This window comes from Elephas maximus, chromosome 5, assembly GCF_024166365.1.
Source record: "Elephas maximus indicus isolate mEleMax1 chromosome 5, mEleMax1 primary haplotype, whole genome shotgun sequence".
Classification (NCBI taxonomy): Eukaryota; Metazoa; Chordata; class Mammalia; order Proboscidea; family Elephantidae; genus Elephas; species Elephas maximus.
Window position 1 is genome coordinate 54,065,586 of NC_064823.1, and position 144,179 is coordinate 54,209,764.

The 144,179-nt window shown below is 39.5% G+C and overlaps 1 protein-coding gene across 1 annotated transcript; it reads left to right on the forward strand.

Moving 5' to 3' along the window:
• The first annotated feature begins 42,473 nt into the window (after positions 1-42,473).
• On the forward strand, positions 42,474-80,129 carry LOC126076942 (alcohol dehydrogenase E chain-like). The gene is made up of 9 exons (XM_049885660.1): positions 42,474-42,544; positions 46,402-46,503; positions 47,977-48,115; positions 53,384-53,471; positions 53,566-53,785; positions 71,566-71,826; positions 75,112-75,247; positions 76,536-76,674; positions 79,276-80,129. The coding sequence occupies exons 1-9, from the start codon at positions 42,518-42,520 to the stop codon at positions 79,298-79,300; spliced, it is 1,137 nt and encodes a 378-aa protein (XP_049741617.1). The 5' UTR covers positions 42,474-42,517; the 3' UTR covers positions 79,301-80,129.
• Positions 80,130-144,179: the final 64,050 nt, after the last annotated feature.

Genomic DNA, 144,179 nt, shown 5'->3' on the forward strand with positions numbered 1-144,179 from the left:
CATCACAACAGACCCAACGGAAATTAAAAGAATCATATCAGATTATTACAAAAAATTGTACTCTAACAAATTTGCAAACCTAGAAGAAATGGATGAATTCCTGGAAAAACACTACCTACCTAAACTAACACAATCAGAAGTAGAAAAACTAAATAAAAAAAAAAAAATAGACCCATAGCAAAAAAGAGATTGGAACAGTAATCAAAAAACTCTCATCAAAAAAAAAGCCCTGGCGTGGATGGCTTTACTGCAGAGTTCTACCAAACTTTCATACAAGAGTTAACACCAATACTACTAAAGGTATTTCAAAGCATAGAAAATGACGGAATACTACCTAACTCATTCTATGAAGCCACCATTTCCCTGATACCAAAACCAGGTAAAGATATCACAAAAAAAGAAAATTACAGGCCTATATCGCTCATGAACATAGATGCAAAAATCCTCAACAAAATTCTAGCCAATAGAATTCAACAACATATCAAAAAAATAATCCACCATGACCAAGTTGGATTTATACCAGGTATGCAAGGCTGGTTTAATATTAGAAAAACCATTCATGTAATCCACCATATAAATAAAACAAAAGACAAAAACCACATGATCTTATCAATTGATGCAGAAAAGGCATTTGACAAAGTCCAACACCCATTTGTGATAAAAACTCTCAGCAAAATAGGAATTGAAGGAAAATTCCTCAACACAATAAAGGGCATCTATACAAAGCCAACAGCCAACATCACTCTAAATGGAGAGAGCCTGAAAGCGTTTCCCTTGAGAACGGGAACCAGACAAGGATGCCTGTTATCACCACTCTTATTAAACATTGTGCTGGAGGTCCCAGCCAGAGCAATTAGGCTAGACAAAGAAATACAGGGCATCCAGAATGGCAAGGAGGAAGTAAAATTATCTCTATTTGCAGATGGCATGATCTTATACACAGAAAACCCTAAGGAATCCTCCAGAAAACTACTGAAACTAATAAAAGAGTTTGGCAGAGTCTCAGGTTATAAGATAAACATACAAAAATCACTTGGATTCCTCTGCGTCAACAAAGAGAACATCGAAGAGGAAATCACCACATCAATACCATTCACAGTAGCCCCCAAGAAGATAAAATACTTAGGAATAAATCTTACCAAAGATGTAAAAGACCTATACAAAGAAAACTACAAACTACTACTACAAGAAACTAAAAAGGACCTACTTAAGTGGAAAAACATACCTTGCTCATGGATAGGAAGACTTAACATAGTAAAAATGTCTATTCTATCAAAAGCCATCTATACATACAATGCACTTCCAATCCAAATTCCAATGTCATTTTTTAAGGTAATGGAGAAACAAATCACCAACTTCATATGGAAGGGAAAGAAGCCTCGGATAAGTAAAGCATTACTGAAAAAGAAGAAGAAAGTGGGAGGCTTCACTCTACCTGATTTTAGAACCTATTATACAGCCACAGTACTCAAAACAGCTTAGTACTGGTACAACAACAGGCACATAGTCCAATGGAACACAATTGAGAACCCAGATATAAATCCATCCACATATGAGCAGCTGATATTTGACAAAGGCCCAGTGTCAGTTAATTGGGCAAAAGATAGCCTTTTTAACAAATGGTGCTGGCATAACTGGATATCCATTTGCAAAAAAATGAAACAGGACCCATACCTCACACCATGCACAAAAACTAACTCCAAGTGGATCAAAGACCTAAACATAAAGACTAAAACGATAAAGATCATGGAAGAAAAAATAGGGACAACCCTAGGAGCCCTAATACAAGGCATAAACAGAATACAAAACATTACCAAAAATGACGAAGAGAAGTCAGATGACTGGGAGCTCCTAAAAATCAAACACCTATGCTCATCTAAAGACTTCGCCAAAAGAGTAAAAAGACCACCCACAGACTGGGAAAGAATTTTCAGCTATGACATCTCCAACCAGCGCCTGATCTCTAAAATCTATATGATTCTGTCAAAACTCAACCACAAAAAGACAAACGGCCCAGTCAAGAAGTGGGCAAAGGATATGAATACGCACTTCACTAAAGAAGATATTCAGGCAGCTAACAGATACGTGAGAAAATGCTCTCGATCATTAGCCATTAGAGAAATGCAAATTAAAACTACGATGAGATTCCATCTCACTCCAACAAGGCTGGCATTAATCCAAAAAACACAAAATAATAAATGTTGGAGAGGCTGCGGAGAGATTGGAACTCTTATACGCTGCTGGTGGGAATGTAAAATGGTACAACCACTTTGGAAATCTATCTGGCGTTATCTTAAACAGTTAGGAATAGAACTATCATACAACCCAGAAATCCCACTCCTCGGAATATACCCTAGAGAAATAAGAGCCTTCACACAAGCAGATATATGCACTCCCATGTTTATTGCAGCTCTGTTTACAATAGCAAAAACCTGGAAGCAACCAAGGTGTCCATCAACAGATGAATGGATAAATAAGTTGTGGTATATTCACACAATGGAATACTACGCATTGATAAAGAACAGTGACAAATCTGTGAAACATTTCATAACATGGAGGAACCTGGAAGGCATTATGCTGAGCGAAATTAGTCAGAGGCAAAAGGACAAATATTGTATAAGACCACTATTATAAGATCTTGAGAAATAGTAAACCTGAGAAGAACACATACTTTTGTGGTTACGAGGGGAGGAGAGAAGGAGGGTGGGAGAGGGTTTTTTTACTGATTAGTTAGTAGATAAGAACAGCTTTAGGTGAAGGGAAGGACAATACTCAATACATGGAAGGTGAGCTCAACTGGACTGGACCAAAAGCAAAGACGTTTCCAGGATAAACTGAAAGCTTCAAGGTTCAGCGGAGCAAGGGCGGGAGTTTGGGGACCATGGTTTAAGGGGACTTCTAAGTCAATTGGCAAAATAATTCTATTATGAAAGCATTCTGCATCCCACTTTGAAATGTGGCATCTGGGGTCTTAAATGCTAACAAGCGGCCATCTAAGATGCATCAATTGGTCTCAACCCACCTGGATCAAAGGACAATGAAAAACACCAAGGTCACACGATATCTATGAGCCCAAGAGACAGAAAGGGCCTCATGAACCAGAGACTTACATCATCCTGAGACCAGAAGAACTAGTTGGTGCCCGGCCACAATCGATGACTGCCCTGACAGGGAGCACAACGCAGAACCCCTGAGGGAGCAGGCGATCAGTGGGATGCAGACCCCAAATTCTCATAAAAAGACCATACTTAATGGTCTGACTGAGACTAGAGGAATCCCGGCGGTCATGGTCCCCAAACCTTCTGTTGGCCCAGGACAGGAACCATCCCTGAAGACAACTCATCAGACATGGAAGGGACTGGACAGTGGGTAGGAGAGAGATGCTGATGAAGAGTGAGCTGTTTGTATCAGGTGGACACTTGAGACTGTGTTGGCATCTCCTGTCTGGAGCGGGGATGGGAGGATAGAGAGAGTTGGAAGCTGGCAAAATTGTCACGAAAGGAGAGACTGGAAGGGCTGACTCAAGTGGGAGTATGGAGTAAGGTGTATATAAACTTATATGTGACAGTCTGACTTGATTCGTAAATGTTTACTTGAAGCTCAATAAAAGTTAAAAAAAAAAAAGAAGAATGCCACATTAGGATTGGAGGAAAATTCTTTAACAACCTGCTTTATGCAGATGACACAACCTTCCTTGCTGAAAGTGAAGAGGATTTGGAGCACATATAGATGAAGATCAAACACTACAGCCTTCAGCATGAATTAAACCTCAACATAAAGGAAACAAAAACCCTCACAACTGGACCAATGAGCAACATCGTGATAAACTGAGAAAAGACTGAAGTTGTCAAGGATTTCATTTTACTTGGATCAGCAATCAATGCCCATGTATTGCCGGATGGAAACCCCAGGTTCTGCTTGGCATGACTAATCTCAGCCAATAAACGACAGGCCAAGGTGGGAGCTTGGAAAGGCACCTTTATTTGTTGCCGAGGAAAATAATGCCTGGAGCCTTTAATGCCCTCAACGGTCAATTCCTCCCATTCCTTGGTAGTCTTCTAAGGCCTTACCTAGGAATTACCCTGCTACTTACCAAATAACCCAGGCACGTTTCGTGTCTCCAACAGAGTCACTATTGTGTTTGAGTCGGATTGGCTTCCAGGGCTGCTCCAAGGTCTTGAGAGAAACCGTCTGGTGGTGTCAGACGTCGGGGTTGGTCTGTTGTCCGATCTGCCTCTGGAACTGACCATATGCCACTTGGCTGGTGCACCAGAAATGTTGTCAGGTGGAAACCCTGGGTTCTGCTCAGCACAACTGTCTCAGCCAATAAACAAGAGATTGAGGTGAGAGATTGGGAAGGCACCTTTATTTTGTTGCACAAGGAAGGAAATAGCTGGAACTGCTGCCTTCAGGACTGGTCAGTGAGAGTGAGGGGAGAGGTTACTTTTAAGAGGTTTTACAAGTAGGAACTTCATACATATTACATCAACAACATTCTTAATCACACTACACAGGTGCAATGAGGTTTACATATAACTTCATGTATCATATGTTCATAAAATAGTGATTAAACTCCACCCAGAGGCAGGGAAGTTACTATGTATGAGGTATTTAATGAGCTAAAAGGTTATCCTGAATATTAACATTGTAACTAAACCAGTTTCCCCCAATTTCCTCCAGTTTTGGGCAGCAGTTAAGGAGAAGGGAAGGAGGATTTTAATGTGAAGCTATGTGTCATGTCAAGCAAAGGAACCAGGGTATTAACGTAAAGCTACAGGGCATGCCAAGCAAGCTGCTTGAGGCAGTAGAATTTTCTGTAGCCTGGGGTCCTCTGTCTTATTGCTCATTTTCTTTTAAGACATTGGTCATTCAGGACCAGTGTTCATTCTGAACTATAGCCTGGCTAGGAATTGTTTGGCATGTTCTCTGGGAAGAGGCAAATGCTGGACATAGGCTTCAACAGTTGGCCTTTCATCATGGCCACCGATCTACTGTTGAGGTATTATGGGTAGGTAGAATTTACAGTGGCATATTGGACTCTGCCTAAGGTTTTATTTATTTATTTTTTGCACCCCTCTCCTTTTAACCAGCAAGTTGGATGGAGAGGTACAGGGATTATGAGTATCCCTTGCTCTACATACGAAGGGGAGTGAACAAATCCAGCAATTCGTTAGACCGTGCAGTATGGTTTCCAACTGCCTGGTGCAATCTAGTAAGAGCATTGAAATCCCATCCAGCATTTACACATAGGGCAACCCTGGGAATAACCATATTACACTGTTCATGGTTGAGTCCGCTTGCTCAAAGCTTTACAGCAATCTAATCTGTCCACGTGTACAGGTATAGGGCTCAGGATACTAACACCAAGGTTATTAACAGTGTTAACAGTTTTGGGGGAAATCTCACCCACGCAGGAGGTTGTCAGGAAAACAAGTATTTAAGGTCCTCAACTGGTTCACAAGTCCACTTCTCACAGTTTTGATGAGTTCGCCCTTTGGTGTTCAGCAGGGTGGCTTTCTTTACTGGAGTATGGTAGATCCAACTTTGAGCCCGTTGAGTTTGACAGCCACTGGGGTAGCTAAGAGGACTTCAAAGAGGCCAGTCCACTTCTGCTGAAGAGGGTTGGCTTTCCACGCCTTGAGAAGGACCAGATCACCAGGCCAGAATGGGCGGAGGGGCACTTCTGGCTCAGGCAGCTCCTCAGGTAAGTGTATCTGTGGAGAGAAGACAGTCGTCCAAAGAGACTGCAAGTATTTTTAGTAACTTGGACATCTCCAACTTCATGGTGAAAGGAAGACACAATAAAGCAAACTGTATTGGTCATATTGGGGTTCTCTAATAAAGGGTACCCACACAATAGCTCAAATGGTCTCAGTTTTAGTTTGCCTCTAGGTGCAGACTGAACTCTCAAGAGGGCCATAAACAGTGCCTTTGCCCATACCAAGCTGATCTTTTAGCACAGCTTTGATAGTTGTCTCTTCAGAGTCTGGTTAGCCCACTCTACCTTTGGACTGGGGTGTCCAGGCTGTTTGTGAGTTCCAATTAATACCCAGGGCAGTTGCTACGGATTGCACCACCAAGGCCACGAAATGGGGCCCATTGTCACTGCTAATGGAGAAAGAAAGCCTGAACAGAGGGATGATTTCATACAGGAGGTGCTCTACAACCTCGGCGGCCTTTCCAATCCTGCAAGGAAAGGCTTTAACCGAGTTAGGGAGAAGATGTCGATAAATGCCAGCAGATATTAGTAATTTCTGGGAGCATGAGGCATCCCAGTGAAACCCACCTGCCAGTCGTCTCTAGGCATTGCCCCAGTTAGTTGGGCCCCTGGGGGCACTTCAGCAGTGTTCTTTGGAATATTTTTCGCCCAGGTATGGCAGCTCTTTACCACTGCCGAAATAGTGGCATGGGCCTTTGGTCCAATTAAATGTCTCTTAACCCAATCATATAATAATATCAAAAGCCTGTTACTCTCTCCTGGTCTATTCTAAGTAGCCAGTGTCTTTTCCTGCTAAGGCTCAGTGTAAAGACTTGGCAATAAGTCCAAAATTTGGGATCCAGATACAGCAAATACCAACCATTCCCCCAAAAACATAAGAGCTGTTCACTTTTGGTAGGGGCCACCAATCTGCAGAAAGAATATTTTCAGGTGAGGAGGAGTTCTCACTATCCTTGTATTATTTTAAAACCAGATAAATTACCTCCTTTTGGCTGACCTATGCTTTTTCTTCCAAGACTCGATACCCTGCATTTCCTAGAAAGTTCAAAGCCTCTATAGTATTCTGGAGGCATTCGTACTCACTGCAGCTGACAATGAATGAATCATCCACGCACTGGAGGAGTATACCACTGTCAAGTTCCGATGTCTCATTTCCTTAGCTAGGGTGGACTCCAAAAGAGTGGGGCTGCTTTTAAACCCCTGGGAAAAGACTGGCCAGCAAAGTTCTTGCTTTTGTCCATTGTCCAGGTACTCCCACTCGAAGGCAAAGATTTCCTGGCCTTTTTTTTTTTTTTACCCACTCAGATGTAGAAGAACACTTTCTTCAGATCCAGTACAGTGTATCTGGAAAAACTGGGTGACAAGGTCAATAGCAGGGTGTACAGGTTGGAAACTACAGGGTGGACTGTGACTCTGTGACTGTTATTTGGCTAATGGCTTGCAGATTCTGAAAGAACTGGTATTCTCCTTTTCTTCTTCACCAGCAGGACAGGGATGTTGAACTGTGATTGACACAGTCTGAGCAGTCCATGTTTCAGTAATCTGGTGATAATTTTTCCCAGAGCCAGTTGGGCCTCCACCCAGATGAGGTATTACTTAAGTTGGGGAGGGATATATGCCTGATAGGAGCTCTACCACCACTAGGGGAAAATTTTTGTCACATTCTGGCACCTGGTTCACCCATACCCACAGAATCACTGCATCCTTGATGTCTGGCTCTAATGATCCTTGATAGTGTCCTTCCATGCTATAATTGGTGGGTGACTCAGCGATAAGGGCCATCTGTCATTGCCATCCATTCTTTATTGGTACCTGTATCTGCATAATCTCTTTATCAAAAGCAATTTGTGCTTGCAGTTTGCACAGCAAGTCTATTAGCAGCAAGGAAATGGGACCGTCAGGCATGTAGAGAAAAGAATATCTTAATGAATTCCCTTGTATGGAGCAGGCTGGAGGATGGAGGAAGAAAGTATTCTCCCTCTTACCCGAGACTCATGCAACTGAAGGAGTTTGTTTCATCGGGCCTATCTTTCTGGGTTGGGACAGAGTGGATTGGTCCAGTATCCACTATAAACCATACAGGCCTCCCCCACCTTCATTTTAACCAGAGGTTCAGGTGGGGGGACTCACCTCCAGTTCTCCTCAATCTGAGTCTTCCACCAACAGTATCATGGGGCACTGGGCATCCCCAAGCTCTTTCTTTCCTCTGAGTAGGAATTTAGGGCAATCTCTCTTCCAATATCCTCTCTCTTTGCATCAGGAGCACTTGCTTTGGTTTAATAAGGGTTGGGGCCTCTCACCTCCCTCTCTCCTCAGGAGCCCTCCTCTTCTTAAGCTTCCAGAAGACAGGTCATTTCCCTGCATCGCATCAGCCAGGAATGTGGCCTGATTCTTCTGATCAGTGATTTTTCTCTTTTGCAGTTCCCAGTCCTGACTGGAATATACCTGGTAGGCAAGCTCAACAAAGCCGTGAGATCCCCAACATCATAGCTCCCTCAAGTTTCTGGAGTTTTCTCCGTATGTCTTGGGCATCCTGCCAGATGAAAATCATATTCACTAGGTAAGCACTATCAGGACTCTTGGGATCTGTGTCTGAGAAATGCCCAAAATCCTCATAAATTCTTTCCAGAAACTTAGAGGGATCTTTGGTTGGTTCTTGTTTGATCCCATATATTTTGCTAAGGTTTTTATTTTGTTTAGGCACTCCTTTCTTCAACCCTTCTTAAAGACAATCCCTAAGATTAGTAGGTTGTTCCCTTGGCCCTATTCTGATTCCAGCCATGGCCCCCATGAGAAAAGTCTCTGACCTCCCCTGATTTACTGCCTGTACTTTGGGCATCTGTCGGCCTTGGCCCTAGCCTTTTCTAGGACCATGAACCTTACTTCTGGGGTCAAGAGCACATCTAGCAGCACCTGACAAGGTTATGAGTGCAGAAGATGGAAGCAAAAAAAAGTCTTCCAGATACCCAAAGCAATGGTGTTTCCAGTTATAAAGATCACTTGTTGAGAAAGTTGGTGGATTCAGGCCATGCCAATGCCTCCTGCCAGAACTTGTCGAGAGGGAGTTCATGCCCCTGGGCTCAGCTGTACTACAGCTCTCCAGGGAATCAATCACCCTTGTATTACTTTCATTCTCCCTATTCACCAAATTAGGGTGCCCAAAGGCCATTCCCCTCTGCCTATGGGGCAAAAAGCCCACTGTTGGGAGAGAGAAGAACCCAGGAGAGGTGGACACAAAGGTTGAGAGGGCTTAACAGTGGGGGCAGTTACTGGTGAAGAGGCTCCATTGAGTAGAGGCAGGGCATAGAGAGCAGGCAGCTCAGGCACTGAAAAGGGGAGGGCAACACAGGCACCAAAGCAGTGGGACTCAGAAGATCCTCCTCAGGGTCAGGAGGGAGGATTGGCAGTCGTCATTGGTCAATCCCTTTCTGAACTAAGATTTTATATCTCTTTTGTAACTCTTTGTTCTAATACAAAGTCATGAAAACTTCCACATACTTTTCCTCCCGTTTATCCTCGCAAGTTCAGAAAAGATCAAGTTGGAGGAGAGTATTATAATCTAGAGACTTATTTGAAAGCAACTGCTCCCCATCTGGCAATTCATATTGAGGCCATGCTGTGTTACAAAAGAAAACCATCTTTTTCTTTTTCTTTTTCATAGAGTCTGACCTAAATATTCCCAGTTTGTAAGAATGCACTCTAGCAGGCTGCATTCTGGGATCATTTGAATATTCTCCATTTTCTGGAGACACACACACACACACACACACACACACACACACGCTCACATGACTTAATTCAGTGCACCAAACTAATAACAGATACTTAGAGCCTTTTACACCCTTAACATTCGATTCCTCCCACTTCTTGAGACTCTTGTAAGGCCTTACCTAGGAATTACCCCGCTACTTACCAAATAACCAAGGTATGTTTTGTGTCTCCTACAGAGTCACTGTTGTGTCTGAGTAGGATCGGTTTCCAGGGATGCTCCAAGGTTTCCGGGTGAAATTTCCTGGTGGCATCAGGCGTCATGACTGCTCAGTTGTCTCACCCACCTCTGGGACTGAGCAGATGACACCTGGTCCCAGGTTCTGCTCAGCACAACTCGTCTCAGTCAATAAACGAGAGACCGAGATGGGAGATTGCAAAGGTGACTTTATTTCGTTGCACAAGGAAAGAAAGAGTTGGGGCTGCTGTCTTCAAAACTGCTCATCAAGGGCAAGGGAGAAGGTTATTTTTTAAGGCGGTTTACATATAACTTCATGTGTTGCATGTTCAGAAAATGGCAGTTAAACTCCACCCAGAGGAGGGGAAGTTAGTATGTATGAGGTATTTAATGAGTTAAAAGGTTATCCTGCATGTCAACATGTGGCCTAAACCAGTTTCCCCCAATTCCCTCTAGTTTTGGGAAGCAGTTAAGGAGAGGAGAACCAGGATTTTAATGTAAAGCTACGGGGCATCCCAAGCAAACTGCTTGAGGCAGTGGAATTTGCTATAGCCTGGGAGTTTCTGTCTTACATGGAAGCAGCAGTCAAGAAATCGAATGACGCATTGGATTGGGCAAATCTGCTATAAAAGACCTCTTTAAAGTGTTAAAAAGCACAGATGTCACTTTGAGGACTAAGGTGCACCTGACCGAAGTCATGGTGTTTTCAACTGACTTAGGTCACTGTCTTAGTTATCTAGTACTATTATAACAGAAATACCACAAGTGGATGATGGCTTTAAGATACAGAAATTTATTCTTTCACGGTCTAGGAGGCAAAAAGTCCAAATTCAGTGTGCCAGCTCCCAGGGAAACTTTCCCTCTGTCGGTTCTGGGGGAAGGTCCTTGTCATCAATCTTCCCCTGGTCTAAGAGCTTCTCTGCACAGGAACTCCAGGTCCAAAGGATGCGCTCTGCTTGCAGATCCGCTTTCTTGGTGGTAGGCGGTCCCTCTCTTCTCTGCTTGATTCTATCTCAAAAGGGATTGACTCAAAATACAAACTGAGCCTTTAGATTGAGTCCTGCCTCTTTACATAACTGCCTCTAATCTTACCTCATTATCATCATAGAGTTCAGGATTTATAACACATACGAAAATCACATCAGATCAGAAAATGGTGGACAATGACACAATACTGGGAATCATGGCCTAAAGAAGTTGTCACAATTTTGAGGAGACACATTCAATCTAGAACATCACTGAGCAATCCTATGTACCATGTAGTTTCTCTGGAGCACTTCATACTATATACTACATTCTAGGAAAGGCCTGGAAGGAGAAAGGGAGGCAGTGACATTGCAGTATCTGGTTGAGGAAAGTAGAATAATTCTAAAGGACAAAGACAATAGTTTACAGTCACTTTGAGAATGGTCAAATTTCCCGGTTGTTAGCAGAACTCTGTACCCTAAAAGGCACAGAGGAGAAAAATTAAACACTACCCCACCTCCTTTGACCCTGTTATGTCCCAATCTAGACCAAAGGCTGAAGCATGCACTTTGCCTCAAAGAACATACTTCTCAGTACAGATATGAAATCTATTCTGGCTCTGGCCTTCTGATTTTATACTGTGGATGCCAATTTTTTGTACTCATTTTTTGATTTGTTGGGTGAAGGTACAGCTTGCACAGTTAGTATCTTATCTGGTTAGGCAATAACTGTACACAAGAATGCAATAATTTAGAGAACTCAGAAACCCGTGATCAGACCCCCACATTGGTGAGGTATATTGGAAAATGTGCAGAGTTTTAGCGTCAGATCTTTCGCCAGTGTTTGTGACTTGAACAAATTGCATAATCTCAGATGACCTTTGGTTTTGTCATGCGAAAAATGAAGAATTTAGACTAAATGATCCTATCCAACTCCATAATTTTTGTAACAAAACCTCAAGTGCAATGGAAATGTCTTTATTTTTCCTGCAGAATTTTAGAGTCAGAAAGGTCTTAAGAGAAGAGGCCTTCAAATTTTCAGAAGGCAGAACACTTAAAGTTCATGACATTCTTTACGGAATGTAATATAATATTGACATTAAATTTAGAACAACTAATTATACAATTCTCAGTTTACAGAATTAAGACAAAAGGTTAAGTTAAATTTATGGTAGAAAAATTATATTCTTTTGGTTAATTACACTTCCTAACACTTCCTAATATTACGTTCACATCCTATACAATAAACTTACAAATATATTCTTTTCAATTATCTATTTGAGGACCCACGTCTCGCACCATACCAAAAAAAAAAAAAATGGATTAAGGACCTAAATGTGAAAACTAAAACCATAAAATTCTTAGTTGTCAGGCCTAAGTTTTAACAATAGATTACCTGATATAATAACAAAGGTATGAACAGCAAAAGTCAAAATAAATAAATGAGCCCTCATAAAAATTAAATGCTTTTGTTCATCAAAAGACTTTATCCAAATAATGAAAAGACAATCTACTGAAACCATATATCTGGTAAGAGCCTAATAACCAAAATATGTATAAAACCTTGACAACTAAACAACAAAAAGGCAAATAACCCAATCAAAAAAATTGGGCAAAGGACTCGAACAGACATTTCACCAAAGAGGATCTTCCAATGGCCAACAAACACAGAAAAAGATGCTCACATTCTTTAGCCATCAGAAAGGTGCTAATCAAAACCACAATGAGATACAATTTCACTCCCACTAGGATGGCTAGGACTAAAGAAAACTAACAAATGCTTTTAGAAAAGCCTTACAGACTGGCCTTGTGACAAAGTTTTACTGAATGTTTGTTTTATACTCTTCAGAAAATTATTTCCTATGAGATTCCAAGACACACTCTCTTTTCAAACTTCGTTGGTTTAATGTGAAAACACGAGTGTGAAGAAACAAGTAAACTCTGACTCAGCTGCTAGATGTTCTGGTGGCTGCACTTCTTTGCATTCATTGTGTGCTATCCCAATTAATGTTTAATCTCAGATTATATATGTTTCTTTCTATGATTTCTTTTTTCAGTCCAGTGGCATTGAAATGTGTGGTGTCATTCCACCTGGAGCATGGCCACACAGAATGAGAAATGAGTTTTTCTGTTATTTGGGCAACAGTGCAAACATGCTGAACATGCAGAGAAAGCTACAGATGGTTGAATGGTTTTTTTTTTCTTTTTTTTAATTTTGATTTATTGTGTTTTCAGTGAAAGTTTACAAATCAAGTCAGTGTCTCATACAAAAACTTATATATACCTTGCATTTGTTTTATTTTGTACCCCTAGCTGCTCTCCGCCTAATGTGACCACACTTTTCCTCTCCACCCTGTATTCCCTGAGTTCATTTGACCAGCTCCTGTTCTCCTCTGTCTTCTTTTCTCGCCTCCAGAGAGGAGCTGCCCGTAGAGTCTCCTGAGCCAAGAAGCTCACTTCCCACCAGTATCGTTTCAGTCTTATAGTCCAGTCCAATCCCTGTCAGAAGAGTTGGCTTCGGAAATGGTTCCAGTCTTGGGCTAACAGAGGGTCCAAAGCCATGACCTCCAAGATCCCTCTAGTTTTAGTCAGGTCTTTGTATGAGAATTTGAGGTCTGCATCCCACTGTTCTGCTCCATCAGGGATTCTCTGTTGTGTCCCCTGTCAGGGCAGTCATCGGTAGTGGCTGGGCATCATCTAGTTCTTCCAGTCTCAGGCTGATGGAAAAAAAAGGAGTCTCTGGTTTATGTGGCCCTTTCTGTCTCTTGGGCTCATATTTACCTTGTATCTTTGGTGTTCTTCATTTGCCTTTGCTCCAGGTAGGTTGAGATCAATTGATGGGTCTTAGATGGCCACTTGCTAGTGTTTTTTTTTTTTTTAATAACTTTTATTAAGCTTCAAGTGAACGTTTACAAATCCAATCAGTCTGTCACATATAAGTTTACATACATCTCACTCCCTACTCCCACTTGCTCTCCCCTTCTTGAGTCAGCCCTTTCAGTCTCTCCTTTCTTGACAATTTTGCCAGCTTCCCTCTCTCTCTATCCTCCCATCCCCTCTCCAGACAAGAGTTGCCAACACAATCTCAAGTGTCCACCTGATATAATTAGCTCACTCTTCATCAGCGTCTCTCTCCCACCCGCTGACCAGTCCCTTTCATGTCTGATGAGTTGTCTTCGGGGATGGTTCCTGTCCTGTGCCAACAGAAGGTCTGGGGACCATGGCCGCCGGTATTCCTCTAGTCTCAGTCAGACCATTAAGTTTGGTCTTTTTATGAGAATTTGGGGTCTGTATCCCACTGATCTCCTGCTCCCTCAGGGGTCCTCTGCTGTGCTCCCTGTCAGGGCAGTCATCAATTGTGGCCAGGCACCAACTAGTTCTTCTGGTCTCAGGATGATGTAGGTCTCTGGTTCATGTGGCCCTTTCTGTGTCTTGGGCTCTTAGTTGTCGTGTGGCCTTGGTGTTCTTCGTTTTCCTTTGCTCCAGGTGGGTTGAGACCAATTGATGCATCCTAGATGGCCGCTTGTTAGCATTTAAGACCCCAGACGCCACATTTCAAAGTGGGATGCAGAATGATTTCATAACAGAATTATTTTGCCAATTGACTTAGAAGTCCCCGCAAACCATGTTCCCCAGACCCCCGCGCTTGCTCCGCTGACCTTTGAAGCATTCATTATATCCCGGAAACTTCTCTGCTTTTGGTCCAGTCCAATTGAGCTGACCTTCCATGTATTGAGTGTTGTCTTTCCCTTCACCTAAAGCAGTTCTTATCTACTGATTAATCAATAAAAAAACCCTCTCCCACCCTCCCTCCCTCCCCCCCTCGTAACCACAAAAGTATGTGTTCTTCTCAGGTTTCCTATTTCTCAAGATCTTATAATAGTGGTCTTATACAATATTTGTCCTTTTGCCTCTGACTGATTTCGCTCAGCATAATGCCTTCCAGGTTCCTCCATGTTATGAAATGTTTTAGAGATTCGTCACTGTTCTTTATCGATGCGTAGTATTCCCTTGTGTGAATATACCACAATTTATTTACCCATTCATCCATTGATGGACACCTTGGTTGCTTCCAACTTTTTGCTATTGTAAACAGAGCTGCAATAAACATGGGTGTGCATATATCTGTTTGTATGAAGGCTCTTGTATCTCTAGGGTATATTCCGAGGAGTGGGATTTCTGGGTTGTATGGTAGTTCTATTTCTAACTGTTTAAGATAACGCCAGATAGATTTCCAAAGTGGTTGTACCATTTTACATTCCCACCAGCAGTGTATGAGAGTTCCAATCTCTCCGCAGCCTCTCCAACATTTATTATTTTGTGTTTTTTGGATTAATGCCAGCCTTGCTGGTGTGAGATGGAATCTCATCATAGTTTTAATTTGCATTTCTCTAATGGCTAATGATCGAGAGCATTTTCTCATGTATCTGTTGGCTGCCTGAATATCTTCTTTAGTGAAATGTGTGTTCATATCCTTTGCCCACTTCTTGATTGGGTTGTTTGTCTTTTTGTGGTAGAGTTTTGACAGAATCATGTAGATTTTAGAGATCAGGCGCTGGTCGGAGATGTCATAGCTGAAAATTCTTTCCCAATCTGTAGGTGGTCTTTTTACTCTTTTGGAGAAGTCTTTAGATGAACATAGGTGTTTGATTTTTAGGAGCTCCCAGTTATCGGGTTTCTCTTCATCATTTTTGGTAATGTTTTGTATTCTGTTTATGCCTTGTATTAGGGCTCCTATTGTTGTCCCTATTTTTTCTTCCATGATCTTTATCGTTTTAGTCTTTATGTTTAGGTCTTTGATCCACTTGGAGTTAGTTTTTGTGCATGGTGTGAGGTATGGGTCCTGTTTCATTTTTTTGCAAATGGATATCCAGTTATGCCAGCACCATTTGTTAAAAAGGCTATCTTTTCCCCAGTTAATTGACACTGGTCCTTTGTCAAATATCAGCTGCTCATACGTGGATGGATCTATGTCTGGGTTCTCAATTCTGTTCCATTGGTCTATGTGCCTGTTGTTGTACCAGTACCAGGCTGTTTTGACTACTGTGGCTGTATAATAGGTTCTGAAGTCAGGTAAACTGAGGCCTCCCACTTTCTTCTTCTTTTTCAGTAGTGCTTTGCTTATCCGGGGCTTCTTTCCCTTCCATATGAAATTGGCGATTTGTTTCTCTATCCCCTTAAAATATGACATTGGAATTTGGATCGGAAGTGCGTTAAATGTATAGATGGCTTTTGATAGAATAGACATTTTTACTATGTTAAGTCTTCCTATCCATGAGCAAGGTATGTTTTTCCACTTAAGTATGTCCTTTTGAATTTCTTGTAGTAGAGCTTTGTAGTTTTCTTTGTATAGTTCTTTTACATCCTTGGTAAGATTTATTCCTAAGTATCTTATCTTTTTGGGAGCTACTGTGAATGGTATTGATTTGGTTATTTCCTCTTCGGTGTTCTTTTTGTTGATGTAGAGGAATCCAAGTGATTTTTGCATGTTTATTTTATAACCTGAGACTCTGCCAAACTCTTCTATTAGTTTCAGTAGTTTTCTGGAGGATTCCTTAGGGTTTTCTGTGTATATAATCATGTCATCTGCAAATAGTGATAACTTTACTTCTTCCTTGCCAATCCGGATACCTTTTATTTCTTTGTCTAGCCTAATTGCCCTGGCTAGGACTTCTAGCACGATGTTGAATAAGAGCGGTGATAAAGGGCATCCTTGTCTGGTTCCCGTTCTCAAGGGAAATGCTTTCAGGTTCTCTCCATTTAGAGTGATATTGGCTGTTGGCTTTGCATAGATGCCCTTTATTATGTTGAGGAATTTTCCTTCAATTCCTATTTTGGTAAGAGTTTTTATCATGAATGGGTGTTGGACTTGGCCAAATGCCTTTTCTGCATCAATTGATAAGATCATGTGGTTTTTGTCTTTTGTTTTATTTATGTGATGGATTACATTAATGGTTTTTCTGATATTAAACCAGCCTTGCATACCTGGTATAAATCCCACTTGATCAGGGTGTATTATTTTTTTGATGTGTTGTTGGATTCTACTGGCTAGAATTTTGTTGAGGATTTTAGCATCAATGTTCATGAGGGGTATAGGTCTATAATTTTCTTTTTTTGTAATGTCTTTACCTGGTTTTGGTATCAGGGAGATGGTGGCTTCATAGAATGAGTTGGGTAGTATTCCGTCATTTTCTATGCTTTGGAATACCTTCAGAAGTAGTGGTGTTAACTCTTCTCTGAAAGTTTGGTAGAACTCTGCAGTGAAGCCGTCCGGGCCAGGGCTATTTTTTGTTGGGAGTTTTTTGATTACCGTTTCAATCTCTTTTTTTGTTATGGGTCTATTTAATTGTTCTACTTCTGAATGTGTTAGTTTAGGTAGGTAGTGTTTTTCCAGGAATTCATCCATTTCTTCTAGGTTTTCAAATTTGTTAGAGTACAATTTTTCATAATAATCTGAAATGATTCTTTTAATTTCATTTGGTTCTGTTGTGATGTGGTCCTTCTCGTTTCTTATTCAGGTTATTTGTTTCCTTTCCTGTATTTCTTTTGTCAGTCTAGACAATGGTTTATCAATTTTGTTAATTTTTTCAAAGAACCAGCTTTTGGCTTTGTTAATTCTTTCAATTGTTTTTCTGTTCTCTAATTCATTTAGTTCAGCTCTAATTTTTATTATTTGTTTTCTTCTGGTGCCTGATGGATTCTTTTGTTGCTCACTTTCTATTTGTTCAAGTTGTAGGGGACAGTTCTCTGATTTTGGCTCTTTCTTCTTTTTGTATGTGTGCATTTATCGATCTAAATTGGCCTCTGAACACTGCTTTTGCTGTGTCCCAGAGGTTTTGATAGGAAGTATTTTCATTCTCATTGCTTTCTATGAATTTCCTTATTCCCTCCTTGATGTCTTCTATAACCCAGTCTTTTTTCAGAAGGGTATTGTTCATTTTCCAAGTATTTGATTTCTTTTCCCTAGTTTTTCTGTTATTGAGCTCTAGTTTTATTGCCTTGTGGTCTGAGAAGATGCTTTGTAATATTTCGATGATTTGGACTCTGCAAAGGTTTGTTTTATGACCTAATATGTGCTCTATTCTAGAGAATGTTCCATGTGCGCTAGAAAAAAACGTATATTTTGCAGCAGTTGGGTGGAGAGTTCTGTATAAGTCAATGAGGTCAAGTTGGTTGATTGTTGTAATTAGATCTTCCGTGTCTCTGTTGAGCTTCTTACTGGATGTCCTGTCCTTCTCCGAAAGTGGTGTGTTGAAGTCTCCTACTATAATTGTGGAGGTATCTATCTCACTTTTCAGTTGTGTTAAAATTTGATTTATGTATCTTACAGCCCTGTCATTGGGTGCATAAATATTTAATATGGTTATGTCTTCCTGATCAATTGTCCCTTTTATCATTATATAGTGTCCTTCTTTATCCTTTGTGGTGGATTTAAGTCTAAAGTCTATTTTGTCAGAAATTAATATTGCTACTCCTCTTCTTTTTTGCTTATTGTTTGCTTGATATACTTTTTTCCATCCTTTGAGTTTTAGTTTGTTTGTGTCTCTAAGTCTAAGGTGTGTCTCTTGTAGGCAGCATATAGACGGATCGTGTTTCTTTATCCAGTCTGTGACTCTCTGTCTCTTTATTGATGCATTTAGTCCATTTACATTCAGGGTAATTATAGATAAATAAGTTTTTAGTGCTGTCATTTTGATGCCTTTTTATGTGTGTTGTTGACAATTTCATTTTTCCGCGTACTTTTTTGTGCTGAGGCGTTTTTCTTAGTAAATTGTGAGATCCTCATTTTCATAGTGCTTGACTTTATATTAGTTGAGTCGTTACGTTTTTCTTGGCTTTTATCTTGAGTTATAGAGTTGTTATACCTTTTTGTGGTTACCTTATTATTTACCCCTATTTTTCTAAGTAAAAACCTAACTTGTATTGTTCTATATCGCCTTGTATCACTCTCCATATGGCAGTTCAATGCCTCCTGTATTTAGTCCCTCTTTTTGATTATTGTGATCTTTTACCTATTGACTTCCATGATTCCCTGTTATGTGTATTTTTTTTTTTTAATTAATCTTAATTTGTTTGTTTTTGTGATTTCCCTATTTGAGTTGATATCAGGACGTTCTGTTTTGTGACCTTGTGTTGTGCTGATATCTGATATTATTGGTTCTCTGACCAAACAATGTCCTTTAGTATTTCTTGTAGCTTTGGTTTGGTTTTTGCAAATTCTCTAAACTTGTGTTTGTCTGTAAATATCTTAATTTCTCCTTCATATTTCAGAGAGAGTTTTGCTGGATATATGATCCTTGGCTGGCAGTTTTTCTCCTTCAGTGTTCTGTATATGTCGTCCCATTGCCTTCTTGCCTGCATGGTTTCTGCTGAGTAGTCTGAACTTATTCTTATTGATTCTCCCTTGAAGGAAACCTTTCTTTTCTCCCTGGCTGCTTTTAAAATTTTCTCTTTATCTTTGGTTTTGGCGAGTTTGATGATAATATGTCTTGGTGTTTTTCTTTTTGTATCAATCTTAAATGGGGTTCGATGAGCGTCTTGGATAGATATCCTTTCGTCTTTCATGATGTCAGGGAAGTTTTCTGTCAAGAGTTCTTCAGCTATTTTCTCTGTGTTTTCTGTCCCCCCTCCCTGTTCTGGGACTCCAATCATCCGCAGGTTATCCTTCTTGATAGAGTCCCACATAATTCTTAGGGTTTCTTCATTTTTTTAATTCTTTTATCTGATTTTTTTTCAGCTATGTTGGTGTTGATTCCCTGGTCCTCCAGACATCCCAGTCTGCATTCTAATTGCTCGAGTTTGCTCCTCTGACTTCCTATTGCGTTGTCTAATTCTGTAATTTTATTGTTAATCTTTTGGATTTCTACATGTTGTCTCTCTATGGATTCTTGCAACTTATTAATTTTTCCACTATGTTCTTGAATAATCTTTTTGAGTTCTTCAACAGTTTTATCAGTGTGTTCCTTGGCTTTTTCTGCAGTTGTCCTTATTTCATTTGTGATATCTTTAAGCATTCTGTAAATTAGTTTTTTATATTCTGTATCTGATAATTCCAGGATTGTATCTTCATTTGGGAAAGATTTTGATTCTTTTGTTTGGGGGGTTGGAGAAGCTGTCATGGTCTGCTTCTTTAAGTGGTTTGATATGGATTGTTGTCTCCGAGCCATCACTGGGAAACTAGTTTTTCCAGAAAATCCGCTAAAAAAAAAATGCAGTCAGACCCCTATCAGAGTTCTCCCTCTGGCTCAGGCTATTCGGATGTTAATGAAGCCGCCTGGGGAGGGTGGGGGAGGGAACAGAGAGATAGGAGAGTAGCACCTCAGAATATAGCCAGAGTTTCTTGTCTTGCTTGGAATGACTATTGTATCTGAGATTCCCGCAGGCGCGTCGCCTATGTGTGCTGGCTGTGTGGAGATTGCCCCCGGGGGGTCTGGCCCGCTGGAGTCACGGTCAGATCCTCCGCTTCCAGCCCCACGCCCAGCGTCAAGCCTCCCCTACTGGGACGGTGCACTCTCGACTCCAAAATCAGTCGCTGCCTCCCGGGGACTTCTCGTCCCTCCAGCCGTGTGGCCGTGCCACCTCCGTGCACCAGGTGGGCCCCCTCCCGGGGTTAGTTCAGATGGGTAGAGCAGCTCCCCGTGCTTGTGCCGTGACCGAGTGTCCCAGCTGGGACGCTGTTCTCCTTGCTCCAATACCAGTCGCTGCCTCCTGGGGACTTCTCCTACCGGCTGCGTCCCACGCCGCCCCCGCAACCCGGCTGGGCCCCTTCCCGGGGTTCGTTCAGGGGGGTGGAGCAGCTCTCCATGTTTATGCCATACCTGCGTCCAGTCCAAATCCCGGTGGGACGGTTCTCTGGCTGGGACGCTGCTCTTCCTGCTCCAAGACCAGTCTCTGCCTCCCGGGGACTTCTCCTACCGGCTGCGTCCCATGCCGCCCCGCAGAACCGGCTGGTCTCCCTCCCGGGGTTAGTTCAGGGGGGTGGAGCCGCTCTCTGTGCTTGTGCCGTACCTGACTGGTACGCTGGCTCCAGGCTCTGGAAACAATCGCTGCTTCCCCGTATTAGTTCGTTCTCCGTCTCTAAATCTGTGTTTGTTGTTCAGGGTTTGTAGATTGTTATGTATGTGATCGATTCACTTGTTTTTCCGTGTCTTTGTTGTAAAAGGGATCCGAGGTAGCGTCTGCCTAGTCCACCATCTTGGCCCCGCCCCCCGGTTGAATGTTTTTACTAATGTATATGCATGTCTAGGAGGGTCTAGCTCCTAAATATCGGAAGCTTTTCATTTATTTTTCATCGGGAAACCCTGCATTCATGTGTTATTATTAGATGCCTTCAAATCACTTCCAACTCAAAGCAATCCAATGTACAACAAAATGAAACAATGCCTGGTCCTGTACCATTCTCACAATCATTGCTATGCTTGAGCCAATCCTCGCAGCCACTGAGTCCATTCATCTCACTGAAGGTCTTCCTCTCTTTCTTTGACCCTCTACCAAGCATAATGTCCTTCTCCAGGAACTGGTTCCTCCTGATAACATACCCAAAGCATGTGAAATGAAGTTGTATAATCACTACAAATCATGTAGTAAGAATGTGATGAAGCTCAAATAACATGATGTTTCCGAAAGTGACAATGTGTGTCCAGAAGGAAGGTAAGCAAATGTTTCCATTCAACAACGATTCCCTTCAGCTTTGGCAAAAAAAAAAAAAAAGGAATTTTGAAAGACCCTAGAATTTTCTTCCCAGTTCCAAGGCTGGGCTCTCAGATTAGAATTGGCATTATCATCATCCTTCTTCTCAACTGACTGGAAACAACTTTATAATAAGTGACCAGAGAAATGTGGTCTAGGATATTTGCTATTCAATTCTTGACATTCTTAAGATAGGACTACGAAGTAAGATAATGTCATGGATTGAATTGTGTCCCACCAAAACTGTGTGTCAACTTGGCTGGGCCATGATTTCTGATATTGTGTGGTTGTTCACCATTTCATCATTTGGTGTGATTTTCCTATGTGCTGTAAATTCTACCTCTAGAATATTAATGAGGCAGGATTGGGACAGTTATGTTAATAAGGCAGGACTCAGTCTACAAGATTAGGTTGTATCTTAAGGCAATCTCTTTTGAGATATAAAAGAAAGCAGTGAGCAGAGAGACGGGGGACCTCCTATCACCAAAAAAGCAGAGCACATCCTTTGGGCCCAGGATTCCTGTGTGGAGAAGCTCCTAGACCAGGCGAAGATTGGTGACAAGGACCCTTCTCTAGTGCTGCCACAGAAAGAAAGCCATCCCCTGGAGTTGGCACCTGAATTCAGATGTCTAGTCTCCTAGACTGTGAGAGAATATGTTTCTGTTTGTTAAAACCATCGTTTTGTGGTATTTCTGTCACAGAAACACTAGGTAACCAAGAGAGATAAAAAACATAAAAGCCAAGCTCTATGTGGAATGAGAATTTTTTAAGTTCCATTGTTGTTGTTGTTAGGTGCCATGGAGTCGATTCCAATTTATGGTAGCACTGGGTATGTCAGAGTAGAACTGTGCTCCATAGGGTTTTCAAGGCTATGACCTTTCAGAAGCAGATATCCAGGGCTGTCTTCAGAGGTGCCTCTGGATGGGTTTGAATCACCAACCTTTCAGCTAGTAGCAAAGCTCTTCCTTTAGCTTACAATCTTTCTAAGCCTCTAGTGGACTCAGACTTTTCACACAATAATAAGGCCTATATCCCTTCTGCCATGGCAGCCAGGGCTTGCTGCCTGATGAGGAGGTGATGCAGAGAAGGGAAGAAAGACAGTCTCTCTGCTACTAGAGGTTCATGGGAAGGTAAAGGAGAAACAGAAGCAAAAAGGAAAAGTCAGATCTGTAAGTGCCCTGAGGTTTCTTCTCTCCTCTCTAGCCCAAGATCGGGTGCTAGCAAAGAGACGTGATACGGTGGAAAGAAAAAAGCTGTTGGGTCTTCTTTGGGTCTTGACAATAAGCCCAACCCAAGGCCACAATGCCCAACTTGGGGCAGAGCTACATCAAATTTTAATTTGGTTACACAGAGTGGTATGACAGATCCGCCTTGAAGTTTTGCTTTTCAGGGCACCCTTCTGTTATTAGAAGTCAGACATAGAAACTAAATGTTCCTTTACTTCCGTGTTGAAGGGAGGCAAGTGGGGCTCAGCAGTCAGGGGACTTGAGAGCCAGGTGATTGGCTTGTCCATAGGGCCTGGTTTAGTGAGGTAGAAAGGGATCTCCATCCTTGTCTGGGATGGGCCGTCAAAGCAGGGGGCCAGATGGAGGACATGGGGTTTGTTGCACCAGAGAGAGCTAAGAAATGTTGTCGAGAAAAACTTGTACATTGTTTCAAGTTTATAATGGGTTTAAAACAATTGCAATTGGGGAACTACATAGCCCGTTCAAAATGGAACCAAGTAATCCCAGGGCAGGTTCGTTATACAAGTATTCTTACGCGGTAAAAAGAGGAACCTAACCATAAAAAAAAAAAAAAAATAGGGAGAACAATTACAGAAAAATCAATTAATATTGTAATAATCACACTCTAATTGGTTATTGATTGATCTGTGATTACAGAGAGTTTCACAGGATGCTAACATAGTCACAAGATGCTTACATGTAATTTCTTTGTCTATCTTGGAACAAGAAAATATACCTTGCTGGCAACAGCACTCAGACAGCACTCTTCTGGAGTATGTGTATTTTGAGGAGTGTATATGGTCACTTGGTTAATACCCCTCAGGACATATGGTTTCACATCCTGGTTTTGACTACTGAGGAAAAACATGTTTTTTTCTCAAAAAAAAACATAGCTGTTAGTCTAGAATCCAGATTAAAATTAGATATCATGGTCAGCATACTATGCTTCTGTCTCACTGACTGCACTAGAAGTTATCTTTTCCTGACACAGGAATAATCAGGAATGCAATGCTGAGCTCTAACCAACGAAGATAAACCAGGTCATGAGTTCCAACAGGTGAGGATCTCAGCTGCAAGAGCAGCAGGCGATAGGGACATCATCATGAAGACTAGAGGAACAGGAAGCATCATGGGGAGCTGAGGAACCCATCTTCCTCCAGGCCAGGAGATTATATAGTTCTCCTTCCCCCAGATGCCCTGGGGGATAATCATGGGTGGGGAATGGGAGGGAAGGGTAGGGAGACTTTGTGGGGAACTGAGCATTTCTTATTTACCAAAGGATAAAGAATACAGCCAAAGGGATTGTTCAAAAACCTACAATGGTCCAAGTTTAACCCTAAATAAGACCAGAAGTGACTTTTTTCATTTACTCAATAGATGAGTCCTCATGGGATAGATCAGGTATTTTTATAAATAATTTTAAGTATAGCTTGACTGCATATCTGAGATGTTGTTATCAGCTGCTGTTGTGTCACACCTGACTCATGGCGATCCCATGCTTAAAGTGATCAAACTGTTGTGATCCATCGGATTTTCATTGGCTGATATTTGGAAGTAGATCACCAGACTTTCTTCTGAGGTGCCTCTGGGTGTACTCACACTCTAAACTTTCTGAGGCATTAACACGTTAATTTATTTCTTTGTATATTTCTTCCTTAATGATACGTGTGTTTGTTTTGTGCTGATTTTTTAAATTTGATTTTATGTATCTGGAGCTCTGTTTCTTTTTCTTTAGAATGTCTTTCTTCCTTTGTATTATTTTAATTGTTGTTTTGTGCTTCTGGTCTGTGTTTGATTTTTGTGGTATCTGCTGGCCGGCTATGATTTCCTGTCACTAGCGTGTATAATGGAGCCCTGGTGGTGCAGTGGTTAAGAGTTTGACTGCTAACCAAGAGGTTGGCAGTTCGAATCCACCAGCTGCTCCTTGGAAATCCTATGGAGAAGTTCTAGTCTGTCTTATTGGATCTATATGAGTCAGAATCGACTCAACAGCAATGAGTTTTGTTTTTTTTTTCCCAGTGGGTATGATGGATCTCACCCACATGTGAGTCCTTTGTGATGCATGTGAGTCCTTTGTGATGTCTTCTCTTTCCAGATTGAGTGGAAATGGGAGAGCAGGTACTATCCCTGATATGAGGTGACAAGGATTGGGTGGTCAGGATCTCTCCACAGCCCTTGTGGGAGTGTAGAGTCCTTCTGCGTTGATGTTAGCAGTTAGTTCTTTCTCTGATGGTCAGAGCAGGATGTCTTTATATCCGCTGTGAAGAAATGCTACCCAAATGGACAGAGTAGGCCTGCTGCATGTCCATGAATTGACTTCTCAGTAGGTTTTAGGGTACCAAGGAGTTTCCATGCAAGTGCAGAAGGACTTCAGGAACTGTTTCGGTGTGGGATGTGTGATGATGCAGCCAGACAGACATTGGATGAGGGGACTAGGATCACCTGCTCATTGTTTGCAAGAGGTACAGATGGCACCTGTTAGGATGTGACTGGCATTGCTGATATGGTGATTTGTCTGTCCAGCTGGTCACTGGGGTGTGGGTACAAAGAGTGTTCTTGCTGGACACTGGGTTGGCAGCTGTGTGTGTGCACCTCTGGTTGCTGGATGGTTGGGGCTAGGGTGCATGGGTCACTGGTCACTGGGTGGGCGGCATGGGAACTTGCACATCTGGTTTCTGGACAGGTGAGGCAGGCTGTGCAGCTTGGAATCGAGCAGAGTGGGTACAGGGTAATGTACCTCAGGGAGGGGTGGTGGGTGTGGCCAACATTTTCCATAGACTTTTGAGTTGCCTGAGCCTCTGGGAGGGGGTGGTAGGCATGGCTGGGCTTGCGCCCTTCAGTATGGGCCTTCTGCTCCTCAGGGAGGGGTGGTGGGGTTGTGCTATTAAATATAGATTTTGATTTACTCTAATTTAGCTTCTGAGAGTAACTTTCTTTTGATTCTATCAAATCGTTTAAGTTACATTGATCTTGCTCTTTTTAATCCTAGATTGTGTGATTTGTAAAGTTACAAAGGTTATTTATTTTTTTATTTGACACATTGCATCATCAGAATTTTTGGTTAAACATTTTACATGAAATTCTAGCTCTTAAAACTTTGAACTTTTCTTTATTCCAAAAAAGCCTTTGCCAGTTGATTAAATCTGGGCTTTATCTAGGTGTCCATGAGCCCCAGTTCTGGTTCACACATAGGCATAACTGGGGTTATTATATAATTAATCTTCTCCACTGCAATAGTTTTGAACGTGAAAGAGGAGTTACTAATGCAAATGTTTAAGCATTTGCCTGCTAGCTGAAAGGTTGGAGGTTCGAATCCACCAGAGGAACCTTAGAAGACAGGCCTGGAGAGCTGCTTCTGAAGCGTCACAGCCTTGAAAACTCTATGGAGCAATTCTACTCTACACACTTGGGGTCGCCAAAGTTGGAATTGACTCGATGACAACTATCAACAAAAACATGGGACAGCAATAATTGTCCTGAAAACCAAGATGTGTTGTCACTCAGCTGTAACTGTTGATGCTGTGGTGTGGATGTTATGTGAACCTTGAACTTATAAATCATCATGTAAATGTCATTTTTAATGTGTTGAGAGGCTAATTAGCCTGGTAAGCAAAAAGTCAGGCCTTTGTTAACGTGAACATGCTGTTGCTGTTAGGTGCCATCTAGTCGATTCTGACTCATAGCAACACTATATACAGCAAAGCTGCCCAGTCCTGTGCAATCCTCACAATTGTTGTTATGCTTAGGCCTACTGTAGCAGCTGCTGTGTCAATATATCTCATTGAGGGTCTTCCTCTTTTTTGCTGACCCTCTACTTTACCAAGCATGATGCCCTTCTCCAGGGACTGATCCCTCTTGACAACATGTTCAAAGTATGTGAGAAGTAATCTTGCCATCCTTGCTTCTAAGGAGCATTCCAAGACAGATTTTTTCATTCTTTTGGCGGTCCATGGCATATTCAATATTCTTCTCCAACACCACAATTTAAAGGCGTCAGTTCTTCTTTGGTCTTCCTTATTCATCATCCAGCTTTCACGTGCGTAGGAGAAGATTGAAAACACCATGGCTTGGGTCAGGTGCATCTTAATCTTCAAGGTGACATCTTTGCTTTTCAACACTTTAGAGAGGTCTTTTGTGGCAGATTTGCCCAATGCAATGTGTCTTTTGATTTCTTGACTGCTGCTTGCATGGCTGTTGATTGTGGATCCAAGTAAAATGAAGTTCTTTACAACCTCAATCTTTTCCCCAAATATCATGATGTTGTATATTGGTCCAGTTGTGAGGATTTTTGTTTTCTTTATGTTGAGGTGTAATCCATACTGAAGGCTGTGGTCTTTGATCTTCATCAGTAAGTGCTTCAAGTCCTCTTCACTTTCAGCAGGCAAGATTGTGTCATCTGCATAACGAAGGTTCTTCACGAGTCTTCCTCCAATCATGATGCCACCTTCTTCATATAGTCCGGCTTCTCAGACTATTTGCTCAACATACAGATTGAACAGGTATGGTGAAAGAATACAACCCTGACACACAGTATACATTCTTCTCTAATGCACACGCATCATTCTCCAGAATAGACCATATTTTAGGCCACACAGCAAGCCTCAATAAATTCAAAACATCAAAGTGATACAAAGTGTCTTCTCTGATCATAACAATTCAAAACTAGAAATCAATAACAGAAAGAACAAAGAAAAATAATTAAATACATGGAAACTAAAGAACACATTACTTAAAAATTATTGGATAATAGAAGAAATTAAAAACAAAATTTTAAAACTCTTAGAATCAGATGAGAATGGAAATGAAATATACCAAAAAACCTTTCAGATACACCAAAAGCAGTGCTCAGAGAACAATTTATAGCAATAAATGCACACATCAAAAAAGAAGACAGGGCCAAAGTTAATAGCTTAACCCTACAAGTAGAACAAATAGAAAAGGTGCTGCAAAAGAAGTCTATAATCACCAGAAAAAAAGGAAATAATAAAGACCGAGCAGAAATAAATGAAACAGGAAATAGAAAGAATCAACAAGAGTAGATGTTGGTTCTTTAAAAGGATCAATCTAATTGACAAAACAGTGGACAAATTGAGAAAGGAAAAGAATGAGAAGATGCAAATAACCAAAATAAGAAATGGGATAGGTGACATTACATCAGAACCAACTAAGATAAATAGAATCATAACAGAATATTATGAAAAACTGTAGTCCAACAAATTTGAAAACACAGAGGAAATAGACTAATTTCTAGAAATACGCTACCTGCCTTAACTAACACAAATAGAGCTGGAAAATTTGAACAGACCCATAATAAAAGAATAAATTGAAAATGCCGTTAGAAAAAAAAAAGCCCTAGACCAGAAAACTTCACTGGAGAATTCTACTGAACATTCTGAGAAGAATCGATACCAATTTTACTCAAACTGTTTCAGAACATAGAAAAAGAACCCTCTCTAATTCATTCTATAAAGCCAGCATAACCCTGATTACAAAGCCAGGCAAAGACACCAATAAAAAACAAAATTACAGACCAATATCCCTCATTAATAGAGACGCAAAAATTCTTAACAAAATTCTAGCCAACAGCATATCAAAAAAATAATCCATCATGATCAAGTGGGATTCATACCAGGGATGAAAGTTAGTTTATCATTAAGAAAATTAATCAATGTAATTCACAACATAAATAATAAAAAGGAAAAGAATAACATGATTATCTCTATTAACACAGAAAAGTCACTTGATAAAATACAACAACCTCCCCTGACAAAAACTCTCAGAAAAATAGGAACAGAAGGGAAATTCCTCAACATGACTAAGGGCATATATGCAAAACCAACTGCCAACATTATTCTCACAGGAGAAAGATAGAGAGCTTCCTTTGAGAACAGGAACAAAATAATAATCCCTTTATCACCACTCTTATTCAATATTGTACTAGAAATCCTAGCTATAGCAATAAGGCAAGAAAGGGAAATAAAGGGTATTCAAATTGGAGAGGAAGTCAAACTATCCTTATTTGCAGATGACATGATCTTATGCATAGAAAATCACAGACTACACATAAACTTACTGGAATTAATAGAAAGGATTCAGCAAAGTGACAGGGTACAATTTCAACACATGAAAATCAACTGGGTTCCTCTACACTAACAAGGAGTACACTGAAAAGGAAACCAAGAAATCAATACCAGTAACAATTGCCCCCAAAAGGATAAAATAAATAGGAATAAACCTAACCAGGGACTTAAGACATTTATACAAGGAAAACCATAAAACACTACTGCAAGAAACTAACAGGGATCTACATAAATAGAAAAACATCATGCTCATAGATTGGGAGACTGAACATTGTGAAAATGTCAATACTACCAGAGTGATCTATAGATATAATTCACTCTTGATCTAAATCCCAACAACATTCTTTAATGAAATGGAAAAACTAATCACCAAATTTATATTGAAAGGAAGGAGACCCTGAATTGCCAAAGCAATATTGAAGAAGGAGAACAAAGTACGAGGCCTCACATTTTCCATTCTTAAAACTTACTATTCAGCTACAGTAATCAAAACTGGTTCAATGACAGACACATAGACCAAAGGAATAGAATTGAGTCTCCAGAAATAAACCCATCCAACTATGGAAAGCTGATTTTTGACAGAGAGTCAAAGTTCATTCAATAAGGAAGAAACTGTCTCTTTAACAAATGGCCCTGGCAAAATTGGATATACATATGAAGAAAAATGAATCAGGATCCATACTCCACACCATGCACAGAAACTGACTCAAAATGGATCAAAGTCTGAAATGTTAAAGCTAAAACTATAAACTTCCTGAAAGATAACAAACATAAGGTCAAAACCAGGGGTCCTAATTTTTGGCTTAAATACTCTATCAAACAAAGATAAAATTGCTCAAATGACAGAAGATAAATGAAATAACTGGAAGCCCCTAAAAATTAAATACTTATGCTCATCAAAAGACTTTACCGAGAGAGTAAATAGAACCTACAGATTGGGAAAAAAACTTTGGCAATGACATGTCTAATAAGGGTCTAATCTCTAAAATACATAGAAAACTTCAACAACTCAACAACAAAAATACAAACAACCCAATAATAAAAAATAAAATCAAAGAAATGAACACACACTTCACCAAAAGGGGCATTCAGGCGGCCAACAAATATATGAAAAGATGCATGTGAATATTATCCACTAGAGAAATGCAAATCAAAACTACAATGAGATACCATCTCACTCCTGCAAAAAAGGCAATGCTTAAAAAACAAACCCAGGAAACAACAAATGCTGGTAAGGCTCTGGGGAAATTGGAATCCTTATACATTGCTGATGGGATTGTAAAATGGTACAACTACTATGGAAATTGGTATGGCACTTCCTCAAAAAAACTAGAGATAGAAGTACCTTATGATAATGATCCACGCAGTCAAATGCCTTAACATAGTCAAAAAATACAGGTAAACATCTTTCTAGTATTCTCTGCTTTCAGCCAGGATCCAACTGACATCAGCAATGATATCCCGGGTTCCATGTCCTCTTTTAAATCCAGCTTGAAGTTTTGGCAGTTCCCTGTTGATACACTGCTGCAGCAGCTTTTGAATGATCTTCAACAAAGACATACTTGCACGTGATATTAATGATATTGTTTGATAATTTCTGCATTCAGTGGGATCGCCACTCTGGGGAATAGGCATAAGTATGGACTTCTTCCAGTTGGTTAGCCCGTTAGCTGTCTTCCAAATTTCTTGACATGGACAAGTGAGCACTTCCAGTGCTTTCTCCATTTGTTGAATCAACTCAATTGGTATTCCGTCAATTTCCGGAGCCTTGTTTTTTACCAATGCCTTCAGAGCAGCTTGGACTTCTTCCTTCAGTACCATTGGTTCTGAAGGAAGATATTTACCTGTGTTTTATTGACTATGAAAAGGTATTTGACTCTGTGGATCATAACAAATTATGGATAACAGTGCAAAGAATGGGAATTCCAGAACTCTTAATTGTGCTCATGAGGAATCTGTACATGGATCCAAAGGCAGTCATTCAAATAGAACAAGGAGATACTGCATGGTTTAAAGTCAGGAAAGGTGTCCATCAGGGTGGTATCCTTTCACTATACTTATTAAATCTGTATGCTGAGCACATAATTCGAGACGCTGGACTATATGAAGAAGAATGGGACATCAGGATTGGCGAAAGACTAGTTAACAACCTGCGTTATGCAGATGACACAACCTTGCTTCCTGAAAGTGGAGAGGACTTGAAGTGCTTGCTGATGAAGATCAAAGACCACAGCCTTCAGTATGGATTACATCTCAACATAAAGAAAAAAATTCTCACAGCTGGACCAATAGGCAACAACATGATAAACAGAGAAAAGATTGAAGTTGTCAAGGATTTTGTTTTACTTGGATCCACAATCAACACCCGTGGAAGTAAGTCAAGATATCAAGACACATTGCTTCGGGCAAATCTGCTGCAAAAGACCTCTTTAAAGTGTTGAAAAGCAAAGACATCACCTTGAGGACTAAGGTGTGCCTGACCCAAGCCATGGTGTTTTCGGTTGCCTCATATGCATGTCAAAGCTGGACAGTGAACAAGGAAGGCCAAGGAAGACTTGATGCCTTTGAACTGTGGTGTTGGTGAAGAACATTGAATATACCACGGACTGCCAAAAGAACGAACAGGTCTGTCTCGGAAGAAGAACAACCAGAAAGCTCCTTAGAAGCAAGAGTGGAAAGACTACGCCTCACATACTTTGGACATGTTATCAGGGGGAATCAGTCCCTAGAGAAGGATATCATGCTTGGTAGATAGAGCGTCAGTGAAAAACTGGAAAACCCTCAGCCCGATGGATTGACACTGCAACAATGGGCTCAAGCATAGCAACGATTGTAAGGATGGCGCAGTACTGGGCAGTATTTCATTCTGTTGTGCATAGGGTGGCTATGAGTCAGAACCAACTCGAAGGCACCTAACAACAACAACAACAACATGTTTATAGGAGGTATATTTGAGTAAATTCACATGCATGTATATGTGTCTGTAGGCATATGAATATACATGTTTTTGCATGCTGTACATATATATTCACACGTATAAAAAAACACACAGAAAGCACAGTCACAGACGCTTCCTAGACATATTCAAACAACTTGCAGGGTTGGCTTACTGCGTTAAAAGGCTTGGGACCATAGCCTCAGGAGACAACTTAGTCAATTGGTCTACCATAGTTCACAAAGATAATGTTCTACATTCGAGTTTGGTGAGTAGCTTCTGGGGTCCTAAAAGCTTATAAACAGCCATCTAAGATACAAATATTGGTTTCTACTCACATGAAAGAAAATAAAGGCTCAAAGAAGAAACTAGCCCACACAAACCACAGCCTCTTTAAACCTGAGAACAGAAGAACTAGGTGGTGTCCAGCTACCACTACCAGCCATCCTGACCAGGGACACAATAGAAGGTCCCTGATAGAATGAGAGAAAAATAGAGAACAAAACTCAAATTCCTAAAAAAGACCAGACCTACTGGACCAGTAGGGACTAGAAGAACCCCAAAACTATAGTCCTAAGAAAACCTTTGAACTTAGAATTGGAACTATTTCTGCAAGTCACCTTTCAGCCAAATAATAAATTGGCTTATAAAATAAACAATATCACTCGCGAGTAATGTGCTCCCTTAAACAATTAACTATGTGAGACTAAATGGTCAACAGTTATCCCAAAGCAAAGATTAGATGGCAGGGATGGGAAGGGAAGCTAGATCAATGGGAACAGAACAAACATAATGGAAACAAGGAGAATGCTGATGCATTGTGAAAATTGTAACCAGAGGCATGGAACAATGTATATAAAAATTGTTAAACCCAAAAAAATTGTTAAAGGGGAACCTAATATGGTATGTAAACTTTTGCCTAAAGCACAATAAAATATTATTTTTTATGTAAGTAAATAAATAAATATCATCCTATGATACCTTGTCTGAGATCTGAGTAGTAAGTAGAAAGGGCAAGTGAGAGATGTTAGAAAATAACTTCAGGAATAAGTATTTCTCTTGAACTTAAATTCAGTCCTCAGGAAAGTGGAAACTAAAAAAACAGCTGGAGGAAAGTATATGCCTTTATCTACAGAAGTGACTCCAGAGGCATTTGTTTCCAAAAATCTCAAATAAAAATAAATTTAGAAAATAAAAATAAAAAACAGGTTTTGGAAGAGTCATGAGCTGTTTATCTGACACATGTTAACTTTCTCTCCTACAGGGCCAAACCATAAGACCATCAAACAGTAAATGATTTCCAAGTGTGAGGGGACTCTGGGGATTTCTGAGCTCTCTGTACTGTCATGCAGTTTTTATTTATTTTTAGATCACCTTTATTGAGGTCACATATATATTTTAAAAACTCACCAATTTTAAGTGTACAACTCAATGAGTTTTCACTAGTCTATACGCCTATATATACACTATCCAGTCAAGGTATAGAGCATTTCCATCACCCCCAAAAGTTTCCTCATGCCACTGTGCACTCAGTCCACCCTCATATACCCAGATACAGGCATCTCTTGATAGATTTGCTTTCCTCTTCTTTAATTTAATATGAATAGAATCATGCCACTATGCACTGTTTTGTCTCTAGCTTCTTTCCTTGATGTAATGTTTTTGAGATCTATACATATTGTGTGTGTATCAGTAGTTTGCTCCTTTGAATTGCTTTAAGAATAGTTCATTGAATGGATTTACCACAATTTGTGTATTTATTCACCAGAAGATAGAAACGTCAGTTATTGCACTTCTGGTTAATATGAAAAGTCGCTATTAACACTCATGGACAAGTCTTTTTGTGGACATATGTTTTCATTTCTTTTGGGTAAATATCTAGGAGTAGAATTCCTGGTCTTTTGGCAAGTGGGTGTTGACCATTATAAAAGTGGCCACACTGTTTTCCAAAGTAGTTGTACCATTTTACACTTCCTCTAGCAGTGTATACAAATTCCAGGTGCTCCATATCCTCATAACACTTGATATAGTCTTTTTAATTTTAGACAACCTAGTTTTTAGTAGGTGTAGTGTTATTTCGATGTGGTTTAAATTTGCATTTAATTCAAAACTATTGATTTTGAACATCTTTTCATGTGCTTCAATAAAATGTGAGAAATCATATCTACTCAAAGGGTGATTATGAACATTAAATAAAATAGCATATATCAAAGTGCCAGTCTTATTGCTGCAACAATAATTGTACTCAATAAATTGTAGTGCAAATGTTGCTGCAATAAATTTAAAATTTGATTCCGAGTGAAAATCATATTTAATTATTTTAATAACTAAAATAGGAAATTTCAAAACATCAAAAATCCATTTTGCTAACTTTACATTTTAGAGTTGAAATAACCTTCACCTTACTACTAAATGATAATATTCAGAAATATAAAATGTGATGATCAAATTCTGTATTTAAAATTTCTAAAAATAAATATTTGAAATGGAAATTAACAACTCTGGTATCTAACAATAGATAGAATTTGTCATTTTTGTTACATCCTGTTTCTGTTCTAGTCTTTAAAATAGTTTTCTACTTTGATTTGCTTTTCTGTTTATTTTACTTTAACAATATTAGTATTATTTTATTTTTATTTCTCGTGAACCTTCTTGCAGAACAAAATTTGTACCCAAAATACCTTCCTCATCATAACACAATTGTCTCTCTCTCTCATCATTCAGAAAGCTTCTTCCCAATGACTTCCCTACTTCTATAATCTCTTTTTAACACTTCCCTTGCTTATACATAAATTATGACCCTAAATTTATAAGATTTTAAATAAAGAAAAAGAAGCAGGTGATTAATAATTTGAAAAAAAGTTTTCATCATATGACAAAATAAAACCCCACAGGGCACCTCCAATACCCTGCTCCTAGGATACATTTAGAATGTGATTGACAGTGATTCCATTTCACGTTTCTTTTCAGGAGTTCCAAGAATTTAGATAAAATGGATTATTCCAAAAGGGAAAATAGTTTACATCTGTCTTCTAAAACATGTCTCATATATTCAGTTAGTTTATTTATATAGAAATATGTATTACAGTATATCACACTTTGGCAGGTTTGAACAAAAACGATTTCCACAGTGACAGGGTGGAGGTGGAGGAATGTTATGTGGATGAGAGTGTAGGAGTAACAGATACAGGGTGGAAGGACAGAATGTGGTATATGGGTTATAAATGAGAATTCACTGCCTTGGTTTTCTGACTTCTCATGAGAGTTGATGGACTTCAATCATTTCAGTAACACATCCATCCAAGAACTTAAAGTTCTAAGTAACCAGAAAAAAGTACTTTTAGCTTTTTGACTTAGAATAAAGAAATAAAAAAAAAATCTGAAACATGTGTGATTGATGAGGAAATTTCTAATCTACTAGTACTCCTATGAACTGACAAGAAAAAGACAATTCAATAAGAGGGGGGACAGGGATCAAAACATGAAATTTACCTGAGGGAAAATTAAAATTTCTTGTCAATAAACACATCAGTTTCCATAACATGTACTCTGGATGAATGTAGAGGAAATACTCTTACAGAGATGGCAGTAATGTGAATTTGTTTTGGAAAGCCAGTTGTCACTATTTAATAAAATTTCTAAGCATGTATACCTTTCAACTCAGCAACACTACAATGAGGAATTTATCCCATAGAAACAAAAGTGCCAGTTTATAAGGATTCAGACAAAAGGTTAACTCAGCACTGCAAAAAAAAAAAAAATACTGTAACTAGTACAAATGTCTAAGTTATAACACATGCATATTTTGGAAAATAAGGCTTTGGTGATAGAAATGACCCCAGAAACTGTATGACTGAATTTTGCAAGACGAACGGCTCCTTCATTGCAAATACCTTTTTTCAATAACATAAATGATGACTATACACATGGACCTTGCCAGATGGAATACACAGGAATCAAATCAACTGCATCTGTGGGAACAGATGATGGAAAAGCTCAATATCATCAGTCAGAAGAAGGCCAAGGGACGATGTGAAACACACCAGTGATTGTTTATAAGCAAGTACAAGTTGAAGTTCAAGAAAATTAGAACAAGTCCACCAGAGCCAAAGGTCAACCTTGAATATATCCCACTTGAATTTAGAGACCATCTCAAGTATAGATAAGACTCACTGAACACTAATGACCAAAGAACAGATGAGTTGCGGAGTAACATCAAGGACATAATACTTAAAGAAAAAAAAAAACAAAATGGATGGCGGTAGAGATGCTGAAAATTGCTCTTGAACTTAGAGTAGGAAAGGAAAGGAAGAATGAAGAAGTAAAAAAGCTGAACAGAAAATTTCAAAGGATTGCTCAAGAAGACAAAGTAGAGTATTATAATGAAATATGTAAAGACCTGAAGACAAAAAATTTAAGCCTTGAGTTGCAATATTGAAGGATTCTACAGGGAAAATATTATAACGATGCAGGAACCATCAAAAGAAGATGGAAGGAATATACAGAGTCACTGCACCAAAAAGAATTTGTCGATGTTCAACCATTCCAGGAGGTAACATACGACCAGAAACCAATGATGCTGAAAGAAGTTCAAGCCAGAAGCAAAGCATTGGCAAAAAACAAATCTCCAGAAATTGACAGAATACCAATTGAGATGTTTCTACAAAGTGATGCAGGGTTGGAGGTGCTCACATCTGTTTCAAGAAATTTGGAAGACAGCTATGTGGCCAACTGACTGGAAGAGATCCATATTGTGACCATTCCAAAGAAAAATGATCCAACAGAATGTGGAAGTTATTGAACAGTATCGTTACTATCACACAGAAGTAAAATGTTTCTGAAGATTATTCAAAAGTGTTGAAGCAGTACATCGGCAAGGAACTGCTAGAAACTCAAGCCAGATTCAGAAGGGGACCTGGAACTAAGGAAATCGTTGCTGATGTCAGATGGATCATGGCTGAAAGCAGAGAATACCAGAAAGATGTTTACCTGTGTTTTATGACTACACAAAGACACTCAACTGTGTGGATCGTAACAAATTATGAATAACATTTTGAAAAATGGAATTCCAGAACACTTAATGGTGCTCATGAGGAACATGTACTTAGACCAAGAAGCGGTCATTAGAACAGAACAAGGGAATACTGTATGGTTTAAAGTCAGGAAAGGTGTCCATCAGGGTGGTATCCTTTCACCATACATATTCAATCTGTATGCTCAGCAAATAATTCAAGAAGCTGGACTATATGAAGAAGAACCTGGCATCAAGATTGGTGGAAGACTCATTAACAACCTACCATATGCACATGACACAACCTTGCTTGCTGGAAGTGAAGAGGACTTGAAGCACTTACTGATGAAGACCAAACACCACAGCCTTCATTACAGATTACACCTCAACATAAAGAAAACAAAAATCCTCACAACTGGGCCAGTAAGCAACATCATGATAAACAGAGAAAAGACTGAAGTTGTCAAGATTTTCATTTTACTTGGATCCACAACCAATGACCATGAAAGCAGCAGTCAAGAAATCACAGGACAGATTTCATTGGGCAAATGTGCTGCAAAACATCTCTTTAAAGTGTTAAAAAGCAAAATGGCAGTTTTAGAACTCATGTGCGCCTGACTGAAGCCATGGTGTTTTCAATCACCTTATATGCATGTGAAACCTGGGCAATGAATAAGAAAGACTGGAGAAGAATTGATGCCTTTGGATTATGGTGTTGGCAAAGAATATTGAATATACCATGGACTGCCAAAAGAACCAACAAATCTGTCTTGGAAGAAGTACAGCCAGAATGCTCATTAGAAGACCAGGTCGTGAGACTCTGTCTCACATATTTTAGACATGTTATCAGAAGGAACCAGTCCCTGGAGAAGGAAATCATTTTTGGTAAAGTAGGTCAGTGAAAAAGAGGAAGACCTCAGTGAGAAGGATTGACACAGTGACTGCAACAATGGGCTCAAGCATAACAACATAACAGTGATTCCTTCTGTTGTACATAGTAGGGTCACTATGAGTCAGAACTGACTCGGTGGCACCTAACAACAACAACAACAGGCTTTATATCTAATCTCCCCAAATCCAATGTCATAAATCAAGTATTTACTTAACAGTTTACTTTGATAATGAAGCCCAAGTTGAAGAGAGAGCTTAAGTTAACTTCCTTTGCCCCAAGTTAGAAAATATTTTTGTAACTTTTCTCTGACACAAGCATAAAGAGCATTTTTTTTTTTTTTTTTTTTATAGAATACACAGAATATTTGTTCATATATCTCTATGTAAAATGTGTTGGGAAATAATCTCAGAGAAGATATAGGCAAAGGCAGGGGCGTATTCACCAGTAAGCATTGTATGCTTGACTTACATTGAGCGAGGTATGCACGCCCTTGAGTGTATTTACTTGCTAATATGTGGTGAGCAATTCACAGGGGGTTAAAAAATAAATAAATATATATATTTTTTTTCCAACATATCTGTGATGTGATGGAGGACAGGTGAAATTGTGCACTGCAGTTTGGTGGGAAAACACAACTGGGCCAAGGTGTACCTTGCTTTTTAGGTAATCCAGCCCTTGGCAAAACCTTAGAGATGTTCAAGACAGTTTTCTCTGTGAGTGCCAAACTCAAATAATATGAATGTTTAGCAAATGTTTTAGTGAAAAACTGTGGATCAGTATGATGAAAAGTCATGAAAATGGTCATTTCTGAGATGATAGGGAAACACAAAAAATATTATATAATTATTTAAAAATTATATAAAATGGGTTGAATTCCATGATTTCGATAACATAAAATTATGTACCAGGGAAAGATACAATCTAAAAATTGAAAATAGTTGTTTAAGAATAATGATTCTATGGTGATTTTCCACAGGATGGTTTAATTTCATTAATGGTCACATTTTAATAATAGCCAGCACTTACTGAGTGTTATTAAGTGTTTTGCTTATATCAGGAGACCTGGTGGCACAGTGGTTGAGCTCTTAGCTGCTAAAGGAAAAGTCAGCAGTTTGAACCCACTAGTTGGGCCTTATAGATAAAGAAACTGATAAGAGAGATTAAATAAATTGCCTGAGATAATGAGATTCTGAGAGGTTTCCCCAGAGTTCAAATTCCTAACCAAGGAATAATAATGATAGTAATAACAGCTAATAATTATGTAGCATTTTGTATATTGCAAGCGCCGTTCTAAGTGCTTTATATTTACTATATCATTTACTTCCCAAATCAACCCTATAAGGTAGGTGCTATTATTATCCCTTTTTACAGATGGCGAGACCAAGGCCCAGAACCAGGTCCTTCAGTCAGTGTGTGGCAGAATCAGGATTAGAACTCAGACAGACCAGCTCCAAAGTCTGAACTCTTGTTTGTTCACTGTTCTAGTTCTAGGGCTTAGTGGGAATAGCAAAGAAGAAATGAAGAAAGAGAGAGAGATTTAAGGAAAAATTAAAGTACTTGTGATAAATTCAAAGCAATTGCAAATGTTTCAGCTTGAATGAGTCGAAGAAAAATGGTTTCATTGACTAACATGAGAGGTTGATTTGAACATGTTTAATTTTAGATAACCTTGAAGTGTTCTGAGTGGATGTCTGTTGGGTGCTGAGGCACATGGGAATGTTACAGGCAATATGAAATGACTCATTACAAGGATTTGAGATTTCTAAAAAGAGGTGAAATTTTTTAACTGTATATTAAAGAGTTTCTTGAGAGACATTTTAGAACGAAGAGCAGTCTTTAAGAAAACTGGCAGTAGAAAGAGATGAAGAACAATCAAAAATTATGTGGAAAATAGCATAGAGTCATGAAAGAGAAGGGAACTCTGAAGCAGAAAGTCAAGAAAAAAGCAGATGAAGGAAAACACAGAGTTTGGTCACTGGAATTCCTTAATGACCTTTGAGGGATTGATGCACCTTCAGCCAGATGGCTGGGGTAACTGGAAAGGGGAAAAAAAGGAAGCAAATCACTCTCTAAGAAATTTGTCAGTGAGAGGAAGAAAAATAGGAGACAGGAGAGTAGCTGGAAGGAAGAACTCAGTTAAGGGGAAGTTTCTTCCATAACGGTTAGTTATCTGTGCAAGAAAAGAGGCAGAGAGGAAAGATTAGAGAAGTGGAGCCAAAAAGGGAGCTGGAGAATGGAGTGCCTGTGGAAACAGGGTTCCTCAGTGCTGGGAAAAGGCAGGTGGAAGGGTTTAGCTTTGTAAAAGTGAGATGTCCTATCCTATGCCAATTGGAGTCCCTGGGTAGAGCAAACAGTTAAGCACTCATCTACCAGCTGAATGGTTGGTGGTTCAAACCCACCCAGAGGTACCTGGGAAGACAGGCCTGGTGATTGGTTTCTAAAAGGTCACAGTCTTGAAAAGCCTGTGGAACAGTTCTACTCTGCACACATGACTTGATGGCAACTATCAACTGGCATATGGAAGGAGGCAAGGATGGCATAAAAGTAAAAAAAAAAAAAAACACCGAATCTGTTACTGTTGAGTTGATTCTGACTCATAGCAAACTCATGTGTTACAGAGTAGAAGAGCTCCACAGGGTTTTCAAGGCTGTAATCTTTATTGAAGCAGATCTTCAGGCATGTGAGAGCCCTAGGCACTGATAATCTGTGTTGTCCCCTATCCTGTTTAGGAACACATTTGAATGATACATGTGAGTTATATACATATATATATGTATGTATGTATGTATAAAAGCAAAACCAAACCCACTGCCGTCGAGTCAATTCTGACTCATAGCAAACTATAGGACAGAGTAGAACTGCCCCATAGAGTTTCCTGGTGGATTTGAACTGCCGACCTTTTGGTTAGCAGCTGTAGCTCTTAACCACTATGCCACCAGGGTTTCATATATATGTATATAAAAAAAATACGTATATATACACATGTGTGTATATGTATACATATATGTGTGTGTGTGTGTGTGTATGTATATATATATATATTGCTGGCCTTCCTGGCTGGAGTTGCTGGATCAGCAGATGTGGATGTATAGGACCGTTCTCTCAAAATGTATCAGAGACCTGTTATCTATTAACATAATCTTTCTTTGTCCAGTAACCTCTTGTGTTGGATCCAGTTGCACATGATGAATGTAGCAAGAGTTAGACTCAACAGTCTACCCCCACCTTTTGTTTATTAGAAAGAAATAGTATACTCCCAAGAGACCCACCAAGATAAGGAGTTTCAATTACAAGGGAGGGGACCATAGAAGGCAGATATCGACGAAGATGTTGAAGTGGTAAGGTCCTCACAGCTTAAACAGCCTTGTGCGTGGGAGCTCTGGTGATGCTGCCTGAACTTTATTTCTGGCCATCATATTCTCATGCACTGAAGCTGGATCAATTTCATTTACTGCCCTGCCAGTTCCCTTCCACCACAGAACAAGATATAAACCCACTGCCATCGAGTCGATTCTGACTTATAGCGACCCTGAATCTATAATCTCTGAGCTTCTCTTACCTCATCCATAAAATGGGAATAATAATAGTATCTTCCTTTCAGGGTTCTCCTGAGGATTATGTGTGATAATATACGAAAAACTCCTAGTAGAGTTCTAGAAACATGGTTGGTGCTCAGTAAATTGTGGTCATTAGATTCTTGCAAATGCATGCCTCATAAATAAGCCACCAATTTATTAAGAATTCAAATTATTTCTGATAACTTGTCATGCCCCATCACTCTGTAAGAACATTAATCTAATGAGTCTTTCACATTGGCTGGGACAAGCAAGCTTCCTTGACACCACCCAGGCCATCTGAAAAGTGGTCAGTTTCCCTTTCTTTGTGCTGCTCTCCAGAAGTAAGAGTGGTGTCATTCTCTAGAAGTGGTGCCCATTCCATGATGATAAGGCCACAGTGAGAAAAAGGAAGGCCTTTCTCACTTCTCTCTAGGGTAAATACAGTGTAGCACTTTTTTTTTACTAGCGTGGTTCTCTTAAAAAAAAAAAAAAAGTTGCCATAATATGGCACTACCCAGATAGACTGACTTGGGTGCCTGTGTGTCTGTATCCCTTGCAGATTGTGAGCTTCCTTTTATGAACAATAATTGTAGCTAATATTTATTGAGGGTTGTCCTATCTGCCAGGCTCTATAATAAGTGATTTACATGAATTATCTCCTTTATTCATCAAACTGCCCTTTGAAGTAGTAATATTATTCACTTTACTTTGCAAATTAAGGAAACTAAGGCAAAACACAGTTAAATAATATGTTCAGGTTCACACAGCCAATAATGAATAGAGTCGACCTGAGTCTAAAGGCCATGACATAACCACTGCCCCATCCAGCCTGTTGGTATGAGCAGGACCTTCTCTTATTCATCATTGCCACCTCCACTGTATTCAGCACAGTGCCTGGCACAGGGAGGTACTCAGTCAATGGTGATTCGTACTAAGTGGAGCAGAAAGGCCAGGGACAGTGAACACCATTGCGTAACTGATTGGGTATCTGACTTCTCTGCTATGATGAGGAGAATGCTGGGTCAAACACCTTTTTCTGGCTCATAGCTCTCTACCTCATTCGTTCTGCTCTTTTTCTCCTCTTATGTAACTCCAACAAACAGATTGGAAAGCTGGAGCTTAGTGCAGACACTGGAAAACCAGGTATGGCCTGTGTGGGATCAAGGGCAGAAAAACATGAAATCCAGGAAAAGGGAGGGATTAAAATTTATGTGTAGGGAAATACATAACCTAATGAAATCAAGCTGTTGTATGAAATTGGCACATTGCAAACAATATCAGGTTTTGAATACTGGTTCAGTACTCTTTGCTTTCTGATTGGACTTGGTCTAGGAATAAATTGATGGGTGTGTCTTAAATATCCAGATCACATGTGTAGAATTGGGCGTTACTCAGGCAAACAGGGTATCTGCCCACTGTACCCACTTGTGCACTCTAGCAGGGAGAAGTCAGCACGGATTCACTGGTTTCCTGAGCAGCACAGAAGACAGAAACAAAATGAGTACCAGCAGCACAGCCGGAAAAGTAAGCAGTAAAAAAAATTTGGAGATACATTCTCATTTATATAATAAATAAAAGGATAGGGTGTTTAATGAATAATTTCATACCTAAATTAGAAACAATATATACTGATATACAATATTCTATATATGCTACATATACAAGGTATACTGAACTGCAATGGAAATAGGTGATTCCTATTTATCTGTAATAAGAAGGCATAGTATCTGTATCTACTGAAGTCTTTCTTTCCTAAATAATTAAATAAATGCTCAGTTGTTACCAAAACCAAACCAAACTCATTGCTGTCAAGTCAATTCCCACTGATGGCAAACCTATAGGACAGAGTAGAATTGCCCCATAGGGTTTCCAAGGAGCAGCTGGTGGATTCGAACCGCCAGCCTTTTGGTTAGCAGCCGATCTCTCAGCCACTGGGCCACCAGGGCTCCTAAGTAGTTACAGCGATAGTTTATTCAATACTAATCATAAATAGGAAACCCTGGTGGTGTAGTGGTTAAGTGCTACGGCTGCTAACCGAAGCGTCAGCAGTTCAAATGCACCAGGCGCTCCTTGGGAACTCAATGGGGCAGTTCTACTCTGTCCTGTAGGGTTGCTATGAGTCGGAATTGACTTGACAGCTCTGGGTTTGGTTGGAAACCCTGGTGGCGTACTGGTTAAGTGCTACAGCTGCTAACCAAAAGGCTGGTAGTTTGAATCCAGCCAGGTGCTCCTTGGAAACTCTGTGGGGCAGTTCTACTCTGTCCTATAGGGTTGCTATGAGTCAGAATCGACTGGACGGCAATGGGTGGTATGGAATCATAAATATTTTGAAAATATGTTACAAGTGTGTTTAATTAAGAAATTATATTAGGAAACCATAATTTAAAAGTGTTATTCTTTGTAATCATGTTCTTTTTATGAACACAAGGAAGTTCAGTCTAACAATAATTTTATGAAATGGATTTGATTCAGAGGATTTTGAAATATCCTTTGAACCTTACTATAAAATCTTCTTACCAAAGGCATATTAATCTCAGAGGGTTAGAATCATCAAGGTTAAGCAAACCAACATCAACCAACATGCAAGTTCTGACAATAATTCAGGAAATTTCCATAGCACTTCTACAGAACAGTGTCTTCTTCATACAAAAGTCAACACGAATTCTATAGAAAATTACTGCTTGTAAAATTTTAATCACTTCTTAGCACTAGGAAGTGAGATTTTTGGTTCCAAGTCTCCCATAGATTCGTGCTTATTTGCTCAATGTTTTCACAGCTGCAGAGAAATGCAAGTGGTCATTCAATATGATCAATTCATGTTATGAAATTGCAAAAGCCTGTGTGCAATTGGTTCCAGTACATTCTTTGTGTTAGGAGTGTGTAATATAATATCTTCATAGGAAAACTCAATTTAAATATTCTGAGATTTCTACACAGACACTCTGTGACTCCACAGGCTTCATCAATAAGATTCTTTGGTAATCACAAGTGGCCAAAGGTCTGTTTTCTTTTTCCAATGCTCTTTATTTTCCTTCATTACCGATTAGGATTTACGATGGAATGTTACATTCCAAATGAAAGATGAGAAAAAGGAAAAATTGAACGTGCCAAAACTCAGCTTAAAAGATTTAATAGAATTCATAGAGCAAAAGAGTAAACATCATATTAATGAAACTAATAAACGATGAAATAGACGATCAGTCTTTCTTCCTGAAATGCGCCGTCAATAACTTTCAGCTTTGCAAAAACACTTCACATGTGTTTAGCCTTTCTGCATTTTGGTTTCCTCAAATATTAAATGGATATTAGTAATAATACATTTGTCACAAAGTAGTTGTGAGAGTTTAATTAATTCTGTAACGCACTTAGAATAGTGCCTGGTATATAGAAAAAACTCAATAAATACCAGTCACTGTTGTTGTTCTTTGTTATTTACATTTTATTAAGGTATTTAGATACCAAAGGGTAATGAAAATATAATGCTGGATTTATCTTAATTCTGTACACAGCCAACTTTGTGACTCTGGGAAAATTACTCAGTTAATTAAAGCCCCAGTCTTTTCATGTCTAAAATAAGGTCAATAGCCCAATAACACTCCCCTGGTAGCACACTTGTAAGTTGTAAAGATCACCCAGCACAGGCCACAATATGCCTGACGCTTGATACCAGTTGCCATTGAGCCAGCTCCAATTCATCGTGACCTCACGCATATTCAAGTAGAACTGTGGTCTGTGGGATTTTTAGTGGCTGATTTTTTTAGAAATAGATTGCCAGGTCTTTCTTCCTAGGCACCTCTGGGTAGATGCAAACCACTAATCTTTCAATTAGCACTCCACTGTATTAACAATTTTCGCCACCAAGGGACTCCCTGCCACATGATAGTCACGATGGTTAAGGTTGTGTGTCAACTTGGCTAAGCCATGATTCTCAGTGGTTTGGCAGCTATGTAATGATGTAGCTTGGCACTCATGCAATGACATAGTTTGGCAGTATGTAATGATGTACTTATCCTCCTTTTTGTCATATAATGTAATCACCTCCATGATATGATCTGATATATATGATCCGATCAGCCAACCAGTTGTAAGGGGGTATAGACTGCATCCAATATATGTGGATATCCTGGGAAAATTTACTGGCTTTTGCTCACTTTGAATTCCGCTTCTGGTTCTTGGGACCTGACCCACCAACCTGCTGTATTGCCTGCTTATTTTGGGATTCATTGGCTTCCACAGTCTGTGAGCCACCAGTCTGCCCTCTTTCCTGCCGATCTTGGGTCCATAAGGCCCTGTAGCTAAGTGAGTGAGGAGAAGCGTCCAGCCTGATGCCTGACCCATGGAATTTGCAGCAAAGAAGACAGATTTTAAAGTACATTCTCAAGCACTGAAAATATGCACGTAACTTTTAATAACATCTGTGGATAAGCTGTCCCACCTAGAAATCCAAACACCCTGTTCTCCTGTTTTTTGTAATTATGTATTTTTTATGTGTATATATATATATATATATATATATATATATTCTTGGAGCCCTAGTGGCACAATGGCCAAGAGCTTGGCTGCTAACCAAAAGGCCAGCAGTTCCAATCCACTAGCTGCTCCTCGGAAACCCTGTAGGGCACTTCCACTCTGTCCTATAGGGTCTCTGTGAGTAAGAATCAACTCGATGGCAATGGGTTTCATTTTAGTCTTTATATATATTCATATGTGTGTGTTTTTACTTTTCACTCTCGAGCCTTAAACCCTGTACTTTTTGGCTCAAATCTAAACTGGAAGGAGTTCCTACACATAAATTGGACAATACAAAAGAAGGCTGCAAATGTGTAAGGCAAACAAGAAGCACATAAAAGTGTGGGAAGAGAAACTCAAATAAAGAAGAGAAGAAGCAAACAGAGAAAAAAAAGAATCTGTCCTAGACGGGGGGGGCAGGTGGGTACCTCTTATCTTAAAGTCAGATTGTTCTGGCTTGAACAAAGAGTTGAGCAAGAGGGCAATAGATTTTATGTGAACAAACATGCCTTTTTCTATCAACGAAATAATGGTAACTTAAAACTTCATGTACAAGCCAGCATTTGTGGGTAAACAACCAATTTCAGGGCAGCATTAGGAAATATCAGGAATAAACATCCTTAGAGAAAAAAAAGTAGTGAAAGAATGGCCTAAAAGAATATATTCAAATTTATCTCATTATATTATCATGGTTCATTCTGTTTTACATATTTTTTTTTTTTTCTCTTTGCAGATCAGATGTTTTCATTTCTGTGGAGCAGTTGTTTGTACAGACATGGGGCTGGATATTACACATACTAAGATGAAAAGACACAACCCCTGACTTCAAGAATGGGGGGAAAGCCTTATCATCTTTCTGTTCTATTTTCCAGGTAATAAAATGCAAGGCAGCTGTGCTCTGGGAGCTAAAAAAACCCTTTTCCATTGAGGAGGTGGAGGTTGCACCCCCCAAGGCCAGTGAAGTTCGTATTAAGGTGAAATTTTTTTTTACACTTCCATTAAATTTTAAGTTTAAAAATTTCAGAGAATAATAAACAATGGAAATAACTAAAAATCCATTAAGAGGAGCTTTGTATATAAATACAGCTATATATTGCTTAATGTCCACTCTGTGTTCTGTGAAACAGAACATTTAGCCCTCTGGACATTGTCGGAACACCATATTATATATAGGCAGTCCCCAGGTTATGCTCCCAGCCCTGCCCGATGTTCCACCTGGCTGAGGAGCAGGAGAGGCTCTACCAGCAGCGGTCCCTGCCGCTTGCCCACAGGAAAAATCCTGAGAGCTGTGTCCACTGAATTCAGGAGGCTGGCCTTGCTGGGTGTGTGCCTGCAGGCCAGGCGGGGCTGCGCCAGAAGCCGGATTAGAACTTAAAGAAAGTCCAGGACCAAGGCAGGGGTCGCATGGGAGACAAGGATAGGTAGCACAGAAAGGTGGCCAAGAGGACTGGGCAGGAAGCTGTTGCGCAGGTGTGAGACCGAAGCTGGTGGTGGCAGCCCTGGCTGCCGCTGCCACTGCTGCTGCCACTGCCCTCTTGGTGTGGCCGCTTCCTGATCATATGCAGCCTCCATTGCTGGCTTCGGGAGCAAGGATTCCACAAGCCTCCCTGGCCCAGCTGGCACCCCACCCCACCCACCCAGCTCCCCTGGCAGGACCAGAGGTGCTGCAGCAGGTGCTGCCCTGCACAGGGAGTGAACAGCTTCAGGGCTGCTGGGTGGGTGATTGACGCCAGGAGAAGGGGAGAGGAAGGAAAAGGCAAAAGAGAAGGTGCTGCAGGGATTGGGATGGCTCTGTAACTCCACTGCTTGTTCACTGTGGGGTTTTGTTTATTATGGGGGAATAACAAACAAAAGGAGAGGTTCCTTCCCTTAATAAAAACAACTTTAAGGGACCATGGACATATATATGATCAGACTTCCCAAATGGTCATTGAGGGATGCATGACTACAACGGTAATCCAGACAATGAGTTTGTTGTCAAGGAAAGGTATAAATGGCATATATTGTTAAATTTAAGAACTCACCAGAGATTATGTACCATATAATTCCAGTAAAATAAAACAAGAATGTGTTTGTACAGAAAAGTGAAAATATGTATCAAGATTTCAAATCAGTTAGTATTAGATGGTAGAATTCAAGTGACTATTTTCTTGGTTCTAATCTTTAATTTCTACTTCTATAAAAAGCATGCATTCTTGCATATTTCAAACTTACATATTTCAAGAACAATTATTTCACAGATTATGCTGGAACATTTGATGCAAGAAAGGAAAGTAGAGGAGGGCTTTAGACTGGATAATCTCAGAATAAAATGAATCTTTTGTACTGGGGAAGCATAGGGATTACCAAAACTCTTTAGAAGCTCAATTTCTGAGAATTCTGAGCATTAAATTCATCTGAAGGCTGTAATCCTTTATGAATTTAGTCATTCTCCCTTTATCCTGTAGATGGTGGCCACAGGAATCTGTCGCTCAGATGACCATGTGGTTAGTGGACAACTGGCCTTACCGCTTCCTGTGATCTTAGGCCATGAGGCAGCCGGCATTGTGGAGAGCATTGGAGAAGAGGTGACTACAGTAAAACCAGGTACAAAATTAACACTCAGGGAATGTCTCTCAGTTCAGGCCCCACAAGAGCATCCATCCTGGATGAGGAAACTAAGGCAATGAGAGATGAAAGACCTTGCATGAGGCCACAGCAGCAGCAAATTGCTAAGATGCGGCATGGACAGAGAACTTCTTTCCTCTCTCCCTGCCTGGGTTCCTTCATGGGTTCAGGCATATATATCTTCAGGCACTCATGTGTGCTTTCCTGCAACAATTGTTTATTAAGTGTGACTAGATGTCAGGCCCCAGGTTAGATCCTGTGGATTCATGAGGGTCAAAAGACATGCAGTGCCTAACACCATGGAGTTCATAGAACCTTAGAACTTCCATTTTAGAATTCCTGAGCACTGCCTTCTGTCAGGACCCAAAACAGAACTACAAATGAGACTAGGAAAAAAAATTAGTCTATGTCCTGAGTCTCTGGATCAGTGTATGGAAACTGTTCTTTGCTGAGTTTACAGGGTGAAGGCTGAGAGCATAAGGCTGAATCAACATGGTCTCTTCTTTGATGAGAAGTGGAGCCCATTCCACTTCCTCTTCCAATATGGCCTCCCTTCTTGAACATGGAACAAAGGAAACAGACCATATGAAAGGAAATGAAAGAGACCTAGCAAAATGGAGTCTCTGGGAGGAACAGTTAATGTGATTGACTACTAACCAAAAGGTTGGAGGTTTGAGTACACCTAGAGGCACCTTGGAAGAAAGGCCTGTTGATCCACTTCCAAAACTTAGCCATTGAAAACTCTACATGGGGTCGCCATGAGTAAGAATCAACTCCACAGCAACTGTTTCTTTCTTTTTTTTTTTTTTTTTAATTTGGTTAACAGCAGATAGCCTGCAATAAACTGTCTTTTTTATTACCTTTAACCATAGTTAACTACATCTGAATACAAATTGCTGACTAATTTATTTTTAATATTTATTTTATCCTAATTTTATTGTGTATTAATGTATTGTGTATTAACGGGTTTGGTTTGGTTTTAGAAAGAGTGAATAAAAACCAAACCAAACCTGTTGCAGTCAAGTTGATTCTGACTCATAGTGACCCTATAGGACAGAGTAGAACTTCCCCATGGGGTTTCCAAGGAGTGGCTAGTGGATTCAAACTACTGACTTTTTGGTTAGCAACCGAGCTCTTAACCACTGTGCCACCAGGGCTCCAAACAGTGAATACAATAGAAAATGTCCATGTTGTCATTTTCACATGATGTTTATCAATTAAATATGATGGCTTAATCATTTTTTCTTGGTCTTGTGAAATTGGTTGCAAACATGATTAAAAATAAATATTATGCTTTATTCGAAAAAACCACTTAGTCAATAGATTCACCCACCCCCTTCACCAAATATTTAACTGACCTATGAACAGAAAAAAGTAAATTGTCTGGTTTGAGTTTCAGCTCTCAGTATTTCCTTTAGTTAGAAAAAGATTAATAACAAAATAACACTCTTACTTTTCACCTTTGTTCCCTTCACTTTAAGAGGAAAAATAGATAATTCACAAAGTAAGTAATTGGCTAGAAACATTTGAAAGTCAGTTCTTATCCTGCAAGGAAGTACCTGCCTCACTGCTGAGAAACAAGGCTTTCCAAGGAATTCCTTGAATTCTTTGTCCCATTCTTGTTAGCCAACTTGCAACTAAAATTTATATGTATGCTTACAGTGAGAACATTTGAAGTTTAATTAGTTAAGAATTAAATGACAGGATGTGTATAAGCCTCCAGTAGACATCTGGGTGCCTAATAAAAGATAACTATTAATACAGTGGAAATTATTAAAAGCCCATGATGTTTCCCATATTGGCATTTTTTCTTTGGTAATCTTCAGGCACATATAAACCCAAAGGGAAAACAATGTTGACAGACAATGACCACTGGCGTAGTGAAAATAAAACCCTATTTCTTGGGAGACTTGGCAAAGATACATGCCTCTAATATATATGCCTAACTTTGAAATACTTGCTCTATTAATACTTAGGTAGAAAAAATTTTTTAATCAACTTCTGGGTTGGAAGATAGCTTGTATAGAGAAAGAATTCATTTATCTTGGCTCAAAAGCCTTCTTGTGGGAGGCTAACTTTTCAGGGCTTTGGTCTGAGCTATGAGTTGTGTGGATGTAGACTAGGGTAACTATTGGACTATAAGTGGCTAGGAGCTTAATGTTTATATCCCCTCTTGCTCCTCCCTCCCCAAAGAGGCTATGTGTCTGTGTGTGGAGAGAAAGAAGAGTAGAGAAGGTGAGGGGAGGAGAAGGGAGGGGAGGGGAAGATGAAAAAAAATAGCACTGGTTCAGGGAATATAGGAAAAAGACTTATCTTCTTGCTATCTGTGAGACAAGAAGGACTCTTTCAGTTGCTTGTAACAGAAGCTTAACTCAAAACTGGCTCACTTAACAGAAAAATCCAAAGATAGAATAGGAATCATGCATGGCTGGATCCTGTGTTTAAACGATGTGCTCAGAACATCTCCATCTTTGGACTCTTTTCCTCTGGGTTGGCTTCATTCTCAGGCAAGCTCTCTACTTCTGAGGGCAAGATGACTCCCAGAAATTCCAGATTTACACCTACTAGCTTAGCCATGCCAAAGAGAGACAGCTTTCCTTTTTTAAATTCCAGCATGTTCTGGTGTTTATTGGCCCTGCTTCAGTCATATATCTATACTGAGATTCTCTTAATAGCTTAGTATTCTGCCCATTGATGGAGTAGGATCAACCCCACCAGAACTAAATGACCAAAAATGGAAAAGTATAGCTTCTCAATGGAAAACGAGAGTATTGTTTCCAGAAGGAGGGGGGATACAAGCTGGGCAGGCTAAAACAAGAGTCCACAGACTGTTCACCCTTTCTCTGATCCAAAGCCTATTTTAGCGCCATTTCCACTGTATGTCCTCTGCAAGTTATATAACCAAAACGAGGGTGATAACAAGCCTTGAATCAATGTTGATAAACTGCTCATTCTTAGTCACTAATCCTCAGAGCTACCAATTACTTATTGGCCCTAGGAGTAACTCACCTTCCTTAACTCAGAGACAATGAGGGGTTCAGAGTGGCTGAGAAGGTGACATAATCTTAGACTTCCTGCATGTGCTGTAAAAGGTCTCCAATGTTTAACTGAAGAGCTTTTGTCAACACTAATAACTCAAGGAGTTGCATTTATAGCCAGAAACCTGGGAATCTCCTAGACCTTCCCATTAATCTTTTCCTATCCTAATCAGTTATAAAGTCCTATAGAGTCCAGCTGTTTGGCATGCCTACAATAAATTTTTGTGGAAACAGACAGCGTTTTGTTCTGTTGTACATGGGTCACTATGGTTGGAACCAACTCAACAGCACCTAACAACAACAACAGCAGAATAAATTTTATCTTCTCCATTCCTACTCTGCAACCAAGATGAGGGCACCAACTGCTTCATTAGTCTCTCTGGCCTCTCCACAGTCCTTCGTCTGTACTGCAGGCAGAGTGAGCGTTCTAAAATGCAAATAGAATCATGACACTCATCACTTAAAATTTCAATGATATTCTGTAGCTTCCACATAAAGCAGCAGCTTTACAACCTGTCAGTAGTTTCCTACTGCTCATATTGTTTATTTGGCCTAGAGTGCCTTCTTTATCCAGCTTTTTCCCTATTTGTCATTCCAAACTCTGCTGAAGTACCACCTCTTCTGGAAAGGCTTCCTGGACCCCTGTTTAGATCTTCATCTGGGCTTCTTTGGCATCCCATACATATTACAGCATATTAAAATATAAGCTTCTTGGGGGCAAGAATCTTTGTTTAGTTTGCTGTTATATACCCAGTGTCTAGAATAGCACCTTGCACATAATAGCTGCTGGATAAATATTTGATAAATGACTAGTACTTATTAGTGTAAAGTAATCCCTGATATTTGTGCGTTCTTGTGGAGGACCCAGCATAGTACTCAGCATTTTTGAATGGATGACTGTGGCATGGAAAGGTGGCCAGCTGAACTGCTCCCATCTCACCTTGTAACAAACTAGTAAGGGATAATAGGAAACTGCTTTAGACTCTATGTAGCTATCAACGTACATTCAATAGTTTTGTGTGCGTGTGTGCGCGCGCATGCACGCTTTAGGTGAAAGTTTACAGCTCAAGTTAATTTCTCAGACAAAAATTTATGTACATATTATTTTGTGACATTAGCTGCAATCCGAACAATGTGACAGCACACTCCCCGCTCCCCACCCCGGTTCCCTATGTCCATTCATCCATTCGAGCAGTTTCTGTCCCTTTCTGCCTTTTCATCCTGCTTTTGGACAGGAGCTGCCTATTTAGTCTAGTAAATCTGATTGAACCGAGAAGCACACTCCTCACTTGTATTATTTTTTGTTTTATAGTACCATCTAATCTTTGTCTCCTGGGTTAACAGAGCATCTCTAGGCCATAGTTTTGGGGGTTCCTCCAGTCTTTGTCAGACCATTAAGTCTGGTCTTTTTACATGAATTTGAGTTCTGTCCTATATTTTTCTCTTGCTCTGTCCAGGACTCTCTGCTGTGTTCCCTGTTAGTGTAGTCACTGGTGGTAGCCAGGTACCATCTAGTTTTTCTGGTCTCAGGCTGGTGGAGTCTCCAGTTGGTGTGGTCCTTTAGTCCTTCGGGCTAATACTTTCCTTGTGTCTTTGATTTTCTTCATTCTCCTTTGCTCCATGTGGGATGGGACCAATTGATATATCTTAGATGGCCACTCACAAGCTTTTAAGACCTCAGATGCCACTCACCAAACTGCAATGTAGAACATTTTCTATAAAACTTTGTTATGCTAATTGACCTGGATGCCCCCAGAAGCTATGGTCTCCAGGCCCCAGCCTCAGTTACTCTGTCCCTCAAAGTGTTTGGATGAGTCCAGGAAACTTCTTAGCTTTTGATTTGGTTCAGTTGTGCTGACTTCCCCTTTGTTGTGTGTTGTTATTCCCTTCACTGAAGTTGATCCTTGTCTACTATCTAGGTAGTGATTTTCTCTCCTCCTCCCTCCTCACCCTCATAAGCATCAAAGAATGCTTTTTTCTGGATTTAAACCTTTTCTTGAGTTTCTATAATAGTGGTCACATACAATATTTGTCCTTTTGTGACTGACTAATTTCACTCAGCATAGCGCCCTCCAGAATAATCCATGTTGTAAGATGTTTCCCGGATTCATCATTGTTCTTTATCATTGCATAGTATTCTATCGTGTGTGCATGTACCACAATTTGTTTGGGTAGAAATTTAAGAAGAATTTGCTTTATTTCCCTCCAGGTGATAAAGTCATCCCACTCTTTACTCCGCAGTGTGGAAAATGTGCCGTTTGTAAACATCCAAGAGGCAACCTCTGCTTGAAAAATGAGTAGGTTTCTGATACTGTCCTTGCACACCCAGTGAGTTTGCACGTTCCTTACGTTCCTGGCTCATGCATTGTGTGTCTCTGTTGCACTGTGCAGTGTGAGCGTGTCTCGGGGGACCATGCAGGATGGCACCACCAGGTTCACTTGCAGAGGGAAGCCCATCTACCACTTCGTTGGCACCAGCAGCTTCTCTGAGTACTCTGTGGTGGATGAGATCTCAGTGGTCAAGATCGATCCAGCCTCACCTCTGGAGAAAGTCTGTCTCATCAGCTGTGGGTTTTCTACTGGTTATGGGTCTGCCATCAATGTTGCCAAGGTAGGAATGACAACAGGTGACAGAACTAATTACACTCAGACTGTCAGGAACCAAAAGGGAAACATTTTCTCACAGGAATCAGGGAACACTCCTCACAGATTTTACTAATATCTTTTCCCCTGTTGCCATAATAACACGGATATACTCCATAGATTTTGAAATGTCAATGACGGGTAGAAAAATGGTCCCAGAAGAAAGTGAGAGTATGTCCCAGAAAATTCACCTGCTTATCACAGATGAAAAAACTCTTGATAACTTAGTTAAGAAAAAGTAAAATTTCTCTTTCAGTAATTATTTTTCTCCATTTGATCTTTCTGGAATTATTAAATTTTGGAGCTGGAGGCTTATTTAATCTTTCATTCTACAAGTAAAGAGGACTACATGCATCAGACACAATAGATTCTGCTAGGTTCTGAGGTGACCAAGGTAACTGAGAAACATCTAGTCCATGGATTCCGTCCTCCCAGAATTAGGATCAATAGTAAATTCAAAAGCATTACCTGATACACCTTCAAACCTACTGCCACCAACACATGCACCCTGTGGACTCCATGATGGAAAGTAATGAAGCTTCAGTGGAGAGTTTATTCTACTCCATTCAGAGATTTTATTACTTCATCTCCTGCCCTGCCATGAAAACACACACACACACCACACCATATCACACACAACATCACACCATATACCCCTTTCCTAAAGATTTGGAAACCACAATCTAGTATACCTAATCCTCACTTATCAACTATCTCATTATCCAACAGTTCACATTTACAACAATAATAAAAAAAATCTACTATCCAACTATTTTGCACATTAATGATGTACATATGGCAGTAACAAACCCTGAGGTGCAAGGCGAGGGTAACGCTGACTGTGATGATTATGTATCAACTTGGCTGGGCCATGATTCTTAGCGGTTTGCACTTATGTAATGATGTAATTTGGCAGTATTTTTTTTTTTTATTGTGCTTTAGATGAGGGTTTTCAGAGCAAACTAGTTTCTCATTAAACAATTAATACACATATTGTTTTGTGACATTTCTTGCCAACCCCATGACAAGTCAACATTTCCTACTTCTTTAACTTGGGTTCTCCATTATCAGCTTTCCTGTACCCTCCTGCCTTGTCATCCTTGCCACGGGGTTGTTATGCCCATTTAGTCTCATTTTGTTTTTATGGGACTGTCTAATCTTTGGCTGAAGGGTGAACCTCAGGAGTGACTGCAGTACTGAGTTAAAAAGGTATCTGAGAGCCATACTCTTGGGGCTTCTCCAGTGTCTGTCAGAACAGTAAGTCTGGTCTTTTTTTGTGAGTTAGAATTTTGTTCAACATTTATCTCCAGCGCTGTCTGGGACCCTTTATTCTGATCCCTGTCAGAGCAGTCGATGGTGTTATCCAGGCACCATCTAGCTGTGCAGGACTCAGTCTGGTGGAGGCTGTGGTACTTGTGGTCCATTAGTCTTTTGGACTAATCTTTCCCTCGTGTCTTTGGCCCATCTTTGGTTTTCTTCGTTTTCTATTGCTCTAGACGGGGTGGGATCAGATGGAGTGTCTTAGACGGCCACTAATAAGCTTTTAAGACACCAGACACTACTCAACTAAGTAGGATATAGAGCATTTTCTTTATAAACTATGTTTTACCAATTGACCTACATGTCCTCCAAGACCATAGCCCCCAGCCCTTAGCCTGGTAATTCAGACCCGCAAGGAATTTGGATGTGTCTCTGTGAAGCTTCCATGACCTTGCCTTGGTCAAGTGGAGCTGGCTCCCCCAGTATTGTGTACTGTCTTATCCTTCACCAAAGTTATCACTTACCTATTGTCTATTTAGCTTTTTTCCCATCCCACCCCTCCTCTCCCTCATAATGATAAAAAAAAGTTGTTTCTTTTTGTGTTAAAGCTTTTCGCGAGTTTTCATGATAGTGGTCTCATACAATATTTGTCATTTTGTGATTGGCCTATTTCATCCAGCATAATGCCCTCCAGATACATCCATGTTGTGAGATGTTTCACAGATTCATCTATGTTCTTTATTATTGCAGATTATTCCATTGCACATATGTACCATAGTTTATCCATTCATCTGCTGATGGGCATTTAGGTTGTTTCCATCTTTTTGTTATTGTGAGTAAGGCTGCAATGAACATGGGTATGCATATGTCTATTTGTATGACAGCTCTTACTTCTCTAGGATATATTCCTAGGAGCTGGATTGCTCGATCGTGTGGTGTTTCTATTTCTAGCTTTTTAAGGAAGCGCCATATCATTTTCCAAAATGATCTTACCATTTTGCATTTCCACCAGCAGTGCATAAGAATTCCAATCTCCCTGCAGCCTTTCCAACGTTTGTTATTTTCTATTTTTTTGATTCGTGCCAGTCACATCATGGTGAGATGGAATCTCATTCTAGTTTGATTTGCATTTCTCTAGTGGCTAGTGATCACAAGCATTTCCTCAAGTATCTGTTAGCCATCTGAATGTCTTCTTTGGTGAAGTGTCTGTTCATATCCTTTGTCCATTTTTTAATTGGATTGTCTTTTTTGTTGTAGAAGTGTTGGATTTTCCTGTAGATTTTAGAGGTTAGACCTTTGTCAGATTTGTAATATCAAAACCAAAACCAAACCCAGTGCCATCGAGTCCATTCTGACTCATAGAGACCCTATAGGACAGAGTAGAACTGCCCCATAGAGTTTCCAAGGAGCGCCTGGTGGATTCGAACTGCTGACCATTTGGTTAGCAGATGTAACACTTAACCACTATGCAACCAGGCTTTCCAGATTTATAATAGCCAGTTTTTTTCCCCAGTCTGTAGGTTCTCTTTTTCCTCTTTTGGTGGAGTCTTCTGATGACCATAAATGTTTAATTTTTAGAACATCCCAGTTATCTAGCTTATCTTCTGGTGTTTATGTATTCTTAGTTATGGTTTGTATCCTGTTAATGCCATGTGTTAGGGCCTCTAGCAGTGACCTTATTTTTTCTTCTATGATCTTTGTTGTTTTTTGTTTTATATTTAGGTCTTTGATCCTTTTTTAATTAGCTTTCGTGTATGGTGTGAGATATAGGTCCTGCTTCATTTTTTCTTTTTTTTTTTTTTTGCAGATGGACATCCATCCATTCCCTACTTCTCTAACATTTATAAAAAGACTGTCTTTTCCCTCATTTAAGGGACTTTGGGCCTTTGTAGAAGATCGGGTGACCATAGGGGGATGGATTTGCACCTGTGTTCTCAATTCTGTTCCATTGGTCAATGTGTCTGTCATTGTACCAGTACCAGGCTGTTTCAACTACTGTAGCCGTATAGTAGGTTCTGAGGTCAGGTAGTGCAAGCTCTCCTACTTTATTCTTCTTCGATAGTGCTTTATTTGTCCTGGACCTCTTCCCTTTCCATATAAAGTTAATGATTAGTTTTTCCATCTCTTTCAAGAATACTGTTGATATTTGGATATTGCATTGTATTCGTGAATTGCTTTGGGTGGAACTGACATTTTCGCAATGTTGAGTCAACCTGTTTATGAGCATGGTATGTTCTTCCATTTTTGTAGGTCTCTTTTAGTTTCTTACAGTAGAGTTTTGTAGTTTTTTGTATAGGTCTTTTACATCCCTGGTTAGATTTATTCCTAAGTATTTTTATTTTTTTAGGGGTTATTATAAACAGTATTGCTTCCCTGATTTCCTTTATTGGTGTATAGGAATCCAACTGATTTTTGTATGTTTATCTTATATCCTGCTACTCAGTTAGGCAGTTCTTTAATAATGTAATTTGGCAGTTAATGTTTTGATGTCATCATCCTCCATTTTGTTAACTGAGATGATCATCCCCCATTTTTTAAAAATACCAATTTTCACACAAGGACCTTGTCTTTGGAAATTAACCATATTGATAAGTGAAAAATGGGTATATTATCCCTTCATTTTAATAACTATATAAAAATAATTCCAGAGACATAAAGCTGTTTGCCTTAAAGCTTATAGCTGGTTATGTTAGTATCAAGGCTAGAATATCTTCCTCAAAACTCTTCCTGAACATTAAATTGTACATCTAAATTACAAGCACTTTTAAATAACAATCATATGCCCTGTTTTTATTAGAACAAGTCCACCATAGCCAAAGTACTACCCTGTGTATATTCCACCTGAGTTTACAGACCATCTTAAGAATAGATTTGATGCATTGAACAGTAAAGACAGAAGACCAGACTAGTTGTAGAAGACATTAAGGACACCAAACATGAAGAAAGCAAGAGGTCATTAAAAAGACAGGAAAGAAATAAAAGACCAAAACAAACATGAGAAGAAACTCTGAAACTTGCTGTTGGAGAAATGATGACATAATAGAGCTGAAGAGATTTCAAACGGTGGCTCAAGAAGACAAAGTAAAGCATTATAATGAAATATGCAAAGACCTAGAGTTAGAAAACCAAAAAGGAAGAACATACTTGGCCTTTCTCAAGCTGAAAGAGCTAAAGAAAAAATTCAAGCCTTGAGTTGCCATATTAAAGGGGTCTATGGGGAAAATATTAAACAACACAGGAAGGACCAAAATAGATGAAAGGAATACAAAGAGTCACTATACCAAAAATAATTGGTTGACATTCAACTATTTCAGAAGGTAGCATATGGTCAAGAACTGATGGTACCAAAGGAAGAAGTCAAAGTTGCACTGAAGGAAATGGTGAAAAACAAGGCTACAGGAATTGATAAAGCATCAACTGAGATGTTTCAACAAACAGGTGCAGCACTGGAAGTGTTCACTTGTGTATGCCAAGAAATTTGAAAGACAGCTACTTGGCTGACCGAAAGGAATAGATCCATATTTGTGCCCTTTCCAAAGAAACATGATCCAACCAAATGCAGAAATTATTGAACAATATCATTAATATCATACACAAGTAAAAATTTTGCATAATATCACTCAAAAGTTGTTGCAGCAGCACATAGACTAGGAGCTGCCAGAAAGTCTAGCCAGATTTAGAAGAGGACATGGAATGAGGGATATCATTGCAGATGTCAGACAGATCTGGCTGAAAGGAGAGAATAGTAGAAAGATATTTACCCGTGTTTTTTTGACAATGCAAAGGCATTCGACTGTGTGAATCATAACAAATTACGGATAACATAGCAAAGAATAGGAATCCCAGAACACTTAATTGTGCTCATGTAAAACCTGTACATAGACCAAAAGGCAGTCTTTCAAACAGAATATGGAGATACCGCTTAGTTTAAAGTCAGGAAAGGAGTGCATCAGGGTTGTATCCTTTCACCATACTTATTCAACTTGTACACTAAGCAAAAAATCTGAGAAACTGGACTATATGAAGAAGAATGGGGCATCAGGATGAGAAGACTCATTAACAACCTGCCATATGCAGATGACACAACCTTGCTTGCTGCAAATGAAGAGGACTTGAAGGACTTACTAATGAAGATAGATACAGTATAGATTACACCTCAACGTACAGAAAACAAAAATCCTCACAGCTGAACCAATAAGCAACATCATGATAAACAGAGAAAAAATTGAAGTAGTCAAGAATTTCATTTTACTTGCATCAACAATCACCACCTGTGGAAGCAGCAGTCAAGAAATGAAACAATGCACTGCATTTGGCACATCTGCTGCAAAAGACCTCACTAAAGTGTTCAAAAGCAAAGATGTCACTTTAAGGACTAAGGTGCACCTGAGCCAAGCTGTGGTGTTTTCAGTTACCTCACATGCATGCAAAGGATTGACAATGAATAAGGAAGACTGAAGAAGAATTGTTGCCTTTGAATTACGGTATTGACAAAGTATATTGAATATCCATAGACTTCCAGAAGAAGGAACAGGTTTGTCTTGGAAGAAGTACAGCCATAATGCTCCTTGGAAGCAAGGATGGCAAGACTTTGTCTCACATGCTTGGACATGTTACCAGGAAGGAACATTCCCTGGAGAAGGACATCGTGCTTGCTAAAATAGGCAGTCAGTGAAAAGGAGGAAGACCCTTGTGATCGTTAAGGTTGTGTGTCAACTTGGCTGGTTGATGATTCTCAGTGGTTTGGCAATTATGATGTAGTTTGGCAGTCATATGATGATGTGATCACTTCCTTGATGAGATTTGATATGATGTGATAACCTCCATGTTGGGATCTGCTGTGAGTAGCCAAGCAGTTGAAAGAGAGTTTCCTGGCAAGGCTCATGGGCTTTTGCTCATTCTGGATCCTGCAGCTGGCTCCAGTTGTTCTATTTCCAGTTCTTGGGACTTTAGCTAGCAGCTTATTTGCTGTCTTGCCTGCCGATCTGGGGATTCATCAGTCCTTGCAGCCTATGAACAAGAACGCTACTGTCTGACCTACTGATCTTGGGTTTCCCAGTCCCTGTGGCTACATGAATCAGGAGAAGGCTCCAGCCTGACCCACAGATTTGGGACATTTCAGCCTCTACAACCGTGTGAGCTATTTCCTTGATATAAATTTCTCTATATAGATATCTATACACTTTACTAATTTTGCTTCTCTAGAGAACCCAGCCTAAGACAAACCTCCATGAGATTGACTGACACAGTGGCTGCAACGATGGGATTAAGCATAGCAATGAATTTGTACAACAGAATGAAACAATAATCAGCGGATGGTGCAGGACCGATTATTGTTTCATTCTGTTGTACTAATTCAGTGGCACATAACAACAAAAACAACAGCATATTCTGTATTTTTCTCAGTAATGTAGACAATGGTGTTGTACCTCTACAGTATTTAACAACATTTAATTAATGAACAAGTCAATGGATAAACATCCTTAAGGGAAGTTCACAATGAGATTACTTGGAACAGGAGGAATATTTCACCTACACTGAAGGCTACCTAATGAAAACGAAGTTTATTAAACAGTCCAGAGTCAATTTTATCATTTTAGAGCACATCTTTTCCTAATTTCTATGACTCTAACACTTAAGTCCCCTGTGCAATTGCATCATCTATTTCAGCAGGTGGTCTAAGTGAACACGGAGCAGAAGCTGAGGTCGATCATAATAATGAATTTTATTCATTAAGATGTAGATCTACTTTTCATTAAATTATTGTTGATTAGTATTTTAAAAAGCAGAGGAAGGGGAAATGTGCTAATACATAATAATACATAGCTGTATTATTTTGAAGTTACCTATTGAATCTTTACAGTTATTAGGTTTTGCTTTAATCTGAGGATAACTCTTCTATGTTTCACAGCCAATCTCTGCTCTCACTGTACGGGCAATTACTACTGAAAATTAATGAATCAAGGAATTAATTATTGAGGTTTCTCTGGATGTTTTTTAAATCCCTTGGAATAACATTTTTACTTGTTTCATTTCGTATAAAATTGCCTTTCTGTATTTATGATGAACTGAAGCTGAATATCACTGGATTTAAGTCACTGAAACCTTCAGGACTGCGGCCACTGATATCTAGAGCTCAAATGCTCCCCAAACTAGGCTAACTATGGGGAGTTTTAAAAAGCACTGATGGCCAGGTTCCACCTGGCATGGCTTGTGGACATTGGGATTTTTTTTTTTTAACTGTGCTTTAGGTGAATGTTTATAGAGCAGATTAGTTTCTCATTAAACAATTAATACACAAATTGTTTTGTGACATTGGTTTCCAATCCCGTGATGTGTCAACACTCTCCCCTTCTTGACCTTGGGTTACCCGTTACCAGCTTTCCTCTCCCCTCCTGCCTTCTACTGTGATTCCTGTCAGAGCTGCCAGTGGTAGTAGCCAGGCACCATCTAGTTGTACTGGACCCAGTCTGGTGGAGGCCGTGTTAGACGTGGTCCATTAGTCCTTTGGACTAATCTTTCCCTTGTATCTTTAGTTTGCTTCATTTTTCCTTGCTCCCAAAGGACTGAGATCAGCAATGTATCCTAGATGGCCACTCATAGGCTTTTAAGGCCCCAGATGCTACTCACTGTAGAATATTTTCCTTATGAACTGTTATACAAGTTGAGCTAGATAATCCCTGAGACCATGGTCCCCACAGCCCTCAGCCCAGCAATTCAGTCCCTCAGGGAGTTTGGATGTGTCTGTGGAGCTGCCATGACATTGCCTTGTATAAGTTGTGCTGGCTTCCCCAGTATTGTGTACTGTCTTACCCTTCACCAAAGTTACTATTTATCCATTGTCTATTATTTTTCCATCCCCTTCCATTCCCTCCCTCATAACTATCAAAGATTGTTTTTTTGTGTGTGTAAACCTTTTCATGAGTTTTTACAGTAGTGGTCTCATACAATATTTGTCCTTTTGTGATTGACTTATTTCACTCAGCATGATGCCCTCCAGATTATTCCATGTTATGAGATGCTTCACAAATTCATGGTTGTTCTCTAGCGTTACATAATACTCCATTGTGTGTATGTACCACAGTTTGTTTATCCATCCATCTGTCGATGAGCATCTAGGTTGTGTCCATCTTTTTGCTATCCTGAAAAATGCTGCAGTGAACATGGGTGTGCATACATCTATTCGTGTGATGACTTTTATTTCTCTAGGGTATATTCATAGAAGTGGGATTGCTGGATCATATGATATTTCTATTTCTAGCTTTCTAAGGAAGTGCCATATTGTTTTCCAAAATGGTTGTATCATTTTGCATTCCCACCAGCAGGGCATAAGATTTCCAATATCCCTGCAGCCTCTCCAACATTTGTTATTTCCTGTTTTATTGATTCGTGCCAGTAATGCCAGGCCGAGATGGTATCTCATTGTGGTTTTGATTTGTGTTACTCTAATGGCTAGTGATCACAACCATTTCCCATGTGTCTGTTAGCAGCTTAAATGTCTTCTTGGGTAAAGTGTCTGTTCATCTCCTTTCCCCATTTTTTAATTGGATTATTTGTCTTTTTGTGGTAGAGGTAGATTTTCCCGTAGATTTTAGAGATTAGACCTTTGTCAGATTTGTAATAGCCAAAATTGTTTTCCCAGCCTGTAATTTCTCTTTTTCCTCTTTTGGTGAAGTGTTTTGATGAGTGTAAGTGTTTAATTTTTAGAGGATCCCAGTTACCTAGCTTATCTTCTGGAGTTTGTGTGTTGTTAGTTATGGTTTGTATCCTGTTAATGTGATGTATTAGGGCCTATGGTGTTGATTCTGTTTTTCATCTATGATCTCTATAGTTTTGTGCTTTATATTTAGCTCTTTGATCCATTTTGAACTAGTTTTTGTGTATGGTGTGAGGTATGGGTTCTGTTTCATTTTTTTCACAGATGGACATTCAATTTTGCCAGCACCCTTTGTTAAAAAAGACTCTCTTTTCCCTATTTGTTGGACTTCCGGCTCTTGTTGAAGATCAGGTGACCTTAGATGGAAGGATTTACTCCTGGGTTCTCAATTCTGTTCCATTGGTCAGTGTGTCTGTCATTGTACCAGTACCAGGCTGTTTTGACTTCTGTAGCTGTGTAGTAGGTGCTGAGGTCAGGTAATGTGAGTCCTCCTGCTTTATTCTCTTCAGTAATGCTTTACTTATCCAGGGCTCTTCCCTTTCCATATAAAGTTAATGATTAGTTTTTCCATCTCTTTAAAGAATGTTGTTGGTATTTGGATAAGGATTGCATTATATTTGTAAATTGCTTTGGGTAGAATTGTCATGTTCACAATGTTGAGTCTACCCCCCAAGAGCATGGTATGTTTTTCCACTTACGTAAATCTCTTTTGGTTTTTTGCAATAGCTTTTGTAGTTTTCTTTGTATAGGTCTCTTACATCCCTTGTTAGATTTATTCCTAAGTTTTGTTTTTTGTTGTTTTTTAGAGGATTTCATAAATGGTATTACTTTCCTGAATTACTTTTCATCATTCTCTTTATTGGTGTACAGGCATCCAACAGATCCCTGTATGTGTATCTTGTATCCTACTACTCTGCTGAATCTATTAGTTCCAGTAGTTTTCTCATGGAGTCTTTTGGGTTTTCTATGTATAGTATCATATCATCCACAAATAGGGACAGTTTAGCTTCTTCATTACCAGTTTGGATGCCCTTTATTTCTTTTACTTGTTTTATTGCTCTAGCTAGGACTTCCACTACTGTGTAAATTGGAGTGGTGATAAAGGGCATCCTTGTCTTATTTCTGTTCTCAAGGGGAATGTTTTCAGCCTCTCTCCATTAAGAATGATGTTGGCTGTTGGTTTTGCCTAGATGCCCTTTATTATGTTGAGAAATTTCCCTTCTAGACCTATTTTACTGAGTTTTTTTTTTTTTTTTTTTTAATCAGGAATGGGTGTTGGACTTTGTTGAAAGCATTTTCTGCATTGATTGAGATGGTCATGTGATTCTTTTCTTTCTTTTATTAATATGGTGGATTACACTGATTTTCTAATGTCAAACCATCTTTGTATACCTGGTATGAATCCTACTTGGTCATGATGCATTTTTTTATATGATACTGAATTCTGTTGGCTAGAATTTTAAATTTCAATAGAATATTTTTATCACCTGCTGCAGTCTGAAATTGATCAAACATGCAATCAAGATGCATTGATAATTATGGGCGATTGGAATGCAAAAGTTGGAAACAAAGAAGAAGAATCAGTAGTTGGAAAATATGGCCTTGGTGATAGAAACAATACCAGAGATCGAATGATAGAATTTTGCAAGGCCAACGACTTCTTCATTGCAAATACCTTCTTTCACCAACATAAACAGCGACTATACACATGGACCTCGCCAGATGGAACACACAGAAATCAAATTGACTACATCTGTGGAAAGAGACGATGGAAAAGCTTAATATCATCAGTCAGAACAAGACCAAGGGCTGACTGTGGAACAGACCATCAATTGCTCATATGCAAGTTCAAGCTGAAACTGAAGAAAATCAGAGCAAGTCCACGAAAGCCAAAATATGACCTTGAGTATATCCTACCTGAATTTAGAGACCATCTCAAGAATAGATTTGACACATTGAACACTAGTGCCTGAAGACCCGACGAGTTGTGGAATGACATCAAGGACATCATCCATGAAGAAAGCAACGGGTCACTGAAAAGACAGAAAAGAAAGAAAAGACCAAGGTGGATGTCAGAGGAGACTCTGAAACTTGCTCTTGAGCGTTGAGCAGCTAAAGCAAAAGGAAGAATTGATGAAGTAAAAGAGCTGAACAGATGATTTCAAAGGGCCTCTCGAGAAGACAAAATAAAGTATTATAATGACATGTACAAAAAGCTGGAGATGGAAAACCAAAAAGGAAGAACACGCTTGGTGTTTCTCAAGCTGAAAGAACTGAAACAAAAATTCAAGCCTTGAGTTGCAATAGTGAAGGATTCCATGGGGAAAATATTAAATGATGCAGGAAGCATCAAAAGAAGATGGAAGGAATACACAGAATCATTATACGAAAAAGAATTAATTGATAGTCAACCATTTCAAGAGGTGGCATATGATCAAGAACCGATGGTACTGAAGGAAGAAGTCCAAGCTGCTCTGAAGGCTTTGGTGAAAAACAAGGCTCCAGGAATTGATGGAATATCAACTGAGATGTTTCAACAAACAGTTGCAGTGCTGGAGGTGCTCACACGTCTATGCCAAGAAATATGGAAGACAGCTTCCTGGCCAACTGATTGGAAGAGCTCCATATTTATGCCTATTCCCAAGAAAGATGATCCAACCAAATGTGGAAATTATAGAACAATATCATTAATATCACACACAAGCAAAATTTTGCTGAAGATCATTCAAAAACGGCTGCAGCGGTATATCAACAGGGAACTGCCAGAAATTCAGGCCAGTTTCAAAAGAGGACGTGGAACCAGGGATATCATTGCTGATGTCAAATGGATCCTGGCTGAAAGCAGAGAATACCAGAAGGATGTTTACCTGTGTTTTATTGATTATGCAAAGTCATTTGACTGTGTGGATCATAACAAACTATGGATAACACTATGAAGAATGGGAATTCCAGAACACTTAATTGTGCTCATGAAGAACCCTTACATAGATCAAGAGGCAGTTGTTTGGACAGAACAAGGGAATACTGATTGGTTTAAAGTCAGGAAAGTGTGCATCAGGGTTGTATTCTTTCACTATACCTATTTAATCTGTATGCTGATCAAATAATACGAGAAGCTGACTATATGAAGAAGAACGGGGCATCAGGATTGGAGGAAGACTCATTAACAACCTGCATTATGCAGATGACACAACCTAGCTTGCTGAAAGTGAAGAGGACTTGAAGCACTTACTAATGAAGATCAAAGACCACAGCCTTCAGTATGGATTACACCTCAACATAAAGACACCCAAAATCCTCACAACTGAACCAATGAGCAACATCATGATAAATGGAGAAAAGATTGAAGTTGTGAAGGATTTTATTTTACTTGGATCCACAATCAACAGCCATGGAAGCAGCAGTCAAGAAATCAAAAGACGCATAGCATTGGGCAAATCTGCTGCAAAGGACCTCTTCAAAGTGTTGAAGAGCAAAGATGTCACCTTGAAGACTAAGGTGAGCGTGACCCAAGCCATGGTATTTTCAATCACATCATATGCATGGAAAGCTGGACAACGAATAAGGAAGACCGAAGAAGAGTTGACACCTTCAAATTGTGGTGTTGGTGAAGAATATTGAATATACCATGGACCGCCAAAAGAACGAACGAATCTGTTTTAGAAGAAGTACAACCTGAATGCTCCTTAGAAGCAAGGATGGCAAGACTGCATCTTACATACTTTGGTCATATTGTCAGGAGGGATCAGTCCCTGGAGAAGGACATCATGTTTGGCAGAGTACAGGGTCAGCAGAAAAGAGGAAGACCCTCAATGAGGTGGATTGACATAGTGGCTGCAACAATGAGCTCAAGCATAACAACGATTGTAAGGATGGCACAGGACCAGGCAGTGTTTCGTTCTGTTGTGCATAGGGTCGCTATGAGTCGGAACCGACTCGACGGCACCTAACATCAACAACAACAGAATTTTATTGAGAATTTTTGCATCTACATTCATGAGAGATATTGGTCTGTAAATTTCTTTTTTTTTTTTTTTGTGATGTCTTTTCCTAGTTTTAGTATCAGGGTTATGCTGGCTTCATAGAATGAATTCAGAAGTATCACTTCCTTTTCTATGTTCTGAAATAGTTTCAGTAATACTGGCGTAAGCTCTTCTCTGAATGTTTGTTAGAATTCTCCAGTGAAGCCATCAGGGCCAGAGCTTTTTTTGTTGGAAGTTTTTTTTTTTTGTAATTACCTACCTTTCAATCTCTTCTGTTTTTATTGGTCTGTTCAGATTTTCAACATCATTTTGTGTTACTTGGGGTCGGTAGTGTGTTTCTAGAAATTTGTCCGGTTCCTCTAGGTTTTCAAGTTTGTTGGAGTATAATTTTTTGCAATACTCCGTTATGGTCCTTTTTATTCCAGTCAAATTTTTTGTAAAGTCCCCTATTTTATTTCTTATTTGGGTTATCTGCATTCTCTCCTGCTTTTCTTTTGTCAGTTTGGCCAGTGGTTTGTTAATTTTGTTGATCCTTTCAAAGGAATAACTTTTGGTTTTGTTAATTCTTTCTATTGTTCTTCTATTCTCTATTTCATTTACTTCTGCTCTGATCTTTATTATTTCCTTTCTTCTGGTGGCTGTGAGCTTCTTTTGCTGTTTTCTTTCTATTTGTTCAAGTTGTGTAGCTAATGTTTTGATTTTTCCCTTCTTTTTTGATGTGTATATCTATTGCTATAATACTGAACTCTGAGCACTGCCTTTGCTTTGACCCAAAGGTTTTGGTATGATGTGTTTTCTTTCTCATTTGATTCTAGGAATTTTTTTATTACATCTTTGATTTCTTCTATTACCCAGTGGTTTTTAAGTAGGGTGTTATTCAGTTTCTATGTAATTGATTTTCTTTCCTTGCTCTTCCTGTTATTAATTTCTACTTTCATGGTGTTGTGACCCGAGAAGATACTTTGCATTAGCTCAGTGTTTTGGATTTTCAAGAGGGTTACTCTGTGGCCTAAGATGTGGTCTACTCTGGAAAATGTTCCATGTGCATTGGAAAAGGATGTGTACTTCGCAGCTGTTGAGTGGAGTACTCTATACATGTCTATGAGGTCAATTTGGCTGATTGTGCCCTTTAATTCTTCTGTATCTTTGTTGAGTTTCTTTCTAGATGTTTTGTCCTTTACTGAGAGTGATGTGTTGAAGTCTCCTACTATTCTTGTAGAGCTGTGAATTTCTCTTTTCAGTACTGTTAGAGTTTGCTTTATGTATTTTGGAGTCCTATCATTGTTTTTTTATGATTACAGCTTCACGATGGATCACCCCTTTAATTATTATGTAGTGCCTTTTTTTCTTTGTCTATTATAGTCGATTTTGTTTTAAAGTCTATTTTATCTGAGATTAGTATTGCCACTCCTGCTCTTTTTTAGTAGCTGTTTGCTTGATATATTTTTTTCCATCCTTTGATTTTTAATAAATTTATGTCTTTGTTCCTAAGATGAGTCTCTTGTAGACAGCATATGGGTGCATTTAGGCCATTTACATTCAGTGTAATTATTCATAGGTGTGATTTTACTGCTGTCATTTTGCAGTGCTTTTTTTTCTTTTCTTCTTTTTTTTTTTTTTTTTTTTTGGTGTGGTGCTGAAGTTTTCTTCATTCCTCTTACTCTCCTGTGTGGAATTCCATTTGTTTGTGGATTTTTTTTTTTCTTCTGTTTTTGTAGATTTTGTTTTTACTGAGACTTTATGTTTTTCTTCTTTATTTTGCTGAGTAGGTTTCTTAACTTTCTTTCCGGTTACCTTGAAATTTACCCTTATTTTTCTAGGATTGTATCAGTCTGTTATTACTTGGCATTGCCTTGTCTTCCTCTCCACTAGAAAGTTCTGCACCTATACCATTTATTCCCTGTTTTATTGTTCTGATATTGTCATTTGCAAAGTAACCTCTCTGGTCCCCTGTTATAAATCTTTTGGTTTTGAATAGTCCTTGAGAGTTCATTTCCTAGGTTGGTGTCTGGTTGGTGTGATCTTGTGTCCTAGATTCGGGGTATGGTCTGATATTGTTTATTCTGAAACTGAAGAACTCCCTTTAATAATTCTTGTAGTTTTGTTTTGGTTTTGCATATTCCCTTAATTTCTGTTCATCTGGAAATGTCTTAATTTTTTTATATCATCATATTTTGAATGAGAGTTTTGCAGGATACATTATTCTTGGTTGGCAATTATTTTCTTTCCAGGTTTTATATATATCATCCCATTTCCTTCTTGCCTGCATAGTTTCTGCCAAGTAATCAGAGCTAAATCTTATTTTTGCCTCTCTGTATGTGAATTTTCATTTTCCTCGAGCTGCTCTCACAGCTCTCTCTTTGTCTTTGGTTTTAGTGAGTGTGATTATGATATGCCTTGGTGATTTTCTTTTGGGGTCCCTCCTGTATGGGGTTCATTGAGCTTCTTGGATAGTCAGCTTTTCATCTTTCCTAATATTAGGGAAGTTTTCTGTCAGCAATTCTTCAATAACCCTGTCTGTGTTTTCTGTTTTTTCCCTCTGTCCTGGAACTCCTATCACTTGCAAATTTTTGCTTTTAATTGTATCCCACATAATTCTCAGTGTTTCTTCATTTTTCCTTGTTCTTTTTTCTGATTTTTCCTCAAACAAAATTGTATCCAAATATTTATTGTTAATTTCACTGATCATGTCTTCCATTGTTTTAAACCTGCTTCTCAGACTTTCTATAACACTGTCCATTTCTGAAATTTTGTTGTTTATCTTTTGGATTCCTAATTGCTGTTTTTGTATGCTTTCTAGTTGTGAGTATATTTTGACCTTTTGTTCCTGTATTATTTTCCTGAATTCTTCCATTTTTTGTCTGCCTTTTTCATGAATTTGTCTATTTTTTCCTCATTTTTATCTGCTTTTTGCTTCAACTCTTGCATAGCTCTGAGCATCAGAGATTTGAATTCCCTATCAGGTAGTTCTAGTGCCTTTTCTTCTACTGGAAAGTCATCTGGTGTTTTATTTTGGATGGCTACTGGAAACATACCTTTTTTAATTATTATTATTGTCTGCTGTCTTCACATACAGTAGTTATCTTATTCGTTTATTGATTGTAGGTTTATTTGTTTCAACCTGCTTTTTTATATATTTGGTTATGTCTGAGTAGGCAGGCTGTGCATTCTTTGTTGTTTGCTCATCTGTGGGCAGGATACTTTTCACCTGCTTGTCCTATGGGCAGGGTCAGTTGCTCAGCTATGGCACAGGAGGGAAGGTGCAGCTGAAGGAGAGGGGCTGGGATGAGTTGTTTGCAGCTCGTACTGGGGCTGACAGAGTGGGGCCAGGGGTCAATGCAGTGCAGGCTGTGGTAGACTATGCCTCTGCTGCCTGGGGGTGGAGTGTTCAGTGCATGGTGCAGATAGTTGGGGAAGTTGGGGTGGGGGGGTTGTAATGTGTGGAACTGAGTATGAGAAAGAAGAGAGAAACAGGAGCCAAAACATATAAACAAAAAGTGTTGAGGGAGCTTGCCATTAGAGTGAAGAGACAAGAAACTGAGAAACTAAGAAAAACAAAACGGAGAAAAGAAAAAGAAAAAAAAACAAATAAATAAAAATTAAAAAAGAAAAGCCCCCTAGGATCCCACTGGTGACCAGGGAAATGGCTTTCAGGCCTCGGGGCATAACCCATCTAGAAGGTGCAGAGGTGACACACAGCACCAGGTATTCAGGAGATAGGAAAAGAAGGAAAGCAAAGAGAGATGAGAAACTGAGAAATGAAGAGAAACCAAAAGGAAAAGAGAAAATAGATTAATTAAAGAAAAAAAAAAATGCACATAGGGATTCCACTGGCACAGCTTCACAGACCAGGGGAGTGGCTCCCAAGCTGCACAGTACAGCCCAGCTAGAAGGGGCTCCCAAGCCATAAAAAGAAAACAGACAAAATAAAACAAAGAAACAAAAAGCCCCAGGGATCTCACCAGCATGGTGGCACAGATCAGGGAGGTAGTTCCCCAGCCAAGCCGTGCTTCACAGCTTGTCAAGAAGAAGCAAAGATGGCCCACAGAGCCAGGTTTTCAAGACAAAGGAGAGGTAGGAGGTGAGAGGCAGGGAAGAAACCAGAAGAAGCAGAAAAAAAAAAAAAAAACAACATCGGCAACAACAAAATGGCACTGAAGGAGGCAGCCAGTGTGGGTGGGGTAAATCCAAGTGGCACTCACCCCACTGTGAAGCAGGGGAGGCCGAGCAAGAGGAAGTGAGCAAGGGGGTGGGAAAGCATGTATCGCCAGTTACCAGGTGCTCTGTCTCCTGCTGGGAGCTCCGTGAAGCTGCTTTCCCGTACTCTCCCTGTTCACCGATCTCTGACGGGAGTCCAAGATGGTGAGTCTGTGCTGCATTAGCTGATAGGGGACCTCTGCCCATATCTCTCCTCTGTTCTCTCTCCGTTTCTTGCTCCATTCAGTGCTTCGTTGAGTTCCTTATCTCTTCATTTGATGCTTAGGGTTCCAGGATTTTGTTTGTCTCTGTTTTACTTATTTTTTCAGGTCTTTGCTGTGGAGGGACGATGTGGTGCTTCTGTCTATAGTGCCATATTGGCTCCAACCCTTTCAGTTCTGGAATTTTTAATGCTCCCTAAAAAAAATGCTCCCTAGGTGAGCTGAATACACAGCAAAGTTTGGGAATCACTAATCTAGTTTAACTCCCTCAATTCAAACATGAAGCAACTGATGAAAAAAGAGGTTTGACAGTAGATGGGACATGACAGTTCAAGTAGCTCTTCATAATGGACAAAGTCTGGCACTTTATATAGCTTAGGCTGTTCCTAACAATCATAATTAATCCATTCTTGTATTTCTGAAAAAACAGGTCACCAAGGGCTCCACCTGTGCTGTGTTTGGCCTTGGAGGAGTTGGCCTGTGTGTAGTCATGGGCTGTAAGGCAGCCGGAGCGGCCAGGATCATTGCAGTGGATCTCAACAAAGACAAATTTGCAAAGGCCAAAGAGGTGGGAGCCACTGAGTGCATCAATCCACAGGACTTCAAGAAACCCATCCATGAGGTGCTGAAGGAAATGACCGGTGGAGGTGTGGATTTTTCATTTGAAGTCGTTGGTCGGCATGACACTATGGTATGTACTATGACTTGTCTTGAGATGTGTGCTTCTGCAACCTGGAGTCTGTTTTTAGGCAAAAGAATATAAGCATTATGTGCAAATAATATTTTTTTAAATTTTGAATGGCTATTTCTCATCTCCTATTTGTTACGTAAACCAGTTGCCCTTGCATCAACTCTGCCGACTCATAGCAGCCCCAAGTGTGTCAGAGTAGAACTGTGCTCTCTAGAGGTTTCTCTGCTCTTTACAGGGTTTTTTCAAAAGTAAAGTGCTAAGCCTTTCTCCTGAGGTGCCTCTGAGCACATTAGAACACCAACCTTTTGATTAGCAGTTGAACATTTAACCTTTTACGTCATCCAGGGATTCTGTTTGATTGTTTTATTATTATGAGTTTTTCATTTCATCAGCTAAATAAACCTGTTTCAAATGATATTTCCTTTTTAGAAGTTTTTTTCGCTGAATGATTATAAGTTTATTTTATAAATGTTTGGTTAAAAAAAATCCTTCAAACTCAAAGAAATATAAATAATAGAAATTGTATTCTCAAATTGGTAAATTTTGATTTTCCCTTAATCTTAACAAAAATGGTTTAACTGTTTTTTATATGTTTTAATGAATTCTGATTTTTTTTTCACATGCCATAAAAAAAAATCAAAAGGAATAATGAGCAATTTTAGGCCAGGCATCATTTTATTAACAGAAAATAGGTCATAAAGAAAGTGGCTGCTTTAATGTATCACTATGTTTCCTTAGCAGAGAGCAAAGTGCTTGGTACATAATAGGTAACCAATATCTATATGCTACACTGAATCCTTTAAAAAGTCAACAGATTTTACCATCAAAAAAAAAGTCAAAGGCATATATATCTCATTGCATTGTTTGTGGATTATGTGAGATAATGCACATAAAATACTTAGTAAAGAGCTACTTGGCAAGCTGTGGCAAACTCTCTTAACTGTTAACTAGCATTACTGTTATAAAATATTATTTCCAATATTGAAGTGCTTTCTTCATCTCTGAAATGTGCATAAGAATTTCCAATTACAAATATCATCAATAGCGATTAGTATCACATCTCCAGCTATATTCGACCTAACCAGGATTCTCTAGAATTCAATTGAAGAAGTCCTCAGACCAACAAACCCCAAATGCTGAACTTCTCCGGTAAATCCCGGCAGCATTAGTAATAGGGACCAGCACCCTGAGCATAACGCTCTTTGCAGTCATGACTTGAGACAATATGCCATAGACAACTGAAGCTCCAAGACAGCCTAACTTTTTCCAAGGCTAAAGATTTTCTTATGTTCTTTTTCTATTATTTTTCTCCTATTTTCTCATGTGGAACTGGATTGTTTATTTGATGATATCAAATGTCTCACAGTCTCATCTTCTAAGGATGTCTTCATGTTCCAAAAGCAAAGAACTAATTGTTATATATTCCTGAGGGATCTTAAATAATTTTCTTACTGCCCAACTTGTTCAAAAACCTGGTTGGAGGGGAAAAGTCTTAAGAGATGGGCTTTTTTAAAAATAATTTTTATTGTGCTTTAAGTGAAAGTTTATAAATCAAGTCAGTCTCTCACACATAAACCCATATACACCTTGCTACACACTCCCAATTACCCTCCCACTAATGAGTCAGCCTGCTCTCTCCCTCCACTCTCTCTTTTCGTGTCCATTTCGCCAGCTTCTAACCCTCTTCACCCTCTCATCTCCCCTCCAGGCAGGAGATGCCAACATAGTCTCAAGTGTCCACCTGGTCCAAGAAGCTCGCTCCTCACCAGCGTTCCTCTCCAACCCATTGTCCAGTCCAATCCATGTCTGAAGAGTTGGCTTTGGGAATGGTTCCTGTCCTGGGCCAACAGAAGGTCTGGGAACCATGACCACCAGGGTCCTTCTAGTCTCAGTCAGACCATTAAGTCTGGTCTTTTCATGAGAATTTGGGGTCTGCATCCCACTGCTCTCCTGCTGCCTCAGGGGTTTTCTGTTGTGTTCTCTGTCAGGGCAGTCATCGGCTGTAGCTGGGTGCCATCTAGTTCTTCTGGACTCAGGATGATGTAGTCTCTGGTTCATGTAGCCCTTTCTGTCTGCTGGGCTTGTTATTACCTTGTGTCCTTGATGTTCTTCATTCTCCTTTGATCCAGGTGGGTCAAGACCAATTGATGCATCTTAGATGGCTGCTTGCTAGCATTTAAGACCCCAGACGCCACTCTTCAAAGTGGGATGCAGAATGTTTTCTTAATAGATTTTATTATGCCAATTGACTTAGATGTCCCCTGAAACCATGGTCCCCAAACCCCTGCCCCTGCTACACTGGCCTTCGAAGCATTCAGTTTGTTCAGGAAACTTCTTTGCTTTTGGTTTAGTCCAGTTGTGCTGACCTCCCCTGTATTGTGTGTTGTCTTTCCCTTCACCTAAAGTAGTTCTTATCTACTATCTAATTAGTGACTACCCCTCTCCCACCCTCAAGAGATGGTCTTTTGAGGTTCCAGAATAATGTCGTTGTTGTTGTTAGGTGCTGTTGAGTTGGTTCCGATCCTGAAAAATAGGTGTATTTAAAATAAAACCAGTGTACATTCTTGGGATGTAAAAGTAACATTTAAGTATGCCCATGTTAGACATGGGAAACCCTGGGGTCGTAGTGGTTAAGTGCTGTGTCTGCTAACCAAGAGGTTGGCAGTTCGAATCCGCCAAGAGCTCCTTGGAAACTCTATGGTGCAGTTCTACTCTGTCCTATAAGGTCACTATGAGTCAGAATCGACTCAACAGCAGTGGGTTTGGGTTTTTTTTTTTTTTTTAATGTTAGAAATGACCAGTAAGATAAGGGACGGCATCAAGTGGACAAGAGACAACTTATAACAATGTAACAGACATTATTTCTTCTTCTTCATCAGAATACCTGGTGCAAAGTACCTGCTTAATAAATAAATGAAAAATTAATTAAGCAACTCATAGATTGCTTGAGAGTCATGAGATAATAAAATATTACCCATATTTGAGGAATCAGGCTTTATATGTCTCTGATGGTGTTTTCCTCTTTATTACTTTATAAGGAAGAATTATGTACAAGCAAATTCATTTACCCATTCTCTCATTCAAAAGATATTTTCTGGGCATTCCCTAAAGTCACAGTACTAACATAGATATAACAAGGAACGTAGAAGCAAAAGATATCGTCTCTTTCATCCACATATTCACAGTCGAACTAAGCTGATATTATATGAACTCTTACTGTGGATTTTAGGTGAAGGTTATCAAACAACACACTTTAACAACTGTTAAATATTAATTATATTCCAGATATCTGCCCTGTCATGCTGTCATGAGGCATATGGTGTAAGCGTCTTGGTAGGGGTACCTCCTAGTTCCCAAGACCTCGGAATGGACCCTATGTTGCTCTTGACTGGACGCACCTGGAAAGGAGCAGTTTTTGGTGGTATGTACTCAGGCTGGAAACCCTGGTGGCGTAGTGGTTAAGTGCTACAGCTGCTAACCAAGAGGTCGGCAGTTCAAATCTGCCAGGCGCTCCTTGGAAACTCTATGGGGCAGTTCTACTCTGTCTTAAAGGGTCACCATGAGTCGGAATCTACTCGACGGCAATGGGTTTGGTTTTTTGGGGGTAGTTAGGCTTGAGGATCAAATTTTGGGATTTGTTCCCTTTTACACATGACGAGGCCAGATTTTGAAAAGCAAAGTGATTAAAAATAAGCTAAAATTCCTGTTGTATCTATAGGGTCCAAATCAACAATTGTCAGGAGTTCATTTTGACTCATAGCAGGCCCATGTGACAGAGTAGAACTGCCACGGTGGGGTTTCTACCAAGCCAGTTGCCCTTCAGTCAGTTCCAAATCACGGTGACCCCACTTGTGTCAGAGCAGAACTGTGCTCCATAAGGCTTTCAATTGCTTGATTTTTTAGATGAAGATCATCAGGTCTTTCTTCCAAGGCACCTCTGAGTGGACTCGAACCACTAACCTTTGGTTAGCAGCCAAGCAGGTTAATTGTTTGCATGAACTAAGGTTTCCAAAATACCTAGTAAATCAAACCCACCATCATTGAGTCAATTCCGACTCATAGCAACCCTATAGGACAGGGTAGAACAGCCCCATAGGATTTCCAAGGAGCAACCGGTGGATTCTAACCACTGAATTTTGGTTAGCACTTGAGCTCTAAACCGCTGCACCACCAGGGATCTAGGAAATCCATAGTAATACTTCGTGTGTACACTATGCCCAATTTTAGACAACTGCTAAATTTGACCGTTGACTTGGGGTATTATGTACTATAATTTCTCTATGAAAGAATAACTAAGGACCATAGTTAATCTGGGGAGTGAAGGGGCAGGATTTTAAAAAAAGTCAAACTACCACAAAAAGATATTGAAGCACACCATCTCTTACCAGAAGCCCTTGTGGTGCAGTGATTAAGAGCTCAGCTGCTAATCAAAAGGTCGGCAGTTCAAATCCACCAGCCACTCCTTGGAAATCCTATAGGGCGGTTCTACTCTGTTCTGTAGGGTCACTATGGGTTGGAATCAACTCGATGGCACCTAACAACAACAACAACAAAAACAAAAGTCTCTTTTACTAGCCCAGTAATAGAAATAGCAGTCTGTGTAATGCAGCATTTTTTATAAACGTTCATTTTAATTCTATTTAGAAAGTCTGCATAATTCTGCTACTTCTACCTGGCTGAATTTAACAATGATGTCTTTTTCTTTTCAGGCTATAAAAGTAAGGATTCCGTCCCCAAACTTGTGGCTGATTTCATGGCTAAGAAGATTCCATTGGATTCAATAATAACCCATGTTTTACCTTTTGAAAAAATAAACGAAGGATTTGACCTTCTCCGCTCTGGAAAGAGGTAGAGTTTAAGTTTTTGTTTCATGGTAGGGGGTTGGTTACCAGAGAGAAAAAAAAAATTGCTCAAAGACTTGACCCAAAGATGGAAACCCTTTTGGTGTAGTGGTTAAGAGCTCAGCTGCTAACCAAAAGATTGGCAGTTAGAATCTACCAGCTGCTCCTTGGAAACCCTATGGAGCAATTCTACCCTATCCTATAAAGCCACTGTGAGTCAGAATCGACTCAACAGCAACAGGTTTGGTTTTTTTGTGTGTGTGTGAGAATACGGAAGAATGAGAAAAACATCAGATGCCTTGGTTTTCCATTACAAGCTCAACTTTTGCAGGTAGAACATTTAAGATCTTATTTGTCAAAAGCTAAGGAACAGTTGCTTTGTATTTTCTATTCTGCTGAAATCACATTGTTAGTTACAGTGAATCTGATGGATCAGAGCCACTCAGAGTTCTTCACAGGAGAACACTAGCCCTTGCAAGGAAAAAGAACCAGAGTCACACAGTCATAATTATAGCACAGAACCTCCGTAGCCTCTGCCTGGCTGACCATTAATGGCTGTAAATTTGAATTATATTCAGGACGTCCCAAACTTTTAATATGGAAGGAGGTGGAGATACACTGGTGCTGTTCTCTGTACAACTACTACTAATTTTTCATTTGTTCTTGCAGTTTACAAAGAATTTTTCACAAATAAAAATTATTGTAAAGAGGAAGGGTACAAAATTCTATTACAAATGTATGAGCCTTTCATTTTCTCCAGAGCTGAGGAAAATAAGCCAATCCCATTTTCTCTACCTCTGAGATTTACCTTTTACAATCACCTAATAAGAGGAATGGAAACCCTGGTGGCATAGTGGGTAAGAGCTATGGCTGCTAACCAAAAGGTCAGCAGTTTGAACCCACCAGTCGCTCCATGAAAACTCTATGGGGAGTTCTACTGTATCCTATAGGGTCGCTATGAGTCAGAATTGATTCGGTGGCAATAGGTAATAAGAGAAATTTTGTCATCTGTAAGTATTTGTGAGACACAACTAGTAATAGGCAGTTGTATTCAATTTCCACCTTCTAGCCCCAAAGTCCTTGCTTTTTCTGTTCCTGCACACTTCTTCTCATGAAGTTATCAACTTTAAATAGTTAAATAGTTATCTCTTAGGCAATGACACTTGCTGTTGAATAAGCAAAGATTAAAAATTGTAATGCTGAATGCTGGCAAGGGTAGGGGGACATGCACACTTTCGTATCCTGCTTATAGGAGTATTCATTGTTGCATTCTTTATGGAAAGCAATTTGGTAATTTGTATCAGAAATATTTAAGGAAAAAAAAAGCTGAATTCCAGCCTTTTTTTTTATTATTATTTTAATTATGCTTTAGGTAAAAGTTTACAGCTCAAGTTAATTGTCCCAGCAATTTAATTTTTGGAAATCTATGCTACAGAAATAATTAGATACGCAAACACACATAGATGTTTAAGTATATTTATCTGTTACTTATAATACCACCAATTGGAAACATCTTCAAAAGCCCGACATTAAGAGAATAATTAAATAAGTTCTAACCGTGTACTCCTAGAAATCAATAAAGTCATTAAAATGAAATGTTTCATTACACTGGGAAATTCTCATGATGTAATTTTAGGTTATAAAATAGAGAACACAAGGTTGTATATATAATATGATCTCAAATCTTCAACAAGAACAGTACAACTTTATATATGTCTAGAAAAGAATTGATAAAAATTCAAGATTATACAATTAAAAGTTATTTTTACTTTTTATACTCCCCTGTATTTTCTAAATTATATATGTGTATTTGTCTTATATATACATATATAATTTTTGAAAAGGCATGCAGATCATTGTTTAAAAGTATTTATCCATCAGAATAAGTTTTCTAGAAAGAGCATTAGCTCCAGTGTAAATACTACATTTCAAATTTTCCCAAGAATGAATTCTCTTAGAATTCAATTTTATTATCTACTTCTAAGAATCCTTAAGTATCTCTTCATTAAACCTTCAACATGGTCTTTATTAAATTATCAATTTCTTCAGGCAAGCCATCTATCATCTTGTCATTTGTGCAACTTTGAGTTTGAATCCCAGCACTCCATATTACATGTGTGACCTTGAGCAAGTTATGTGTCTCTCTAAGGCTCAGTTTTTTTTTGTTGTTTTGTTTTTGTTTTAATTTCTAAAAGGGAAATAAAATTAGGACCTACCACATAGCGTTATTTAGGTTGAGATTTAAATGAGATAATGTGTGAAAAGCATCTACAAAGTACATGGCAAATAACAACAACTTACTACATGTTACTAATTTTTATTGTTTTATATTTATAATTATGCCAGGTGCTCAGACTCCCAAAAATGATTTTGATGAGGATGCTAGCTAATATCGAATAAAGTCTAAATAGCAGCTAAATTCAGACTCTGATGACTGCGTTTAAGGTTTGAGAAAACATGGGAACAAGGAAAAGATGAGCTGCCCTTCCACCTGGCTTTATCTGAATGCATAGAGATGGGAATGCAGTGGCTGGGAGCTCCTTGGACTTTCATGTGGAAGTGTGTGTAATAGTTAAGTGTTAAAACATCTTTTATTTTTCTATTTCAGTGTCCGTACAATCCTGACATTTTGAGACAATACAGATTCCTTCACTTGTACCTGCCTTATCTCCTCCGATGCCTACCTATGTCATCTGAAGTACCAGACGAATAGCAACATTAAATCTGTTTTTCAGTGATGTGATCACTAAATTACACATGGGAGCTTTCCCAAACAAAAATCATATGAAATCGTTTTTCAAGCAAATGTTTAAAATCCAAGTGTTATGGTTGGAATTATGTGTGTATCAACTGACTAGGCCATGATTCCCAGTGTTGTGTGGTTGTCCACCATTTTGTGATCTGATATGATTAAAAAAAAATGATTATGTGTTGTAAATTCAAGCACTGGTGGCGTAGTATTTAAGAGCTCGGCTGTTAACCAAAAGGTCAGCAGTTCAAATCCACTAGCTGCTCCTTGGAAACCCTATGGCAAGTTCTACCCTGTCCTGTAGGATCACTATGAGTCAGTATCAACTCGAGGGCCCCGAACAACAACATGATGTTAATGAGGCAAGATTAGAGGCAGTTATGTTAAAGAGGCAGGACTCAATCTACAGGATTAGGTTGTATGTTGAGTCAATCTCTTTTGAGATGTAAAAGAGAAAATCGAGCAGAGAGGATAGGAACCTCATACCACCAAGAATGAAGAGCCAGGAGCAGAGCATGTCCTTTGGACCCAGGGTCCCTGTGCTGAGAAGCTCCTAGACCAGGGAAAGATTGATGACAAGGACCTTCTCCTAGAGCCAACAGAGAGAGAAAGCCTTCCTCCTGAAGCTGGCACCCTGAATTCAGACTTTCAGCTTCCTAAACTGTGAGGGAATAAATTGCTGTGTGTTAAAGCCATCTACTTGTGGTATTTCTGTTATAGCAGCACTAGATAACTAAGACATCAATGGAGAGATGGATGCAATGTTGAGCATCAGCTGAGTAACTTAGGCCAGTACACTTTCCCTCTTCATCATTACACTCATGGTATGTTTCTCATTGAGGAAAGGCATTTCATGTGACTTCCTGCACTTTCTGTATCTTTGCTAACCTTAGTCATTGAAGCCCACTTGAAGGAACCCTCATTATTTGTGTCACCAACACACACATGATGGGCTATTGTCCTTGAAGTCTTCTACTCTATTTCCATTTTGTGTGTTTTCTTTTTTACGAAATGTACCAAAATCCTTGAGTGAAAACCACAGCACAAGAAAAGATAGACTCAGATTTATAAGTGGAGAGGATCCTGAAATTCTAAACCCAGGAACTTCTTAGTCATTCAAGGGAAGTGCCACACATTTTTATAAATCAAAGGGAATTGTCTTTTTATTCCTTCTATACTGTTTGTTTGACTGAGTAGTAAATATATAATTTTTCTTTTAAATAAAAGCAGATCTCATGCTATGTGCGGTAAATGGGAGATGTAGATACTAAATGGGAAAATTGAAGTATTTCTGGAACATATGCAAAAATTCTGTAATTTTTACTCATTAAAAGCTATTGGTTAAGTAGGCTTAATGCTTTCAATGACAGAAATGGGGTGTAAGGTAGTTAAAAAGTAATACAGAGACTTGGAATATAGGATGAGAATAAAACCACTGTGAACTCAGGATGGAAAATGGGTTACTAAGAAATGGCACCAGCATCCAAAACAATATATAGTCTACATAGATGTAAACACATACACAGATGTACATTTTTATAGGAATTATTGTCACTATGGAACTTTTCTAATAACTAAAAACAAAATCAATGCCATTGCCATTGAGTTAATTCTAACTCATGACAATCCCGTGTGTTACAGAGTAGAATTGCTCCATAGGATTTTCTCAACTATAATATTAACGAAAGCACATAGCCAGGCCTATCTTTATAACTCTTTTAAATAGCATAAATTTATCTTTTCATTATATATTTAGACTTAAAACGCAAAATGCAAATCTTCCCCTGAGAGTGAGAAAGCATTAACAAATGAATGACAAATCACCTTGCCTTAAATCAAATCTATAGCCCTGAATTAGTTTAATATTTTGAATATGTAAAAGCTGATTTTTTACTCATTTGCATTTTGAGCTTTATCTCCAAATGCGTAATGAAAAATTTGACCCTGTTTCAGTTATAGCTATCTCCCAATGTGTTATTAGTTACCATGTCTACTGTCAGTTTGATATTGTGAAAAGGACATTGGACTTCTTAAAGGAAAATGATCTCTCGCTGTGTGGCTTTCAGTAACTCACTCAACCTCTCTAAGCCTATTTTATCCTTTATTAAAAAAAAATATTTTACCAACTATTTACATCTTTATAAAGATTAAATAAGGTGACTCCAGGAAAAGGGATTTGTAAACTGTGAAATCCCATGTAAATGTACTAAATATTTTGTTTGGCTAAAATTGCTGAAGGAGATGTTTAGGATCAAGGCAACTTGCAGAATGTCACTGAGAAAACATAATGGGGCACTGCCTATGGCTGGGTCCTTCATGATTTTTTATTAGTGCTGATTATGTCAGATCCAGAGAAAGGAGAAATGTTTGTAATCCAACATCAGAATAATGGACATAAAATCCTACTGGTTGCATGAGACCTACATCCAGCTTCACCCTTCCTTCTTCCCAGATCACGGGGAGTAGACAGAATGCAGGACATAGGTGGGCACCATCAGTGTCCTTACAGAGTGGCAGAGTCCTCCTGGCGGGGAGGGCAGAGAGCCCTTATGAGCCCAGCACTGACCTTTTATTTACACTGACATCGGTGAGGAAGGAGCCAGGTTGAAATCACTCAGCATGGTGTTTTCAAAGTCCACCATATATAAAGGTGGAACTCCAAAGTGGCTGCTATCCAAATAGGCCTATAATGGTGTACACAGTCAGGGTGTTCTGGTGGCTCCCAACAATGAAAAGTATAATTCTAGAATCAAGAACTTCCATGTTTGCTGGTCTCCTACCTCCGCTCCCCTAAAGAGTATACCTTTGTGAATGTACATAGCTGGCATTCATATCTGGCAATGAAATGCTTAGTCAGAATGAAGAAAATGTCTTGTTTGAAGAGAAAGAATTTCATCTTGATGCTTAACTCATAGTTCTGATGCAAATGGCTAAGTTCCTCAAGCAATAGTATATAAAGAAACAAAAATACAGATAAACTCAGCATTTGACCTTTTTACTTTACAAGTTGCATTTGCTGCTCTAGGATTAGAATGTCAGTTGGTAGAATCATTAGAATATTACTCAGAAGTTGAAGTAGGAGTGAGGACGATTTATATTTGATAATTACATATGATAAAACCTGACTAATTCATTAGCAAATGATCACTGCTCACATAACCTCTATCAAGTGTTCTCTGAAAATGTTAAAGCAACAGTTATTGAAGTATTATTAGTCTGTCAGATGCCTCACAATATTGAGGAAGTAGACCACTGCATAAGAATAGAAACCAGAATTGGTGGGACAAGGATAAATCAGAAGTAAACTGGGGGCTATAACTGGGCCAAACATTATTTTGATGAGATTAGCAGTCACTTGGTTTGCTCATTTCATTCACTTTGGACTTGGGGTCTGAAAGGCCATCTGCATGGCACTATCACAAACATCAAGTCCAGAGGCTCCTTATTAACTTACAAACAAAGCTAAGTAGAGGGACAAATATCTGATGTCCTTGTTGAGGCTTGTTCTCTGAAGTATTTGTGACATCAAAAAAAACCTCTGTGGAATTTATTGTGAATGAAAGCACCTGAGAGATCACCAGATCATTCTTACATAGGTATTGCATTTAAAGGCTACCACTCACCCAGAAGCCAGAAATTTACAGTATTTTCAGAGGCTTTTAATTGCCTTTAGGAAATATAACTATAGCATCAAAACAAAAAGGATTTAAGTTCATACTATATTAAAAAAATAAATAGAGTCAGAATGGACTCAATGGCAATGAGGCTGGATACCATATTGCAGGGTGGGCAAGGGGGCGAGGTTGAGAAATAACTTCAGGGCTAAGTATTTCTTTTGTGCCTGAATTCAAGTCTCAGGGAATTAGAGGTAAAAAAAAAAAAAAAAAAAAAAATTTGGAGTGAAGCAAATTCCGTCATTAGTGTAAGGAAACACTGAGGCATTTGGTTTTATCTTTCCAACCTTATGGAATTTAGTTTTATCTTTCCAACTATAATGAACAACAGAAAGGGTATCAAGGAGTCCATGACCATTTTTTTACCATCTGTTACCTTCACTTCCTTTGGAACGTGCCAAGAAAGAGGTCATTAAAATACTGGTTGATTTCTGAGCTTGAGAGAGACTGGAGGCAATCTGAGCTGTCTCCGTCTCTCCAAAAGTTCTGAGGAAAGAAAAGGGAATTAAAAAGAAAGTGAAGGGGATAACACTTACATCTAAAATTAATATCTAAAGATGTCAGAAATATTTTACTTGAAATTTGTATTTTCTGATTACTTTGTAACCTACAATCAGATACTATGCTTAAAGGAAATAATGAGTGAAAGTCTGAAAGAAAATTGGGGGGAGGCATGTCACACAGAGGGTTCAGCACAAAAGAGCAGAGTGTGTTTAGAGAATTACAAGTATTTAGTACTGCTGAACCACAAACATCACAATGGAGGTGCCTGGGTTCCAAAAATAGTGACCCCTAAATTCTATGAAAGACCTTTAGATTTTATCCTCTGGGCAGTAGGAGTGCTATTAAAAATTTTTTTGAGAAGATTGGTGATATGATCAAATTGACACATTAGAAAATTCATTTCTTGCAGCACTAGGGAAGAGGGGGCATTCAAGGGGAGAAGAGAGAAAGAAAGTGCAGAGATTTTAGTTACTTCCACACTAGAGATCAGATAAAGAACCGATAGTATTGAAGGAAGAAGTTGAAGCAGCACTGAAGGCATTGGCTAAAAACAAAGCTCCAGGAATGGACAGAATACCGACTAAGATGTTTGAACAAAGGGGTGCATGCAACCCTGGAAGTGCTCACTCATCTATGCCAAGAAATTTGGAAGACAGCTACCTGACCAACCAACTGGAAAAGATCCATTCCAAAGAAAGACGATCCAACAGAACATGAAATTTACTGAAGAATACCATTAATATCACACACAAGTAGAATTGTGCTGAAGATCATTCAAAAGCAGCTGCGGCAGTACACTGACAGGGAACTGTTGGAAGTTCAACCAAGATTCAGAAGAGGATGTGGAATGAGGGATATCATTGCTGATGTCAGACGGATCTTGGTTGAAAGTAGAAGAAACACCAGAAAGAATATTTGCCTGTGTCTTATTGACTATGCGAAGGTATTCATCTGTGTAGATCATAACAAATTATTAATAACATTGGAAAGAATGGAAATTTTAGTACACTTAATTGTGCTCATGTGGAAAATGTACATAGACCAAGAGGCAGTTGTTTGAACAGAGCAAGGAGATATTGCCTGGCTTAAAATAAAAAAGGTGTGTGTCAGGGTTATATCCTTTCACCATACTTATTCAATCTGTAGGCAAGAAAATAATCCAAGAAACAGAACTATATGAAGAAGAATGTGGCATCAGGATTAGAGGAAGGCTCATTAACAACCCACAATATGCAGATGCCACAATTTTGCTTGCTGAAAGTGAAGATGACTAGAAGCATTTACTGATAGAGATCAAAGACGACAGCCTTCAGTATACATCTCAACATAAAGAAAACAAAAGTCCTCACAACTGGACCAATAAGCAACATTATGAGAAAAGACTGAATTTGTCAAGGATTTCATTTTACTTGGATTCACAGTCACAGCCCATGGAAGCATCAGTCAGGAAATCAAACAAGAAATGCATTGGGCAAATCTGCTACAGAAGATCTCTTTAAAGTTTTAAAAAGCAAAGATATCTCCTTGAGGATTAAGGTGCACCTGACCCAAGCAATGATACTATCAATCACCTCATATGCATGCGAAAGCTGGAGTTATGCTGTGGGCAAAGAATACTGAATATACCATGGACTGCCAGAAGAACAAACAAATCTGTCTTAGAAAAAATACAGGCGGAGTGTTCCTTGGAAACAAGGATGGCAAGGCTTCATCTCAAATACTTTAGACTTGTTATCAGGAGATATCAGCCCTGGAGAAAACATCATGCCTGGTAAAAATAGTGGGTCAGAAAAAAAGAAGAAGACCCTCTATGAGATGGATTGACACAATGCCTGCAACAATGGACTCAATCATAGCCATGATTGTGAGGATGGCGCAAAACTAGGCAATGTTTCATTCTGTTGTACATAAGATCACTATATGTCAGAACCAACTCAATGGCACCTAACAACAACAACAAGTATAATATCAAAATCAGGAAATAGACATTTGTGCATTAGTTCATTACTATTAGCTAAATGATGGGCTTTATTTAATTTTTTCCATTTCTTGAACCTAGGTTTGTTTGTGTGCGTGTAGTTCTATGCAACTTTATCGCATGTATAGATTCATGTAACCACCACCACTGTCAAGACACAGAACTGTTCGCTCACCAAAAAATAACTCCCTTATGCTACCTGTCTTAGTTAGCTAGTGCTGCCATAAAAAATACCATGTATGAGGAGATTTAAAAGAGCAGAAATTCATTGTTTTACAGTTTTGAAGACTAGAATTCCAAATCAGGGCATTGGCTATAAAGGAAGATGCCCCTTATTATTAGCCCTCGGTGTATCCTGGCACTCCTTCGCTTGTAGATGCCTCCTTACACAGCCTTTCCCTGCTGTGTGTCTATTTTCCATTTTTATAAGAAACCGTTCAGAAAAGACTAGATTTAGGACCTACCTTACTCTGATATGACCTTATTAAAATAACAAAAGAAAACTCTATTTCCAAACATATTTACAAATACAAGCATTAGGACTTCAACATAAATTTGGGGGGAGGGACACATTCAATTCATAACACTACTGCCCTTAATGATAGATATTTTTGTTTTAAGGGTGTGAATTCATGTATTTAATTTCATGCATTTAAAGTCAAAATAAGAATAGACATGATCAGTACTAAAGTTGAGCTAATCTGATTTTTCCCATATTCCTACCCTCCTACAAAAAAAAAAAAGTTTTGAGGATATTTGTATATTTTAATTCATTCACATTTATTTTTTCATTTCACACTGTCATCAAAAACAATAAGGAGTAATTGGTTTCATTAACAGATAAGGTCCTCTGCTGGACTATAAGCTCCCTGATTCATTGTTGTACTTCCTTACAGTGCTTGGTATTAAATACACTCAATGTATATTGGTTCAAGTTTCCCCAGCGAAATCCATTAATTAATCTTTAATTTTAGAGGTATGAAGTTTCGCAGATCAGATATTCTTAGAACATGCTACAGTAGGAACATTGGTATCTTCAAAAGAATCTAGCAACTCAGTTGCAACATATGAATTTTCTGTGCATAGTAGCTCCCTTTTAGGGTTCAAGAAGATGGAAGAAGCTGGGAGTGGGGGATGATGGTCAGAAGTTTGACAAAATTAGAGGAAGGCTGAGAGAACTATTCAGGGTATTGGACAACAAATTGGCTAGGAAAATGTAGTTAGATTGCCAAGCAATGTTAAGGCTTCATTTGATGTTGGTGATCAAGAATTTTCAATGGAACCGATCTGTCCTGTGACTATCCCCACCTGCCCTCGACTGCCAGGGAATTCACAGGGCCGCCATAATAGCTGCCAAATTCTCCCTCAACCCACTACTCTGCAAAGTTGATTAACCTGGGAGACAGTGCCTCATCCAAGTTGAGCAAAGACAGTCTTCCTCATATTTTTGGACTTAGGATAAACAAGAGATCAGAACTCTCCAGATTTTAAGAATCAAGCATTTTTAGTGGTCATATTTCCCACTATATGGCAAAAGCAAATCAGTGGCAAGAAAATGAAGCCAATATGTATGAGAGATACCATAATAATAATGGGTAACTGATATACATTCACCATATATTAACTCTCTTGATGCTCATAACAACCTATGTTGTAGGTACTACTATAATCATCCTCACCTGATAGGTGGAGAAACTGACACAGAAGGTTTGGATTTCTTGCCTTACAACACAGTATGTAAGTGATGGAACTAAGATTTGAACCCAAGCCTTTTAGGGCTAGTATCTATGCATCTTAACTACTATGTTGTACTGCCTCACATAAAAGAAGAATGAACACTGAGAAAAGGAATACTGTAAAGCAGAGTGGTACAGATTAAATTGTGTCCCCCAAAAAATGTGTGTCAACTTGGTTAGTCCATGATTCCCAGCATTCTGTGATTGGCCACCATTTTGTCATCTGATATGATTTTCCTAAGTGTTGTAAATCCTACCTCTCGGTCTTAATGAGGTGGGATTGGCAGCAGTTATGTTAATGAAGAAGGACTTAATCTATACGATTAGGTTGTGTCTTAAATCAATCTCTTTTGAGATATAAAAGAAAGAAGCAAGCAGAGAGAAAGGGGAGCCTCATAATACCAAGAAAGCAGCACCAGGTGCTGACTTTGTCCTTTGGACCCGGGGTTCCTGCATGGAGGAACTTTTACACCAGGAGAAAATTGATGGCAAGGACATTCCCCCAGAACCGACAGAGAGAGAAAACCTTCCCCTGGAGCTGGCACCCTGAATTTGGACTTCTAACCTTCTAGAAAGTGAGAAAATTAATTTTTCTTTGTTAAAGTCATCTATTTGCTGTATTTCTGTTATAGCAGCCCTAGATAAATAAGACACAGAGGTTCTCAGACTTCAAGAGAGGTTAAGTCCTGTTGAAGTTAAATTGATTCCAGTTTCTATTCCCAGTTGCATTTCTACCCTTCTTGTTTGGTTATTCATTCCTTTCATGTTTTCTGTTAGTCAGTATTTCCTCCCCCTTCCCTAAGCTTGTTCATGTTGGGCTTTTGTAACTTGGAAATGAAAGAGTTCTGCTTAATGCAAAAATTGGATCCCAAAAGTGAAATGGTTCACTGACATCCCTCAAATGTAAATCTCACTGAGTAGAGCAGGGTGAGAAGCAATAAGGATTTCACCTTCCTTGGCTTGGGAGCTATAAAAAAAAAAAAAATTAGGCAATTATCACCAACATCTCTTAGGATTCAGACCACATACCCACTAAAGCTCTATATTTAGGCAACATGGCAGAAGAAAATGACTATTATTCCAGCTTTTCACAAGATGGTATCAGAAATGCAAGCCCAAAATTACCCTTCTGAAAAAGATAATTGATATCAGAACATTCCTTCATTTCAGGTCATATTCAATGTTCCTGACTGTTGAGCATCACCTCATCGCAAGCATTGCTCAACAGGGACAATCTGTAAGTTTCAAAAAAAGGTGCATGGCTGCAAAAGCCAGGGGAACCAGGGTATTGTGAACAAGATTTCTCTTTGAAACAAGGATAGAGAAGAATAAGCAGGTCTAAATCTCTTCAGCCCCATCCAAGCACTTCTCTTCTTTCATTATCTTGCCCATATTATTATCTCCTTATACAGTGGAAAGTATAATCACCTGGACTGTCACCTCATGTACTTCCCTGAACATGTTCCTGAGCCGATGAACCAGATATCTCCACCCTAGTCCAGGTTCTGGTCCAAGTCTTGAGACTTGGGGAAAGATACCTCCTAGACTGTATGCTAAGATAGAAGCAGTCAGTATAAGAGGCCAGGACCCTAAGGGGGTTTCTGAATTACTAGCGGACATAAATATCTTCAAATGAAATTTATAAACAACTGATTGGGTGTTAAAAACTATTTTGTTGCCAGAACTCTTATTCAACATTGTCCTGGAAGTCCGAGCCAGAGCAATTAGGCTAGATAAAGAAATAAAGGGCAGCCAGATTGGCAAGGAAAAAGTCAAAGTATCTTTATTTGCAGATGACATGATCTTATACACAGAAAACCCTAAGGAATCCTCCAGAAAACTACTGAAACTAATAGAAGAGTTCAGCAGAGTATCGGGATACAAGATAAACACACAAAAATCAGTTGGATTCCTCTACACTAACAAAAAGAACATCAAAGAGGAAATCATCAAATCAATGCCATTTACAGTAGCCCCAAGAAGATAAAATACTTAGGAATAAATCTTACCAGAGATGTAAAAGACTTATACAAAGAAAACTACAGTACACTTCTGCAAGAAACCAAAAGAGACTTACATAAGGGGAAGAATATACCTTGCTCGTGGATAGGAAGACTTAACATTGTAAAAATATCTATTCTACCAAAAGCGATCTATACATTTAATGCAATTCTGATCCAAATCCCAACAACATTCTTTAATGAAATGGAGAAACAAGTCACCAAGTTCATACGGAAGGGAAAGAGGCCCCAGATAAATTCGGCATTACTGAAAAAGAAGAACAAAGTGGGAGGCCTTACTTTACCTGATTTTAGAACCTATTATACTGCCACAGTAGTCAAAACAGCCTGGTACTGGTACGACAACAGATACCTGGACCAATGGAATAGAATTGAGAATCCAGACATAAATCCATCCACATATGAGCAGTTAATATTTGACAAAGGCCCCAAAATAGTTAAATGGGGAAAAGACAGTCTTTTTAACAAATGGTGCTGGCATAACTGGATATCCACCTGCAAAAAAATGAGACAAGACCCATACCTCACTCCATGCACAAAAACTAACTCAAAATGGATCAAAGACCTAAACATAAAATCTAAAACGATAAAGATCATGGAAGAAAAACTAGGGACAACGTTAGGAGCCCTGATACATGGCATAAACAGTATAGAAAACATTATAAAGAATATAGAAGAAAAACTAGGTAACTGGGAGCTCCTAAAAATCAAACACCTATGCTCATCCCAAGACTTCGCCAAAAGAGTAAAAAGACTACCTACAGACTGGGAAAAAGTTTTTAGCTATGACACTTCTGATCAGCACCTGATCTCTAAAATCTACATGATACTGCAAAAACTCAACTGCAAAAAGACAAATAACCCAATTAAAAAACGGGCGAAAGATATGAATAGACACTTCACTAAAGAAGACATTCAGGTAGCTAACAGATATATGAGGAAATGTTCACAATCATTAGCCATTAGAGAAATGCAGATCAAAACTACAAAGAGATTTCATCTCACTCCAACAAGGCTGGCATTAATCCAAAAAACACAAAATAATAAATGTTGGAGAGGCTGTGGAGAGATTGGAACACTTACACACTGTTGACGGGAATGTAAAATGGTACAACTGCTTTGGAAATCGATTTGGCACTTCTTTCAAAAGCTAGAAATAGAACTACCATACGATCCAGCAATCCCACCCCTTGGAATATATCCTAGAGAAGCAAGAGCCTTTACACGAACAGATACATGCACACCCATGTTTATTGCAGCTCTGTTTACAATAGCAAAAAGATGTAAGCAACCAAGGTGCCCATCAACGGATGAATGGATAAATAAATTATGGTATATTCACACAATGGAATACCACACATTGATAAAGAACAGTGAGGAATCTGTGAAACATTTCATAACCTGGAGGAACCTGTAAGGCATTATGCTGAGTGAGATTAGTCAGTTGCAAAAGGACAAATATTGCATAAGACCCCTATTTTATAAGTTCTTATGAACTTGAGAAATAGTTTAAACTGAGAAGAAAACATTCTTTTGTGGTTACAAGAGAGGGGAGGGAGGGAGGGTGGGAGAGCGGCGTTCACTAATTAGATAGTAGATAAGAACTACTTTGGGTGAAGGGAAAGACAGCACACAATACAGGGGAGGTCAGCACAATTGGACTAAACCAAAAGCAAAGAAGTTTCCTGAATAAACTGAATGCTTCAAAGGCCAGCGTAGCAGGGGCAGGAGTCTAGGGACCATGGTTTCAGTGACATCTAAGTCAATTGGCGTAATAAAATCTATTAAGAAAACATTCGGCATCCCACTTTGAAGAGTGGCATCTGGGGTCTTAAACGCCAGCAAGCAGCCATCTAAGATGCATCAATTAACCTCAACCCACCTGGATCAAAGGAGAATGAAGAACACCAAGGACACAAGGTGATCACAAGCCCAAGAAACAGAAAGGGCCACATGAACTAGAGTCTGCATCATCCTGAGACCAGAAGAACTAGATGGTGCCTGGCTACAACCGATGACTACCCTGACAGGGAACACAACAGAGAAGCCCTGAGGGAGCAGGACACCAGTGGGATGCAGACCCCAGATTCTCATAAGACCAGACTTAATGGTCTGACTGAGACTAGAAAGACCCCAGTGGTCATGGCCCCCAGACCTTCTGTTGCCCCAGGACAGGAACCATTCCCAAAACCAACTCTTCAGACATGGATTGGACTGGACAATGGGTTGGAGAGGGATACTGGTGAGGAGTGAGCTTCCTGGATCAGGTGGACACTTGAGACTATGTTGGCATCTCCTGCCTGGAGGAGAGATGAGAGGGTGGAGGGGGTTAGAAGCTGGAGAAACGGACACGAAAAGAGAGAGTGGAGGGAGAGAGCGGGCTGACTTATTAGTAGGAGAGTAACTGGGAGTGTGTAGCAAGGTGTATATGGGTTTATGTGTGAGAGACTGACTTGATTTGTAAACTTTCACCTAAAGCACAATAAAAATTATAAAAAAAAAAAGTGGGCTCAATTAAAAAAAAAAGTATTCTATTGCCAGAAAAGCTCCAAATCTAGAGACCCATGATTGCTGAATCTTGACCAAATCACTCTTTTACCAAATTATTCTCACCTTACAACAGCTATGAACTGCAAAGGTAATGGGTACTCATCAAACAAACTGCTCCATTTGCCCCTTCAGAGGAAGCTCTACAGCACACTGAACAAATATTGTGTAAGGACTGTGACTCATAGCAGCCAAAGTATCCAGCCAAGGAATTCACAGACTCACTCTGCAAGTTAACAAATGATGCCCTTGACATTTTCTGGTCTAGGGTTTACCGTAGTATCCTTGTCCGGCAGGATCAGAATCTTCAGTGGGAGAGCCTGATTATGAACTTTGAACAGGCTCCTAAGGGATTTGTCATGGATTGAATTATGTCCTCCCAAAAATATATGTGTCAACTTGGTTAGGCCATGATTCCCAGTAATGTGTGGTTGTCCTCCATTTTGTGATTGTAATTTTATCCTAAAGAGGATTAGGGTAGGATCGTTATGCCAACCTTACTCAGGTCATCTCACTGATCCAATGTAAAGGGAGCTTCCCTGGGGTGGAGCCTGTACCACCTTTTATCTCTCAAGAGATAAAAGGAAAGGGAAGCAAGCAGAGAGTTGGGGACCTCATACCACCAAGAAAGCAGCACCAGGAACAAAACATGTCCTTTGGACACCGGGTCCCTGTGCCTGAGAAGCTCCTCAACCAGGGGAAGATTGAGGACAAGGACTGTCCTATAGACACAACAGAGAGAGAAAGCCTCCCCTGGACCCGACACCCTGAATTTGGACTTGTAACCTACTAGCCTGTGAGAGAATAAGTTTCTCTCTGTTAAAGCTATCCACTTGTGGTATTTCTGTCATGGCAGCACTAGATGACTAAGACAGGATTCTTATGCTTTCTGATGTTGAGAAACACTGCATTAAGCAATTAATAAAAGATAAACGTAACATAATGTTGACCATCGTTATCATCATTACCATCACCCCAAGTACATTACCCAGGTTTACTTTTTCTTGATTAAGCTTCATCCCGTTTTGAATATGTAACCATTCTTCTACATTATATAAATTCTATTTTTCTTCAAGATGCAGCTACAGCCGCACCTGAATAAACTCTCTAGTCATTCACAATAACCTCACGTCAGCTTAAGCATTTGCCTTTATCGCTTATTTCTCAGCTTTTTAATACTAGTTTGTATCACTAGTTTGTGGTATTCTACTTCCTTGACTCCTTACATTTTTTTATCTTCTGAATCTAGCAATATGTTTCATGTAATCAATACTCCAGAAATGCTTCTTGTAAACTCATTAAGAGCTGATCTTTCTCTTATTCTGTCTTCCTGATAACATGTCCAAAATATGTGAGACAAAGTCTCACCATCCTCAAATCTAAGGAACATTCTAGCTGTCCTTCTTCAAAGATGGATTTGTTCATTCTTCTGGCAGTCCATGCTATATTCAATATTCTTTGCCAACACCGTAATTCAAAGGCATTAATTCTTCTTCAGTCTTCCTTATTCGTCCAGCTTCCACATGCGTACGAGGTGACTGAAAACATCAAGGCTCAGGTCAGGTACAACTTAGTCCTTAAAGGGACATCTTTGCTTTTTAAAACTTTAAAGAGATCTTTTGCAACAGATTCGCCCAATGTAATACGTGTTGTTTGATTTTTTGACTCCTGCTTCCATGGGCTTTGATTGTGGATCCAAGGAAAATGAAATCCTTGACAACTTCAATTCTTTCTCCATTTATCACAATGTTGCTTATTGGTCCAGTTGTGAGAATTTTTGTTTTCTTTATGTTGAGGTGCAATGCAATTGGATGGCTATGGTCCTTGATCTTCATCAGTAAACACTTCAAGTCCTCTTCACTTTCAGCAAGCAAGGTTGTGTCAACTGCATATAGCAGGTTGTTCGTGAGTCTTCCTCCAATCCTGATGTCCCATTCTTCTTCCTATAGTCCAGCTTCTCAGATTTTCTCAGCATACAGATTAAATAAGTATGGTGAAAGGATATAATCCTGAACCACAACGCCCTCGACTTTAAATCATGCAGTTCTGTTCGAACGATAGTCTCTTGGTCTAAGTACAAGTTCATCATGAGCACAATGAAGTGTTCTGGAATTTCCATTCTTTGCAATGTTATTCATAATTTATTATGATCCACACAATAAAACATAGGTAAACATCTTTCTGGTATTCTCTGCTTTCAGCCATGATCCATCTGTCATCATATATTCCTTGTTACAAGTCCTCTTCTGAGCCCAGCTTGAATTTCTGGCAGTTCCCTGTCTATATACTACTGCAACTGCTTTTAAATGATCTTCAGCAGAATTTTACTTGTGTGTGATATTAATGATATTTTCCAATAATTTCTGTATTGTATTGGATCGCCTTTCTTTAGAATGGGCATAAATATGGATCTCTTCCAGTCAGTTGGCCAGGTAGCTGTCTTCCAAATCTCTTGGCATAGAGGAGGGAGTACTTCCAGCATTGCATCCGTTTGTTGGAACATCTCAATTGGTATTCCATCAGTTACTGGAGCCTTGTTTTTTGCCAATGCTTTCAGTGCAGTTTGGACTTCTTCAGTGTCATCAGTTCACATGAATAGGAACAATTGATGGTCTGTTCCACAGTCAGCCCCTGGCCTTTTTCTGACTGTTGATATTGAGCTTTTCCATCCTCTCTTTCCACAAATGTAGTTGATTTGACTCCTTTGTATTCCATCTGGTGAGGTCCACGTGTATAGTAGCCATTTATTTTGTCGAAAAAAGTTATTTGCAATGAAGAAGTCATTGGTCTTGCAAAATTCTATCATGCGATATCCAGCGTCATTTCCACCACCAAGGCCATATTTTCCAATTACCAGTCTTTCTTCTTTGTTTCCAACTTTCACATTCCAATCACCAGTAATTACCAATGCATCCTGATTGCACGTTTGATCAATTTCAGACTGCAGTAGTTGGTAAAAATCTTCAATTTCATCATCTTTGGCCCTAGTGGTTGGTGCATATATTTCAATAATAGTAGTATTAACTGGTCTTCCTTATAGGCATATGGATATTATGCTATCGCTGACAGCGTTGTACTTCAGGATAGATCTTGAATTGTTCTTTTTGACAATGAATGAAACGCCATTCCTCTTCAAGTTGTTATTCCTGGCATAGTATACCATGTGATTATCCATTTCGAAATGGTCGTTACCAGTCCATTTCCGCTCACTAATGCCTAAGACACATGGGGGATGTAGGTGATAAGAAGGAGACAAATAAGGCAAGAGGAGGAAAGGGGAAAGAAAGTAGAGTTAAGAATCAGAAAAGGAAATAAAACAGAATAGATATGAAGAATTATATCGAAGCTTGGATTTTTTTTTTTTTAATTTGAAGGTTGACACACACAAACATGCACACACGTACACCCACATATCTATACATATATATAGCTGGGTTTTTTTTTTTTTTACTATGGATGAGGAGGGCAGAGAGGCGTGGCAGTTGAGAAAGTCAGGGGCTATTTTATTTAATAAACACACAATACTTACTATGTGCCAGATAGTTTTTAAGAATAATTAATCATTTAATCCTAAATACAATCCTAAAAAACAAGTCATGTGATTCCTTTTTTCACTAATGAGGAAACTGAGGCATAGGAGGGTAAAGTAGCTTGCCAGAGATAACACAGCTAGCAGAGACTGTGCCCTTTACCACAAAACCCTGCTGGTTCTCCAGTGAGATCCCCATCACTGCCAGGGCTGAAGCTGAAGCTGAAGTAGCTTCTACCCAGGAGGAGATTGAAAATTCAGGGCCTCCAATATTCCTCAGAGGTGGTAAGGTAGTAGCTGTTATGTATGGGAATGTGCTTATGGTTATTATTATCAAGTCACTGCCTGGGACTCCTGCCACGTGAGCTATGGTTTCTGTATGATCACTGGGTTGGCTCAATCAAACTCTAAGCTTTCCGTTGGCCCAAAGGTAATTATCTCTGGACAAGTTTAGGAGGTATGTTGGTGAATAGAAGGGGCCAGTCAGTTGCTCTGCGATTTTCCGTTGAACCTATCCAAAAGATAAAAGTCAAAGCTCCTCCCCTTGGAGAAACAGATATAACGGTAATAACTGCCAAAGACTCCTACTCCAATGTGTTGATATATTTTGTAAATCAATTTTAACTAATTTAATTAATTGGTTTTTTAAGGTCAAATGAAATATTTAAAACTTGGAGTGTCCTGCAAAATAGTTTTTGTGTTTGGAATCATCAAGTCAATTTTGATTCTGCACTAGTGGATTCAAAGTCTGTTGCTCTGTGTTAACAGCAATGATTTTGGAAAATTATATGCACTCCCCTGGTATCTGTGGAACTTGTTTTTGTCTTCTCAGAGAAGCTTTTATTTCTGAGCACTATTTACCAACAGCTTGAGGAAATTAACATTCCAGTCTCCATGCATTCCTCTGATTGGAAGTGGTGGTGCAATGTTAAGCCCAAGTGTGAATAAAGAATGGAAGAAGCAATTGGGCAATGATAAACCCAACAGTGGGAGCTGGAGACTACCAGTTTTAAAGGGCCAATTTTTCTCCAAAGGAACTCTGGTGACAGCACTGTCTAGCAACATGTAGTGTCTGGGTTTCCTAGGCCTACCGTAAAAAATATCACAAATTTGGATGGCTTAAAACAACAGCTGTTTATTCTCTCATACTCTGGAGGCTAGAAGTCTGAATTCAGGGTACTGGCAGAGACAAGCTCTCTCTAAAAGCTCTAGAAGAATCTCCCTTGCCTCTCTAATAGCCCCAGGTGTTCCTTGGCTTGTGGCAGTATAGCTCCAATCCCTGCCTTTTTCTTCTCTCTGTGTTTCTGTCTTTGTGTCTCTTCCTTTTTAAGGACACCAGTCATGTTGGATTTGTGCCCATCCTTCTCTAGCACGACCTCAAGTTAACTAATTACACTGGCAATAACCCTATATCCAAATAAAGTCAAGTTCACAGAGGTTAGGACTTGAACCTGTCGTTTTGTGGGACACAAATCAACTCATAACACTTAGCAACAGCAGTCAAGGGCTTCTGACATACAAATTAATTATCTTGCATGTTCAGTGGCAAATTTTCAGTGAAGTACCTTACCTTTCTCCATAATTTATTTGATCTTTTCCCCCCTTTGGTTAATTTGACATTTCTCAAAACTAAATCTTATTATCTACTTTTTAAAAATCTTATAGTATTTTTTGTTTTGCAGATTATAAAACCAAAGACTGACTTTCTCAAATAGTGACTGATAAAATAAAATAATATAGATTCATTAATAACCCACCCCAACAAAAAACCTGTTACTTTCGACTCAATTCTGACTCATACCGACCCTACAGGACAGAAGAGAACTGTCCCATTGGGTTTCCAAGGAGCACCTGGTGTATTCAAACTGCCAACCACATTTTAATCAAATCACACAAAGCCAAGGAATTGTACTATGCCAGAAAAAAGTGAGTACTTTGTTTGATGATCTCCTATAGGGTCACTATGAGTCAGAATTGATTCGACAGCAATGGGTTTGGTTTTTTTAATACACTGATAACTCACAGAGAAAATGATTCTTCAAACATTGCCAGGTAGTTTCATGAGAAACAGATGGCTATCTGGACCTTCAATATCTTTCACACAGCCTACCATATTTCCTCGGTGACCAGGAAAAGAAAAGCTTTTACCTAAAAGCCCTTTCTTGGGAAAGACCCACATCAACCTTATTTCAGAGAGATGTTTAAGAATCCAGTATAACCCTAAGAACCACTCTATCCCACATTTGTCAATTATTTATTATTTCTCTGTTTAGAGAAATGATGTAAAATAAATGAGGTGACATCTCAGGAGTCAAAAAACCTTGCAAAGGACCTTAGAATTGTTTCCAGGTACAGATTTAGTTTCCAACCCACAGCACAAATCCTTTCTACAATATGTCTGCTAAATGAACACTCGGCTTCTGTTAACACACCTTCAGGGATGGATTGCTCACTCAGTAATTCTTTAATTTATTTGTGTATTTAATCAATGCACAATTGTTGATGATGGACTGTTTGCCAGGCCTGTGCTAAGTACCCTAAATTCTCAGAGAATTGATGGTATATAATTTATTCTGTGACTTTTAAAAGAGAAGTAATGGAGTTTAGTCAATGATGTTATTGATATGTCCATCAACCCAACTGATCTGTCATCAGTCTATGAAATTTGCCACTGAATTATTCCTTCTTCCCACCCTTCATATCGGGCATATTTTATTGCACTCTAGGGTTGACCAATGACTTTGCTGCTTCCACAACATGCTGGAGGGTCATAAATCTTTCAAAGGCTATCTCAGGGCAAAATAAGTAACCTCCCATCCCAGGGTCTTCTCATTCTCCTATGCCTCTCTCTATAAAGTGGTGAGGCACTGTTCCTATCTGCTTTTAAGTACACAGACACATTTGGGAATTCGTGTCACTTCCACTGCCAGGGAGTAGAGCACAGCACCCTCTCAGAAGAATTCACTCATATCTACCATCTCATCACTTTCTGTTCAAGTCTTTTCTCTTCACCAAACCAGTATAATCATTTTCCCACTGGGATTGGGATATTGGGAAAAGAAGAAAAAATAGAGCTCCTCTTATCCTGCTTTTTCTCATATTATTCAGCGCAAAAAGGAATGAAGTGATGAAACATGCTAAAATACGGATGAGCCTTGGAAAGATTATGCTAAGTGAAAGAAGTCAGATACAAAGGCACATACTATATGATTACATTTATGTGAAATGTCCAGAATAGGCAAATCTAAAGACAAAAAGTAAATTAGCGGTTGGCAGGAGCTGGAGGCAGGGAAGAATGTGGAGCAACTGCTTAATGGGTAAGAGATTTCCCTTTGGGATAAAAGAACCATTTTGCAACTAGATAGTGCTGATGGTTGCAACCACTGTGAAAGTACTAAATGCCACTGAATTGTAAACTTTAAAATCGAAAATTTTCTGGTCTGTGGATTAAATCTCAATAAACTAAAGTAATAGAAATAAAAAAAAAAAAAAAGAAGTGCAACTCATAATAGGAAGAATAATATATCTAAACAAAGCCAAAAATGACATAGATAATACAGTTAGTATACGAGGCCATTAAGAGACCATTTATAACTGTATTCCATATATTCAAGAAGTAAGAGAAATGGTTCAGCCATTAAGGGCAACAATATAGTACTTCCTCAAAAAACTAGATGTGGAACTACCTTATGATCTAGCAATCCCACTTCTAGGTATATACTCTAGAGATCTAATAGAACAGACAGAAACAGACATATGCACCCCTGTATTCATTGCAGCACTATTCTCAATAGCAAAAAAGATGGAAACAAGTTGAGTGCCCATAAATAGATGAATGGATAAACAAAACGCAGTACGTACATACGATCAAATACTACGCAAACACCTACAAGGAACACCAGTTAATAGAATTATTATTCAAATTTACGCACCAACCACTAATGCCAAAGATGAGGAAATAGAAGATTTTTACGAACTTCTGCAGTCTCAAATTGATCAAACATCATGCAATCAAGATGCACTAATAATTACTGGCGATTGGAATGCAAAAGTTGGAAACAAAGAAGAAGGGTTGGTAGTTGGAAAAATACGGCCTAGGTAATAGAAACAACACAGGAGATTACATGATAGAATTTTACAAGACCAACGAATTCTTCATTGCAAATGCCTTTTTTAAACCAGCATAAACAGCAACTATACATGTGAGTCAAATTGATTACATCTGTGGAAAGAGATAATGGAAAAGCTCAATATCATCAGTCAGAACAAAGCCAGGGGCTGACTGGGGAACAGTCAATTATTCATATGCAAGTTTAATTTGAAGCTGAAGAAAATTAGAACAAGTTCACGAGAGCCAAAGTGTGACCTTGAGTATATTCCACCTGAATCTAAAGCCCTTCTCAAGAATAGATTTAATGCACTGAACACTAACGATCAAAGACCAGGCAACTTGTGGAATGACATCAAAGGCATAATACATGAAGAAAGCAAGAGGTCATTAAAAAGAGAGGAAAGAAAGAAAAGTCCAAAAACCGGTGTCAGAAGAGACTCTGGAACTTGCTCACAGAGTACCTAAAGCGAATGGAAGAAATGATGAATTAAAGGAGCTGAACAGAAGATTTCAAAGGGTGGCTCCAGAAGACAAAGTAAAGTATTATAATGAAATTTGCAAAGACGTAGAGTTAGAAAACCACAAGGGCAGAACATGTTCAGCATTTTTCAAGCTTTTGGTAAAACAAACATGTCTACAAGAAAATGAAGTGCAGTATTGTACTCTGTGGACTACAACTTCAATCAAAAGCATGACGTGGTGGCCTGACTTAGGTGGCCTGGATTTGATCTCAGCACCAAGCACAGAGTAGAACTGCCCCATTGGATTTCTAAGGCTGAGAATCTTTATGTAAGCAGACTGCTACATCGTCCCCTGCAGAGCAGCTGGTGGTTTCAAACCTCTGACCTCTCGGGTAGCAGTCAAGCGTTTTAGCCATTGCACCACCATGGTTCCCATATAAACCAAAAAACCAAACCCACTCCCATCAAGCTGATTCCAGCTCACAGCAAACTGCCCCATAGGGTTTCCAAGGCTGTAATTCTTTAAAGAAGCAGACTGCCACATCTTTCTCCTGTGGAGGAGCTGGTAGGTTCAAACTGCCAGCCTTTTGGTTAGCAGCCTACCTTTTTAACCACTGTGCCACCAGGGTTCCTGGGCTCCCATATATTAGATATAAAAGAAGACTGAGCAGTACCTACCTAGGATTATTGTTGTTAGCTGCCATCGGTTCAGCCCCCAACTCAGGCAGGCTCCTGACTCAAGTAGGTTCCTGACTCAAGTAGTTCACCAGGTCTTATTTCCTAGTCTATCTTAGTCTGAAAGCTCTGCTGAACCTATTCAGTATCGCAACACATGAGGTGCAATCGTTCAGAATCAAACCTGAGTCTCCGGCAAGAAATGCAAGAATTCTACCACCGTACAACCATTGCCCTAGGAATAAAAGGTGCTAAAAAGCACTTCCAATTTACTATTTGAAAATAGAGGACACATGCTAGTGCTTTAGTTCTGGCAAATGAATGAGAATCAGGAATAGACTCTCCCCAGGAAGCCACTGAAGGTTCTGGGAAGACAGTCTCAAGAGAATGAGCTTAATCAAGGAACAAATTCCTTAGAGAGAGTGAACGAGGACTGGGTTCTAGGACCTCAACCCTAGGAGGCCCTGTTTCATCCCTTTATTCCATCCCATCCTGATTTCATACTTGGTTTGGCAAAATGCTAATAATCCTAATTTGGCCTAGCTTCTTTTTGAAAGTGTAGAAACCTTGTTGTTGTTAGGTAATGTCGAGTTGGTTCTGACTCATAGTGGCCCTCCGTACAACAAAATGAAACACTGCCTGTTTCTGAGCCATCCTCACAATCGTTGTTATGCTCGAGCCAATTGTTGCTACCCCTGTATCAATCCATCTCCTTGAGGGTCTTACAGATATTATAACATCTGTCATTTTCTTAAAGTCAGTTCCCCCATATCCTGAGATTTGTCTTGTCTGAGGAATATTCAGTCTCATTTTTTCCTTAAGTTGCCTTAGTAAGTGGTTAAACCGTGGGAAACATCTCACATTACCTGAATTATTCGCTCTAATTGCATTAAGAGTAAAGTCACAAAACTATTTTCAGACGTTTGATGTCTATCGCAGAGGCTCAGTTAGCCCCAGGCTTCCAGACTAACCACTTCCATAGACGAGATTAGGGGTACTCCTTTGGGGCTGGTGCATTAGACAGCATTTATAGAAGTAGTTAGAGTCTCCAAAGGGGAAGTGCTCAATCACTCTCTGAACTCACCCTAACCTTCTTCCAAACCAAAGCTAAACCCGTGGCTATCAAGTTGACACTGACTCACAGCCACCCTAGAGGACAGAATAGAACTGCCCCATAGGCTTTCCAGGGCTGAAGTCTTTACGGAAGCAAACTGCCACACCTTTCTCCCCTGGAGCAGCTAGTAGGTTCGAACCCCTGACCTTTTGGTTAGCAGCTGAACACTTAACCACTGCACCACCAGGGCTCCTAGCCACCTTCTTAGAAGACTTCTAATACGAGGTCTTTCTACCCTTTAAAGAAGAATATTTTTCTCCTTTTCAAAATTTACACAATAGAAATAGAGTCCAAGTACAATCTTTGCCCTAAGAACAGGTTGGCATTTTGACTTTTGTCTCATTTTGACTCTAACTAGTGGCTACAACTACCTGTATGTGCCATGGGTAACCAAAATTACATGACCAAAACTAAACTCTTCATTTCCCCCCAAAGCTGTAGCTGTTCCCCACTTTAGTTTATAGCCCCACTATCCACTCACTCACTAAACAGGGAACCTGGACATCATGCTAGACTCCTCCTTCTGCATCAGTCTCCATGTCTGATAAATTATCAAGGACTTCTGGTTTGACTCCATCAAACCCCTCTTCCTACCTGCTAGCACATTGTCCTGGCTCCTCCTTTCATTTCTTGCCCAGATTCCTACAATAACCATCTAACTCAGGTCCCTGCCTATTGTAGAATGGCTTTGGGCCAGCTTTTCCAAATATTCCAAGCCCATCCACAGATATGTCCAAATTGAGCATACTCTTTTTCTGTTCTTTCAAAAAGAAAATGGTTATTGAGAGCAAAGGAGGGAGTGGCTCCAACTGCTTCGTACCATATTTTCTCACCTCAGGCCACAGGGCAGGATACCTCACGGTCCAGGCAAAGACAGGGTATGTATGGTGACAAGGGGATGCCCTATTCATTGTGAACAAGCTCTGCTTTGCCCCTTAGCGATTTCTGTTTAGGTGGAAGTGAGAGTAATGGGCCACCACCTGAAAAGGACGGATATATTACCAAGCCTGGGTGCTCTGTGGCCAGGGTTCAGGCCTCATATATGCCCTCTCCTCCTTCCATCAGAGCCAGAATGCTTTCTGATTTGTCCCTTCCCCTTTATCTCCTCTTCAAACCAAGGCAGAGGACTCAGGGTCTAAATAACAGGGACACAACTGCTTTATCTTTCACTGGAGACATGTTTAAGAATACTTTGGAAATCACTTCATCAAGTTAATTCTGATTCACAGCAACACCATGTGTTACAGAGTAGAACTGTTTCATAGGGTTTAGTTGGCTGTAATCTTTACGGAAGCAAATTGCCAGGCCTTTCTTCTGTAGTGCTGCTGGGTAGGTTCAAACCACCAAACTTTAGGTTAATACCCCAAAAACCAAACCCATAGCTGTCAAGTCGATTTCGACCTATAGTGACCCTATAGGACACAGTAAAACTGCCCCATAGGGTTTCCAAGGAGCTACTGATGGATGTGAACTGCCCACCCTTTGGTTAGCAGTCATAGGTCGCAACTACATGCGCCACCTAGAGACCTATTTTTTAGATATGTTTACTGTGTATATCACCAAAAGCATAGTCAATGTGACTTTCACTTAATTTTCACTATTCTACGGGAAACTACCAATACTCAAAGAGAAATTTTGCTACCCTATTGTCTTCCTTTAAGGTAACTACAAAGAGAACATTGAGGGATTCTGTACATCTTGACTCTTGTCTTATTCACCTCAGATTTATGTTCTACATAGTCCCCAGTGTGAGGCATCCAAGAGGCAAATCTGACGATGCCGCTCCTCTACTTAAAATCATTCAGGGGTTCCACTTTGCGTCAGAGTTGTGAATACACATCAAAGTTCTCTCTCATAGGCCAGCTGACCACACTCCCTGGCACACACACACCCCATCCCTACTCCATCCCTCCCTGCACTACCCACCATGCTCAAGCAATGCTAAAATGCTTGCATTCCCCCTGCACCCATCATGTTGGGTTTGATTTTTTTTTCAACTTCCTTGACTTCTCTCTCACTATCTCTCTTTCTGGAATATTCTCCTACCTGCCCCCTTTATCTTAGCAAATTCCTGCTTGTCCTTTAGGATTCAGCTTAGTCTTCACTCCTCCAGAAAGACTCCTTTGATATCAGCGCTTCTATATGCTCTCAGTAACCTGGGTAAAATTCTGTCATTGTGTGTACCATGTTATATTTTAATTTTCTGTTTATGTGTTTGTTGCTTCACTGGTCTATTCATCTGTTACAAGCTGCTAGCAGAGGGGCTAACAATAAGAGGTTCCCAATAGTGCTTCTGAAATGGATGCATAAATAAAAAGTTTTTCATCCCATCAGGTATGGTTTTAGCTCTCCACAGTGTTTAGAAAGGAGCTGAAGGGGCACTCTCTAGCTGGATCATGGTTTTTCTCTCCTACAAGCTGTGTGATAGGAGAAATCAGAAATAGCTATTCTCTTTCGCATGCACATTGGGACACTTTTCCAGCTGCCTTGTTTGTTTCTCTTTTCCAACAGTCTTGGGGGAAATGGATCCACAGCTATAAATTTTGCTCTTGATAGAGTCTCACCAAACCGTGAAACACTGAACCAGCTGTGCAACTCGCATAAGGCGCATCCTCCCACTTGCATGCAGGCATAGGTAGGAACTACTTCAGGAATAAGAGAAAGTACCCAGAAAATGGTCTGCTAATCAGTATGTAAATCCTTTTTACTTAGAAATTATTCCATAGACTGAGAGAGTTATTGGAGAGATTGCTTCTATCACCACTGTGACTCTCACTCTTTCTTCTTATAATTTATTAGTTTTTAATTCCACCAAATTATCCCCCCTTCCATTTTTAAGCATTCTAATTCCCCACAAAATTCTTCATCTATAATAGGTTGAAACGATGATTTAGTGGAGTGATCCCTAAGTGTTCTGCTTTGGTGGTTGCTATAACTTTCATTTTACATTCTATTCTCTGTTCCTTATGTTGGTAAATTTCTTACTGGGTTAGCCAGAAAATAGAATTTTCATCAAAACAGTAGTATTTACACTCAGCTTAAAAACAAATACAGTTGCTGCGTGGTCAACCCCAACTCATGGCGACCCCACGTGTCTCAAAGTAGAACCGTGCCCCATGGGACTTTCAATGGCTGGTTTTTCAGAAGTAGATTGCCAGGACTTCCTTTCAATGTGCCTCTGGGTGGACTCAAACCTCCAACCTTTCGGTTAGGGGCTGAGCTTGTTAACTGTTTGCACCACCCAGGGGCTCTACTCATATACAATAGTCATTGCTTCTTGACTTGTCTGGTGAAGAGCTGGAGGGCAGGACCTGTATTAGTCAGGGTCCTAGAAGAAACAGTCATCTTACTCAAATTAGAGTTTAATTACAGATCGTTAATAAAGTTTCCCCCTCCCCCAGAGGTGTATGCAGGGTTAGTTAATTCAAAAAGGAATGGTGAAGCAACCAGGGACTCATAACAGTGGGAAATCATCATCACCTCTAGGCCTGAAGTGGCAAGGGCAAGGAAGAAAGTTACCAGAATCTGCCAAGAATTGGAGCCATAAAGGGAGGCTGTCTGACAGGAGCAATGGCCATAGGTGGGAGAAACAGCCAGTGCCAGACCCAGGAAGACAATAAGGAAGGCAGGGAATGCACACCCCAGCCTCTCTTCCTGCCCACTCATCTTCTGCCAATATCTTCCATTGATTCAACCTAGGGGGAATCTAGAAACTAAGGGAGGCCTAGAGGTCCCGTCTGTAGGGATCAGCCTCCCAAGGACACACAGTAGGGCAGAGAGCGGATCTGGGGAGGGGGATGGCGGCGGGGAGGAACAGAGTATCACCTACGCAGGACTTAGGCCTTATTCTTCCTTTTTTGTCTCCAGTACTTAGCACAGTGATGCTCATCTAGGTCAAATTAACTATTTATTAAATAAATGACTCCCTTTGAAGTATTGGAGCCCTGGTGGCACACTGGTTAAGAGCTCGACTGCTAACCAAAATGTTGGCAGTTTGAATCCACCAGCCGCTCCTTGGAAATCCTATGGGGCAGTTCTACTCTGTCCTATAGGGTCACTATGAGTCCGAATCAACTTGAAAGCATCAAGATTTTTTGATTTTGAAGTATTTAGAGGCAAACTAGACTAATCAAAAAGCAGTTGAGAATTGCTGGTGAAATTATGCACCAACCAAAGACAGAGGCTACTGTGAAGCCTGGCCATAGGTCTCCTTTCTGTTACTAGTGCTTCTTTTATGATTCATCGCCAAGTCCCCTTTTGTTATTACAACCCCCTCATGACTTCAGGTTTTGAGATAATTGGTCTACTAAACAAAATTTTTAAACAATAACTGTTTTTTTTATTATTTTTAATTAAAACCAGCTTCTGATCTGCATTAGATACTAAGGTTACCACACAAAGTTTATACAGCCCAGCAAAAGAAAAGCGATTTGAGATTTTATTTAGTTTGTGTAGTCTTATCAAAAAAACAGCACATGCTTGCTTGATATCTAAACTAGCTCTTTGTCCCTGTTACTCCCTTCTCAAAGCTGCAGGACCCTGGTAAGATGACAACCAAAGGACTAAGTCTAAGATCTGATGAAATGGCGCCCTATAGGGGAATTAAACCCAAAGTGAAATTTACAATTGGCTATTAACTTTCATGACCACCACCTTTTATGTGTCTGTGAATGTACAATGTGCGTATGAATTTATTTTATTTTCCTAAGCTATAAAATAATGCAGAACATTGACTCGCTTGATTGGACACAAACTCACTTGCTTTGGTGATAAAGATGTATCAATCGCTGGAAGAGGTCATCTTGTTTGGTGAAGTAGAGGGCAATAAGAGTGTGAGAGACCCTTAGTGAGGTGAATTGGCACAATAGCCATAATGATGGATTTGAACATCCTGGCTATTGTGAGGATGATGTGGGACGGGCAACGTTTTGTTCTGTTGTCTAAGTTGACTCCACAGAAGCTAACGACAACATAGAATGATGTGCTATTTAAAATGAAAAGATTTATATCTGGAAGAGGCAAACTACTTGGAAAAAAGAATCCATTTTCTCTGCCATGGTAACCACTAACGGACAGAGGACTGATGGGACTCGAAACAGGGTATTCAGTACCGCAGTTTCTCAAATCACACCCATCACCGGCTGTGTGGCTGGATTATATCTTCTCATTTAACACAATTTCTTTTCTTGGAAAATACAAATGAAAAATCTTCCTCTTTGAGTGCCAGGGTTGGAACTTCATGTATTTTTTGTGGTGTTACTTTGTAAATCCATCTCAGGGTAGCTAATTTATAAGACACATTTCAGATTCCTGGAAGATATAAAGACCATATTCACTTGTCAGAGTTTTATAGCTATTATGGGCTCAGGGTTAGGTAACAGATTGAGTTTGTAGTCTGCTTCAGATCTAATGTTGGCTGGTTTCTCTATCCTTCTGTTTTTTTCGTTTGTTCGTTTTGTTTTTTTCTTTTTTTATTGTTCATTACATGAAAGTTTACAGAGCAAACGACAGTTTGTACATAGTCAATTCTCTTTTGAGCTTTGCATCCACAATCCAGGTTTAGGGAGAATCGAGAACAAAAGGATTTTCATAATTAACCATTAACTTTTAAAATGTGGATTGATCCTGTGTGTGATTAGTCTGGCTTTCATCTACTCCAAGTTCAGAAATATGATGAAAGGCAACAGGACAAACTTTGTTAAGTTTTAACAAGTATTCCCAAAATAAAAATCAATGCCTGCAGTCAGAAATCCTTAGAAAGAAGGGTGTTTATGTGTAGGCTGGATACTCCTTTGTGGGAGATGTGGTATCAAAGAAAATCTTGTGGTCAGCTTCCTCACAACTTTATGGAGCAGAACCCATGTTAAAGTTCAGGAATAGTTAAAGGAGTGTTTGAGAATTAGATGCAATGTTTTCAGCTGATTTGGCCTAGGTCACAAGAGGGCCAAAGGAGTACCTTTGCCTTGGTCACAGCAGAAGGGAGACAGGTATTCACAGTATGTGGATTGCATATGAGTGCCTTGGGAACTTTTTGGCTTCATCTACTTACCACAAGGCAAAAATGGACTGTGATATAAACCTAATGTGCATCTATTTCTTTGTACAATATTGTGTATAGCAAAAGAGCTTTCCATGATCTCCTGGCTGGGGACTTGGGCTTGGCTAAGTAAGGAGGAGTTTCTTGGGATTGGAGTGGTTGGGAGTAGGGGAGGCAAGGCTCTTCTGAGAAGTCAGGGGCCATGCGGGAGATATGCCCACATACTCTTTCAGTGTAAAGGATGTTTTCTTTTGGTTTTCATGCCTTTGGATGCTTCTGTTTTGGTGTCCCTCTGAAGCACTGGGGGAGGGAAGAAGGTCAGCCCCCAAGTAGTTTTAGTGTTTTCGCTCATCTCATGAATGGGGGCAAGGATTGATCAACTCATCCCTGTTAGCTGATGCAGGAGAAAGTGGGAGAACCTGGCTCTCTTGGTCTCCAGTAAGCTAAAGTGAGAGTCTTGTTACTTTTAATGCATGACGCCTGGTGCAATACAGTCTGCTCCAGCTTATTTTTCCCACCTGCTCATTAGATGTCCAGTTGCAGCACACATAGCGATAGTAGGTCAAGTTCTAAATACCACATGGATGTCTTGTTTATTATATGCTTGGGTGGGATCCACGGAGTCCTCAGGTCCTTAAAAGGATCCTTTACGGTGAATAAATATTTCTTTTCTAAGAGTCCTACCCCAGTTCTACCTGTGAGGGATTCCTACTCCCATCCCATAAATCTTAGACTACATGGTCTCAAGTGAATGTTGCAGTCAGGTGCTGTTCAGTTGGTTCTGACTCATAGCCACCCTATGTACAACAGAAAGAAACACTGCCCAGCCCTGCACCATACTCACAATAGTTGTTATGCTTTAGCCTATTGTTTTAGCCACTGTGTCAATCCATCTCGTTGAGGGTCTTCCTCTTTTACACTGACCCTCTACTTTACCAAATATGATGCCCTTCTTCAGGGACTGGTCCCTCCTTATAACATGCCCTAAATATGTGAGACAAAGTGTTGCCATCCTTGCTCCTAAGGAGCATTCTGGCTGTACTTCTTCCAAGACAAATTTGTTTGTTCTTCTGGGAATCTTTGATATATTCAATATTGTTCCCCAACACCATAGTTCAAAGGCATTAATTCTTCCTTGGTCTTCCTTTTTCACTCTCTAGCTTTCAAATGGTTATTCACTGTCAGCTTTCAAATGATTGAAAACACCATGGTTTGGGTCAGGTGCACCTTACTCCTCAGTGACATCTTTGCTTTTTAACACTTTAAAGAGATCTTTTGCAGCAGATTTGCCCAATGCAATGTGTCATTTGATTTCTTGACTGCTTCTTCCATGGGATTTGATTGTGAATCCAAGTAAAATGAAATCCTTGACATCATCATTATTTTCTCCATTTATCATGATATTACTTATTGGTCCAGTTATCAAGATTCTTGTTCTCTTTATGTCAAGGTATAACCCATACTAAAGGCTATAGTCTTTGATCTTCATCAATAAATGCTTCAAGTCCTCTTCACTTTCAACAGGCAAGGTTGTGTCATCTACATATTGCAGGTTGTTAACAGATCTTCCTCTGATCCTGATACCACGTTCTTCTTCATATAGTCCAGCTTCTGATTATTTGCTCAGCATACAGATTGAATAAGTATAGTGAAAGGATAGAGTCCTAATGCATACCTTTCCTGATTTTAAATCACATATCATTGCCTTGTTCTGTTCAAACAACTGTCTCTTGATCTATGTGCAAGTTCCTCATGAGCACTATTAAGTGTTCCGGAATTCCCATTCTTTGTAACATTATCCATAATATGTTATGATTCACACAGTCAAATGCCTTTGCATAGTCAAAGATTCATCTGAAATCAGCAATTTTATCCCTGGTTCTATGTCCCCTTCTTAATCCAGCTTGAATTTCTGGCAATTCCTTGTCATTATATTGCTGCAACCATTTTTTTCATTGTCTTCAGCAAATTTTTACTTGTGTGTGCTATGAGTTGGAATTGACTCAATGGCACTGGGTTTGGTTTTTGGTTTTGGTGTGATATTAATGACATTGTCCTATAATTTCTGCACTCTGTTGGATCACCTTTTTTTGGAATGGGCACAAATATGGATCTCTTCCAGTTGGTTGACCAGGCAGCTGTCTTCCTGTTTTCATGGTGCAGATGAGTGAGTGCTTCCAGCATTGCATCCATTTGTTGAAACATCTCATTTGGTATTCCATCAATTCCTGGAGACTTGTTTTTCACCAATGCCTTCAGTGCAGCTTAGACTTCTTCCTTCAGTACCACTGGTTCTTGATCATATGCTGTCTCCTGAAATGGTTGAACGTCAACCAATTCTTTTTGGTACGGTGACTCTTTACAGTCCTTCCATCTTCTTTTGAAGCTTCTTGTGTTATTTAATATTTTCCCCATAGAACCCTTCAATATTGCAACTCAAGGCTTGAATATTTTCTGTACTAAGAGGAAAAAGCCTTTAGGTATGTGAGAGCATCTCCTCCCAGCCCTCTCCCCCTCCCTACAGTCAAGGGGTGGGGGGAATCAGAATCTCCAGAAGCACAGAAATGCGTAATAGCAGACATCATAATACCCTGCCTTGGTTGCCAGGCCTGTGAGGTAACCCTGAACCTCCTCACTTGAAATTTTGGAGGCTCCCTCTGTGCCGACAAAAGGCCTAGAAGACCAGAATTGGAGGCTGCCCCCTAGCTCAGTACAGCTCCCACTTCATCTACCAGTAAGAGCCCTCAGGACTTCCCTGTGACCTCCCAAGATTCTTTCATAGGTGTCCGGCTGGAGTGTAGTCTGTCTGCCTGAAATCCTAACAGCTCAGACTTGAGCACCCAGGATTAGCAACTCTGGTGTTTCTGTGCACAGAGTGGATAGAATGGGTAGGACAGGGCAGTGGACACACTCAGAGGTTCCAAGAAGAAAAAAGGAAGGATCAGAGTCATCATCTTCCTTAAGGGTAACACTCAGTTTTCTACCTGTAAAATAAGGATAACCCCATGCCTCATCATCTTACTGGGGCAATGGTGGGAAGCAGCAAAGCTAGGGAGGATAATTGGACTCTTAGTGGCCTCAGTGGACTCTTACACTAACTGAACACTTACGACCAGAGTTAGACAAGTTCCACTGAAAGGCTGAAGGAGAACTGTAGAGAAGTCGTGATATACCGTGAGGAGGTGGAGGAAGAGCTGTAAGATGGAAGGTAGCCCCTTCTTAAATGCTCCACCTTCAGGTTTCTGTGGGTTTCATAATCTCTCCAGTAAAATTATGGCCTTGATTGGATCACAGGCTCAAATTCAAGTAGAGTCACTGAGAGGTGGAGTTGTTCTCGCATATATCCAGTGAGTTTAATTAAAGCCTTCATGGGTACTATATGAGGAGAGGGAAAAGTGAAATCAGTGCTGCTGACTTGAGTGCTTGTTTTCATTGGGTCCATCTTCATGCTTGATTTAGATATGACTGCTTGCTTTGTGAACTTGATTTATCTAAGAAGAAAATCTTTTCACTCTCATCTCTACTGATCTCCTGATACTTCCCCTAGCCCTGTGGCACCTCTGTGGTATCATTTACATGCAAAATATTGAGGTACCTTTTTTTTACAAACCAGCTTGAAAGGTAGCCCAAATTACTCGGTAAAACTGGAATGCACAGGTTTGTATGGGAAGGAAACTGAACTGATAATATATGATAAGCAGAAGCCAGAGGACTGCTAAAGGAAACATGATACAATTGTAAGCTGTGAGAGCCAGAAATGACCTTAAATTCCTTAAGACTCAACCTCCTAATTTTATAGATGGAGAGCCCTTGGGTAGTGCAAATGGTTAACGTTCACCACTGCTAAACAAAAGGATGGAGGTTTGAGTCCACCTAGATGGTCGCTATGAGTCGGAATCGACTCGACGGCACTGGGTTTGCTTTTTTTTTGTTTGTTTGTTTAGATGCTCCTTAGAAGAAAGGCCTGAGGATCTATTGAAAAAGTGGCCACTGAAAACCCTATGGAGCACAGTTCCATCCTGACACACATGGATTGCTATGAGTTGCAGTCCACTCAATGGCAACTGAAAAAAAAATTATAGATGAAAATTATGGAGAATGCAGTCGTACAGTTGATTGTACAGGAACGGAGAGAGGGGATAAAACCCATGATCTCTTCTTACTGTACTTTCTTCTGTTCCTCTCAGTGGGGCACTCCACTTTCCAGCAGCAGATGTATTCTCACTACTGAGCTTCATAATAGAAGGAACTGTTATCTGCAGTTTACTGTGAAAAAGACAGAAAAAAATGTGAATGCCAACAGCCAGAGGATTCTAATCTCTGGGTTGGAAGGGCTTTGAAAATGGTATACTGGGACCAAGCTTTCCATCTCGTATTTGACTTCTCTCCACCATGATCAGTTGTATAAACAGCTGTATAATCAGTTGTATAAGCCAAGGGGTTGTATAACCTCTGCTAACATATCTCCAAGCCTGGGAAAGCACTAGTTATGCCAATAAATGTGTTCTACTGCTGCACAGCCAGCCTGGGGAAGTTGTTTGTCATATCAGGTTGAAGTCAACCTCCTTCTAAATCCTAGCCTTTGCTCTGGCATTGCCCTTTAGGTTCCAGAAAAACAAGTCCAATCTTTTTTCCATATGCCAGCCCTTCTTCTTAAAGATGGCAACTGGCTTTCTCCACTTTCACCCCAAGTCTCTGTATTTCCAGAGTAAATGTCTCAGTTCCCTCAATGACTTCTTGACTCAGTCTAGACTGAGAAGGGTGCAAAGACAGCAAAACATCCCTGCACTACCTTTGGGTGTCCAGAAAACGCTATGTCCTATGAGGCTTCCTGCTGTCTAGAATGGAAAATACATTGGGAAATAAACAGAACATTCAGATATTTGAGTTTAGAAGAGTTATTATGGGTTTAAATGGCTTTACCATCAAGCATTGTAAGGCATTTCGAATTAAAAGGGAGATTTTAAAAATCTTTGTGTTTTCCAGGGCTGAGGGTTGGGAACCATGGTCTCAGGGGACATTTAGCTCAATTGGTATACCACAGTTTACAAAGAAAATGTTCTGTATCCTACTTTGGTGAGTAGCATCTGGGATCTTAAAAGCTTGTGAGCGGCTGTCTAAGATATTCTACTGGTCCCACCCCATCTGGAGCAAGGGTTAATGAAGATAGTCAAAGGCACAAGGGAAAGATTAGTCCAAAGGACTAATGAACCACAACTACCATAGCCTCTACCACACTGAGTCCAGCACAACTAGATGGTGCCTAGTTACCACCACCAAGTGCTCTGACAGGGAAGGCAGTAGAAGGTCCCAGATAGAACTGAAGAAAAATGTAAAACAAAATTCTAACTCACAAAAAAGACCAGATTTACTGGTCTGACACAGACTGGAGAAACCCCAAGAGTATGGCCCCTGGAAACCCTTCTAACTCAGTATCAAAATCACTCCTGATGTTCACCCTTCAGCCAAAGATTGGGCAGGCCCATAAAACAAACAATAATACACATAGCTCAACCATGTATATGAGACTAAATGGGCACATCAGCCTAGGGCCAGGATGAGAAGGTGGGGGGGAGCGGACAGGAAAGCTAGATGAATGGAAATGAGGAACACAAGGTCGAGAAGAGGAGACTGTCAATATGTCGATGAGTTGGCAACTAATATCACAAAACAATATGTGTATTAATTGTTTAATGAGAAGCTAATTTGCTCTGTAAACCTTCACCTAAAGCACAATTTTAATAAATAAGTAAATAACGTACATTTATTAGTCTTATCACGTTCAGAGCAAAGGAGAATGGAGAAAACCAAAGACACAAGGAAAAGGCTAGTCCAAGGACTAATGGACCACATGAACCACAGCCTCCACCAGCCTGAGCCCAGAAGAACTAGACGGTGCCTGGCTACTATCACCAACTGCTCTGGCAGGGATCATGTTAGAGAATCTCAGACAGAAAAGGAGAGAAATGTAGAATAAAACTGAAATTCACAAAAAAAGTTCAGACTTACTAGACTGACAGAGGCTGGAAGAACCCCCTGAGACTATGGCCCCTGGACACCGTGCTAACTCAGAACTGAAGCCACTTCCAAAGTCCACCTTTCAGCCAAAGATTAGACAGGCCTATAAAACAAACAATAACACAGGTGAGGAATGTGTTTCTTAGTCCAATTAAGTATATGAGAACAAATGGGCAACACCTGCCCAAAAGCAAAGACAAGAAGACAGGAAGGGACAGAAAAACTGGTACCCAGGGTGCTAAGGGAAAGGGGTAGAGTGCTAACACATTACAGGGATTACAACCAGTGTCACAAAACAATTTGTGTATAAATTTTTTTAATAAGAAACTAATCTGCTCTGTAAATTCTCACCTAAAACTCAATAAAATTAAAAAAAATAAAAGTCTATATGTTTTCCATAGGGTCGCTATGAGTTGGAATCGACTCGACGGCAGTGGGCTTGGTTTTTTTTTTTTTTTAATATGTTTTCTATTTTTATAATAACTATTGAACCTTAATAAGGAGTCCGGTGGCACAGTGATTAAAGCACTCATCTGCTAACTGAAAAGTCAGCGGTTCAAACCCACCAATCACTCCGAGGGAGGAATATGTGGAAGCCTGCTTCCGTAAAGATTTACAGCCTTGGAAACCCTATGAGGTCACTATGAGTCAGAATCAACTCAATGGCAGTGGGTGTTAAACCCTAATAAATCTAAATATCCTCATCTATGAAAGGGAATATTAACAGCTATTTGTGGGGCTATTAGAGCAACCCCATGTGTTACAGAGTAGAACTGCTCCATACGCTCTTCTTTTCTGTAATCTTAATGGAAGCAGATCACCAGGCCTTTCTTCCATGGTGTTGCTGGTTGGTTTGAACTGCCAACCTTTAGGTTAGTAGTTGAACACAAACCATTTGCACCACCTTGGGGTCGTCATGAGTCTGAATAGACTTGAACAAAGGCAGTTGATTCTGGTTTTAAGAGATTACGTCTGTAAAGTGCTGCCAAGTGCTTCACACAGTGGGCACTGGTGTACAGTAGAGAGTATTATAACTTGTTAAAGGGTTACTTGTGTTTCCTTCACCTTTCCTGGCTCCTCACACCTCCTCCACCTCCCTTTTCTGCATAGCCAGAGTTCACTCCTTCCTCCCAGCCACTTCAGTTGCTTCTCCCTGAAGATTCCAGTTGTAACCTGACCCTATGAATGCCAGTAAATTTCTGTTAGTCCTTAAACTAGCCCAAACCAGGTTTGGCCCACCTAACAAGTGCAGAAGGGCCAGCTGTGACCACTAGTTGACCTCAACAGAGGACACAACCACAGATGGAACAAATCAGAAGGAAAACCATCACCAGGCCCCATTCTGAAATGAGAGGTCCAGAACCACGTCACCTCCTGTTTCCTGGCCACCATAATTCCTGCAACTTCTTCCCTATGTATTCCTTCTAGAATTTTTCCTCCCCAGTACACTTGTGTTGCTGCCATCTTGCTACCAAAATCACAGACAAGCCCTGCTTCCCTTTTTCCCTATAGCTCAGGGAGTCAGATCTGAGGAACTTCCTCTCAGCTACCTGCTCTGTGCATTACAATAAAATTACTTTCTCTTTCTCAAAGGCTGGCATCCAGAGCATTGGTAGGTCTGAGTACGGCAGACAGAACCCACTTTCTAGGGTTCAGCAACACTGTTAACACTGGCTTTTCCTTTCTCTGAGTTTCCACCACCAAATTAGTATCAGAATTGTCATGGTCTCCAGCTCTTTTTGTGTTTTAAGTTTTCTAACTCTTCTCTTTCTTTCTCCTCCACCCCCACCCCACACATACATACAATCTCTTCTCAACCAAAATACAGAATGATTCTGTTAAAATATCTGTCAGACCAGGTCATACCTCAGGTCAGAATCTTCCTGTGGCATTGTATTTCACTTAGAATAAAAGCTAAAACCTTCTCAAAACGGCCGACAACACTCACACAACCTGGCCCCCATTGCTTCTCTGACCTCATCTCCTTTCACCCCTCACTTGCTCACAGTGCCCCATCCATGAAGGTCGCCTTCCTAACTCTCCAGTCTACAGGAAAGCTCTTCTTTTCTGTACTTTCTCCCCGGAATGATCTTTACCCTACAGCTTAAGGTCTCACTTCCTCGACGCTATCGAATCTATGCTAAAATGGCATATTCTAAATAAGGCCATACCTGACAACCCTCTTAAAATTGTATACATGTCTTCCTCCAGGAACTTCTATGCAGTGGCATCATTAGGGTTGGCATCACCCAGTGTGGACCGTCTTCCGTACCAGACCATACAGAATCCTTAGTAATGTTTTTTGTACTAAAGTTACTCGTAAATTGTAATTTACATATACCACTTCTTCTTTTCCTTTAATTATTACTTCATTTTAAAAGTTATTGATATAGGTTCACAAATATTAATTACCACAATATTGTAACTAAAACACCAGAAAATTTGACAAAATCAGCCACTATAGAAACACTGGCTGCAACGAAAACAACAGGACTTATGTGCTCATAGCACATGCAGAAGAAACCAGGATCATTGTACTTGGGTAATAATGACAGCTCTAACAGAAGAGCATTAGAATGTTCCAAAAGTAAATTAGCATAGAGTTTTATCCTTGTAGGTATACTGATACATGTAAACTGGGCTTACAAAAGATGTTTTATTGTCATAACTAACCACAGTGGTGTTTTTATAAAAAATAATAAATTTGTTCAACTAGAATTAACTTGGTGTAGGAAGCAAGGTGGTATGATGGGAAAACTGTTAGGTTTCGGAGTTCAAATTCTCATTCTCAACTAACTGCTTAACCTTTGGAAGAGTTACTTAATCTCTTTCAGCTTCAGTTGCCTCATATGTAAAAAGAGGAATATAATAGTAACTAAAAAAAAAAAAAATTTTTTTTTTTTTATCTTGTAGGCATTTCTGTGATGAGTAATTGAGTTGGGGAGGTTTCACAAGTTACAAGTGATACAGACCCACTATCAGCCTCAATTTATCAAATTTCTATGTATTGCTGCCATTCCCTCCTGGGTGATTGGAATATGTGCAGCCTAAGGCTCATGTCCTCTCAGCATAGCAGGTCCAGAGAAAATAAAACTTCCCTCTCTAAGAATCTTTACTTAGAAATTCCAAAGAAGAGCTCCAACAAGCATGGCTTGGGTCATGTGCCCATCCCAGAGCCAATACCATTGGCCAGGAAGATGAGATACTGTGATCGGCCAGGTCTGGGTGATATGCTCATGTCTATGGCCAAAAAAAAAAAAAAAATTTTTTTATGGCCAGGGTCTTGCAAAGTCCACTCCACTGGAGGAAAAAAACCTGTAATCAGGGAGAGATAACTTCCTAAATGAAGAGGCTTTAATTTACAATGAAGGAGCAGTGCTTAAGTGCTCAGCTGCTAACCCAAAGTTTGGTGGTTTGAACCCACCAGTCATTCCACAAGAAAAAGATGTGGCTGTCTGCTTCTGTAAAGATGACAGCCTTGGAAACCCCACAGTGTCACTATGAGTCAGAACTGACTTGATTGCAATGGATTTGGTTTGGACCAGATTCAATAAAAACATGTCCATGACAAATTGAGAATTTGTTAACTCACAGAATGAAAGGAAGGGTAAACAACCAACGAACAGGATAGGAACGCACCTAGACAATAGCAAAATCTGGACTGAGGAGTGGAACTATGACTCAGTGTAGGCTCCTACTTTATGGTTCCTTTCTGCTTCTTTGAATGAGTTGCTTTCTTGTCCTCCACTGCATTTTCTTTGTCCTTCACTGCAGTCTGCCTTTCTCCACAAGTCATGAAACATAGTGAGGTTAATACCACTCTATCATTGATTCATGCTTTTTTAATAAATGGGTTTTTAAGAAGGCAGGGGATTTAGGCAACTCTGAGATGCAAAGACTTGGCAATGTGTGTTCCCCACTTCTGGCTCTTTTCTCTAACTCTAGACTCTTCCATTTCTTGTGTTTTAGTCTTTCTTGGCAGATGAACATATAATTTATTATTCAAACTGGTACAATTTTAAGAATGAAAAAGCTACATTATTAATAATTATGCTAAGACACCCCACACATCTGTCAGTTTGTTGTACTGTGGTGGCTTGTGTGTTGCTGTGATACTGGAAGGTATGCTACCAGTATTTCAAATAGCAATAAGGTCACTAATGGTGGACAGGTTTCAAGGGAGCTTCCAGACTAAGACAGACTAGGAAGAAGGACCTGGTAGTCTACTTCTAAAAAGATGTCAGTGAAAACCTTACGAATAGCAACCGAACATTGTCTGATACGGTGCCAGAAGATAAGCCCCTCAGAATGGGAGGCACTCAAAAGACAACTGGGGAAGAGCTGCCTCCTCAAAGCAGGGTTCACCTTAATGATGTGGATGGAGTAAAGCTTTCAGGACCTTCATTTGCTTATGTGGCACAACTCAAGGTGAGAAGAAACACCTGTAAACACCCATTAACAATCAAAACATGGAACATAAGAAGTATAAATCCAGGAAAATTGGAAGTCATCAAAAATGAAATGTAACTCATACAGATCAATATCTTAGGCTTTAGTGAGCTGAAATGGACTGGTGTTGGCCATTTCAAATCAGACGATCATAAGGTCTACTACACCAGGAATGACAAATTAAAGAGGAATGACATTGCATTCATCACCAAAAAGAACATTTCAAGATCTATCCTAAAGCACAATGCTGTCAGTGGTAGGACAATATCCATACTCATACAAGGAAGACAAGTTAAAACAATTATTCAAATTTAAGAACCAACCACTAATGCCAAAGTTGAGGAAATAGAAGATTTTTACCAACTTCTGCAGTCTGAAATTGATCAAACATGCAACCAGCATTGATAATCACTGGAGATTGAAATGCAAAACTTGTACAAAAAGAAGGATCTTTAGTTGGAAAATATGGCCTTGGTGATAGAAACAATGCTGGAGATTGCATGACAGAATTTTGCAAGACCAGTGACTTCTTCTTTCCAAACACCTTTTTCAAACAGGGACTATACAAACAGGGACTATACACATGGACATCGCCAGATGGAATACACAGGAGTCAAATCAATTACATCTGTTGAAAGAGACAATGGAAAAGCTCAACATGGTCAGAACAAGGCCAGGGGCCAACTGCAATACAGACCATCAATTGCTCCTATGCAAGTTCAAGTCAAAGTTGAGGGAAATTACAGCAATTTCATGAGAGCCAATGTTCAACCTTGAGTATATACCACCTGAATTTAGAGACCATCTCAAGAATAGATTTGATGCATTGAACATTAATGACTGAAGACCAGAGAAGCTGTGGAATGACATCAAGGACATAACACATGAAGAAAGCAAGAGGTCATTAAAAAGAAAGAAAAGACCAAAATGGATGTCAGAAGAGACTCCGAAAGTTGCCCTTCAACTTAGAGTAGATGAAGGAAAAGGAAGAAATGAGGAAGTAGAAGAGCTAAACAGAAGATTTCAAAAGGTGGCTCGAGAAGACAAAAGTAAAGTATTATAATGAAATGTGCAAAGTCTTGGAGATAGAAAACCAAAAGGGAAGAACACACTTGGCATTTCTCAAGCTGAAAGAATTGAAGAGAAAATTCAAGCTTCAAGTTGCAATACTGAAGGATTCTGCAAGAAAAATACTGAACGACACAGGAAGCATCAAAAGAAGTTGGAAGAAATACAGAGTCGCTGTACCAAAAAGAATTGGTCGACATCCAACCATTTCAGGAAGTATCATATGATCAAGAACCAACGGTACTGAAGGAAGAAGTCCAAGCTGCACTGAAGGCACTAGCAAAAAAGAAGCCTTCAGGAATCGAAGGAACACCAACTGAAATGTTTCAACAAACAGGCGCAGCCCTGGAGATGCTCACTCATTTATGTCAAGAAACTTGGAAAACATCTACCTGGTCAACCTACAGGAAGCGATCAATATTTGTGCCATTCCAAAGAAAGGTGATCCAACAGAATGTGGAAATTATCACACAATATCATTAACATCACACACAAGTAAAATTTTGCAGTTCATTCAAAAGCAGCTGCAGCAGTACATCGACAGGGAACTGCCAGAAATTCCAGCTGGATTCAGAAGAGGAGGAAGAATGAAAGATATCATTGCTGATATCACATGGATCTTGGCTCAAGCAGAACACCAAAAAGATGTTTACCTGTGTTTCATTTGACTATATAAAGGCATTCAACTGTGTGAATCATAAAAAATTATGCATAACATTTCGAAGTATGGGAATTTCCGAACACTTAATCGTGCCCATAAGGAACCTGTACATAGACCAAGAGGCAGTCGTTCGAACAGAACAAGGGAATTCAGTGTGTTTTAAAGTCAAGAAAAGTGTGCATCAGGGTTATATCCGTTCACCATACTTATTCAATCTGTATGCTGAGCAAATAATCTGAGAAGCTGGACTATATGAAAAAGAATGGAGCACCAAGATTGGAGGAAGACATTAACAGTCTGCAATATGCAGATGATACAACCTTGCTTGCTGAAAGTGAGGACTTACAGCATTTCTGATGAAGATCAAAGTTTACAGCCTTCGGTATGGATTGCACTTTAACGTAGAGAAAACAAAAGTCCTCACAACTAGACCAATAAGGAACATCATGACAAACGGAGAAAATATTGAAGTTGTCAAGGATTTCATTTTACTTGAATCCACACTCAAAGCCTGTGGAAGTAGTAGTCAAGAAATCAAAGGATGTATTGTATTGGGCAAATCTGCTGAAGAGATCTCTTTAAAGTGTTAAAAAGCAAAGATGTCACTTTGAGGACTAAGGTGTGCCTGACCCAAATCATGGTATTTTCAATCGCCTCACACAGATGCAAAAGCTGGACTATGAATAAGGAAGACCAAGGAAGGAATACCTTGAATTACACTATTGGCGAAGAATATTGACTATACCATGGACTGCCAGAAGAACAAATAAATCTGTCTTGGAAGAAGCACAGCCAGAATGATCCTTAGAAGTGAGGATGGGGAGACTTCGTCTCACATATTTTGGACACGTTACCAGAAGGAACAGCCCCTGGACAAGGACTTCATGCTTCGTAAAGAGTCAGTAAAAAAGAGAAAGACTGTCAATGAGATGGATTGACTCAGTGGCTGTGACAATGGGCTCAAACATAACAAAGATTGTCAGGATGGCTCAGGACTGGGCAGCATTTCATTCTGTTGCACATAGGGTTGCTATAAGTCAGAACTGGCACAAAAACACCCACTTATAACAACAATGTGATAAGACAAAAGGCCCATAACATCAAAATTCCACAAAAATTAGGAGACCCTGCCTTTAGCTTTTACTCTGACATCACTCCCCCTTAACAGCTGTTCTCATAAGGGGTAGTGCAAACAGTTTGTACTCAACTACTAACCTAAAAGTTGGTGGTTTGAACCTATCCAGCAGGACTAAGGAAGAAAATCCTGGTAATCTGTCTCCTTAAAGATTACAGGCAAGAAAATCTTATAGAGCTCAGTTCTACTTTGTAACATATGGGATCACCATGAGTCAGAGTTGACTCCATGACAGTGGCTTTGGTTTGGTTTGGTTTGGTTTGGTTTGGTTTGGTTTGGTTTGGTTTGGTTTGGTTTGGTTTGGTTTGGTTTGGTTTGGTTTGGTTTGGTTTGGTTTGGATAACAGTCCCTATGTCTCTGCTTTCTCTTCCAGGGAAATGTTAAACATTAGCTCACGTGGAAAAATAAATGATTTTCTTTCCTTTGTAAAGAAGCTAGGGAAGATTGCCTTTTTTATGTCTAACTTTATGATGCTTTAAAAAAGATGACTTTATGATTCAACGACTTTTTCAAAGACATTTCTGCTGCAGCCTGAAGTTTTTTATTTGCTGTATTATAGGACCAGTACAGCTTAATACAGGAAGGCCATACCAGCCTGGTGACTGTTGGAGGAACAATCAAGTAAGATTTCCCTAGATTAATCTCATAAAGCATATGCAGCCTTTTTAAAAAGTCTTTTTGAATTATACTTGACATACAATAAACTGCACATATATAAAGCGTACAGTTTGATAACTTTTGATATATATATTCATAATCAAGAAAACAAACATTTCCACCCCCAAAAGATTACTTGTGCCCCTTTGTAATCCCTCATTCCCACCCTTCCCTGTTCTCCCCGCCATAACCACTGATCTTGGTTTTGTTACTATAGAGTTTCATTCTGCCTGGAGGGTTTCCTTTAATATTTCAATATCTTGTTATTAGTGACTGTCTCTGGGTAGTTGGATTAAAAAGTTATCTTTTGTTCTTTCTATTATCAATATTTTATAATATTTCTAACATTAAACATGTTTTGCTTTTCAAAACAATTTATGTCATATTAACAAAGGGATCTTTGAGCTTTGATAATAATTTCTATTGAGGACAAAAGCTTTCGTAGTCAAGTGTCTGCTTCAGCTATTCCCCTTATCAGCAACAGTTCATTTTACTTACCAAGTACCCTATCTGTCACTGGCTATAATCGCAGTGGAAATCATAGGAAGTATACACATTCCCTTTGGGTGTTTGGTTTTATCAGGATTTCTTTTAATGAAACAACTCTCACAAATGAAAGATAATTTTGTCGTGTTTGTTCTTAAGTGTCACATTTCCTTAAGCCATGGCTATTTTGTTTGCTTTGTTGATTAATAAATGAATACTTTTCTGAATTTTATTAGAGGCAGTCATGCATTTGTTTAGATAAGCATTTACTGTGCCAACCGTTCTTTGGACAATAAATAGTGTACTTCAATAGTCTGTTTAATGAATACACTCTACAGTGATAAAACTAACACTGTGTTTGATTATTGAGGAAGAATCACTTTTAATTGGTCAATTTTAATAAACTAGCACTCACGAGAAAATTTTCTAAACCTAGAATTACTCTTACATCTCCCTGTTCTTGGTAATCTCCTAAATTAATTGCTCAAAAAAAAAAATCCCTCTTTTGGGGAGAACTTCATTATTTTTAGCATTATGATAATAGCCTTTCAGTCAAACAGATTTAGATTTGACTCTTCTAGCTGTGTGACTTCACAAAACTTACTCAGTCTAGTCAAGCCCCAATTTATCTGTAGAATGGAGAAAATAATAACTACTTTATAGTGTTGCTATGAGGATTCAAGAAACCTGGTGGTACAACAGTTAAGCTCTGGACTGCTAATTGAAAAATTGATGATTTGAACCCAACCCAGTGGCTCTTTGAGAGAGAGACCAGGAAATCTGCTTCCATAAAGATTACAGCCAAGAAAACCCTATGGGGAACTTCTGCTCTGTCACATGGGGTCATTAGGAGTCAGAGTCAACTTGATGGCATCCAACAACATGAGGGTTCAATGAGGTATTTGCCAAGTATCTACTGCAATGATTGGCACATGGTAGATTCTCAACAAGTTCTATTTCCCTTTCATGGCCACCCATTTCTTCCAATAACCAGAAATAGAAAAGCACTGTTAGAGCACTGTCTCTTTTTTGCCATTTTAATTCTGCTGCTCTTATTCTGAATATTTATATCCTCCTACTGGAGCCACTGCAAAAGACTCCTACTTTGGCCCCAGTCTTTGGCCATTTTCTTCTCCTATACATCTTGGTATCTGCTGTGTGCAATTTTCTTGCACCAGAGTGAAGTTTATAAAAAAAAACTCCAACCCTTTCACTTTATTACTGAAAACTTTCAGACAGCTTCCTTTCTAAAAGGAACCACAAACTCTTTAAAAGGGCATTGAAGTGATATATAGCTAGATCCTTCCAAATTTTCAAAATTACTTCCCTTAAACAACGTTCGTAGTCTACATCCAGCCAAACTTTCCCATATACTGCAACTTCCAGGTATTTCCTCAAGGTATTCCTCCATTTGCAAGCACATTCTCCTCATTTGTACACTTGTCAAAATAAATGAAGCCCTGTTAAAATGTTATTTTTTTCATGGAGATTTCCCAATCACACTGGTTCAACTTATCTGATACCTCTTTTTTAAGCTTCTGATAAAGAATTTATCTAATTTTTCTTTGGTATCTAGTTATCTCATTTTTCTTTGGTAGATAGTTCATTGAAAGCAGAAAGTGTATTTAATTCATCTTGGTATTTTTGTATCTATCTGCTCTATTCAATAATAAAAGCTGGCTGAATTTGTCAAAGAATATTAGAACACCTTCCTCTAGTTTTCAACCTTTCCCACCTCACTCAGAATGTTTCACAAGATTTACCAAAGGACACAGAACAACAATTCTTGACCTCCAGCCCCCTGATTTCAAACCTAGATCCCTAGATCCCACACAGACGACAATCTCTGTTGAAGCCCAGCTCTACTTTCACCTTTTCTTTCCACTACCTTCCAGTTTCACCCCAAAACCCCAGGAGGAAGAATGGGTTCATAAATGACAATCAAGCTCAAGGTGAAAAGAAATGTCACCGTAAGAGCACGTGAGCTATTGAACAACATGGATTCTAAGGAAAATACAAGGAAGCAGGCAAAGGAGATGTAGGGGACAATAGAGGGAAGAAACTGCAATCTCAGTGTTAACTAATAGGGCTTTTGACTCCTCACTCAAACCAAATAGTCACTAAGACTCGAAAACCCACAAATTTTATCACTTCTTGGCTCATGCACTCTGCTTAAAACCAAAAAATCAGTTGCTGTTAATCCATGGGTGTCAGAGTAGAATGGTGTTCCATAGGATTTTCAATGGCTAATTTTAGGAAGTAGATCACCAGGTCTTTCTTCCGAGGTGCCTCTGGGTAGGCTTGAACCACCAGCATTTCAGTTAACAGCCGGATGTGTTAACCATTTACACCACCCAGTATGCATTATCACTAGTTACCTTAGAATTTTTCCTCCTTACAGGAGGAAACTGCCCCTTGGGCTGCACAAACTGGCCTCACGGTTACCTCTAAAAGTTCTGATCTTTGAGCAAAACATAATCCTGCTGCTGTATGGCTCTTCTGGCAAAATTTGCTACCTCTTGGATGTCACTCTTATACTTGACTTGGGAAAGACTTTTCCCATCATTTTTACAAATTTTTCATTAACATTCTCAAAGGCTGGCCCTCCTTTTTCTGGTATTTTTTTATTTATCCCTCTTTGATGGTGCTTTTATTCACTCTCATGGTCTCATGGCTTCAAATACTATGTGCCTCCCAGATATATATTTCCAGCCTAGGCCTCTCTCTGGAACTCCAGACCCTTATATATATGTTTGCCTATTGAAGACTTCCATCTGGATGTACCTCGGGCACCTCAAAATACACACGTCCAAAGTGGAACCCATCATCTATTCCTATTCTTATTTCTGTGTTCCTTTCTAAGTGGCACCACCATCTATCCAGATGCCCAAGCCAGGAACCATCGAATCATTAATTTTTTATCTTCACCTCCAACATTTAGCTGTTTCACAATCTCTATTCTGACCCACTATTTATTTAGCCTTCCGCCTAGTCTAGGCTGTCATGATCTCCCTCTGTACTACTATAATAGCCTCCTAACTGATCTCTCAACCTGCAGCCTTGCCCCTATTTAATCCATTCTTAACCACACAGACAGATAAAAATATCTTTCTAAAATGCCAGCTACTCATGAGCCCTTCTCCCACATTTAAAGCAAACCAAAGCTTCTCAATCATTCTTAAGAACTAAGACCTAAGTCCTTAAATATTGTTCTGGGAGTTGCTTAGGAAAATTCCCTATATATAGCCGAAGGCTTCCTGGCACAACCATGTAATTTTTTTTTTCCTTATGGAAACAGATGTGATTAATAGAGAGTTTTTATTATCATTTTTAACCAAAGTTTACCAAGGACTGGGTGCTATCTGCATAAGGGAGACAAACATGTAAGTAGACAAGCGTCTTTGAAGTTCTTTGATTAGAATATCACACATATTCGCCTTTTATTTTTTCATAAAAATTAGCAAGAAACTTGTTCTTTGTATCCTAAATCAGGGCAGAAAAATACTGTGTTAATTGCCAGTAGGAGCCCAAACTATTTGCCCTGGGAAAGTAACAAAGAGACAGAACACCTCCTCTCCAAGAAGGCCATCAAGTTGTCCCAATAGGGGCTGTTATGGATTGAATTGTGTCCCCCCAAAATATGTGTCAACTTGGTTAGGCCATGATTCCCAGTATTGTGAGATTGTCCACCATTTTGTCATCTGATGTGATTTTCCTATGTGTTGTAATTTCTACCTCTATGATGTTACTGAGGTAAGATTATCGGCAGTTATGTTAATGGAGCAGGACTCACTCTACAAGATTAGGTACTGTCTTAAGCAATCTCTTTTGAGATATAAAATACAAAAGTAAGCAGAGAAACATAGGGACATCACACCACCAAGAAACAAGGGCCAGGAGAATAGTGTGTCCTTTGGACCTAGGATCTCTACTCTGAGAAGCTCCTCAACTGGGGAAGATTGATGTCAAAGACCTTCCCCAAGAGATGAAAGGGAGACAGAAAGCCTTCCCTTGGAGCTGGCACCCTGAATTCAGACTTCTACCCTCCTAGACTGTGAGAGAATAAATTTCTCTTTGCTAAAGACATCCACTTGTGGTATTTCTGTTATAGCAGCACTAGATGACTAAGACAGGGGCTCACCCGTAAGCTGTAAATAAATCCCTCTGTGGCCCTCTCATTAATGAGTGAGCAATTCTAGCACTGAGTCTCAGGGTATTTAAGGCAATTGAAGATTCTTACTTTCAGGCAAAGTGCTGGGAACAGCACAGTACTACAGCGTAGTGACTGGCTTCTAGATCAGTGTAAAGAGTAATAGTGATGTTCCAGGTAGCTGAAGATACAATTTACAACTATATAAATAAAAATTTGATTGAGTTATTTTTGCCACCAGGCAAAATGTTTCTTGGCCCATTGTTTTCCACAAACAAAGCTGTTACAGTTTTTCTACATTCTTAACATAAATATCTAGACTATAATTTTTTTAATAATTTTTATTGAGCTTTAAGTGAACTTTTAAAAATCAAGTCAGTCTGTGACATATAAGCTTATATACACCTTACTCCATACTCGCACTTACTCTCCCCCTAATGAGTCAGCCCTTCCAGTCTCTCCTTTCATGACAATTTTGCCAGTTTCTAACCCTCTCTACCCTCCTATCTCCCCTCCAGACAGGAGATGCCAACACAGTCTCAAGTGTCCACCTGATACAAGTAGCTCATTCTTAATCCGCATCTTTCTCCAACCCATTGTCCAGTCCCTTCTATGTCTGATGAGTTGTCTTCGGGAATGGTTCCTGTCCTGGGCCAACAGAAGGTTTGAGGTCCATGACCGCCGGGATTCCTCTAGTCTCAGTCAGACCGTTAAGTCTGGTCTTTTTATGAGAATTTGGGGCCTGCATCCCACTGATCTCCTGCTCCCTCAGAGGTTCTCTGTTGTGCTCCCTGTCAGGGCAGTCATCGGTTGTGGCCGGGCACCATCTAGTTCTTCTGGTCTCAGGATGATGTAAGTCTCTGGTTCCTGTGGCCCTTTCTGTCTCTTGGGCTCATAGTTATCGTGTGACCTTGGTGTTCTTCATTCTCCTTTGATCCAGGTGGGTTGAGACCAATTGATGCATCTTAGATGGCCGCTTGTTAGCATTTAAGACCCCAGACACCACACTTCAAAGTGGGATGCAGAATGTTTTCATAATAGAATTATTTTCCCAATTGACTTAGAAGTCCCCTTAAGCCATAGTCCCCAAACCCCTGCCCTTACTCCAATGACCTCTGAAGCATTCAGTTTATCCCGGAAACTTCTTTGCTTTTAGTCCAGTCCAGTTGAACTGACCTTCCATGTATTGAGTGTTGTCCTTCCCTTCACCTAAAGTAGTCCTTATCTACTAACTAATCAGTAAATAACCCTCTCCCACCCTCCCTCCCTCCCCCCCTCGTAACCACAAAAGTATGTGTTCTTCTCAGTTTATACTATTTCTCTAGATCTTATAATAGTGGTCTTATACAATATTTGTCCTTTTGCCTCTGACTAATTTCACTCAGCATAATGCCTTCCAGGTTCCTCCATGTTATGAAATGTTTCACAGATTTGTCACTGTTCTTTGTCAATGCGTAGTATTCCATTGCATGAATATACCACAATTTATTTAACCATTCATCCGTTGATAGACACCTTGGTTGCTTCCAGCTTTTTGCTATTGTAAACAGAGCTGCAATAAACATGGGAGTGCATATATCTGTTCGTGTGAAGGCTCTTATTTCTCTAGGGTATATTCCGAGGAGTGGGATTTCTGGGTTGTATGGTAGTTCTATTTCTAACTTTTTAAAAAACACCAGATAGATTTCCAAAGTGGTTATACCATTTTACATTCCCACCAGCAGTGTATAAGAGTTCCAATCTCTCTGCAGCCTCTCCATCATTTATTATTTTGTGTTTTTTGGATTAATGCCAGCCTTGTTGGAGAGAGATGTAATCTCATCGTAGTTTTAATTTGCATTTCTCTAAAGGCTAATGATCAAGAGCATTTTCTCATGTATCTGTTAGCTGCCTGAATATCTTCTTTAGTGAAGTGCGTGTTCATATCCTTTGCCCACTTCTTGATTGGGTTGTTTGTCTTTTTGTGGTTGAATTTTCACAGAATCATATAGATTTTAGAGATCAGGCGCTGGTCGGAGATGTCATAGCTGAAAATTCTTTCCCAATCTGTAGGTGGTCTTTTGACTCTTTTGGTGAAGTCTTTAGATGAGCATAGGTGTTTGATTTTTAGGAGCTCCCAGTTATCTGGTTTCTCGTCATCATTTTTGGTAATGTTTTGTATTCTGTTTATGCCTTGTATTAGGGCTCCTAACATTGTCCCAATTTTTTCTTCCATGATCTTTATTGTTTTAGCCTTTATGTTTAGGTCTTTGATCCACTTGGAGTTAGTTTTTGTGCATGGTGTGAGGTATGGGTCCTGTTTCATTTTTTTGCAAATGGATACCCAGTTATGCTAGCACCATTTGTTAAAAAGACTATCTTTCCCCAATTAACTGACACTGGGCCTTTGTCAAATATCAGCTGATCATATGTGGATGGATTTATATCTGAGTTCTCAATTCTGTTCCATTGGTCTATGTGCCTGTTGTTGTACCACTACCAGGCTGTTTCGACTACTGTGGCTCTATAATAGGTTCTAAAATCAGGTAGAGTGAGGCCTCCCACTTTCTTCTTCTTTTTCAGTAATGCTTTACTTATCCGGGGCTTCTTTCCCTTCCATATGAAGTTGGTGATTTGTTTCTCCATCACATTAAAAAATGTAATTGGATTTTGGATCGGACGTGCATTGTATGTATAAAAGGCTTTTGGTAGAATAGATATTTTTACTATGTTAAGTCTTCCTATCCATGAGCAAGTGATGTTTTTCCACTTATGTAGGTCCTTTTTAGTTTCTTGCAGTAGTACTTTGTAGTTTTCTTTGTATAGGTCTTTTACATCTTTGATAAGATTTATTCCTAAGTATTTTATCTTCTTGGGGGCTACTGTAAATGGTATTGATTTGGTTATTTCCTCTTCGATGTTTTTTTTGTTGATGTAGAGGAATCCAAGTGATTTTTGTATGCTTATCTTATAACCTGAGACTCTGTCAAACTCTTCTATTAGTTTCAGTAGTTTTCTGGAGGATTCCTTAGGGTTTTCTGTGTATAAGATCATGTCATCTGCAAATAGAGATAATTTTACTTCTTCCTTGCCAATCTGGATGCCCTTTATTTCTTTGTCTAGCCTAATTGCTCTGGCTAGGACCTCCAGCACAATGTTGAATAAGAGCAGTGATAAAGGTCATCCTTGTCTGGTTCCCGTTCTCAAGGGAAATGCTTTCAGGCTCTCTCCATTTAGAGTGATGTTGGCTGTTGGCTTTGTATAGATGCCCTTTATTATGTTGAGGAATTTTCCTTCAGTTCCTATTTTGGTGAGAGTTTTTAACATAAATGGGTGTTGGACTTTGTCAAATGCCTTTTCTGCATCAATTGATAAGATCATGTGGTTTTTGTCTTTTGTTTTATTTATATGGTAGATTACATGAATGGTTTTTCTAATATTAAACCAGCCTTGCATACCTGGTTTAAATCCCACTTGGATGTGGTGGATTATTTTTTTGATAGGTTGTTGAATTCTATTGGCTAGAATTTTGTTGAGGATTTTTGCATCTATGTTCATGAGGGATATAGGTCTGTAACGGTCTTTCTTTGTGATGTCCTTACCTGGTTTTGGTATCAGGGATATTGTGCCTTCATACAATGAGTTTGGTGGTATTCCGTCATTTTCTATGCTTTGAAATACCTTTAGTAGAAGTGGTGCTAACTCTTCTCTGAAAGTTTGGTAGAACTCTGCAGTGAAGCCGTCCGGGCCAGGGCTTTTTTTTGTTGGGAGTTTTTTGATTACTGTTTCAATCTCTTTTTTTGTTATGGGTCTATTTAGTTGTTCTACTTCTGATTCTGTTAGTTTAGGTAGGTAGTGTTTTTCTAGGAATTCATCCATTTCTTCTAGGTTTGCAAATTTGTTACAGTATAATTTTTTGTAAAAATCTGATATGATTCTTTTAATTTCAGTTGGGTCTGTTGTGATGTGGCCCTTCTCATTTCTTATTTGGGTTATTTGTTTCCTTTCCTGCATTTCTTTAGTCAGTCTGGCCAATGGTTTACCAATTTTGTTAATTTTTTCAAAGAACCAGCTTTTGGCTTTGTTAATTCTTTCAATTGTTTTTCTGTTCTCTAATTCATTTAGTTCAGCTCTAATTTTTATTATTTGTTTTCTTCTGGTGCCTGATGGGTTCTTTTGTTGCTCACTTTCTATTTGTTCAAGTTGTAGGGACAGTTCTCTGATTTTGGCTCTTTCTTCTTTTTGTATGTGTGCATTTATCGATATAAATTGGCCTCTGAGCACTGCTTTTGCTGTGTCCCAGAGGTTTTGATAGTAAGTATTTTCATTCTCGTTGCATTCTATGAATTTTTTTATTCCCTCCTTAATGTCTTCTATAACCCAGTCTTTTTTCAGCAGGGTACTGTTCAGTTTCCAAGTGTTTGATTTCTTTTCCCTAATTTTTCTGTTATTGATTTCCACTTTTATGGCCTTGTGGTCTGAGAAGATGCTTTGTAATATTTTGATGTTTTGGATTCTGCAAAGGTTTGTTTTATGACCTAATATGTGGTCTATTCTAGAGAATGTTCCATGTACGCTAGAAAAAAAAAGCATACTTTGCAGCAGTTGGGTGGAGTGTTCTGTATAAGTCTATGAGGTCAAGTTGGTTGATTGTAGCAATTAGGACTTCCGTGTCTCTATTGAGCTTCTTACTGGATGTCCTGTCCTTCTCCAAAAGTGGTGTATTGAAGTCTCCTACTATAATTGTGGAGGTGTCTATCTCACTTTTCAGTTCTGTTAAAGTTTGTTTTATGTATCTTGCAGCCCTGTCACTGGGTGCATAAATATTTAATATGGTTATATCTTCCTGGTCAATTGTCCCTTTAATCATTATGTAGTGTCCTTCTTTATCCTTTGTGGTGGATTTAACTTTAAAGTCTATTTTGTCAGAAATTAATCTTGCTACTCCTGCTCTTTTTTGCTTATTGTTTGCTTGATATATTTTTTTCCATCCTTTGAGTTTTAGTTTGTTTGTGTCTCAAAGTCTAAGGTGTGTCTCTTGTAGGCAGCATATAGACGGATCATGTTTCTTATCCAGTCTGAGACTCTCTACCTCTTTATCGGTGCGTTTAGTCCATTTACATTCAGCGTAAATATAGATAAATATGTGTTTAGTGCTGTCATTCTGATGCCTTTTTATATGTGTTGTTGACAATTTCACTTTTCCACTTACTTTTTTGTGCTGAGACGTTTTTCTTTGTAAATTGTGTGATCCTCATTTTCATAGTATTTGACTTTATGTTTGCTGAGTCATTATGTTTTTCTTGGTTTTTATTATGAGTTATGGAGTTGTTATACCTCTTTGTGGTTACCTTAATATTTACCCCTATTTTTCTAAGTAAAAACCTAACTTGCATTGTCCTATATTGCCTTGTTTTCCTCTCCATACGGCAGTTCTATGCCTCCTGTATTTAGTCCCTCTTTTTGATTATTGTGATCTTTTACATATTGACTTCAATGATTCCCTGTTTTGAGTGTTTTTTCGTTTTTAAAATTAATCTCAATTTGTTTTTGTGATTTCCCTATTTGAGTTGATATCAGGATGTTCTGTTCTGTGACCTTGTGTTGTGCTGGTATCTGATATTATTGGTTTTCTGACCAAAGTCCTTTAGTATTTCTTGTAGCTTTGGTTTGGTTTTTGCAAATTCTCTAAGCTTGTGTTTATCTGTAAATGTTTTAATTTCGCCTTCCTATTTGAGAGAGAGTTTTGCTGGATATATGATCCTTGGCTGGCAGTTTTTCTCCTTCAGTGCTCTATATATGTCATCCCATTGTCTTCTTGCTCCATGGTAGTCTGAACTTATTCTTATTGATTCTTCTTTGTAGGAGACCTTTCTTTTATCCCTGGCTGCTTTTAAAATTTTCTCTTTATCTTTGGTTTTGGCAAGTTTGATGATGATATGTCTTGGTGATTTTCTTTATGGATCAATCTTAAATGGGGTTCGATGAGCCTCTTGGATAGATATCCTTTCATCTTTCATGATGTCAGGGAAGTTTTCTGCCAACAGATCTTCAACTATTCTCTCTGTGTTTTCTGTTATCCTTCCCTGTTCTGGGACTCCAATCACATGCAAGTTATTCTTCTTGATAGAGTCCCACATGATTCTTAGGGTTTCTTCATTTTTTTTAATTCTTTTATCTGATTTTTTTCCAGCTATATTGGTGTCAATTCCCTGGTCCTCCAGACTTCCCACTCTGCATTCTAATTGCTCCAGTCTGCTCCTCTGACTTCCTATTGAGTTGTTTAATTCTGTAACTTTACTGTTAATCTTTTGGATTTCTGAATGCTGTCTCTCTATGGATTCTTGCAACTTATTAATTTTTTCACTCTGTTCTTGAATAATCTTTTTGATTTCTTCAACTGCTTTATCAGTGTGTTCCTTGGCTTTTTCTGTAGATTGCCTTATTTCATTTCTGAGGTCATCCCTGATGTCTTGAAGCATTCTGTAAATTAGTTTTTTATATTCTGTATCTGGCAATTCCAGGATTGTATCTTCATTTGGGAAAGATTTTGATTCTTTAATTTGGGGAGTTATAGAAGCAATCACGGTCTGCTTCTTTATGTGGTTTGATATTGACTGCTGTCTCCGAGCCATCACTAAGATATTGTAGTGATTTATTCTGTATTTGCTCACTGAGTCTTTTCTTGTTTTGTTTTCTTTCAATATACGTAGATGGGCTACTAGATTGCGCTGTCTTGACTGTTGTAGCCCTTGAGCCAGTTATGTCCTATTACCAGCTGTTTTGGGCTGTTACCAGATATATAAGCCTAAGAGTCTATTCACTATTCTTGAGTAGAATCTCATTTTGTGTCATCAAGTGTGTGGTGCAGACTGTCACCTATCCACCTAGAGAGGTAGTGGTGATAGCCGTGTGCACCAGACTCTAGTAGCAGCAGAGGTTCACACTCCGCGGGGGGGGGGGGGCAGGTTGCTGACAGGCTTCCCCCAAGTGCCAGTGAGGTAGGTGTGTCTCTATTCCTAAAGCACTTTGGTGGGTGGGCTCTGCAGCTGTACCTTAGGCACCCAATGCATGTACCTCTACAGAATGGTAGGTGTCACCATCCTCAGACCCCTAAGGCAGGAGGCTAGGTGGTCTGGGGGGAGCTTCAGCCCTCAGTTCCCTGTTGTGGGTCAGTGAGGGCTCTGTTGAATATGCAGAGATATCAGACCTGGGAAACTTGTCTTTCCAGTAATCAGCTAAAACAATTACAGTCAGATCCCTATCAGAAATGCCTTTGTATTATAATAGCCACCTTTTCCCTGTAGGGATGAAAGCCCAAGACTGTGGATCACATATGCTTGGCTGAAGCTGGTTCTGTGTTTTTGTCCAATCAGGGAAGGATTTTTGGTCCCTAGGTTTTTTGTAGCTGCTTCTCTCAGGCCAAGAGAATGGGTTAGGAAAAGACCAAAAAAAAAAAAAGAAAGAAAGAAAAACCACAGGGCAGTTCACTCTCTGGCTCAGGAAATTCCAATGTTAATGAAGCTGCCTGGGAAGGGGAGGGGAGGGTTCAGATAAATAGGAGAGAGTAGCACCCCAGAATATAGACAAAGTTACTTATCTTGCTTGGGATAACTGTTTTATCTGAGATTCCGAGGGGCACGTCAACTGTGTGCACTGGGTGGATAGAGATTGCCGCCGAGGGTCAGGCCTGCATCCCGTGCTTGCGCTGTCTCAGACGCCGCTGTTAGTTCCTCTGCTTCCTGTCCAAAGCCCAGTGCAAAGGTTCCCCAGCTGGGATGCCGCACTCCCGGCTCCAAAACCAGTTGCTGCCTCCCGGTGACTTCTCCTCCTGTCAGCCACTTCACTGCACTGCCTGCGTGCACTGGCTGGGCTTCCCCCAAGGTCAATTCTGGGGGCTAGGGCTGCAACCCGTGTTTGCGCTGTCTCAGAATGCCGTGCTCAGCTCCCCTGCACCCAGTCCAAACCCCGGCGCCAAGGTTTTCTGACTGGGACGCTGGCTCCAGGCTCCGAAAACAGTTGCTGCTTCCCAATGGTGGTTCGTTCTCAGTCTCTGTCACTCAGGTCAACTCTTTAGATCTGTGTTTGATGGTCAGGGTTCGTAGATTGTCATGCGTGTGATCGATTCACTTGTTTTTCCAAGTCTTTTTTGCAAGAGGGATCCGAGGTAGCTTCTACCTAGTCAGCCATCTTGGCCACGCCTCCCCTAGACTATAATTTTTTTACTACAAAATTAAGGCTTTTACTTATGTCTTAGTTACCTACGGCTGCCATAACAAAAAAAAAAAAAAAAACATAAGTGGGTGGCTTTAAAGAACAAAAATTTATTTTCCCATATTTCAGGAGGCTAGAAGTCCAAATTCAGGGCATGGCTCTAGGGTGAGTTTCCTCTTTGTCTATTTCAGCTTCTAGTAAGCCAGCAATCCTTGGAGTTCCTGGGCTTATAGATATAACTACTGTGCGAGTCTGTTTTCATATGGTGTCCTCCTGTGTGTGTCTCTATATCTATTCTGCTCTTTTCGTAACTCAGAAATAAATTAGATTTACTCTGATGTGGGCTTGTTAACATAACAAAAGAAAACCCCTATTTCCAAACAGTGGCATATTTACAGGTACAGGGGTTAGGACTTCAAAACATATTTTTGGGAGACAATTCAATCTATGACATCTTTGAATAAAGATGAGAACACTTTATGGTATGCAGTTTTCTAAAAAGTCCATCATTTTGTTTTGAATTTCTTCATTGAAACAATAGCTAACTAGAGTTTTTGTTGATTGGTTGATTGATTTGCTTTAATCTGTGTGATTAAACTTTAATCTATTTTTCAGACTATATGACTACAGTTTCCATTCTTTGGAGCTAACAGGAGTTTTCTTTATAGCCTACTGTTCTTGTAAGTCTTCTATATATGTTCAAAAAAAGAATAGTCTGTGTATATAAAAGTATGCAGCATACGTAATTTTACCTTATTCATATTATTATTCAAAATCTTCTTTACCTATCAAGTATATGTGTGCACATGAATGTGCAATGTGCATAAGAATTGCTTGTAGATCTTGTTAAAATGTAGATTCTGATTCAGTAGGTGTGGAGTGAGACCTAGGAGTCTACATTTCTAAATTCTAGGTGATGCCGATGCTGGTGATCTATGGACCTCACTTGAGCAGAAAGGCTTAAGCCACTGTCATGGACTGAATTGTGTCTCCTCAAAAATACGTGTCAACTTGGTTAGGCCATGATTCCCAGTATTGTGCAGTTGTCCTCCATTTTGTGAGTGTAATTTTATGTTGAGAGGATTAGGGTGGGATTATAACACAACCCTTACTCAGATCACTTCCTTGATCCAGGGTAAAGGGAGTTTCCTTGGGGCTTGACCTGCACCACCTTTTATCTCTCAAGAGGTAAAAGGCAAGGGAAGCAAGCAGAGAGTTGAGGACCACATACCACCAAGAAAGCAGCACCGTGAGCAGAGTGTGTCCTTTGGACATGGAGTCCCTGTGCCTGAGAAGCTCCTCAACTGGGGGAAGATGGAGGTCAAAGACTTTCCTCCAGAGCAAACAGAGAAAGCCTTCCTCTGGAGCCAATGCCCTGAATTTGGACTTGTAACCTACTAGACTGTGAAAAAATAAATTCCTCTTCGTTAAACCCATCCACTTGTGGTATTTCTGTTATGGCAGCACTAGATGACTAAGACAGCCATAGTTAGTTGGCACTTTGTAACTTGGAGCTCAGGCATCCTCATGGATAGAGTGACCCAACTTGTATGCAATCTTCCCCCTTAGACTGGGTTGGAAACCCTTAACAGCGTGTCCAAATTTCCCATTAGACATTTGTTTTTGTTTTCTCTGTAAGTCTAACTTTTAAAATTTTATATTATTTAATTTAGGGTTTGAACAATGGTATTGGCAAAGAATCTTGAACATATATGATGGACTGCCAAAAGAATGAACAAATAAGCCTTGGAAAAAGTATAGCCAGAATGTTCCTTAGAAGCAAGGACAAGAGACATTGTCTCACATACCTTGGATATGTTATCAGGAGGGACCAGTCCATGGAGAAGGATATCATGCTTGGTAAAGAGAAGACCCTCAGTGAGATGGATCAAAACAGTGGCTGAAACAACGGGCTCAAACATAGCAACGATTGTGAGGATGGAGCAGGACTAGTCAGGGTTTCCTTCTGTTGTACCTGTGGTCACTGTGAGTCAGAATCAACTCAAAAGCACCTAAAAACAACATCAACAATGTTAGGATGCTTCTTGACTATGTACCTCTCCCTTTATCAAAGCAAAATGATCCTCTTTTTAAAGTCTTTTGTCTTGAACTCATTCTTGTGTGGTGTTTATGTAACCGTTCTGATTTTTTTGTTTGAATTTTCCCAGTATATGCCTGAAACATAATCCACTGCCATCAAACATAATAGGCATACAATAAACATTAGTTGAATGGATAAACAAAATTGCTATTATCCACTCTTTTATTTTTAAATTTTAACATTTTTTTCTACAAGTGTCTTTGTTTACTTAGCCACTTTTAGCTCTCCTGAAAAGATCTCCAGTTTGTCTTCTACATTGCTGATTTCATGTCAGAAGTGTTAATTCATTATTACCTGCGTTTTGACGATTTTTTTTTTTTTTTACAATGGTTCTTCAGTTCATTGGATAAATTTCTCCTCCATATAGATTCCATTTTGGATCCTAGATTTTACCTTAGCTTAATGAGTCAAAACACTCATTTCATGGAAGTTATGCCTTTCATACCTTTGATATAGTAAAGGGTATAAATGGTATAAAGAATATGTTTGAAAACTAATGAAGCAATTGCTTTCTGTGATAGTTAAGGTTGTGTGTCAACTTGGCTGGGCCATGATTCTCAGTGGTTTGGCAGTTCTGTGATGTTGTGATCACTTCCATGAGGCAATTTGATATAATGTGATCACCTCCATGATAAGATCTGCTGTGTGTACCTAATGAGTTGAAAGAGAGTTTCCTTGGGTGTGTGGCCTGCATTGAATATAAGCGGACATTCTGGCAAGGCTCATGGGTTTTTGCTTGCTCTGGATCCTGAAGCGGGCTCCCGTTCATCTGACCTCCAGTTCTTGGGGCTTGATCTAGCAGCTTACCTGTGGTCTTACCTGCTGATCTTAGGAATGATCAATCTTTGAAGCCTACGACCAAGAGCCATCTGTCTGATGTGCCAATCTTGGGCTCACCAGCCCCTAAAAAATATGAGAATCAGGAGAAGCCTCTATCCTGGCTGATGGACTTGGAACATTCCAGCCTCTACAACTATGTAAGCCATTTCCTTGATATAAATCTCTCTATATATACATTTATACACTTCACTTATTTTGCTTCTCTAGAGAGCCCAGCCTAAGACATTTGGTACAAGGATAGGGGTCTAGAGAAGCAAAATTGTAAGGATGAGTTTTCTATATTGATTCTTAAGACTTGTTCATCTTAAAAGTGTTGATGACGCTGATTCCAGTGGTAAAAAGGGCACTGTTAATTCATGGCATGAGGTGGCAATACAAGTATACAAAATATCACCACCAATAGATCAGGAATTGGTGAAAGGCGAGGCTCTGGGTGATTGCATGTGCAATATCTTTCTACAGTTGTGTCATAGAGGAGTATAAGGAAGCTAGTGGATTGGTCCTACTTTCACTAGACAAACTGGAGAAAGAAAGAGATGAGTTCAGGGCTTCAGAGTCAAAGCTCAAAGGCACATAAATAACCTTGAAGTTTCCACTTGTGCCTTGAAAGAAAGTCTTATTTCTTATAATAACAGGGTTGATATTGCCAAAAGCCAAACCCAGAGTCTTATCATAAGAGTGGCTGAATTACAACACCAACTCAATTGCAAACCTCAAGGCGTGTCTGAAGTTAAAGTGAGGGCACTGAGTGGGAAGAATGGGATCTTGAAACTTGGGATGGGGACATATTGGTTGTATTGTCAGGAACTTGGAAACACTGATCCCATAAATTCCATTGAATCACTCCTGCCAAAAGAACCATTAGCCCCACCACTCCCATCTAATGAGATTAACCTAGCTGCATCTAAATCTCCTTTGTCTGAGGAATTGCCTGGAACATCACCTGAGGTAGATGCTTTACAAGACAATGTTGAATGTTCTCAAAACATTTCCCCACCAATTTTGGCTTCTACACTGATAACTAGACTTAAGTCCCAGCAAGCCCCAAAAGACGAAGTACAGGAGGTGGGGCCAAGATGGCTAACTAGTCAGAAGCTTCCACTGAATCCTCTTTCAACAAAGACCCAAAAAAACAAGTGAATATGACAATCTATAAACCCTGAGCATCAAATGTAGAACTAAGGAATCGGCCTGAGTGACAAGGGAGCGAGAGACTGTGCAGAAGCAGTGACGAGTTGTTGAGCTCGTGCAACACCTCAGCTCTGATTCCCAGGAGCTGTTCTTTGGCACAAATGCAGAGTAGCTGATGGTAGTTTCCTGAGACACAGAAAGCACAGGAAGCAGCCCGAACCCCCGGGACAATCTCCGTGGGAACCCAGCCAGCACACACAGGCTACACACACCTCTGGAATCTGAGATAAAACAGTGCTCCTGACACAAGATAAGTGAATTTGTCTAATTTACCACATGGATCTAACATCTCCTTCTGAAAGTACTCTCTCCTATCTATCTGATCCCACCCCTCCCTGTCCCAGCCAGCTTCATTAACATTTGAATTCCCTGGGCCTGAGGTAGAACGTGCCACACTTTTTCTGACATATTCTCCTGGCCTGGGAGAAGGAGCAAATTAACAAACAGGGGAAAATACTTTCCCGACTCCCCTAAACTAGAAGCTCTCAGCAGAAGTGGCTCCAGTACAGACAAAAGCAATCCGAAGGATTTGGCTTTCACCCCTACGTGGAACCCAGTGGCTATTATAATGCAAAGGCAAACCTTTTAGAGGTCGGACTGTAACTGTTTCAGCTGTGCAGTAGAGTGGCAGGTTTTGGAGGTCTGATACTGCTCTACTTATTAAACAGAGCCCTCACCTACCCACAGCACAGGCCTAAGGGCTGAGGCTCCATCCACACCACCTAGCCACCCATGAAAGGAGTCCAAGGATAGTGGTGCCTACCAGTCTTTACATGTATAAGCATTGGGTTCCCAAGGTGCAGCTGCAGAGCCCACCCACCAGAATGCTCTAGAGAACAGAGATGCTGCTTCCTCACTGACACTTGGGGGAAGGCTGTCAGCACCCTGCCCTCCTCAGAGTGTGACCCCCTGCTGCTACCAGAAACCAGTGCATACAACCATCACCACTACTCCTCTACAATAGTAGGTGAGAGCCTACACCACACACTAGGTGGCTGACTATCAGGACACCTGAGCTGAATCTATTCAAGAATAGTGAATGGACTCATAGGCTTATATACCTGGTAACAGGTTTAACCAACTGGTAACAGGGCATTAGTGCTTCAAAGGCTCCAGTAATCAAGTTAATGTAATCTAGTAGCCTATCTGGGTGTATTGAAACAAAACAAAGCAAGAAGATACTACACAGTGAGCAAACATAACATAAATTGTTACAATAACTTATAGATGGCTCAGAGACAGCAGTCAATATCAAATCACATAAAGAAGCAGACCTTGATTGCTTCTACAAACCCCCCAAAACAGAGAATCAAGGTCTCTCCCAGATGAAAATGTATTTCTGGAATTGCCGATGTAGAGTACAAAAGATTAATATACAGGCCTCTTCAAGACATCAGGAATGACATCAGGAATGAAATCAGGCAGTGTACAGAAAAAGCCAAGGAACACACAGATAAAGCAGTTGAAGAAATTAAAAAGATTATTCAAAACCATAATGAAAAATTTAATAAGCTACAAGAATACATAGAGAGACAGCATCCAGAAATTCAAAAGATTAACAATAAAATTATAGAATTAGACAACGCAATAGGAAGTCAGAGGAGCAGAACTGAGGAAATGGAATGCAGAATTGGGGAGATGGAGGATAAAGCACTTGGGAACAATATATTTGAAGAAAAATCAGATAAAAGAATTTTTTAAAAAAGAAGAAACCCTAAGAAACATGTGGGGCTCTATCAAGAAGAATAACTTGCATGTGATTGGTATTCCAGAACGGGAGGGATAACAGAAAATACCAGGAGAATTGTTGAAGATTTCTTGGCAGAAAAGTTCCCTGACATCATGAAAGATGAAAGGATATCTATCCAAGATGCTCATCGAACCCCATACAAGGTAGATCCCAAAAGAAAGTCACCAAGACATATTTTTCTCACCAAACTTGCCAAAACCAAAGATAAAGAGAAAATTTTAAGAGCAGCCAGGGATAATCGAAAAGTCACCTACAAAGAAGAATCAATAAGTTCAGTCTACTCATCAGAAACCATGGAGTAAGAAGGCAATGGGATGACATATATAAAGTACTGAAGGAGAAAAATTGCCAACCAAGAATCACATATCCAGTAAAACTGCCTCTCAAATATAAAGGCAAAATTAAGTCATTTACAGATAAACACAAGCTTAAAGAATTTGCAAAGGCAAACCAAAACTAGAAGAAATACTAAAGGGAATTCTCTGGTTAGAAAATCAATAATATCAGATATCGGCACAAAACTAGGACACAGATCAGAGCATCCTGATATCAACACAGACAGGGAAATCACAAAAATAAAATAAGGTTTAATAAAATGCTCAAAAGAGGGAATCACTGATGTCATTATGTAAAAGATGACAATAATCAATAAAGAGGGACTAAATACAGTAGGCATAGATCTTCCATATGGACAGGAAGTCAAGGCAATATACGGAGATGCAAGTTAGGTTTATACATAGAAAAATAGGGGTAAATATTAAGGTAACAACAAAGAAGACTAACAATCCCATACTTCAAAATAAAAACCAAGATAAACATAAAGACTCAGCAAAAACAAATTCAACTACAATGAAAAAGAGGAACACATAATTTACAAAGAAGAACTTCTCAGCACAAAAAGTAAGTGGAAAAATGAAACTGTCAACAACACACAAAAAAGGCATCAAAATGATAGCACTAAATTCATACCTATCCATAATTATGCTGAAAGTAAATGGACTAAATGCACCAATAAAGAGACAAAGAGTGGCAGATAGGATTAAAAAAAACATAACCCAGCTATATGCTGCCTACAAGAGACACACTTCAGACTTAGAGACACAAACAACCTAAAACTCAAAGGATGGAAAAAAATATATCTAGCAAACAACAATCAAAAACAAGGAGTGGCAATATTAATTTCTGACAAAACAGACTTCAAAGCTAAATCCACCACAAAGAATAAGGAAGGACTCTATGTAATGATTAAAAGGACAATTTACCAGGAAGATATAACCATATTAAATATTTATGCACACAATGACAGGGCTGCAAGATACATAAAACAAACTCCATCAGCATTGAAAAGTGAGATAGACAGCTCCACAATTATAGTAGGAGACTTCAACACACCAATTTCAGCAATGGACAGGACATCCAGTAAAAAACTCAATAGACTCAGAAGATCTAAATGCCACAGTCCACCAAATTGACCTCATAGACATATACAGAACACTCCACCCAACAGCTGTAAAGTATACTTTCTTTTCTAGTGCACATGGAATATTCTCTAGAATAGACCAAATGTGAGGTCATAAAGCAAGTCTTTGCAGAATCCAAAACATTGAAATATTACAAAGCATCTTTTCAGACCATAAGGCCATAAAAGTAGAAATCAATAACAGCAAAACCAGGGAAAAGAAGTCAAATACCTGGAAACTGAACAATGCCCCGCTCAAAAAAGACTGGGTTATAGAAGACATTAAAGAGGGAATAAAATTCACAGAATCCACTGAGAATGAAAACACTTTCTATCAGAACCTTTGGGACAAAGTGAAAACAGTGCTCGGAGATCAATTTATATCAATAAAAGCACACATACAAAAAGAAGAAAGGACCCAAATGAAAGAACTGTCCCTACAACTTGAACAAATAGAAAGAGAGAAACAAAAGAAACCCTCAGGCACAAGGAGAAAGTAAGTAATAAAAATTAGAGCAGAATTAAATGAATTAGAGAACAGAAAAACAATTGAAAGGGTTAACAAGACCAAAACCTGGTTCTTTGAAAAAATCAACAAAACTGATAAACCAACGGCCAGACTGACAAAAGAAAAACAAGAAACAACCCGAACAATAAATGAGATGGGCGATATCACAACGGATCCAACTGAAAATAAAAGAATCATATCAGATTACTAAGAAAAATTGTACTCCAACAAATTTGAAAACCTAGAAGAAATGGATGAATTCCTGGAAACACACTACCCACCTAAACTAACACAAGCAGAAGTAGAACAAATAAATAGACCCATAACAAAAGAAGAGATTGAAAAGGTAATCAAAAAATTCCCAGGGGGGGAAAAAAAAAAACCCTGGCCCTGACAGCCTCACTGCAGAGTTCTACCAAACATTCAGAGAAGAGTTAACACCACTACTACTAAAGGTCTTTCAGAGCATAGAAAAGGACGGAATACTCCCAAACTGATTCTATGAAGCCAGCACATCCCTGATACAGAAATCAGGTAAAAAAAAAAAAAAAAAAAGACATCACAAAAAAAAAAGAAAAGAAAATTACAGACCTATATCCCTCATGAACATAGATGCAAAAATCCTAAACAAAATTCTAGCCAACAGAATTCAACAACATACCCAAAAAAATAATTCACCATGACCAAGTGGGATTCATACCAGGTATGCAGGGATGGTTCAACATTAGAAAAACAATTAATGTAATCCACCATACAAATAAAAGAAAAGAACCACATGATTTTATCCATTGATGCAGAAAAGGCATTTGACAAAATTCAACACCCATTCATGATTAAAAAAAAACTCTCAGCAAAATAGGAATAGAAGGAAAATTCCTCAACATAAAAAAGGGCATTTATAAAAAGCCAACAGCCAACATCATCCTGAATGGAGAGATTCTGAAAGCTTTCCCCTTGAGAACAGGAACCAAACAAGGATGCCCTTTATCACCACTCTTATTCAACATTGTGCTGGAGGTCCTAGCCAGAGCAATTAGGCTAGATAAAGAAATAAAGGGCGTCCAGATTGGTAAGGAAGAAGTAAAATTATCTCCATTTGCAGATGACATGATCTTATACACAGAAAGCCCTAAAGAATCCTCAAGAAAACTACTGAAACTAATAGAAGAGTTCACCAGAGTATCAGAATACAAGATGAACATACAGAACTCAGCTGAGTTCCTCCACACCCACAAAAAGAACATCAAAGGGGAAGTTGCCAAATCAATACCTTTTACAGTGGCCCCAAGAAGATAAAATACTTAGGAATAAATCTTACCAGAGATGTAAAAGACCTAATACAGAGAAAACTATGAGCCACTACCGCAAGAAACCAAAAGAGACCTACACAAGTGGAAAAACACACATTGCTCATGGATAGGAAGACTTAGCATTGTAAAAATGTCTCTTCTACCAAAAGTCATCTATAGATACAATGCAATTCAAATCCAAATTCCAAACACATTTTTTAATGAGTTGGAGAAACAAATCACCAACTTGATATGGAAGGGCAAGAGACCCTGGATAAGTAAAGCATTACTAAAAAATAAGAACAAAGTGGGAGGTCTCACTCTACCTGATTTTAGAACCTATTACACTGCCACAGTAGTCAAAACAGCCTGGTACTGGTACAACAACAGGCACATAGACCAATGGAACAGAATTGAGATC

Excerpts from the sequence above, each read along its gene's own strand:
- LOC126076942 (XM_049885660.1), top strand. The coding sequence starts at position 42,518 with ATGAGTACCAGCAGCACAGCCGGAAAA. Across the intron at positions 42,545-46,401 it reads CCAGCAGCACAGCCGGAAAA|GTAATAAAATGCAAGGCAGC; the intron begins GTAAGCAGTAAA and ends TCTATTTTCCAG. Across the intron at positions 53,472-53,565 it reads AACCTCTGCTTGAAAAATGA|TGTGAGCGTGTCTCGGGGGA; the intron begins GTAGGTTTCTGA and ends TGCACTGTGCAG.